The sequence below is a fragment of the Camellia sinensis genome, chromosome 14 (genome assembly GCF_055761805.1).
Source record: "Camellia sinensis isolate YWXY chromosome 14, ASM5576180v1, whole genome shotgun sequence".
Lineage (NCBI taxonomy): Eukaryota > Viridiplantae > Streptophyta > Magnoliopsida > Ericales > Theaceae > Camellia > Camellia sinensis.
Window position 1 is genome coordinate 85,607,697 of NC_138974.1, and position 144,179 is coordinate 85,751,875.

The 144,179-nt window shown below is 36.4% G+C and overlaps 6 protein-coding genes, 1 long non-coding RNA gene and 1 pseudogene across 12 annotated transcripts; 3 read left to right on the forward strand and 5 right to left on the reverse strand.

The window, feature by feature from the left end:
* Positions 1–7,134: 7,134 nt before the first annotated feature.
* On the forward strand, positions 7,135–13,803 carry LOC145807143 (uncharacterized). Its single transcript, XM_082905077.1, has 3 exons — positions 7,135–7,159; positions 8,581–8,650; positions 13,032–13,803. The coding sequence occupies exons 1-3, from the start codon at positions 7,135–7,137 to the stop codon at positions 13,801–13,803; spliced, it is 867 nt and encodes a 288-aa protein (XP_082761203.1).
* Positions 13,804–14,263: 460 nt separating this feature from the next.
* LOC114315801 (uncharacterized) lies at positions 14,264–14,701 on the forward strand. The gene has a single exon (XM_082905078.1). The coding sequence runs from the start codon at positions 14,264–14,266 to the stop codon at positions 14,699–14,701; it is 438 nt and encodes a 145-aa protein (XP_082761204.1).
* Positions 14,702–28,286: 13,585 nt separating this feature from the next.
* LOC114315802 (transcription factor FER-LIKE IRON DEFICIENCY-INDUCED TRANSCRIPTION FACTOR-like) lies at positions 28,287–30,825 on the reverse strand (annotated as a pseudogene).
* Positions 30,826–35,132: 4,307 nt separating this feature from the next.
* Positions 35,133–51,089, reverse strand: LOC145806694 (uncharacterized). Of its 5 annotated transcripts, none has more exons than XR_014350127.1 (5): positions 50,705–51,089; positions 50,355–50,395; positions 49,883–50,254; positions 49,652–49,712; positions 35,133–35,296 (listed from the first exon to the last, which is right to left on the reverse strand). It is a non-coding gene; the product is annotated as an uncharacterized LOC145806694 (long non-coding RNA). The 5 variants fall into 5 exon arrangements; XR_014350128.1 differs by lacking the exon at positions 50,355–50,395 and having other exon boundaries at positions 35,134–35,296; positions 49,883–50,075; positions 50,160–50,254; XR_014350125.1 differs by having other exon boundaries at positions 49,883–50,395.
* A 7,485-nt stretch (positions 51,090–58,574) lies between these two features.
* LOC114315803 (transcription factor FER-LIKE IRON DEFICIENCY-INDUCED TRANSCRIPTION FACTOR) lies at positions 58,575–60,923 on the reverse strand. Its single transcript, XM_028262421.2, has 4 exons — positions 60,155–60,923; positions 59,672–59,872; positions 58,901–59,074; positions 58,575–58,807 (listed from the first exon to the last, which is right to left on the reverse strand). The coding sequence occupies exons 1-4, from the start codon at positions 60,707–60,709 to the stop codon at positions 58,703–58,705; spliced, it is 1,035 nt and encodes a 344-aa protein (XP_028118222.2). The 5' UTR covers positions 60,710–60,923; the 3' UTR covers positions 58,575–58,702.
* A 31,090-nt stretch (positions 60,924–92,013) lies between these two features.
* On the reverse strand, positions 92,014–96,240 carry LOC145806708 (protein SOSEKI 3-like). The gene is made up of 6 exons (XM_082904341.1): positions 95,631–96,240; positions 95,452–95,521; positions 95,252–95,367; positions 93,619–94,501; positions 92,402–92,704; positions 92,014–92,290 (listed from the first exon to the last, which is right to left on the reverse strand). Exons 1-6 carry the CDS (start codon positions 95,818–95,820, stop codon positions 92,212–92,214), a joined length of 1,641 nt encoding a protein of 546 aa, XP_082760467.1. The 5' UTR covers positions 95,821–96,240; the 3' UTR covers positions 92,014–92,211.
* A 9,704-nt stretch (positions 96,241–105,944) lies between these two features.
* Positions 105,945–131,154, forward strand: LOC114292154 (DNA ligase 1). Of its 2 annotated transcripts, XR_014350142.1 has the most exons (18): positions 105,945–106,882; positions 107,413–107,529; positions 120,723–120,824; positions 120,903–121,019; positions 121,723–121,953; positions 122,039–122,133; positions 123,451–123,538; positions 124,157–124,288; positions 125,426–125,538; positions 127,580–127,681; positions 127,763–127,824; positions 128,058–128,129; positions 128,372–128,445; positions 128,554–128,610; positions 129,427–129,504; positions 129,685–129,762; positions 129,874–130,026; positions 130,813–131,154. XR_014350142.1 is itself a non-coding variant. In XM_082904289.1 (17 exons), the coding sequence occupies exons 1-17, from the start codon at positions 106,058–106,060 to the stop codon at positions 129,940–129,942; spliced, it is 2,412 nt and encodes an 803-aa protein (XP_082760415.1). In that variant the 5' UTR covers positions 105,946–106,057; the 3' UTR covers positions 129,943–130,237. The 2 variants fall into 2 exon arrangements, 1 of the variants encoding a protein (XP_082760415.1); XM_082904289.1 differs by lacking the exon at positions 130,813–131,154 and having other exon boundaries at positions 105,946–106,882; positions 129,874–130,237.
* A 9,788-nt stretch (positions 131,155–140,942) lies between these two features.
* Positions 140,943–142,650, reverse strand: LOC114291571 (uncharacterized). The gene is made up of 2 exons (XM_028235421.2): positions 142,427–142,650; positions 140,943–142,244 (listed from the first exon to the last, which is right to left on the reverse strand). The coding sequence occupies exons 1-2, from the start codon at positions 142,478–142,480 to the stop codon at positions 141,483–141,485; spliced, it is 816 nt and encodes a 271-aa protein (XP_028091222.2). The 5' UTR covers positions 142,481–142,650; the 3' UTR covers positions 140,943–141,482.
* Positions 142,651–144,179: the final 1,529 nt, after the last annotated feature.

Genomic DNA, 144,179 nt, shown 5'->3' on the forward strand with positions numbered 1-144,179 from the left:
TTATGTGTTTTTGAGAGCCAAAATCAGAGAGGGGTGACCCTCTCTCTCCTTGTTTTGATTTCTAGCATATTTGGCCTAACAAAGGAGCCCTTATTTGCATGCTTCCAAGCCATGTTTCAGGCCATTTTTGGTGAGTTTTAGGACCTACATAGGTTCTTTCCAAAGTTTGTTGTTCCATATTGGGTGTCCATCTTGCATGTGTAGAATAACCCTCTTCATAGCCTATCAAAAAAGCATGTCATTCTTGCATGCATTGACCATGTTTCAATGAGTTTTTGGGCTTTATTTGGCATGTCATACCTCTAAATTTTGTTGGTTTAGTGACCTCTTGAATGCTTCATATACTTGTAATGTAAACCCTTTTCACTAGCTTGTGTTACATGCTATTTTGGTCTTTGATTCTAGCACTTTTTGGCCATGCCTTAAACTGATTTTGTGCATATTTTGGACTGCCTTAGCTCTATTTTTATGCCTCATGGTCGAATGATGCTTGCTATGCATGGTTGTAGTTCAATACCCTTGCCTAGTTTTGAGTTTTGGAGCCTATTGCATGCTTATGTTGAAGTATTTCCATGTTTTGGGGCCATTGCGCATCATATTTCAGAGCTTACATGTATGCCATATTCCCATGTTTTCCACTCTTTAAATGCGTTTGAGAGTCGTGCTTGTATGCCTCGTTTTTGGACCATTGCATGAGCTTCATTTCCATGCCTTTCGAGCCATCATTTCAGACCATTTTCCCACTGTCTTAGACATGCCTAGGGTCTGTTTGGGATTGGTTTTTCCATTTGTGCATTGCTTTGTGTACCTCTAGTGTAATGCGCTTCACTAGTTTCGGTATTCGGGCCATCTAGCATGCATTGTGTGACGTGTTTGCATGATTCGGGACCATCTTGCATGTCATTTCAGAGCTGAAAAATGTGTGTTTGTATGCCATATTTCATCCCTTGCCATGCTTTGATAGAGTTGCATTTGGTGCCTTAGGTTTGGTCCCTTAGATTTGTGCATGTTTGCATGTGTTTTGTTGCCTAATTTCATCATGTTTGGCCACTGATTTGGGTGTGGCTAAGGCTCACCTATCTTGGTTTAAGTCCATCTTGCATTGTATATGCCATTTAGTCCATGTTGTTGCATGATTGACCATTGCATTGTGTATGCCTTGATCATTTCATTGATAGTCTCCATGTGTGCATTGCGCATGCCATATAGTTTTCATGTGCATTGAATATGCCATTGATCATTTCATAGCATTGTGTATGCTAGTAGCATGTTTGCATAACATCACTTGCATGTTTGCATCATTTAGTGGCATTATGTTTATATTGTGTTTAGAGTAGGGTTTAGTCCAGACACGGGAAGCGAGGGACGTTTTGTACTCCAAGTGACGAAACGTGCCTCAATTCTCGGTCTCCGACACTCCGGATTACCCATGATGGAGTTTAGGCCTTGTTGTGTTTATATATGCATTCATTTTACATCGAGTCGTGCAATCCGACTCCTCGGCCATCATGCATCGAGATGCGTGATTGGTGGCACAAGGATCGAGGACTACACTCCCTAGAGCTTATGTAATGACGGGGAGAGTGATCGTGCACACATATGTTGAAAATACTTTGTCATGCCCCTTTCTTACTCTCTGTTGCAGCAAACTGGAAGCCAGCAACAAAAACTGGTCGGTAATATCCCTACAGCATAGTGGAGTTTCAGCCTTCTGGAGTTTTGTACAGTGTTCTGGGACCAGTTGCAAACAGAGGCGAATCGGGGCATCGCGATGGATTTTCCGGCAAGGCGACTTGAGCATGCATGCATTCCTTGTCATTCAAGACCGAGCTGAGGCAGTTCATTTCATATGTTTTGCATGCTAGTTTATTTATTTTATTTAATTTGTTAATTAATTAGGGTTGTGTAATAATTAGCTGTAATTCGTTATTCATTCGGTTGTGTATTATTTATTCAGACCCCTCGAGGAGGGCAATGTTGTAATAAGTGTGCGTGTGTGTGATGTATGTCTTCCAACCCCACGTCTTTCTCCCTTTTATTTACCAGCTTATGATGCTTAGTTTTAGGGCACGTTTAAATTAGCATCCTTATGCTCGTATGTTTGCATCCATTCATATGTTTTGCATGCACCGGGCTCGGCGCATCATGCTAACTGCATTGTATTTCAATTCCAAGTTGAATACATGTATTGATTGTTGCATCTCATATGCCATCTTAGAATAGCCGAGTCTATTATAGTTGCATTTTTGCATGTGTTGCATTAGGCATTCTTAACATAGTTAGGATTCATGCATGATTTCTAATTAGCTTCTTTCTTTGACTTGGAGTACTCGGTAAGTGTTTATGCTTTAGCATCCTTGCATGTGTGTGAGTGACTGCCATGATAGCATGCTTACCATGAGGCTATGTGCTTATGTGATACAACTGACTGAATGTCTGTGGGTGAAGGTTGGGTTACTTGAGTTGGAATAATTCGTCGAAACTCGTGTTTTAGCCTACTTGCGAGTAGCAAACTTCAATCCATTTTCAAAACAAACGGATATGCGATGCTTTGTTCCAATTCAGGCGACCCAGTCTATACTTGTATGTTGTGCGCATCACTTAGTAATTCTAGGCTAATAAACCGGAATAAGAGCACATAATGTTTTCAAAATTCGATATCATGGTTAGTAGAGGCCGATCTTTGATCGGGCGAGCGGGGGTGCTCACGAAGTGACCTTCCCCAATCGTACCCAAGTTCCTAAGCCGAGGAAAATTTGGTGATGACGGACACGTGGCCTTAGGCACGAGTCAGGGTTTCCTAAATTCCCCCAAAATAAAATATTTAGGTGGCGACTCTATATCTGGCAAAGCAGTCCATGTTTGGCACTTCTTTCTAAAAATCAGTTTTTCAAAATGATTTGCCGGATTTGGACTCTTTGGTGATTTATCGATCTTACATTGCACTTTGCGAGATTAGATTCAGAACCGTGACATCGGCTCCAAACTGTAGTGAGCCCAATGAACAAAACGGGATTCCCTTCCGAGACGTTCGGGGACGTTTACAGGGCCGCGGGTCAATTTTACACTCCTATCAATGTGAATATTAATATGTTAATGTGAATATTCACATTGTCAACAGGTCGGGCCAGGCCCGCCCGGGCAGGCTGCGGGCGGGTTTCAGGCCGCTCACTGGCCGCGGGTCAATTTTACACTTCTATCAATATGAATGTTAACATGTCAATGTGAATATTCACATGTCAATGTGAATATTTAAATTGTCAACGGACCGGGCCCGCCCCGGCTCGGGGGTGCACTTCGGACCGCCCACGGGCCACAAGCCAATTTTACATTCTTACCAATGTGAATGTTAAAATATGAATATTTACAACCTGCCCTGCCCCGGGCAACGAGCGGGCTTCGGGCCGCAGGCCAATTTTACATTCCTATCAATGTAAATGTTAATATGTCAATGTGAATATTCACATTGTAAATGGGCCGAGCCGGGCCCGCGGGCGGGTTTCGGTCCACCTACAGGCTGCGGGTCAATTTTACACTCCTATCAACGTGAATATTAATATGTTAATATGAATATTCACATTGTTAACGAGCCGGGCCCGCCTCGGGCAGCCCACAGGCCACGGGCGGGTTTCGGGCCGCCTACGGGCCGCGGGCCAATTTTACACTTCTATCAATGTGAATATTAACATGTCAATCTGAATATTCACATTGTCAACGGACCGGGCCCGCCCTGACTCGGGGGCGATCTTCAGACCGCCCACAAGCCACGGGCCAATTTAACATTCTTACCAATGTGAATGTTAAAATATGAATATTTACATCATAAAATTACTAACAGTTCAAAAAATATTTATAAGGGTATCAAAATTAAATATAAGGGCATAAGAATCTAAAAAAAGTGTGTAAATCAAGAAAAATGACTTTATGGAATAAAACTATACATACATGGGACTAAATGAGTTAATAAATTTCTTCATGGACTTTTTGGGTTAAAACACTTCTAAATGGGATTTATCAATAAAAATTCCAAAAAAGAAAGATATATAATTTAGAAATAAAATAATTATAATAATTATGGACGAATCAAAAAGTGACACATGTATCAAACAAGTGTAAAAAGTTAACAGAAACAAACGGAAACGGACGGAGGGTCAGTATTGGGACACGGTTAAAAATTCAGGGTTTAAATTGTTAAATTAAAATGTTGGGGTTTAATGTGAAAAACACGTTAAACCTTGGGATTTTTTTTGTAATTTGCCCTTATTTATTTATTTATTTTGTTCTTTGATTTATTATCTATTTAAATATTTATTATTTATTTGGACATGAATATTTACATAGGTATTATAAATATTATTTTGGAAAAAATTGGTTGAGAAAATATCTAGATATTTACTATTTTCCTTAGTCATTAAGCTAGAGAGCAAAATGGTTTTCAACCCAAACTTATTGCTTATAAATTGAGAGCATTGCCTCAATTCCTTGCTCACGTTTCAGTAGCCAATGAGAGAGTGAGAGAAGGAGAGTGTGACTAGGGGGGAGTAGAAAAGAAGAGGGGGAAATATATATATATATATATATATGCTTTCTTGAGTCAAGGTAAGAACACATCTCTCCCTTGTCTTCTCCAATTCTTTCACCCATCTCATCCTATTGTCTAGATGCCCTGTTGTTTTGCATATTAATGGTAAATAAGATTTTTGGTGTGTATGAAAGTGTGGGTATGATCTAGTGACTTTGTCTTGCAATTTTATCAAACTATGCACTGCTGCAACTTCTCTAATTTAAAAGAAATATTAAATTTATTTATTTCTCAAATCTGAATTTAATATAGGATATTTGGTGTGTTTAGAGCTTATGATAATTTTATTAGCCACTCGCACGATCTCTGGGCCCAATAGGCTCGCTTTTCCAACTTCAATCCAACAAACTGGTGATCTACAATGTCAACCGTACAGTGTTTTGAATGACCATGCCAATGCTTGCCTGGAAACTGTTGTTGTACGAGAACTCTACCAACGGTAAGTGTCGTTCCCAACTCCCTTTGAAATCCATCACACAAGCTCTCAACATGTCCTCTAAAGTCTGAATGGTACATTCCGACTGTCCATCAGTTTGAGGATAAAAGGCGGTACTAAAGCATAATTCAATCCCCAATGCTTCTTGTAGGCTTCCCCAGAATCGAGAAGTGAAATGCGGGTCTCGGTCTGACACAATTAATACAGGAATTCTGTGTAGTCGGACAATTTCTTTAATGTAGAGATGACTCAGCGATGTCAAAGTGTCTGAGATTTTATACGGCAAAAAGTGCGCAGTTTTCGTCAAATGATCAACTATAAACCATATAGTATTGTGTCCTCTAGGTAACCTAGGTAATCCAGTGACGAAGTCCATTGTTACATGCTTCCATTTTCATTTTGATATTGACAAGGGCTGAAGCATCCCTCTAGGTCGCTGGTGTTCTGCCTTTACTTGCTAACACGTAAGGCATCTGGCTACGAATTAAGCTGCATCTTTCTTTATTTCGTTCCACCAGTATTGGTGTTTTAAGTCTTGGTACATCTTTGTCCCTTTTAGGTGTATTGCGAACACTGAATGATGAAACTTTTTCAGAATGTTTTCTCTAAGCAATTCATCTTGTGGCACAAACACTCAGATATCTCAAACTTTCATTTGAGTGAATCGTCCGATCAAGTATAGGATCGCCGGATGTTATTCGTGCTTTTATGAACGCCACCTCCTGATCATACTTCTGTGACTCTATTACCTCGTTTAGTAATTTGGGCGTAGCGATTTGAGCACCAAGTTATACCTTCTCATTTTGAGCTTTCATCTGTACTCTGAACTCATTAAATGTTCTAACCATGTTCCATTCCTTGAGTACCAGGCTAGCAATAATTCCCCGATTCTTGCGACTCAGGGTATCTGCCATCATATTAGCTTTGCCAGGATGATAAGATAGAGTAAAATGGTAATCTTCAAGATATTCTAGCCACGGTCTTTGTCTCATGTTCAAGTCCTTCTGCGTGAACAAATACTTTAAACTCTTATGGTTTGTGAAAATCTCAAATTGTTCACTATACAGGTAATGACACCATTGCTTTAACGTAAAAAACATCGCTACCAACTCTAGATCGTGTGTCAGATAATTCCTTTAATGCGATTTCAGTTACTTGGAGCCGTAATCCACCACTTTCCTTTTTTGCATTAACACACAGCCTAGCCCATCCTTAGACGCATCGTAATACACTGTATATCCTACATCTCGCTCCGGAATGATGAGTATTAGGGCACTAGTCAGTCTTCTCTTGAGTTCTTGAAAAGATCATTCACATGCTTCATCCCAATCGTATTTTATCCCTTTTTGCGTTAGACGAGTCATCGACTTGGCCAGTTTGGAAAAGTTTTGAATCAACCGTCGATAATAACTAGCCAACCCTAAGAAACTGCGAACTTCGAATACCGAAGTTGGCTTCTTCAAATCTAATACTGCTTCTACCTTGGCTGGGTTTACTACAATCTCGTGCTCCGACACAACGTGTCCGAAAAATTTGACTTCCTTCAATTAGAACTTGCGTTTACTTGCTTTCGCGTACAGCTGGTTATCTCTTAAAACCTAGAGAACCACTTTCAAGTGTTGCTCATATTCTTCTTCAAACGGTGAATAGACTAGAATGTCATCGATGAACACCACCACGAACTGGTCCAAGTACACAGTAAAAATCTTATTTATCAAGCTTATGAACACGGCCGGTGCTTTGGTTAAATCCAAAGGGCATTACCACAAATTTGTGGTGGTCATATTGGGTTCGGAAAATAGTCTTTGGTATATCATCATCCGCGACCCACAATTGGTAATAGCCAGATCTAAGATCAATCTTTGAATAACACTTTGAACCTCGAAGCTGGTCAAATAGGTCATCAATCTGTGGAAGTGGATATCGGTTCTTGATCATCACCCGATTGAGTTGGCGATAATCTATGCACAAACTTAATGTTCTATCATTTTTCTTTGCAAAGAGAACTGGCGCTCCCCATAGTGAGGTACTTGGTCGGATAAATCTTTTTTCTAGCAATTCTTGTAGTTGTGCCTTCAATTCCCAAAGTTCGGTAGGAGCCATACGATGGGGCGTCATGGATATGGGTGTAGTACTCGCTTGTAACTCAATACTAAAATTTACATCACGATGTAGTGGTAATCCTAGCAATTCCTTAGGAAAAACATCAGCATATTCACAAACTATATGCAGAAGATTTAATTCCGATCAGGCTTCTTAATTAATGATCTAACTTGCTAACCACCTCGCAAATTGATTATGCTACTACGTTTTACAATTTGTCGTGCTCAATGAATCCTCTATATCCCCCTTAAATTGGGAACACATCCCACTAGGTGTACAAGTTGTCGCCCTCTTCTAGTAGCAATCAATCACTGCTCAATGGGCAGATAACCAATCCATACCCAAGGTTATGTCAAAATCGAACATGTTCATGACCCGAATGTCGCAACTCAAGTGTAATCCTGACACTTCTAATTCACACCCTCGATAGACTAATCCTACCCTAATACTTCCTCCCAAGGGTGATGCAATATGTAAAGTAGTTTCTAAAGGTTTACATTCAAGATCTAACGATTTAACACATGATATTGATATAAAAGAATGTGATACGCCAGAATCGAATAGAACGTGAGCCCAAGAATTATAAAGTACAATGTTACCTCTAATTACTGGTGGGTCTTTATCATCTTCCTCTTGAAGAGCAAAAATTTTGCCTATGGCTTTTTGGTTGTTGGTTGGTCCGACCTTTTGGTTTCCTCTTGTTGCCCCTCTTGACTTATTCATCCATGGCCTTCGTTTGCCAAAAGCAAGAGCTTGAGCATTCGCGCCAGAACTCCCTGCTTGATTTTCTATCCCAATAAGTTAGGGACATTCCGACTTCTTGTGTCCTATCTGATGATAGTGAAAACATTAGATTTGTGTAACAGACTTGGTTTGTAAACTTCCTTTCTAGCTTTGTTGTTATGGTTGTTGCGATAGCCTGGTGTATGGTGTCCATGCCACATTCTTTCGGTCATTTCCTCTTGGTCCTACAAAGGATTGACCCCCTTTCTTCGTCTTTGTCATCCAGGTCCTTTTTTAGTCTACCCACTCCCTTTCGACATCTAATGTCATATCCACCACATCGGCAAATATAGAAAGGCACAAGGGTAACACTTTGTCTCTAATGATAGGGTCTAAACCCCACTTGAATTTTCGTGCTTTCTCTCCCTCGTCCGCGACGTATTGGGTTGCATATCGTGCCAGCTCTTTAAACTTGGCCACATACTAAGTCACTGTCATCTCACCCTATTCCAAAGTTTGAAATTTCCAAACTCACCCCTGCTTAACTGTATTTGGGAAATAATTTCTTAGAAATAGCTCTTTGAACTGAGCCCAAGTCATGTTTGTCGTGTTCTAGGAATCTTTTATCAAGAACCACAAATGATCTACTTCTCCTTCTAGCTGGTAACTTGTCAAGGTGATCTTGTATGTATGCACAGTAATACCCATGGTTTCCAATATCTTTTTTATTTGATAGATTCAGCTCTCAGCAATTCTCGAGCCAAGTTCATCTGTGAACACCAACAGTCTTTGCTTTCTGAACTCAGGTAACAAATATATCCGCTCATTTGGTTGCGTTCTTTTAAGCCTTCCTAATTCCTCAAGAATCTGGTTTCCAACTGGTCTTGGTAACTCCTCAACAAGTACAGGTACAGGTCCACTGCGATTAACGCCTTGATTGCGAGCTGGACGTCCACGTCAGCATCTTACTTAATCGTTTGCTTCCACATTGTCCGCCATCTGCCAAGTATGTGGGTAATATAAGCTTAAGGTTGTTGTGAAGGCGGTGAGGAATTGAATAAGTGGGCTAATTTAATGTGGTTTGAGGTGTAATAGTTCTAATGGGACAATGCAATTAATGAAAGCAAATAAAATAAATTAAAATAGACTAGAATAAACAACTAGATAATCTATATATAAACAACTTCTTACAAAATGGTTACACTATTTAGGTTAGCGTGTATACACCAAAACAAAGCACGCTTCAACCACACAAAACAAAATTTACAAAAGTACACAAAAAGGTTCGTCCAACGACTACTACAATCCTAAGTCAAACGATTCCTCTGGGTCTTCTTTGGGATCCTCATCAGAGTCCTCAGGTGGTAAAAGAGCATACGCTGAGAGACCGGAAACTGTTGAGATAGTGCAAGTGAGTACTCTGATGACACCTCTATAGAGAATACAGGGGAAGCTCCGGGAAGTATTGAGACAAATAGAACCTCTAACTTAAGATGATGAGAGCCACGACTCTCTGGTCCAACATGATACATCACAGGATACGGATCCTCAGCCAATACCTCTTGCCTAAACTCGGCAAAAGTCACGTCATTCTGCTCCATCTATAGAGCGAACCTCAGTTCTCAGTATTTACACTAGAGGCGCCGACGTACCAATGCCCGTTCTCACTGTGTTGTGTAGTATGAAAAGTCCTCCTCCGTCTTCTGAATAGCTTTCTTTATCACGCACTCTGCTCCTAATTGACATCGTTGGTTAAGTCTTTATGGACTAACAGCTACAACCGTCTATTCTGGAAACAAAAAACTCCCCAGTCCTCAATGTTTTCGATGTAGAATCCATCCTACGATAGGTAAACAAATATTTTTTTTAGTCCACTTTTTAGATGATATAGTATAATGTTAACAGAATATAATAGTGTGGGAGGCAAGGATATCTAAAATCACAAGTCGACACGCGTGAATTAAGGGTTGAACCTATGGCTCTAATTCCAATTTGTCACGCCCCAAAATTCAAGACTGTAAAAAAAAATGTACAAAATACAACTGGCTTTACCCCCACAGTTGGTTGGAGTACATGATGTTTTCCATGTATCTATGCTGCGGAAGTACATAATGCACTCTTCTCACATCATCAACTGGAAAGAAATGCAACTCAATGAAGACGCTACCTTTGAGGAGGGACCAGTAGCAATTATGGACAGACAAGAAAAGAACTTGCTAGGAAAGACAATTCAACTTCTTAAGATACTCTAGCGTCAGCATAGTATTGAAGAGTTCACCTGGGAACGTGAAGACGCGATGCGGGCAAATTATCCACAACTATTTGAGACGTGAGGTATGATTTAATTTCAAGGAAGAAATTTATTTAAGGGGGATAGGTTGTAGAGATCCTAATTTTTGGTAATTACATGTGAAACCCTGGGCCTTAGGTTAATAGCATTTTAGCCCCTAGTTTCGTAAAAGTCTGCAAAATGGCCCAATAAATAATAATGTTCCCGTATATTATATAATTAAATCCTAGACCACCACTTTATTATTGGAAATACCCTAAAACTTGATTTTTATTTATTTACCTCCTAATTTCTAAATTAATTCATGCATTTTATTTATTTATTTGTTCTTTCATTTATTATTTATTTAAATATTTATTATTTATTTGAACATGAATATTTACATAGATATTATAAATATTATTTTGGGAAAAATTGGTTGAGAAAATATCTAGATATTTACCATTTTCCTTAGTCATTAAACTAGAGGGCAAAATTGTCTTTTCAACCCAAACTTATTGCTTATAAATTGAGAGCATTGCCTCAATTCCTTGCTCATGTTTCAGTAGCCAAGGAGAGGGTGAGAGAAGGAGAGTGTGACTAGGGGGAAGTAGGAAAAAAAAATGGAAGAAAATGTGTTTTCTTGAGTCAAGGTAAGAACACATATCTCCCTTGTCTTTTCCATTTATTTCACCCATCTCATCCTATTATCTAGATGCCCTCTTGTGTTGCATATTAATGGTAAATAGGGTTTTTGGTGTGTATAAAAGTATGGGTATGATCTAGTGACTTTGTCTTGCAGTTTTGTCAAACTATGCACTGCTGAAACTTCCCTAATTTAAAAGAAATATCAAATTTATTTATTTCTCAAATATAAATTTAATATAAAATATTTGGTATGTTTAGAGCTTGTGATAATTTTATTAGTCTCTCATTGTGTGTTTTTAGGGCTTGGATATTTTGTTTTAAAAATCTGATCTTGTGTCTCTGAAAACAGTCCACTTCTTGCAATTCTGTAAAATTCCAAAAACATCATCTCATGTTGGTTCTTCTGTCAAACTTTAGAATTCTGAGTCCTCTTTCCAAAAAAATTTATTTGGGTGAAAATCATCAGGTAGATTGAGAGAAAAGCTAGTTTTCCCAAAGGGTGACAAATCTGGACAAGTTTTCGAATAGAGCTTGTAGATGAATTTCTGGATGTACTGTGCTCTGAAAATAGACATGTTGTTTATTATTTCTGTGCAATTTCAGCCCCTAATATGACCTGGAAGTATTTTTACCAAAGCATTTTTTTTGAACTCTACAGTTCTAAAAAGTGCTAAAAATTGTGTCTTATTGTGTTATTTGTCTATAAGTATTTCAAAGCATGCATAATGTTGTTTGCAAGGATGGAGGGACATTGTGCCCCCCCCTGACTTTTGAATTTTTTTATTTTTTTATTTTTTAAGTGTGATCTGCCTTGTGCCCCTCATCCTAATACACAATTTCAAACCCACTAACCCAATGATACACACACACACCACCCGCATGATGCACCACATTTGTATATTTTATTTTATTTATTTATTTTTATTTTTTTGGAATCCCAATCCCAATCCCAATTAAATACCGAGACATCTTTTTTTTAGGTGAGTGCACACAACTCCAATCAAAGTCAGGTTAAAACTCTAAAACCTTAAAAGTGTATGAAATTCTTTATTTTTTTTTTATTTATTCACAATACTTCTGAAGTATCTTCGTATTTTCTTTATCTTCTTTGTCTCCCTTTGTTGCTTTGTAATTTACCTACTCGCGATTCACCAAATTAGGATCACACAACACAGATTTGGGACCACACTACAACCTTGGTATCTTTTCTTCATTGTTTACAAGTAACTTTATTTTATTTTTTTACTTTTAAATAAAAATTATGAGTATTAATTTATAATTATTTTTTAAGTTTTGATTTGTAAATTTTTTTTTATTTGTTATTATTTATGTTAAAATAAGATATTTTGATATGCTAAAATTATGAATCTTAATTGGTGATGATTTATATTAAAATTAGGAATTTTGGTTTGTTGTTGTTTGTACTAAAATTAGGGATTTGATTTATGCTAAAATTAAAAATATTAATTTGCAGTGATTAATATTCAAATTAGAAATTTTGATTTGTTATAATTTGTGTTAAGATTAAAAATTTTGATTTGTTGTGATTTGTGCTAATTTAAATTTTTTGATTTGTATTAAAATTGGAGATTTTGATTTGGGAGGGGGTTTGAGATTTTGATTATGAATTTTTATTTTGATTTTTAGTTTTTTGAAACAGTCATGGAGAAATATTTCAAAAGAAAATCAAAGTTGGAATCATCTCTTTCTCAAGAAAAAGATGATAATTATTCTTCTGCAAAACAAAATTGCATAGAAATCAACTTAGTAGACCTTCCTGCAGATCCAGGACTACGACCTCGGATTATGGACTATAATGCTAATGATCAAGACCGAATTCGTAGGGCATATCTACAAAAAGTCCTTGTTAACTTCGTGATCATAATTTTCCACAAAAATCATTTGGACAAAAACTTCAGCGATTTAATCAGGCTTGGTTTAATGGATTTCCTAATTGGTTGGAGTATAGCGTAGCAAAAGATACAGCATTTTGATTATGTTGTTATCTTTTCACACCCGATATTGGAGATCAAGCTGATGGTGATTCTTTTGTTGGTGAGGGTTTCTCAAATTGGAAGAAAAAAGAAAAAAATTCAGACTCATGTTGGAGGTCCCAATAATGCTCATAATCAAGTTTTGAGTAAATGTCAAGACTTGTTAAACCAAAACCAACATATTGAAACGATTTTTTTCAAACAATCTGATCAAGCTTGAATTGAGTATCGAACCCGTTTGAATTCATCAGTTGATTGTGTTAAATTTCTTCTAAGACAAGGACTTGCGTTTCATGGGCATGATGAATTTGAAAATTCAAGTAACCAAGGAAATTTTCTTGAACTTCTCAAGTTTCTTACTGATCATAATGAAGATGTCCAAGTGGTTACATTAAGCAATGCTCCACAAAATCTCAAGTTGACATCTTCTGATATTCAAAAAGACATTGTAAATGTGGCCGCATTTGAAACTATCAATGTGATTATTAGAGATCTTGGTGATGCACTTTTTTTTATTTTGATTGATGAAGCCCATGACATATCAATCAAGGAGCAAATGGCAGTTGTAATACGATATGTTGACAAAAAAGGCCAAGTGATTGAGCGCTTTTTGGGTATTGAGCATGTTGCTAATACGAATGACCCGTCACTTAAACAAGTTATAGAAAATTTATTCTCCAAACTTGGATTGAGTATTTCTAGATTACGGGGTCAAGGATATGATGGGGCTAGTAATATGCAAAGTGAGTTTAATGGTCTTAAAACACTTATACTGAAAGCGAATCCTTGTGCATATTATATTCATTGTTTTGCTCATCAATTGCAATTGGCACTTGTAGCCGTGTCAAAGAATTATAATCAAATTGTTTTACTTTTCACTTTGGTTTCTAATGTGGTGAATGTTGTTGGATCATCATGTAAACGCCGAGATGTTGTTAGGGAGAAGCAAGCTACAAAAGTTGCTGAGACACTTAATACTGGAGAGCTATCTAGTGGGCAAAGCTTAAATCAAGAAACTAATCTTAAACGTGCTAGTGATACACGTTGAGATTCAGACTATAGTACTTTAGTCAGCTTGGCTAGTATGTTTTCAACAGTGACTGATGTGCTTGAAATGATTTTGGAGGATGGTTCAAATTCAAAACAATGAGCAGAAGCAAATGTATTGTTGGACTCAATTCAATCATTTGAGTTTGTGTTCAACCTTCATTTGATGAAAACAATATTGGCTATTACAAGTGAGTTATCGCAAGCACTACAAAGGAAAGATCAAGATATTGTTAATGCCATGAATTTAGTTCAAATTTCTAAAGTATGGCTCCAAAAGATGAGGGAGAGTAGATGGACATCTTTACTTGAACATATTTTGTCTTTTTGTGAAAAGCATGAAATTGATGTTCCCCAAATGGAAGATATGTTTATAGCTCAAGGGAGAAAAAAGGCGCAATGCTTAAGAAATTACAAACTTACATCACTATCGCGCTAAGTTATTCTACAATGTTTTGGATATGCAAGTTCAAGAACTAAATTCTCGTTTCACTGAGTCGAACAATGATTTGTTACTTTGTGTGGCATGTTTGAATCCATCTAACTCTTTCTCTAGTTTTGATAAGAAAAAGTTAATTCATCTTACTGAATTTTATCCCAAAGAATTTTCTTCAGTGGAGCTCATGGTACTTAATGATCAACTTAATACATATATTATCGACATGCTCTCTAGTAGTGAGTTCTCAATATTGAATGGAATTGCTGATCTTACTAAGAAAATGGTAGAAACTAAAAGTGACAAAGTATATCCATTGGTGTATTTACTCTTGACTTTAGCATTAATCTTACCTGTTGCAACTGCTACTGTTGAGAGGGTATTTTCAGCTATGAATATTGTGAAGAATCGGTTGTGGAACCGAATGGGTGATGAATGGATGAATGATAGATTGGTTGTCTAAATTGAGAGAGATATTTTTTATGGCATTGACAATGATACTATTATGGAAAGATTTCAAAAGATGAAAACTCGTCGGGGTCAACTGTAAAAGTTTAAAGTTTAAAACTTTTTGTAATGGATATTAATTTTTAATGTTTAATATTAGCTCGAAAAATTATTATTATGTTATTATTATTGATTGGGAAAGAAAAATTTTGAGATTGTAATTAATGGGTGCCCCCCTATATTAAATTCCTGGCTCCACCACTAGTTGTTTGCTTGTTTCACCATACTTATGTATGACTATCATGGGCTATATTTATTCTCTTATGTTGTCTCATACTCTTTTATATTACCGAATGTGACTAACTTACTTATCAAAAGATCTAATAAACGGGAAATGATACGGGGTTGGCAATGGGTGACGTTCACACTAGTGTTTCAGAATAATTTATACATATGAATGACATGAAATATGATGGAATTAATACCAAATGAGTTAAGTCTTGCACAAATGGTCTAAAGGAACCACTAGGTTGACACGAGTGTATTTAGACTCTATGCGATGGTTTCAAGTTGTAAACGAGCCTTAGGCATGATTTTGGTGTAAGCGAGCCCACTTGTTTGGCCATCCCTTTTGAGGTTCATCAATGTTGCTGACCAGTAAATAACCGAGAGGTGGGCATAGGTGGTAAGGTCTGCAAAGCAGCAAAAATAAGAGTTCTGAATAGCCCGGTGTTCAATCCTTGTGGTTGGGTAGAAAGATCTCTTTGTGGGATTCTAGATATCTAGTGAGAGGGTATTTTTTGATAAAAATTGGGCCGAGCTATGAAATGGACTTTGTGGCCCAAAATACCAAGGACTGGGTAAAAAGGCTCAAATGTTACTCCGGCCCAAGAGAGGTCACTCTGGCCCAAACTGTTAAAGTTACGCCGGTCCATAGGCAATAGATTTACTCCGGCTTTGAGGAGATGGTGACTTACTTCGGTCAAAAGAGATGAAGGTGCTTCGGCTAAGGAATTGTAAAGCTGCCTCGGTTTGGACAATCTGAGTTAGTCCGGTCTCAAAAGGTAGTCCGGTCATTATGAATTCGGGGTAGGTCGGTCGGATTGTTGATATTCAGTAGATCGGTCCGAACACACCACAGTTCGTGTATGAGAGAACCGAGATATGGTGTAGCATAAAGAAGAACCAAACTATTGTTAGTACGGCCTACTTTGTGGCTCGGCATAGCCAGTTTTACTTCGGTCATATAATAGTTCAGCCAAAGTGAAAACCATCCCACTTGGTTTAAGCAGTGGGGGAGGGTGTAAAAGGATAAGCATTATCCTTAGGAGTATGAATCCTAGGAGGACTTTGCATAGAGAAATACAAGTCCTACTAGGATTGTGCCACGGGAAACTTATAAAAGCCCACAAACATCACCTTGGAGGAGCGTGGACTGGGTCAACAGGATTATACGAGGAGAATTATTTCTTCCCCGTACAATTGGCGCCGTCTGTGGGAAAAACAGACAAGAACAAAAACCTCTTGACTAAGCTTCTCCTTTCTCTCAAATCAATGGCACACATTGAAGAACTACCGCAGTCCGCCGTCGACGGACTAACTCCAGACGGGGGCGCAAGGCGTGAAGGATTACCCTCTGTCCCTCCTATGGCAGATCTGGAGCCCCAACAACATAACTCCAGGAGGAGTGGCAGGGGAAGGCGGAATAGCAGCCCTCGTCACTCTCAAAGTCCTGACAGGCAAAGGAGGAGGATTGATCCTCAAGCCCTGGAAGATCGCGTAAAGGAACAAGATGAACTAATTCGGAAGATGGCGGCGGACATGGAAGCATTAAAACGCCAGATGAAGACCAAAGATGTGGCGACAGGAGAGGGGCGCAAGCACAAGACGCCCCCTCGCCACTCAGAGAATCGTAGTAGGAATACTACACCCTCCCAAGGAGAGAGCAGAAGCCTCAGGACAGGCGACACTCACTCCTTATCTTCAAGGACTCGTCACTCCGGGTCTGAGAGGATGAGATCCGAAAGATCATACACTGAAGGAAGCACATATTGGCCTTCACATTCACACCAAACCAGATCTAGACAAACGGAGCTTCCCAGGTCATCCGACTTACGAACCGTACTCGAAGAAAAAGCACGATGCAAGGAGGACGCCAGGGCAAGGGATCCACACCGAGTTTCGGCCTTACAACGGTTGGCTCCTCGGACGCATGGAAGCGTCGAGGTTGGAATGCCAATACCGCGACCGGCCTACGAACCAACGGACAAGGCATTGGCAAGACTACAGACTTCGCCGTTTGTTCCAGCAATCGAAAACGCGCCCCTACCATCAGGCTTCCTTCAGCCGAAATTCACTACCTATGAAGGGAAGACGGACCCGTATTCACATTTGAGCCACTTTCGCCAAGTCATGGCTGTGTACAGGCGAAACGAGGCCTTAATGTGCATACTCTTCCCGTCAAGTCTTGGCGACCTAGGCTTGACTTGGTTCGAAAAGCTCCCAGAGGGCAGCATAGCCTCCTGGGCCCAATTGGCAGAAGCGTTCGTAACAAGGTTTCGAACAAACACTAAAACACCGGTGGAGATAGACCAGTTACTCTCCATCGACATGGGTGAAAAAGAGACCCTCAAATCTTACAACAGTCGCTACTGGGAGACATTCAACCAGATTGGAGACTGCCCCACCAATCTAGCCATTGCGCAATATAAAAGAGGCCTACCAATAGGGAACAGACTAAGGGATTCGATTACCATGACGCCACCCCTCACCATGGAGGCCCTGATGGAAAGAGTGCATCAGCACATCAGGGTAGAAGAGGATGGCGCACGTGCAAAAGCAAAATCTAGTGCAACCACGGTACCATAAAAGAAGGCCTCAGCAAAGGTCAATACAGTAGATAAGCAGAACAAAAACGGGCGTGACAGACGAGATAACGGAGAAGACCCAGACAAAAGATGGTTGAGAATCCGCACTGCCATAACAACGGTGTTCAAAAAACCAATATATCGGATTCTGAGCGAAATAAAAGACGAGCCTTTTGTCAAGTGGCCAGCCAAGCTAGGGGAAGGTCAGAAAAATTACGATGACAGATCACGGTGCACCTTCCACAAAGAAAAGGGGCACCGAACTGAGAATTGCACGCCACTGAGACAGCACTTGGAAGAATTGGTGGCAGCAGGCCACTTGGACGAATACATTGAAGGAGGGACGCAACCAGCCCCCCAAGATCATAATAATCATCCCAACAGAATGCCAATTAATGCCCCACCACAAGGCATCATCAATGTAATACATGGAGTCTTTGAACCTGAGCGTGTATGCGAGCTCAGGGGATCGATAAAGAAGGCTGAGCACTTTAGGGAAGTGTTAAGTGCCCAACCTACCGCCAAGAAGGGGAAGACAGAGGCAACAAATGTCATGTCCTTTTCAGATAAGGACTTGGATCGAATATACTGTCCTCACAATGATGCACTGGTCGTCACTCTCCGAGTCAAGGATTTTGACGTCAAGCGGATTCTGATTGACCAGGGTAGTTCATGTGAGATCATGTACTACGACACATTCAAACAGCTGAAGCTGCAAGACAAAGACTTGGCACCTACAGTTTCTCCCCTGATTGGATTCAACTCCATGCCAGAGTGGCCTGTCGGCAAAATAATCCTTCCAGTCAGAGCAGGGAGTGTAACAAAACAAGTGGAGTTCTGGGTATTGAAGGTCCCCTCCACATACAACATCATCTTCGGTAGAACATGGCTGCATGCCATGCATTCGGTAGCGTCATCTTACCATCAGGTAATGCGGTTCCCCAACGACACCGGCATAATTGAAGAAGTCTATGGCGATCAGATCATGTCAAAACAATGCTTCGCCACAGCGAATGGAAGCTGAGCTGCCAAAGGATACGTTCATTCGCTGGAAGAACCAGAAAGTAATGAACTATTCGCGGACGTCGGCAAAGAGCCTGATCAGAAAGCGGTAGAGGACTTGGTGGAGGTAAAAATAGATGAGAAGAACCCGGATAAGTTCTTCTTGCTTGGCTCATCGTTGTCCAGCACTGAAAGATTAGAGGTCTTGGAATTCTTGACCTCTAATATCGAAGTGTTTGCCTAGACGCCCTACGACATGCCAGGTATTGATCCAAACTTCATCAGTCACCAACTCAATGTCCACCCATCCGCCAGGCCAGTCATCCAACGCACACGCAGATCGGCACTCCACCACGCCGAAATAGTGGCAGAAGAGGTAGGCAACCTACTGGAGGCAGGAGCAATAAGAGAAGTGCACTACCCAAGATGGATCTCCAACACAGTCGTAGTGCCAAAAAAGAATGGTAAATGGCGTGTCTGCGTCGACTACAAAACAGTCAACAAGGCGTGCCCAAAAGATAGCTTTCCTCTACCAAGGATAGATCAACTGGTGGACCTAACGGCAGGGCATAACCGACTTAGCTTTCTGGATGCATACAGAGGCTACCACCAGATCGCCATGCATGAACCAGACCAGGAGGTCACATCCTTCACAACACCAAGGGGGTTATATTGCTACAAGGTCATGCCCTTTGGCCTAAAGAACGTAGGGGCGACATTCCAAAGGATGGTCACCAAGATGTTTGAACCATTGTTAGGCAGAACAATGGAGGCTTACATCAACGACATGGTGGTCAAAAGCAAGGATGAGAATGACCATCTTAAAGATCTAGGCGAGATGTTCCAGATCCTGAAGAAACACAAGCTGCGCCTCAATGCGTCCAAATGTGCATTCGGAGTTGGATCTGGCAAATTCTTGGGCTTCCTGGTGACCAACCGAGGTATAGAAGCAGACCCCACTCAGAACAAAGCAATCCAGGAGTTGGAGAGACCAAACTCCGTCAAAGAAGTACAGCATCTCACTGGTATGGCGACTGCACTCAACCGGTTCATAAGTAGGTCGTCAGACAGACTACGACCATTCTTCCAAGCTTTAAAAGCCAAGTTTGAGTGGGATGAAGAATGCGACCGAGCTCTGGAAAGCTTGAAGGAGTACATGTCTTCCCCACCACTACTTGTTACACCAGTACCTGGTGAAGAACTCTTTTTGTACCTGGCAGTCTCTCAGCACGCAGTCAGCGCAGTGTTGGTTCGTGCAGAAGGAATACAACACCTGCCCATCTTTTATGTCAGCAAGACATTGTTGGGAGCCGAAACAAGGTACTTGCCCTTGGAGAAACTAGCATTAGCATTAATGATGGCATCCAGAAAATTGGCGCACTACTTTCACGCCCACACCATAGTCGTCCCCACAGCCTTTCCACTAAAAGCTCTGTTCGAAAGAGCAAACTTTAGTGGGCGAATTTTGAAGTGGGCAGTAGAGTTGGGACAATTCGACATCAAATTCCAACCCAAAACCGCAATAAAAGCCCAATCTTTGGCAGACTTCGTCGCAGAGTTTACTCTTGGAAGTCATCATATCTGCCCAGTCGACCTAACTGACACAACCGAACTAGGGACGGAAGTTGACGCCGGAATAGCGCAACCCCTAGTAGAAGGTAGTCAATCAAGCACCAAGGCAGACCATACTAAGGACAACAAGGAAGAGACAAACAAAGGCTCACCAACAGTTCAAACAGAGGACGAAGGACAGACAGCCAACATGGACCTTGAAGAAAACACCATTCTTGACCTCACGACATCATCTGATCCTTCCACTTGCTGGAAACTATTCGTTGGAGAGATGTGGAAGCTCTTTGTGGATGGAGCATCCAACCGACATGGAGCAGGGCTTGGCATAGTCCTCATCTCTCCAGACGGCCTGGTTATAGAGCAAGCAATCAACCTTGGCTTCCCAAAATGAAGCGGAGTATGAGGCGCTTCTCGCAGGACTCAAGTCAACACACTTCATGAAAGCAACCGAACTAATGGTATACAGTGACTCTCTGCTGGTGGTAAACCAAATTTCTGGCGAATACGAAGCAAAGGACGACAGAATGGCCAAGTACCAAGAGTTAGTCAGAACAGAGATCAAGAAGTTTGATGTGGTAAGGATAGAACAAATTGGCAGGGAGGAAAACAGCCGAGCGGACGAGCTGGCAGGCCTTGCCTCAATGGCAGATACATCAATCCCTCATCCATTACTCATCGACTTCTTACCAAGACCAAGCATAGAAGACCCCGAAGCAGAAGAAGTATGTTGCACAGAATTAGGCCCTTCTTTGATGGATCCCATCATCCTATTCCTAAAAGACGGCATCCTACCAGAAGAGAAAAAAGAAGCCAACAGAATAAGGGCAAAGTCGCAGCGATTTTGGTTATCTCCATCTTTGGCATTATACAAGAAGTCGTTCTCTGGGCCTTACCTCAAGTGCGTTCATCCCAGCAAAGTAGAAGCATTCCTGTTCGAAATACACGAAGGGGTGTGTGGAAGTCATCAAGGGGGAAGGTCGCTCGCTTACAGAGCTATTTCGCAAGGATACTGGTGGCCATATATGCAAGCAGACTCAGAGAAATATGTGAAGAAGTGTGAAAAATGCCAGAAATTCGCACACCAAATACATCAACCAGCAAGAGAACTCCTACCCTTAACTAGCCCATGGCCTTTCGCAATGTGGGGCTTGGACATAGTAGGACCACTTCCAACAGCACCCGGCGGCAGAAAATTCTTTCTCGCAGCAACAGACTACTTCACAAAGTGGGTGGAAACAGAAGCATTAGCGTCAATCAAAGAAAAAGATGTGAAGAAGTTTGTTTAGCAGAATATCATCACTCGGTTTGGCATACCAAAAGCACTGATCTCAGACAATGGTACTCAGTTCGACGGCAGAATCTTTAGAAGCTTTTGTGAAGAGTACAAGATAGAGTTCTACAATTCTACACCGGCATATCCTCAAGCAAATGGGCAAGCAGAAGCATCAAATAAAGTCGTCTTGGATGGATTAAAGAAAAGGCTAGAAAAGGCAAAAGGCAAGTGGGCAGATGAACTTCCTCACGTTTTATGGGCTTACTGCACCACACCTCGACGATCGACAGGAGAAACACCATGCTCCTTAGCCTATGGAATGGAGGCAGTAATCCCACTAGAAGTTGGCCTCCCCACAATTCGAAGCGAAAATTTTGATCCAAACTTAAATGGAGAAGCCATAGCCTTAGAACTCGACCTTGCAGAAGAAAGAAGAGAAAGAGCACTAGTCCACATCGCCTCATACCAACGAGAGTTAATCAGAAAATACAGCAAAAAGGTCCATCCAAGACAATTCAAGATTGGAGATTCGGTACTACGCAAAGTAATGGGAAACACCTTAATCCCAGGAGACGGCAAGTTAGGCCCAAATTGGGAAGGTCCTTATAAGGTGGTTGGGTTAGCAGGCAAAGGGGCATACCACCTAGAAGACAAAGATGGCAAGGCAATCCCTAGGCCATGGAATACGGCCAATCTCAAGTTATTTTACTTTTAGCTCTTCTTTTTCAAACATATGTACTTTTTTCTTCCTTCAATAAAATGAGAAATTCTTTTTAGCACAAATCATTCTTTGTAAAAGTTAGCTTTAAAGACTAAGTATATTGCAAGCACCCTATTCTAAGCTAGCTGGAAAAACTAACTCAGGGGTTGGCTGGATTAAACCAACACCCTTCCTAAGCCCAGGATAAGGATCCAGGCTGCAGGACATTCGGTCGGAATAACCAAATACTATAAGTTAGCTAGAAAAACTAACTTCAATAGTTGGCTGGAATAAACCAACACTTATAACTCTTCAGCCGAAGTAAGTGCATGGCTGAAGAGTAGTTGGCTGGAATAAACCAACACTTATAACTCTTCAGCCGAAGTAAGTGCATGGCTGAAGAGTAGTTGGCTGGAATAAACCAACACTTATTACTCTTCAGCCGAAGTAAGCGCATGGCTGAAGAGTGGTTGGCTGGAATAAACCAACACTTGTTACTCTTCAGCCGAAGTAAGGGTATGGCTGAAGAGTGCTTGGCTGGAATAAACCAACACTTGTTACTCTTCAGCCGAAGTAAGTGCATGGCTGAAGGGTGGTTGGCTGGAATAAACCAACACTTATTAACTCTTCAGCCAAAGTAAGGGTATGGCTGAAGAGTGGTTGGCTGGAATAAACCAACACTTGTTAACTCTTCAGCCAAAGTAAGGGTATGGCTGAAGAGTGGTTGGCTGGAATAAACCAACACTTGTTACTCTTCAGCCGAAGTAAGTGCATGGCTGAAGGGTGGTTGGCTGGAATAAACCAACACTTGTTACTCTTCAGCCGAAGTAAGTGCATGGCTGAAGAGTGGTTGGCTGGAATAAACCCAACACTTTGTACTCCTCAGCCGAAGTAAGCATATCGGCTAAGGAGTGGTTGGCTGGCAAGTATAGTTTAACCATCTAAAACCAAAATAGAAGTTGGTATAATAAAAGACATTACAAGTGCAAACATACACATCGAAACCGGAGAAAGAGTTGCGTAAAATTTTCATTCAGAGAAAAGTCATTACAAGGGGGCTTAGTTCGGTTACAAAGAAAACAAAAAGTACAAAATCAAGAAAAAAGATCTTTGATTTCGGCGTCGAAGGCAGCATCGGCGTCGACCTGAAGACCGGTTTCAGGCGCGAGGACGTTTTCAGTCGGAAGAGTGGTTTCGGCCGGAACCACGGTTTCACTTGGTCGATCAACAGTTAGATCTTCCACCATGGTCTCCGACCGAACTACCTAGTCTACATTCACAACCGGGGTATCCTCAGTGGCAGAGTCTTCATCTGAGCCTGAGTCCTCAAGGAATTGCTGCTGCATCGCATTGGCGTATTCCATCAGGGAGTTCGGTATAAAGTAGGCTGGAGGGTCGAAAACCTCGGTCTGAGGATCATGACCGAGCTTCTCAACGGCTCCCCTCCAGCCGCACTTAAAGAAAAGCTCCTTGGCAGCATTGCATTGTTGGGCGTAAGCATCCTCTGCCCTCTTGAAGCCTTGTTTTTCAGCTTCCTTTGCCCTCTCCTTTATTTCGGCATCCTTCTTTCTTTCAAGTTTTAACAGCTCGCGCAAATACTTGTCCTTCAGAGTAATGGCAGTCTTTTGTTTTTCAGCTTCGGCCGAACTAACCATTCCGGTCAGTCGGCCGACCTCACCTCGGAGTTCGGTCAGTTCCTTTCTGGCCTCTTCCAGTTCGGCCGATTTCGCCTCTACCTCTGCCGCTGCTTGCCTAGTCACTTTCCTCAGCTCCAGTACTTTCCTATGGGTGATTTGGTTTTTCTGAATGGCCTGACAAAGCAACAACTTCCCTTTAGCCGAAGAAAAAGTTGAAAAGAAAAAGAAACATAAACAAAAAAGCGACCGAAGTTACTAACCAGAATCATGGATTTAGTCGCAGACCGGATGGACTTGAGCTCGGTGGTTAACTGTTTTTGGTGATGCTCCATGTCTTTGGGCAGACACACACTCTTGGCCAGATTGATGGCCAACAGGTGGTCTTTCTCGGCAACAACCGAGTCTGTATCTCGAATGTCTCGGTCGTTGAAAGTAAGTTTTGGTGCCCAGCTGCCGACGGTTCGGTCGGAAGACTCTGGTTGGGGGCTTGGTGGTAAGCTCGGCTGAATAGCAGGATCTTCTTCATCAACCAAAACTTGTTCGGTTTCGGCAGTTCGGGCACGTTTGGTTCGGCGGGAAGAGGATGGCTGTTGAGAAGGGAGGGCCACAACGGCAGGCTGCGATTGACTGGGAGGCGTTACTTCGGGCCTAGTTGTTTCGGTGAGAAGGGCCCTAACTCTGCTCCTCTTCGCCATCTCTTCTTCAGCGGTTAGTGGGACAAGTCTTATTTTGGGCAAAGTTGGGTCCGGTTCAGGTGCTTCTTCAAGAAGGAAGTCAGTCACTCTTGCTTTTCGGCGACCGCTGTACCGGTAGGTCGGCTCAAAGTTCAGAAGCTTAGCCCAACTCCTTTCTTTAAATCGTAGTGCGGCTCGCAAAATTGCAAGGTTTGGATAACTATATAAGGAATGAAGATGGGCGAAATCTGCAAAAAAAGAGAAGTGTTAGTTCGGTCAATAGACTAAAAAACCGAGATAACATACAAGAAAGAAGACCGAAGTTAAATTACCAGGCTCTCCCTTTTTCCAATTTATAGGTCGGCCAGGAATTTGGGCTTGAAAATCCTCAAAGTTCCCAGAGACCCAGAAGAAATCATCATCATTAAGATCTTTGTCCGGTGTATGTTTAACTATCTTCTCTCGGCGGCGGCGAATCCTAAGGTAATAGACCCACCCAGCATCTTTTGAGCCTATGGAGTATTGATGGAAAATTTCGGCCAGGCCGAGGTTTAGTCCGGTTTGGTGGTTTAGTGCGGCTATTCCCATAATAATGCGGTATGTATTGGTGGACAGTTGAGTGGGGCATAACCTAGTCTGCCTAAGAAATTCGCAGATCAACGGTTGGACAGGAAACCGTAGTCCGGTTTCTATTATGGATTGAAGGGTAAAAGGGACGAAGCCTTCATTTTCCCAAGGAATAACATCTTTTTTGGCCAACGTCAGTTGGACGTCATCAGGAATTTGGTAATCTTTCCTAAATTCGGCCATACCACCAGGGGTCTCAACTAGATACCTATACTTACCCATCTGATGAATAAATTACTTATAATTTATATCGATGCAAAAATCGTGCTCAGTAGCTCGGTTGAGCGCACGCAGGAGTGCCTGGGTAACCTAAGTCTACAAAGTAAAAAACAGAGGGGGTTAAAGCACTGATCAACGGACCGTGCTACAATTTAAAAGCAAGGTATAAAAGCCCTACTTCGGCCTCAAAGAACTGGTTCTTTCATCAAAAAGGTTTGGTAGCTCGGTTTGAGCAGTTTGCTCAGTCGACCGGTTTAACGTCTAGGGGCAGCTTTCTGAGTTCGGTCTAAAAAACTAAGAAAGCTGGTTTAGCCCCAAGGCCTAAATCGGTTGCAGTGTGAAGGAAGTTACTTCGGTTGGACCCCTTGGGGCGGCTTTCTGAGTTCGGTTTAGGAACCAAGAAAGCCGGTTTGGCCCCAAAAACTTAGTTCGGTCGACAACCGAGGTTCCTAGTTCGCTATATTCAAAACTCGGTGATCTTATTTCGGCTCAAGTAAGTCAGGCTCTGGTAACCCTTTGAAACTTTTAAGTTCTAGTTCGGTTATTGACTACAGAGATCTACGTATTTGGGGCAAACAGGATCCTAGTTCGGTTGCTATGTGATTTTGGATCTAAGATTGGTTTTTCTACATAACAGTTCATACACGTACAAGTTCTATGGTTTTTTCATGAAAATACAGAAGCAAAAACAAAAAATACACAAGCATGCTTCACCAAAATAGAGAAGACAGAAAAGAAGGAAGCAAAAACAAGTTTTTTCAAGACTTACCAGAGGGAAACAAAGGCAAAGAAGGGAGAATGGTAGCAAAACCACAGCCTCTTCGAGTGCAATGGAAGAACAGCTAGAGCATACAGAGAGAAGACGAAGAATATGAAAAGTGTAAGTGAATGATTCAAGAGTAGAAAAGTTGTTTTGTGAAAAAGGACAGAGAAGAGGCGGCAAAAAGAGGCGGGACTGTTCAAAAAGTTCGAAGTACGAAGGCGGCGTGATGACAGCTCACAACCTATCAGAGCCCGCCACGTGGCAAGGGAAGGGGAAGCGTTACAGTCGTGATTAAAGAGACGTTTTGACCGGATAAAGCAGAGCTCGAAGTAGAACTAGCTCGGCTGGATACGCTGAAGGGTTTTTTATCTCGGTCGGAAAGGCTTGTAGAACTTCAGCTCGGTTGAAAGATTTGTAATCTCAATCATGCTATGCAGATGAAATTAAGGGGCAATTGAGAGGGTATTTTTTGATAAAAATTGGGCCGAGCTGTGAAATGGACTTTGTGGCCCAAAATACCAAGGACTGGGTAAAAAGGCTCAAATGTTACTCCGGCCCAAGAGAGGTCACTCTGGCCCAAACTGTTAAAGTTACGCCGGTCCATAGGCAATAGATTTACTCCGGCTTTGAGGAGATGGTGACTTACTTCGGTCAAAAGAGATGAAGGTGCTTCGGCTAAGGAATTGTAAAGCTGCCTCGGTTTGGACAATCTGAGTTAGTCTGGTCTCAAAAGGTAGTCCGGTCATTATGAATTCGGGGTAGGTCGGTCGGATTGTTGCTATTCAGTAGATCGGTCCGAACACACCACAGTTCGTGTATGAGAGAACCGAGATATGGTGTAGCATAAAGAAGAACCAAACTATTGTTAGTACGGCCTACTTTGTGGCTCGGCATAGCCAGTTTTACTTCGGTCATATAATAGTTCAGCCAAAGTGAAAACCATCCCACTTGGTTTAAGCAGTGGGGGAGGGTGTAAAAGGATAAGCATTATCCTTAGGAGTATGAATCCTAGGAGGACTTTGCATAGAGAAATACAAGTCCTACTAGGATTGTGCCACGGAAAACTTATAAAAGCCCACAAACATCACCTTGGAGGAGCGTGGACTGGGTCAACAGGATTATACGAGGAGAATTATTTCTTCCCCGTACATCTAGTCTAACTACTAATTCATAGAACCTTATTGTAGTATTGTATATTATGTTATCCGATTTGTTCTGTGTATGGTTGATTGGTTGATAAAAAGTATGAGGGTGTGTGTGTTTTACTGGGTATTCGAAACTCATGGCGTGTCATATCAGATGAGGAAACGGTTTATGATGGTGAAGGTTATTCCGAAGGCAGTCAAGATAAAGTGTTGGAGCCGTAGTTTACTTGAAGATTTAGACTAGTAATTTTTTTTTACTTTGTTTTGACAGTATTTTGTAATCCTATAGCGGAACACAAATGAATTATCTGTGCTATTAAATCTGCTTATATGTGTATATTAAAATATTTTGATTATTTATCCTGTTTGAGTTATATTTTGTACTCTTTTTTTTTTTACGGTCTTGAATTTTGGGAGGTGACATAGTTGACCAACGGTGGGTCAAATTAAAAAAAAATGTAGATAAGATTCAATATTTAAAATAACAAGTTAGCCACTGTAAGGTAAGAACAATATGATTTACATTAATTAAAAAATAATTTGACTTTATTAATGGCCCTGGATTGATAGAAACACAAAATATTTGTACATGATCCTTTACATATAAGTGTAATAGAAAAGTTAAGAATCATGAAAAAAATTTCATAAAAATGATCATGAAAGATTTATGATTCTTGAATTACTTTGAATAGTATGTAGTGTTTTATTCTAAGTATAATCTAAAGGTCACAAAATTTTCATGATTATTTTCATAAAAAGTTTTTCATGATACCAATAAGTGTAAATACACAAATCATGTTGAGATTTCAAGTTAGTAATGCTATGAGTACAAGAAGGAAAAAATTAATCGAAATGTTCATAAAATACATTTGTTTTTTTATAAATTTTTTTGAGTAACATGACTATATTTCAGACAGATGGTTCTCGTTTGGAAAAAGGTTTTTTTAGTAACTTTTTGGCTTTTTTGGCTAAAATATGATGTAAAAAAAATTAGTATGTTTGGGATGACTTTTTGGCTTTTTATGAAAATATGTGCAAAAGATAGAGAGAAAATGGAATCTTTGACTTTTTGGTATAGGTTGTTGACTTTTTGATTTTTTTAATAACTTTTTAGCTTTTTGGCTAAACCGACCGCTTCCCAAACGAGGCCTGAAATTCAAAACCTTGGTTCAGCAGAACCCAAGTCATCCACAGCTTCAAATTTGGCAGGTTCATGTTGGGCTTGCATTCTCTAACCTGTTTTCACTCATGAAAAGAGTGTTGATCATATAATGAGTTTCAAAGCAAAATTAACCATGAAGATAATCTATCAATGCATGAGAGCTTTACCTTGATAGTAAAGGTTAATATGAATCTCTCAGAAAGGGTAGCCAAGTTGGAGCTCTGAACATTGAATCGTGAGAGGGACTCAATAGCCTTGTAAAGTGATGAGGCCACCCCATGGCCTTTATTGCACTCCACTCTCACATAAAATCCTCTTTCCTCCACTTGAATCATGTCCATCTAAATCGCCACGGTTTTAGTATCACCGGTTAATTTAGTAGTATTTTTTTTACTTTTGATAGTGTTCTAAGAACTTCTTCAACCGTGAGATTATTGCAAAAAAAAGGTAGAATCAAGCTTAATTTTCCGTTTAATTAAAAGGGTCAGACATTTATATTTTAGCATAACTGTTCTACCTCGTATTAAATTTGACACAAAATTTAACTATAGCTAAATATGTCGGCTCAACGAAACTATTCAAAAATATAGTTCACCTTTCTAATTGTATTTCCTCCCCTCAACACAAATTCCAAAAATTAACAATCAACAAAACAAAATTATAAAAAATAAAAAATAAAACTTAGTTGCACACAAATTGATGTTGTTGAGAGGAAATAAACGGAGGGCAAATTGGTTCACAAAAAATAACGAAGTCACAATTGGTGCAGTATTGCTAAAATATAACATTTTCTAACTATTCATTAATAAAATATAGAAATAGCTAGCTTACTTTTAGTTATTGATCTATTGGAAATGCTAAAAGAAAGTTTCAAGCATATTTGGCATTGTTAGAAATGAATAGAGTATAAAATGAATAACCTGCATTATGTTCTTGCAAATTGGATGGTTGGGGCATATAAATTGGATGTTCTTTCTGTTTTCAACTATGCCTTGTTGATGTTTGTCTCCCTCTGTCAAGGAGGATTCACGCCCTGCAATCTCGGCTCTTAGCTTCCTCGCTTGCATTTGCAGCTCCTGCAAGTACTCTACAGCATCTCCAACAATGGAAGCCTTATCCATCTGCATTTATATATATACAAGCATTGCAAATCATTTTGGTTTTGTTGTTTAAGATAGGTTTGAAAGCTTAATAAGTTTATAAATGTGTTTGAATTTGATTTGTCTAATCTTTTAAACTGATCTAAAAAAGTTTCAATTGAGGTGAATCACGAATCAAGGTTGAATAAATTAAGTAGTGTTTAGTAGAATTTTCTAAATATGATTTAAGAATAGAGTTGTATTTTGAATTTGTGAATTTTGAAATTATGATTTGCGTGTGGAAATTTTGTTTGGTGAATGAGTTTTTGAAAGAGTATTGAATTGAGTGAAAAATTTTTGATGTGACATATGATATCTGATTAAAAAATTTACAACTCATAACCAAACACACAACTCAAAAATTTATTAAAAACTCATAAAAAGTTTTAAAAAATTCCAAAAATATTGTTTTATTAAAAATATTTTTTATAAAAAGTGTCAATTGAAAAAAAAAAAAAAGAAGAAGAAATTGCCATGTTCCGGTTGACCGGACAACCGGTTAAGCCAAATTTGAAAAAAAAAAATCTCGCCTAACACAGAGTTTGCTGCAGAGTTTTCTATTTACTGTGAAAATTTAATTTGAAAGACATATCCAAGCATGACATGAGAATGTGAGTGGAATTACAATTTAAAAGTCTATTCAAACACAACTTTAATTTTTTTTTTATAAAGTTGGACCCTAAAAATTATCATACTTTATTCAAGTTAAATATATACAAGTCAATCTCGAATAAATTTTTCAAGTTAAATATATACAAGTCAATCTCGAATAAATTTTTAAAATTTTCAACACGAATAAACACACTTTTTTTTTTTTTTTTTTTTAACGGCACGAGTAAACACACCTTAGTTATGTTAGGAACCAAGGTACGCAATGCGTAGAGCTTCTCCTTCATCCGACTTCTCCCCTTTCTCTCTGAAACCAAAGTTCTCGACCTATCCCCACCCTTTCTCTTCGTCAGCCTAGTAGTAGTTGTTGTGGTTGCGGAAGAATACTCCCCTCCAATATCATCATCATTCTCTTCCTCCCCAACGTCTACGGCTGGCAAAGCATTCAGACCAGAACTCAGATTATTGCAACCAAAGAGAGGATCTTGATCTTGATCTTGATCACCTGGGGTTGGGCCAAATTGGGTATGATCCAAACAGCCATTAATGTGCTCACAATCATAATTGAGACAGAACTTGGCAATGGGATCATGGTTTCACTTCTAATAAGATCAATGAATTGCTCAAAATTTGATTCGTTGATGAAAAAGTCCTGTGATAATAAGTTGAAGTCATCACCAGCATGCCCAGGTTGGTTTCCAGATGTTTCCCTCCTCTCCATTGTTTCAAATGACAGGTTGATCATGAGACTTCTTGTGCTTGTAGAAATATATGTATAGGTCACCATGGTTTACCTCATTCCCTATTCTCAATGTTAAGTACTTCAAAAAATAAAAATAAATTTTAGTAAGTGTTTGAATTTTAAAATATATGATTCGAATTCATTTGAGTCTGTGTGTAGTTATATGTGTGTGTGTATGATTTACAAATCTTATTAAATGTTGTTCTAATATGAATTCTTTGGATAGAACTCCTCATTGAAAATTAACTTGGAAGAAGGTGTCCAAATAGCTTATATGTATATGACTAAGGCCTCGTTTGGTACAAGTTATTTTAGTAATTTTTTGACTTTTTACGAAAAAATATGTAAAAAAATAAAGAGAGTGATGCGACAATTTATAATGACTTTTTGACTTTTTTACTAAAATATATAATTGACAAACGAAACCTAAAGTTTAAGTTAATTAATGTGAGATCATAACATCTTCTTACAATCATAGAAAGTTTTAAATAAATAAACACTGAAAAAATATCAAACTTTTCTTTATAGGAGTTGAACCCGTAACTTCATAAGAACCCGTAACTTCATAAGCACTAGGCCATGAACCCTAATTCAATAACATTTTGCACTTGTACCTTTCAGAACAATGCTAGAAACTCACAAAAAATTATGAAATCATAGATATATACGTTTTTCTCTTACTTATGTAGCACATTTTAAAGGTTTAATTTTTTCTACAAAAGCCACATCAGCATGCCTTTTTCCATTTACATATAAAGTTCTACACAAATTCAATTTCAATTATAATAATCAATTTTATATGAACTCTATTTAAGAAATACTTATTTTCTATATATTTTTTACCGTGCATTTGTCATTGTCATTGTCAAATTTCTTTTATATAGTTGATATTTTAACTTAATTATTATGATATTTGAAAAAAAAAATTATCTTGATACACATATAAATGAATAAATAAAACAAAACGTGTTTAATTATGTGTATCGCACTGATCAAATTAATATCTTTTATATTTTTTTATTTTTTGTCTATCTTATTGATATTTTAATAGTAATTTATATTTAATTTCATATTTAACATAAAATTATTTATTACAAAATATTTATATTTAATTTAAAATTTATATACATATATACAATATGTATATGAGTAATTCAAAAAGAATATTAATGAAAAAAAAAATCAATACTCCACATATTTGATTTATATATTTTCTTCTTAATCCAATCACAACATATTTATATTTAGGCCTCGTTTAGGAACGGATTATTTTAGTAATTTTTTGGCTAAAATATAAGGTATAAAAAAAACTAGTATATTTAGAATGATTTTTTTGTTTTTTACAAAAAGATGTGCAAAAAGTAGAGAGAAAAAGAAATCTTTGACTTTTTGGTATAGGTTATAGGCTTTTTGATTTTTTTTAGTAACTTTTTGACTTTTAAGCTAAAACTGTTACATTCCAAACGAGGCCTTAATCTTTTAAATAAATTTTGTGTAGTTATATTTCAACATATTTTTATTTTTCAAATAAATATAAAAATAAAAATTAAATTAAATAATTAGAATCACTATTAGTTTTATATTACAAATTCTGTTTCTAATTTAATTATTATTTTTAAGATCAAAATAAGTGTTTATTTTACTATCTTATAATTTAATATATGTCATATAAAATCATTATATGATATATAGCACAATAAAACTAAAATTATCAAAATAAACAAATAATTTAACTAAATTTATTATATATAAGTATTCAAGTAACACTTTTATAAAACGAAAAGGCTAAGATTATTAAAATAAATAATTACAATTAAAATTTTATTTTATATTAAAATTAATATTGTTTTTTTGTAACACACATCATAGTATAAAATATTATTACATTAATTAAAATTAACTTTATTTTGATTTATGTCAGACATCAAGTGATTTGCATGCATGTGTAGTGTCTAAATTGATATTGATTGATTAAAATAATATAACTCAATACTTTTTTGTTAAACTTTTAAAAGATGGATTGATAAATGACAAATGATAAATAGTGCGGAGTATAATCAAAAAATATTTATTCATCGAAAATGATAGTATGGAGTTTTTTTTTTTTTTTTTTTTATGCAAGTGGAAGTGGAATTCATAATGTTTAGTAAATTTGATTGACACAAATGAGGATTTCATTTCAAATTGAGAATACATCTTCTTCTTCTTCTTTTTTAACTTTGAAAGAAATTATTTTTATAAACCTACTTTACATAGAATCACACATAATGACAACAACTTTATCAGCCATTATCAAATCTGATTGTATTTAACTTTCAATCGTTAAAATTTTCTACATATAAAGTATTAAGACTTAAAATTAATTTTTCATTTTAAAATAAATTCTCATGCATCACACAGGTCACCTACTAGTTATATATATCTAGCTATATATATAAGTAGTGTTTTTCCTTTTCTTATATGGCACATTCTAAAGACTTTTTTTCCCCAAAAAAGTCACATGAACATGCCTTTTCCATTTACGTATAAAATTCGATATAAATTCAATTTAAATTATAATAACTAATTTTATATAGACTTTATTTGAAAAATATTTATTTTTCATATATTTTTTATCGTGTATTTAATTTTGTCATTGTCAAATTTGTTTTATATAGTTGATATTTTAATTTAATTATTATGATATTTTAAAAAAAAATTATGTGATTTTCAATTAAATAAATAAATAAGATAGAATGTGTTCAATTATGTGCGTCGCAAAAAAAAAATAGTTTTTTTATATTTTATATTTTTTTCTATTTTATTGATGTCTTAATATTAATTTATATTTAATTTTTTATTTAACATAAAATTATTTATTACAAAACATTTATATTTAATTTAAAATTTATATACCTATATTCAATATGTATGAATAATTCAAAAAGAATATTAAAGAAAAAAAAATCAATACTCTACATATTTGATTTATATATTTTCTTTTTAATCCCATCACAATATATTTATATTTAATATTTTAAATAAATTTTGTGTAGTTTATTTTTACATATTTTTATTTTCCAAATAAATAATTGGAATCAGTTTTAGTTTTATATTACTAATTCTCTTTCTAATTTAACTATTATATTTAATATCAAAATAAGTGTTTATTTTACTATCTTATAATTTAATATATCATATAAAATTATTATATGATAATTATATTTTTACAATACAATAGAATTAAAATTATCAAAATAACCAAATAATTTAACTAAATTTATTTTCGGCAATGCTAGAGGGCCACAAAAACAGTGGCTCAAATGGCTCAAAACTGTCAAAACGACGTCGTTTTGGATGCAAAACAAAGCAAAACGACGTCGTTTTGGCAGTTTTGAGCCATTTGAGCTACTAATTTTGTGGCCCTCAAACATTTTCCATTTATTTTATTTAAATATTCAAGTAACACTTTTATTACCTCAAATAGGTCTGGCGCGAATGGCTCGAATGAGCTGGCATGTACATTCTTCATGCGTCGACCAGTTGCAGCAAAACTTGTGTGGATTTCACGCGCCCTACAAAACAATGCCCAGTGTTCAACACCTGACCATTTTTTTGGATCTATTAGGCTCAATAACCTCTCTCTCATAAATGAAAGCACAAAGTCAAGGCGGTCAATGATTGGACACCGAGAAACTGTTTTAATCCAACAGGGGTCTTCTTTTGTGGTGAACGAGGGGAACCTTGAGCCATCATTCTAGCTTGTGGCTCAATCTTAAAGCCACGTCAACACAAGTGCAATTAGCTCCCAGCAGGTTTCTCAAGACTTGCTTAAGCTTATAAATCCTCTCCGTTGTACTACTTTTCTTCTTCAAATGTGCTTTAAACATATAAGAGGACCACCCAAACCCTCTGTCCCAAAAACAGCCTACACACTATTGTATTTTACCCCCAAATAACCTGCTTTTGACACGCATGAACTGTGATCTCCCAAGCCAAATTCCCTACACCACCCTTACTTCCTCTTAGCACAACTTATGCGATAACTACCCAAACCCATACCCCTACTATTAGGTTAACAATCCTGACTACCCCTCTACCAGTTTCTTCCTTGCATGATGCCCTTATTCACCAGGTGAAGTGTCATGCCCCTAAAATATAATACAACAGTCCATTCCATAAGATCTATGAACATAATAAAATGATCTACTTCATTCATCAGAGTTTCTATGACAAAAGGAAATTCCATTCATTATACATTTATAAACATTCATTCTGAACCTATAGTATGTAGTTCAAATTAACAATAACAAAATAAATACCCTACAGACTTACTTCTTTCCAAGATATCACTTGGTCACAACAAAAGAAAGAGTACTAAGTTCTATACAAGTTAAACTCTTGACTTGAATAAACATTTAAGCACAAATATAACAAAAATGGAGCCTTTAGCCCTCAATCCTCCCAAGCTATGTCTTTGGAGATGGCATGTCACCAGTACCTGAAAATGTTTTCCCAAGTAAAGTAAGCCAAAGCCCAGTAGAGATAAACTTAGTATATGAGGCTTAACTAAGATATAAGTGTCAAATAAATATTTCATAATCATGATCAACATACATTCTTCCCTTAACCATTCAATATAGATGACCATATCTCAATCCATTTTCATTCATTCATTTCGAGTTAATCCATTAACCAAGTTCATTATTATCTAATCAACCAAAATGAGACTACAACTCAATGGTTTACAATTCAATACATTCATCACTCCTACACTTCTATTTTGCCATTTTATGAAACTCTCATCCGAGAGAACCGGCACCCATTTATATATACAAGATTTCTAGACTTTCACCTTGGACACTCCGGCCTACTTAGTTTTAAATGGAGTCCATCTCCTATCTCCTCCCAAACAGTGGAGTACATCCCATTTCTTCTCCCAAACAATTATAAATATACAATGTATTAAAATATCGTCATATACAATGACCATCCACACACATATTTAATGTCTCAATCACAACTGTCATATTCAACGACACAATTTAAATTATAGGTTTCAATTTACCTAATGATCATGCAATTTCTACAACAATCATAGCTATCCTCCACCGATAGCCCAAAACAGATATTTCTATAAAGATACACAATCTTTTAAACAGATAATTTATCAAATTTCCATATGTGAGTGATTTAATAAATCCAACTACACCATTCATTCACATAACCTTCCAATTTCACATTTTCCATATCAATTTCATTATTTATAAAATTTGGTTATCCAACTCAAATTAGGGCAAATTTTTCATTTCTTCAAATATCAACCCAAAGGCTAAATTTCATCATTTTAATACTAGAGAATCTCATATACAAGTCTCGTAGTCATTTTGTAAAAACAACATGGAAAACCCCTCTTTCAATTTTGAATTCAAACCCTAACTTTATTCAAATCCTCCCACATTCCACCATTTATACAAAATAACAAATACCTAGGTTAAAAACTATATTAAGGTGTAGAATGTCCCTACCTCAAAGAAAGAAGACGAGCCAAGAAAGGATGGAACTTCAAAAGTAACGAAACCAACTTCTACTCGGATCAAAGTGAAAAGCCTGAGGAGTTCTACCTTTTTAATGAAGGCACAAGAGTGTAGAGATCAAAGGATCTAGGTCAAAATGTAGAGAGAATGTGAGTTTTAGAGAGAAAAACTCTCAACCTTAGGGTTTTGGGTGAAAAGATATGAAAAAGTGATGCAAAAAGTGTTTTTCGCGATTTGATATACGCGCAGTCTGCTCGAGCGGAGAGTTTGACGCTCGAGCGTCAGACACAAACTTTTGTTCCACTCAAGCGCAAGAAGAGGCTCGCTCGAGCATAGAATACACACCTCCAAAACTTTTGCAGACGACAAACCAACTGCTCAAGCTCAAGAAAGGACGCTCGAGCGCCCACCCGCTCGAGCATAGGAAACGCCGCTCGAGCGTAAAAGACACTCCTCCAGCACTTTTGCAGACGTGCAAAGTACTGCACGTTTGCAATTCCCGCTCGAGCGCAAGAAGGTCCGCTTGAGCAGAGGATCAAAATTTACATATCCCGCTCGAGCTTAATAATGGCCGCTCAAGCAGAAGACCAAAAATCTAGGCAACATAAGGTTTGAAAACTAAGTAACCCACCCATTCCAAACACATCCACAACCACCCAAAGACTAATTTCAAAGGTATACCAGGGAAGAATGAGATACACAACAATACAAAGGCACTAAACCCAAGTCCGGAACATCACAAGAATCGGGTCAAAACCAGGATCGCTATAACCTTCCCCTTTTAAAGAATTTTGTCCTCAAAATTTACAAATTGAGTTTCAGAATCAACTTTAGGCAATTCTCAAAATGATTACAAATCAATACTCAACGCCATGACTCATTTACCGATCATTCAATCCCTTCACAAGAGAACAGATTCACAATATATCTCTCAGCATATGTTACCAATATGAATTCCACAAAATTTTAACCAATTTCAATACATATGCCTCATATATCCAAAACATATTCAATGTTTACGACAAATTTGCATTTTCACAACTTAAACAACATATACAATGTTCAAATTAAACTTACGTTTTCAAAACATATTCAACATATACAATGTTTTCACAGTTCATAAACAAAGCTAAAATCTCAACATATACTCAAACATCAACAAATAAGTCTAGATATTTCTCACGGACTTCCAATTCACGCTCTCAAGTTGCTTCCTCGACCTCGTGATGTTTCCACAATACTTTAACTAAGGGAATTGTCTTGCCCTGCAAGACTTGGTCCCGTCTATCCAAGACTCTCACCGGTCTCTCCTCATACGAGGCATCCTCTTCTACCTCTAAGTCGGTCCAATCCAACACGTACGATGGCTCTGACTCATACTATCGAAGCATGCTAATATGAAATACGTCATGTACTCCAAAAAGGTATGGCGGCTACACCAACGGTAATCCGCTCAAGGATCTCAAAAGGGCCAATAAACTGAGAGGATAACTTCTCACTCTTCCCAAATCTCATCAAACCCCGCTTAGGTGATATTTTCAAAAAGACATGATCACCCACTTCAAAGGACAATGGTCTTCTCCTACGGTCGGCATAACTCTTTTGGCGGCTTTAGGCTGCAGCCAATCTCTTACGAATAAGTGCCACTTTCTCCGTCGTTTCCCGAACCAACTCTAGACCCAACAGAGGTGCATCACCCACCTCGGCCCAGCACACTGGAGATCTACAAGGTCGACCATACAAGGTCTCAAATAGTGCCATGTCGATACTCGATTGGCAACTGTTATTGTAGACAAACTCCACCAAGGGCAAGTGCCTCTCCCACTACCCCTTGAAATCAAGTACATAACCTCGAAGCATATCCTCAACAATCTGAATAGTACGCTCAGACTGCCCATCAGTCTAAGAATGATACGCAGTGTTAAAGGTTAATCTAGTGCCTACGGCACTCTGTAAGCTCTGCCACAACCGAGCTATGAAATGCAGATCTCTATCAGAAACAATCGTCACAGGGACCTTGTGCAACCTCACTATGTCCTTAATATACAAGTCGGCAAGATAGTCTACCAAATCACTCACGCGTATTGGAATAAAATGTGCTAATTTGGTCAACTGGTCAACTACCACCCAAATGGCATCACTACCCTATTGAGTCCTCGGGAGGCCCACAACAAAATCTATCGTGACATGCTCCCACTTCCACTCGACTATAGGTAGGGGTTGTAACAAACCCGCTGGTCTCTGATGCTTGGCTTTCACTTGCTGACAAGTAAGGCACTTCGATACAAACACGGCTACATCCTTCTTCATATCCCTCCACCAAAACTGGCAACTCAGGTGATGATACATCTTTGTGCCTCCCAGATGCACCGCAAGACGTGAATGATGAAACTCTCTGAGTACTTCCTCTTGGCAAGACTCCGGCACAAACAAATGGTTACGGTATCTTACACTCTGGTCGGAATACATAGTCAAGCCTCTTTCTACTTTCTCACTGGAGATCTTCTCTTAAAGGGATTCTACCTCTAGGTCACCCTTTTGCGCTTTCAACACTCGGTTCACAAGTGTGGGTTGTGCGATTACTGAAAACAAAGCCGCAGATTCAATGGACTCCTCAGATGTAGATTAAACTCCCCTAGAGTACCCAATATTTCCCATTCTCGGATGGCAATACAAGCCACACTGCTAATTGATTCCCTACTCAAGGCACCGGCCACAACATTGGCCTTTCCAGGATGGTAATGCAACTCAAAATCATAATCTTCTATAAACTCCATCCACCTTCTCTATCTCAGATTCAAGTCTTTCTGTGCAAACAGATACTTCAGACTCTTGTGATCGAAAAATACCTCAAATCTCTCACTATACAGATAGTGCCTCCAAATCTTTAAAGCAAATATCACTGCTGCCAACTCTAAGCCGTGAGTAGGATAGTTCCTCTCGTGGGTTTTCAACTGTCGTGTGCCATAAGCTACTACTTTCCCCTCTTGTATCAATACACAACACAAACTTTCTCGTGACGCATCACAATACACTGAATAACCTAAACTCCTCTTTGGAATAATCAAGACTGGAGAGGTGGTAAGTCTAACCTTAAGTTCTTGGAATGACTTTTCATAAGTCTTACTCCACACAAATTTGATCACTTTCCTCGTCATCCTAGTCAAAGGTAAAGATAATCTCAAGAAGTCCTTCACAAACCAACGGTAATACTCGGCTAACCCCAAAAAACTACGGATCTTAAAGGCATTCTTAGGCTGTGTCTAATCTTGCACTGCCTCAATTTTGGATGAATCTACAGTCACCCCTTCCCCGAATACCAATGACCTAAGAACTTAACCTCTTTCAGCCAAAACTCACACTTCCCAAACTTAGCATACAGTTTATGGGCTCTAAGCAACTCAAGCACCACTCACAAGCGTTCTTCGTGCTCCTCCTCAGAGGGTTAGTAAATCAAGATATCCTCCACGAAGACGACCACAAAACGATCTAAGAACTCTCGGAAGATTCGGTTCATCAAATCCATAAACATAACCGAGGCATTGGTTAGCCCAAAAGGCATCACAAGAAACTCATAATAGCCATACCGTGTACGGAATGCTGTCTTTGGGATATCTTCCTCCCTTACCTTCAACTGATGATAACTCAATCTCAAGTCTATCTTAGAAAAAGAACAAGACCCTTTCAACTAATCAAACAGGTCATCTATACGTGGCATCGGATATTTGTTCTTAACCGTAACCCGATTCAACTTTCGATAATCTATGCAACGTCGCAACGCTCCATCTTTCTTCTTAGCAAAAAGAGTCGGTGCTCCCCAATGTGATGTACTACGGCGGATAAAACCCTTATCTAACAATTCCTAGAATTGAATCTTCAACTCACTCAACTCAGCTGGTGCAAACCAATATAGTGCCATAGAAATTGGTGTTGTGCCACGCACTAAATCAATAGAGAACTCTATCTCTCGGTGAGGTGGTAAATTAGTAAGATCCTCGGAAAAGACATCTGGATACTCACAAACCACCCTTGGCAACTCAACCCAAATTTCATCACACTCACCACTCTGAAAGCTAACAAGAAGACAACTAAGTTCACTCCGCCCACGCGAATCATATACCAGGGATAAGACCTTATTCACCCGGTCCCCCAAGAAATAAAAACAATCTCCGCTTAAGGTACATACAGTAACCCTCTAGCGGTAACAATCTATAACAGTCCGGTATTACGATAATCAATCCATACCCAAAATAGCATCAAAACTAGTCATATCAAGTAAAACAAATGTAAAAGAGAGTCGACGACTGGTGACTTCTATGTCACAACCCCGACACCTCTGTTTCAAGATAACCTCACCACTAATAGGTGACTCTACACAAATAGAAGATGCTAACTGTGCCAACTACAATCCCAAAATTGATGCAAATGTAGAAGATATAAAGGAATGGGATGCACATGTATTAATCAATACACTAGCAACTGAATTGCAAAACAAGTAGGTACTTCTCACAACAGATGGAGCCGGTACAAGGTCTGGCGTGGTAACAACATACACACGCCCTGTTGGCCTCTGATCTACATGCTCACTCCTCAAAGCATAAGACTGTTGCACTAACTAAGCCAATGAGGCTCCATGATTGGCCCTCGAGGGCTGTGTTAACTGTGCAGGTTAGTGACTCTGTGTCTGTCTCGAACCAGACGCACCAAGTGTGCCACCCAACTGTGGACAAAACCTCTTCAAGTGCCCTGCTTGCCCACACTAATAACAAGTAAATGGCTGGCCTCTGCCCTGACTCTGGCTCTGAGAACGAGCCGAAGATGTAACTGTTCGCTGCCCTCCTCCCCTCTGTGGGCAAGCTAGAGACTTGTGGCCCAACTGGCTATATTTGAAACAAGTGAAGTCTCCCTGACCACCTCTCCTAGAACCCGAACTCGGCACTGGAAAGGTAGACCTCGAATGCGCTCCCTAGGACTGTTAAGGATTAGAACCCCTATGTTCTTACTGTCCCCCTAACCATCCTAACTCCTCTTGGAGCCCCCCATTCTCTCTTCCTCCGCATGCATAATGGTCTAAAGACGGGTTGTAGCTTCCACAAGGCGCCCATAGTCCCTAATCAGAGATCCGGCCACTCTAAACATGAGCCCGGTCCTCAACCTTTTCTCAAACTCCAAACACCGACGCTCCTTGGTCGCCACTAACTCCGATGCAAACCTCAACAAACTAATAAAAGCAGTCTCGGACTCAGCCACTGGTGTATTGAGCTGCACCAATTTGGAGAATTAATCCCTCAACTTCTCCCGTACTGTAGTAGGTAAGTACTTGTCCTGGAAAGCATCTACAAAGGCCTCCCAAGTCCCTCCAATGCACCCCCGCGCATGCTTCCACCACTGACCTGCGTCCCGATTCAACTAGGAGGACACTAAGGTCATTCTTAAACCTCTGTCTTCGATGTCGAGCATCTCAAATGTTTTCATCATCTGTTCTAGTCACTCATCAGCCTTCAGTAGCTCCTTGGGATCTCCCCAAAACTCGTCCGAATTCGACCGGAAAAACTCCCTCTTTAGAAAGAATGGCCCTGCTTCAGCTACTTGGGCCTGGACTTGATTCTCAATCCTGAGAATGTCCATGGATTCCCTCAAAGCTCTGGCCATTTCGCGGGCTAAGACGCCCATAGCCTGTTGACCTACTGGCTCGGCCACATTGGCGTAACCAACTCCCTCCTCCTGTGCCGGAATATCATCCGGTATAGGCACCTCATGCCTCCTAGGCCTACCACGCCTACCACCACGACCACGTTCCGACATCCTAATAAAAGTAACAATAAACATTAGCACATTTACAAATATGCCGAAGCTAATTCACTCATGTCCTAATACGATGGACCACAGTAATTCACTTCACATAAGTATGTAATCACATAAACACATACGAATTTCCTCCCTAGATAGTGATTGTCTCGCGGCGTTGCTAGAGTTCCAATTAAAAACAACAGTGATCAAGTGCTCTTCTAATAGGACTTATAGAAACCCGTAGACCCAATCAACATCTCAGGAACCGAATCTCATACCCATACAATCACATAAGAATGTTATCATATAAGTACATAACATCCATACTTAAGCCTCTAACAAGCAAGGCAAACCCGTTATGGTACTAACCACTTCTCACGTATCCAAAGTATTCAAACCCGTTACGCTCTAATACCAAGTTGTCACGCCCCTAAAATATAATACAACAGTCCATTCCATAAGATCTATGAACATAATAAAATGATCTACTTCATTCATTAGAGTTTCTATTACAAAAGGGAATTACATGCATTATACATTCATAAACATTCATTCTGAATCTACAGCATGTAGTTCAAATTAACGATAACAAAATAAATGTTTTACGGGCTTATATCTTTCCAAAATATCAATTGGTTACAACAAAAGAAAGAGTCCTAAGCTCTATACAAGTTAAACCCTAGGCTTAAATAAACATTTAAGCACAAATATAACAAAAATGGAGCCTTCAGCCCTCCATCCTCTCAAGCTATGTCCTTGGAGGTGGCATGTCACCAGTACCTGAAAATGTTTTCCCAAGTAGGGTAAGCCAAAGTCCAGTTGAGATAAACTAACATAGTATATGAGGCTTAACTAAGATATAAGTGTCAAATAAATGTTTCATAATCATGATCAACATACATTCTTCCCTTAACCATTCAATATAGATGACCATATCTCAATCCATTTTCATTCATTCATTTCGAGTTAATCCATTAACCAAGTTCATTATTATCTAATCAACCAAAATGAGACTACAACTCAATGGTTCACAATTCAATACATTCATCACTCCAACACTTCTATTTTGCCATTTTATGAAACTCTCATCCGAGGGAACCGGCACCCATATATATATACAAGATTTCTGGACTTTCACCTTGGACACTCCGGCCAACTTAGTTTTAAATGGAGTTCATCCCCTATCTCCTCCCAAACAGTGGAGTACTTCCCCTTTCTTCTCCCAAACAATTATACATGTACAATGTATTAAAATATCGTCATATACAATGACCATCCACACACATATTTAATGTCTCAATCACAACTGTCATATTCAACGACACAATTTAAATTACAGGTTTCAATTTACCTAATCCTCATGCAATTTTTACAACAATCATAGCTATTAGGGCTGGGCATAAGGTCATCCGAACCGCCCAAACCGCCCTACCCGATCCGAACCGCGCATGTATGAGCGGTTTCGCAAACACATTAGGGTAGGGTGCAGTTTGGATTTTATGTAAATTTCGGATTGCGGACGGGTTGCGTGTTTGACCCGCACCCGCCCAACCCGCCAGCATAAAACTCTTTTTTTTTTTAATCTGATCTGACCGTTCAAAATAACCACTTTTTTTCCCCTTCAAATCTGATCGTTCAAAATAAGAAAAACCCTAATCTAATCAAACTCACTCACTCACTCATCAGAACTGTATCTCCTACTCCTCTCCTCCTCTCTGTCTCTCTCTCACTCTCACTCGTGATTTTCATCTGCACACTCAGTGATCGAGTCTCTCTCTTACAAGATCGACCGATCGATCGACCTCATCGCACACAGGTAAAGCCCCTCTCTTTGATCTCTGTCTATGTCTCTCTCTCCCCAATCTTTGGTGTTTTTTTTAACATATGAGATCTATCTCTCTCTGATCTGTCACCTTCACTATCTCATCTCTCTCACTCTCTCATCTCACAGTCTCTTACTCTCTGGTTTTGCATCTACACCGATCGACTCTCTCTCACAGGTAAGCCTCTCTCTCTCTCTCTTGCCCCGATCTCTGTCTATGTTTGTTTGTTTGGAATGTATCTTTGATTTAATTTTTTATTTAAGCAACAGTTTTTTTGATTTAAATCTGTCTGTGTAATTTATCTGTATTGAAATCAGTTCATAAATCTGTTTAATTTGTTATTTAATTTTTGTTTATCTGTTTGGAATGTCTCTTACTCTCTGGTTTTGGATCTGTGTTTATTTATTTATTGGATCTGTATAAATTGGATCAGTTCATAGATCTGTCTGTGTTTATTTACTTATTTTTTGTTTGTTGCAACAGATCTGTGTTTTTGGAATTAAATCTGTGGTATTGGATTGAATTAAATCTATGGTATTGGATTGAATTAAATCTGTGATGAATCTGTTATGAAAATTAAAATTAAAATGTGTTGAATCTGTATTGAATTTGAATCAGATGTTTTTTTTGGAATTCAATCTGTTATGAAAAATAAATTTGTTTTTTGGAATTAATTTTTGATTAAATCTATTGAATTAATCTGTGACTGTTTTTGTATACTATCACTGATTTTTTGGGTTTATTCTATTTATGAGTTTTATTTGTAACATTAATTTGTGATTTACATATATATTGAGTTTTAGGGAATTTTAATCAGAAACTGAATTTTAATCAAAAACTAGTGACTGTGATAGATTAATTCAGTTTGATTAAATCTGTTGAATTAATTTTTGATTAAATCTGTTGAATTAATCTGTTTGATTGAATTAAAATTGAATATGTGACTATTTTTGTAATCCAGTTTAAATGGAGGATAGTATTCAATCTCCCGCAATCAATCCTGTACCTCCGGAATCCTCTAATTCTCAAATGAATCCCCTCTTAGTCGAACCCGAACCTAACCTGAACCTAAGCCTCCTAGACCCCCAAAGGGAAAGAGTGAGGGCGGAGAGGGAAGAACACCATCCACAGTTTGGGATCATTTTGACAAGGTTATAGAGACTGATGGGAAGCATAGAAACGTATGTAAATATTGTAAGAAAGAGTATATGGCTAACTCTAGACTTCATGGGACTAGCAATTTGAGGAGTCATATACCCAATTGTAAAGAATATCCAAATAGGGATACAGATGGTCAACAAACATTAAATCTTAAACCGAAACAAAATGAAGAGGGTGTTGAGGTTGTAGCAACAATTTTTAATTTTGATACTTGTAAAAGGGCTCTTGCGGAGATGGTGGTCATTGATGAGTTACCATTTAGATTTGTGGAGGGTGTTGGGTTTAGAAGATTTTGTAATGTCATGCAACCCAAATTCATACCAATTCCCTCTCGTCAAACCATATCTAGAGAAGTGCTCAACATATTCAAGAATGAAAGGGATAAGTTAAAGAAGGCCATGAAGGGTCGTAAAATTTGCTTTACTATGGACACTTGGACATCTATTCAGAATTTGTGTTACATATGTTTGACTGCTCATTTCATTGATGATAACTGGAAATTTCAAAAAAGAATCATAAATTTTCAACAAGTTGAGGATCACAAAGGAGAAACATTGGGTCGAAAAATTGAGTCATGTTTGATTGAGTGGAACATTAATAGCATATTCACCTTAACAGTTGATAATGCTAGTTCTAATAATCTTACCATTCAATACTTGAAAACGATAACCAAAGATTGGAATGAGACTATTTTGCAACATGAGTTTATTCATATGCGTTGTTGTGCACATATTCTTAATCTCGTTGTGAGTGATGGGTTGAAAGAAATGGATGATTCTATTGCCAACATTAGACTTGCGGTGAGATATGTAAGGTCTTCTCCTCAAAGGCATGATGTTTTTCAAAAATGTGCGGCCACACTCAAACTTGATTCAAAAGCTCTTGTATGCCTAGGTACCAACGAGGTGGAACTCTACCTATTTGATGTTAGAGGCCGCTGAAAAGTATGAGAAGGCTTTTAATCGATTGAAGTTTGTGGATTCCAACTTTGAACCTTATTTCATGGATGTTGATGGTGGCATAAAAAGAAGTCCGAATGAATTGGATAGGAAAAAGTGTAGAATTTTTTTGAGGTTTCTAAAATTATTTTATGTTGCAACTAAGAAATTTTCAGGGTCTCTCTTTGTTACTTCCAATGCTTTTTACAAAGAGATGTCTGTTATTGAAAGCAAAATTAACCAATTAATTTTGGAGGAGGATGATACTTTGAGCTCAATGGCAAAGACTATGAAGCTAAAGTTTAGCAAGTATTGGGGGGATGGAAGTCAAATCAATTTGTTGTTGTATGTTGCAGTGGTTCTTGATCCTACCAAAAAAATGACATACTTGGAGTTTTGTTTTTCCAATTTATTTCTTGGAGATAATAGGAAGGTGAAAGAGATAGTAGACAAGGTCAAGAGTTGTTTGAGTCGTTTGTATAGCCATTATGTCACACTTTATCCTTCAAATGAGAAACTTCCAAGTGTGAGTGAAGTTGTGAATATGATGGAAGGTGATGATGATGATGATCTTTATTCTTTAGTTGACTCCCAATTTAATTCCTATTTGGAGGGGCGATGCACTAGTGAATCTAAGTCGGAATTGGAACAATATTTATCCGAGGTTGAACATTTTGCAAAGAATCAAACATTTGAGATTTTGTGGAAGGTGAATGCAACCAAATATAGGGTGTTATCACAACTTGCAAAGGATGTGTTGGCCATGCCTATTTCTACCGTTGCATCAAAGTCGGCTTTTAGTACGGGAGGGCGTATTCTTGACCTATTTCGTAGTTCACTCTCACCTTCTATTGTTGAAGCTCTTGTATGTACTCAAAATTGGCTTCGAAGCGACCTTCCAATTTCTCTTTGAAAGGCGATGGATGATGTGGAGGAATTTGAGCAATATGACTTGGGTAAATGAGAATTTATTTATCTTCATTTTTATTTCTATTGTTCATTTTCTAATGTAAGTTTTATTAATCTTCTCTTGTTGATTCCTAATTAGGTACTTTGGAGTCAAGCTCATCTTCAACTTCAACCTATAATGTTGATGCTATAATTGATCTCTAATATCCATTTGATCATTGGTAATTTTTTCATATACTCAATACATTTTCTTACTATATTGAGTTGAAATATATAGACATTTGTTTATCTTTTCATTTTTTAGTATAATTGAAGATTAAAGTTTATATTTTTTTCAATTTGTTTTTGTGTAGGGTTCATCAACCAAATGCATGGAATTGGAATTCGAATTCGAATTTGTGAAAGCTGGATTGGATGTGAATGAAGTTTGACAACATGTGAATGAAGGATTGGAATTGAAATGTTTTTATTTTATTTCATGGGTTTTTATTGATTGAAGTTTAACAACAATTTTTTTTTTTTTTATTGCATTTTGGTTTTGGATGAATGTAAGTTAATGAATTTTTATTTTTTATTTTTTGCATTTTGGATGAATGTAAGTTAATGAAGAATTATTTTCTTTTTTCTTTTTTCTTTTTTTTTTGTATTTGGGTTAGGAATGATGAATGTAGAATTTTCAATGTAAGATTTTTTTTAATTGGGTTATGAATGATGAATGTAGGATGAATGTAAGTTAATGATGAATGTAGATTATGGGTGATTTGTTTAGGTTTCGAATTGAATTTGTTGTGTTTTTTATTTTGTAAGTTTTTTTATAAGTTTTAATTCATTAATTATTAATGTTGGAGCATTTTATAAAATATGAGGAAAAATGTCCAAAATAAAGATTGACAAAATGGGAGGAAAAAAAAGGGTTTAAAAATAATTTTTGAAAAAAAGTTCAATCCGCAAACCGCCCGCAACCGTCCACACAACAGCGAACCCTATCCGCACAAACCGCAAACCGCATTGCGGGCGGTTGCGGGTTGAATTTTCCCCAAACCGCATAGATACGGGCGGGTCCAAACCGAACCGCAAACCGTCCCAAACTGAACCGCGGACACCCCTAATAGCTATCTTCCATTGATAGCCCAAAACAGATATTTCTAAACAGATGCACAATCTTTTAAACAGATAATTTATCAAATTTTCATAGGTGAGTGATTTAACAAATCCAACTACACCATTCATTCACATAACCTTCCAATTTCACATTTCCCATATCAATTTCATTATTTATAAAATTTGGTTATCCAACTCAAATTAGGGCAAATTTTCCCTTTCTTCAAATATCAACCCAAAGGCTAAATTTCATCATTTTAACACTAGAGAATCTTATATACAAGTCTCGTAGTCATTTTGTAAAAACAACATGGAAAACCCCTCTTTCAATTTTGAATTCAAACCCTAACTTTATTCAAATCCTCCCAAATTTCACCATTTATACAAAACAACAAATACCTAGGTTAAAAACCATATTAAGGTGTAGAATGTCCCTACCTCAAAGAAAGAAGACGAGCCAAGCAAGGATGGAACTTCAAAAGTAACGAAACCAACTTCTACTCGGATCAAAGTAAAGAGCCTGAGGAGTTCTACCTTTTTAATAAAAGCACAAGGGTGTAGAGATTAAAAATGTAGAGAGAACGTGAGTTTTAGAGAGAAAAACTCTCAACCTTAGGGTTTTGGGTGAAAATATATGAAAAAGTGATATAAAAAGTGTTTTTCGCGATCTGATATACGCGCAGTCCACTCGAGCAGAGAGTTTGACGCTCGAGCGTCAGACACAAAATTTTGTTCCGCTCGAGCGCAAGAAGAGACCCGCTCAAGCGTGGAACACACACCTCCAAAACTTTTGCAGACGACAGACCAACTGCTTGAACTCAAGAAAGGACGCTCGAGCGCCCACCCGCTCGAGCGTAAGAAACGCCGCTCGAGCATGAAAGACACTCCTCCAACACTTTTGCAGACGTGCAAAGTACAAGGTTTGCAATTCCCGCTCGAGCGGAGGACCAAAATTTACATATCCCGCTCAAGCTCAATAATGGTCGCTCGAATGGAAGACCAAAAATCTAGGCAACACAAGGTCTGAAAACTAAGTAACCCACTTGTTCTAAACACACCCACAACCACCCAAAAACCAATTTCAAAAATATACAAGGGAAGAAGGAGATACACAGCAATACAAAGGCAGTAAACCCGAGTCCGGAACATCACAAGAGTTAGGTCAAAACCGGGATCGCTATAACCCTTCCCTACATCTTGTAGCTCACGGCGGTTCATTAATAGGGGTTGTTACGGGTAAAACTGTAGTACACTTTCCATACCAGCTAGCAACTTTGACAAAGGAGATTGTAATTGTAAAAAACCACAAGGGAAGTCCCTTGTAATTGTAAAATATCTCAAGGGAGGTCCATGTAATTATCCCTTTGTTTCTTTTTCACCTTAACACATGACAAAATAAACTCTTAACCCCACCTCTTTTTTAAATGTCATACCACCACTTTTCCCCCATGCTACAATGACTTTGGTTCAGTTCATAAGTTTACTCATAGCTAGGATAATCACTTAAGCATAAAATCAAACATAAGGTGAATATCTCTCAAAACAGCCCAAGACAAGAAATAAGTCAAAGAAATATGAAGTTAGTATATTTGCATACCACATGCCAATCATCCACCTACCGCCTGCATTGCCAGTGGAAAGGCTAAGTTCGTGACCACCTACAAATGGATAACAAAAAGAGATTGAGAATGTACAAAATACCAATAATAACAAATGAAGGAAATGTTTTTACACTTTTTTTTTTTTTTTTGGCTAACAAAAATTAGTTCAATGATAAAGATAGCAAAAAATAGTAAGTAAAGCTCAAGACAATGAACATGAACTTTACCCTTTCCAAGGTCATCCTCAAGCACATGAACCACAAGGGCCCTGCCGATGACAGCATTAGGTCCAGTAAGTGGCATCTGCACATCTCAGCCCAACAGAAAATGCCAAATCCTAAAAAAATTCTGCTGAGTCTGCACAAGCAAAAATTAAATATAAGCAATACCTGGTTATCTACAATGGTGCCTCTGCCACTCCTGAATTATGCCAAGGAACATAAAAAATGGGTATCACAGATGACACAAACAACTTTTTTAAGAAATTAGTGAAAATGTAATTACCATCAGCATTAGCAATTATGTTCCCAGGTCACCCACAAGACTGATTTTATCTTCAGGAGCACCGTGTGTCATACCATTAGGGTTAAAGTGTGGTCCTATCACCACATAACAATTGAGAGCAAAAATCAAAATTATACACCAAACAACAAAAACTAAAATCAAATAAAAATTATCATTATTACAGTAATGACCAACATTTCAACTGGTTTCAAGCCTCAAATATGATCAAATCCAACCTACGCAAAAACAATACCCATTTCACAATTCACACTTTCAATTCAATTAAACAAATACCCATTTCACAATTCACACTTTCAAATCAATTAAACAAATACCCATTTCACAATTCGCACTTTCAATCAATTACACAAATACCCATTTCATAATTCACACTTTCAATTCAATTAAACAAATACCCATTTCACAATTCTCACTTTCAATTCAATTAAACAAATACCCATTTCACAATTCGCACTTTCAATTCAATTACATAAATATATTATTCATTGGAATTAGAGAGGTGAACGGTTAGAAAGACAAGGGACCATTGTCTTCTTGAGTGAGGGTTACAATGCCTTCAACATTGGTGGTGCCCTTGAGGACGGCGACGGCTTTCTTAGTGGCGGCGACGAGGGTGGAGAGAGGTTTAGGAGTGGCGGAGAGAGAGAGGGATTGGCGGGTAAGTTTGAGGGCCGGCGGAGAAGTGAATTTTTAGGGTTTGAGAGGAGTAGTGGGTAGAGAAGAGTTTGAGGTGGAAGTGTTGTATTAGAGGCCATAGTTGTTGCTAATGGGGCTTGCATTGCATTGGCTGAGGATGAGATAATATGTAAAAGAGCTTCTCAGCTACTCGAGTCACTCACTGGTATATTCCACACTCTTCTCTCTCCACTTGCTGGATGGTTCTTTGTTTGAACTCACAAATAGGGTATGTCCGAGCAGTGTGAAAGTAAAAATTATAAATTAAATAGCAGATTAGTGGATTTATAAATTATGATTTAGGTGGTTTTTGACGGATTGAATGATTGAATAATATTCTAACTAGTTATCATACATTTGTATAATATATAGTACTAATTTGTATAATATTTTTTATATATATAACACAAAGTAATTTTATATAATATGTTTCATATATGAGAGGGTAATTTGTAAACAAATTGGGCAGAGCTAAGAAGAGTCTTCTTTGGGAGCTGGGCCGCGTAATGGGCCAAGATAAAGGCCGGAGTATGGACGACGGGTAGCTCGGTCCCTTTTTATCTGAGTACCAAATTGGGCAAGGGCGTTGACTGAGCTACCTAAATACTAGGCCCAGGGGTTGGCCAAGGTGTTTGGTAAGACAGATAGCTGAGCTAGGTATAGCTCGGTCGATGCTTCTATTTCATTACTTAGTTGAGTACAGAGCCGAGGTAAAAATGACAGTCGAAGTAAAGAAAGTTCTGTAGCAAACCGAGGTAACATCAATGGCGAGGGCCGAACTGTGTATAGCTCGGCAGGGTGGCATTCGATAGATCGGCTTTCGATCACACGGTCTGAATGGCAGGGGACTGAGATAAGGCAGTTTGGTCAGGAATGTATAACCGAGGTAAAAGGGTTCAGCTATCTCACTTGGCTTGCAGTAATGAGACTCCTAGTAGGACTCTGCTAAGGAGAGTTAGAGTCCTACTAAGATTGTACAAACCATCTCACTTGGTTGGTAGTGAGTAGGAGTATGACTCTTAGGAGGACTCTGCTAAGGAGAGTAGAGTCCTACTAGGATTATGCAAAACCATCTCACTTGGTTGGTAGTGAGTAGGGTGTGTGATTCCTAGGAGGACTCTCATAGGGAGAGTTGGAATCCTACTAGGATTGTGCCAAAGTAAAGTCTATAAAAGCTTATGACCAGACCTATATACAGGTATCCCAATTCTTACTCTAGAATACACAGAGCTTATTGTCTATTGTCTAGTTGCTGACTTAGGCATCGGAGGGGTGTCCCACACCCGTCGGTTAGCTCACGTTTGTGTTTTCAGGTGGCAAAGCAACATTGTTTGGAGAAGTGCAAACTTGATCAATAGGATCATACAAGAAGAATTATTACATGCTCATACAATATATATAACTACTAATTTGTAATAAATTGCATATCTTAAATTTCTCACACACTTATTTTTTTATTGATATTTCATTAGAAATTAAAAAATATATATGTATTAATTAAAACGGAACGGAATGGTTTAGAAGATAGATTATAAATTTTAAAGTTTAAACCGCTGTTAGCGGTTAGAGCGGTGTGAATTGATACAGATCAGTGCAATTTTAACAGATTATGCTGTATTTTGCACAACTCTACTCACAAATACAAGTTGAGGTAGGCCATGTTTGGGAGTCCATTTTTTGTGACTTTTTTTATTAAAAAAAATATATGAAAATAAAGCTTTAAATTTTTTTTTTTTTTTTTTTTTTTGTATGAGTAGAATTTTTCATTATTATTATTATTTTTTTTTTACTAGAGTAGTTAATGCCAAATGACCTCTAACTATACAAAAATAAAAAATAAAAACATTATGAACTATGAAGTTTTGTCTCAAATTTTATCCAAAAATAAGGTATTGATAGAATAATTGTAATTCATAATTTTTTTGATACTTTTTTTTGTGTCCTTACTATTGTTTAATTAAAAAAATTCATTCAGAATTTTCATACAATGTGAACATTGTCATGAAAATGAGTGTACTTAGAAAAATGACATTTTCAAATCATTCTTATAGATTTATATTTTTTAGAAAAAATTGATGATAAATCCAATCTAATGAGGGTATAAGACATTAGGTCCAGTGAATTTTTTTTGTTGGTGACCTTTTGTGAAATAGTTTGAAGAGAAGTCCTTTTATTGGGTTTTGGAGGACATTTTGTTTTCAATTTTACCCCTGATTTTATCTGTTGACTTTTTTTTATCTGTTTGGATTTTTTAACTATCTATTCAGATTTATATCTATCTGTTCAAAAAAAATTATTTGTTCAAATTTTTTGACTATTTGTTTAAATTTACATCTATCTGTTGATTTTTTTTTCCGTTTTTCAAAATCTGGGTTTCTCTCTCTATCTATTTAAATCTATCTGTAGATTTCTCTTTATCTGTTTAAAATCTGATCTGTTCAAATTCACATGTTATTTGTTAATCAACTCATCTCCTTCAACTTATGCAAAACTCAAGAACTTGTTATAACAGATATATATATATATATATATTTATTTAAATAATAGTCAAATCAGTTCACATCTCATCAAAACCCTAAAAAAATAAAACAAATAGTCCAAAATTCATTTCTACAACACATAATCAATTTAGAGACCTAAAGTTATATATAGTGTGTATGCATGTATTTGTATCTCTCTCTTCTTTTGTGATTGTACCTCAGTGTGAAAGCTCAGGCGAAGTGCGCTGGCACCCAGATCCTTCGCGTGATCTCTGACGACGGCTTCCTTTCTGTGATCTTGGATTTATGAATGGATCTCTCGAATCTGCGATCTGCAAAGTTGATCTGGATGACGGAGAATAGAGATTCGACAGTTCAAGTAAGTTGGCTATGTGGGCACACCTAAGACTATAAGGCCATGTTTTGTTTGGACGGACATGTGCTTAGGATTCGACTAATAGTCCAATAAAATTATTAATCCGATGTTTGGTTAAAAAATTGAAGTACGCATTAACAATCCATCCGGATATGGTATCCCACATATGATGGACTGTTCAATCCCACATAGGGGCTGTGATATAAATTGGAAGACTAAGTCAAAGTCTAAACTAACTTATCAAATGATCACAATAGAAGTATTATGGTCAATATATTAGATGTCTCATGTCCTATCTATTCCAATCCCCTTAAACAAACATCGGATTGGATAATATTTTATTAATCTCTCCTTATAATCCTAACCCACTCCAAACATAGGATAGAATACACAATCCAAAAGATTCGTAATCCTAAGACTATTAGTCATGAGAATACTAATCCAACCCAATCTAGTCCGCCCAAACAAACATAACCTAAATGGTCAGAAACTAGAGCAAGATAATGCCGTCGAGAATAGCCACGATAGTTCGAAGGTGGCAGCGGTATGAGATAAGTCTGACGTCGGTACCAGAACTACAAGGTGGAGAAATGGGCAATGGTGGCGGAGATCGACGACGATAGGGTAACGACGGTCGACGGCGATGATGGAGACGACTGCGAGTGATGCAGAGAGGTAGAGACCTGAGTGAGAGGGTTTGGGATCGGCGGCGAAGAAAGAAGAGAGATCTAAATGAGTAAGAGGGTTTGAGACCGTGGTGTATATGATATATATATATATATATATATGGAAGGGTATTTTGATCATTTTATTTTAGGTTGTCCATTTGGATAAAGTGTTTCAGTGCCTAGATCTTTGGGTAAACAAAAATCAAATTTGGACTTTTGGACCAAGTGTCCTATTTTTCAATATGAATTTTATGTATGAATAGAGTGTTCTAAATATAAATGTGTTAATTTTAATTTTATTCACTAAATCATTACTATTTTTTATATTTTAAAAAGATTACTTTACAAAATTTAAACGATATTTATTATTTTGAACAAAGTTTCACAACTAATATAATGAATATTTGATTGTATTGTATGATTTAAATTGTTTAAATTATAAAATTAAAAAAATAAAAAAATTCCTTATAAAGTAGGCTTTCATAATTTCAATTTCGGACCATATCTTCAATTAAATTACATAAATTGAAATTTAAAATTAAAAAAAATGTAAGAATTAAATAAACAAGAGTGATAATTTAATAATAAAATAGAAAAATTACATAATTTAATTAATAAAAGTAAAATTAAACCAATAAAAATAAAAGTTCAGGATTATAAGGGCCCGTTTGTTTTGGGAGATAGAATGGAGGGGATTGATAGTGGGGGGATTAATAGTGAGGGGATTGTTAGTGAGGGGATTGATAGTGAGGGGATTAATAGTGAGGGGATTGATAGTGAGGGGATTAATAATGAGGAATTGTTAAATTATTTTTATATAAAATAATAAAACAAATAAAAAATATAAAAAATTAAACATTATATTTAAAAAAAAATTCTCAATATATAAAAAATAAAAAAATTTCTAATCCCCTCACTATTTTCTAATACCATCTCTACCTCTCCTTACCAATCCCCCTTCCAAGGGTATTAACAATACCAAGGGACTAATAGTCCCAACCCTTTCTCTGCAAACAAACAGGGACTTTAGTAATACCTTGGTATTACTAGTCCCAATACCCTCCCTATAGCCCAAAACAAATGGGGCCATAGAGAGGTGCTAATAGAGTGAGGGTAGCACCCTCTAGGTCCTGTCTTAAAAACATAAAAATAAAATAGATCTCGTGCTAAGGATTCGTTTGAATTTTTTTTTTTAATTTAATGACATATATTTATAATTTTTTTGGCTTTTCTAATTTTTTGGAATGCTTAAAGTTGACATTTTAGTGAGTAATGTGTAAAGTGATTTAAAGTTTTTTTTTTTTTTTTTTAACAAAATGAGTTTTTTAGCCAATAAATTAATTTATTAGTCAGCATCAAATGAAACCTAAGCATGGCTCAATCCGACATATGATCTAAAAGTTCCATATGAAGTCTGTCTCTGAAATTGATGTCTAATAAATTCATATATTAAATAACAAATTTTATAAAATAAAATAATTTTGTAGATAACTTGATGCAAACATTAATTTCTTCCCACTACATTTAAGTTCAATTTTTTATGGGAATATTTTTCCTCTTGTAATCCAGGCAGGGAAAACGTCTGGGATATGTTTTTGGTCTTTTTTATTTTATTTTTGTTTTTCATTTTTTTCTTTTTAAGACTGGATATGTCTGGTTTTTTAGAAAAATGTCTTAGACCTCCAGTGAGGTCCCCACCACCCTCACTATTTTTTGATTGGCTAAAAAATTTATTTAATTATTTATTTATTTATTTTAGTCTTGCTCTCACAACTCTCACAACCCCACGTGGAGGTGGGGGGTGCTGGGCGTCACCTCCGGATTCCCAGCACTGTTGGGTTTTTTATTTATATTTTTTAGATTTTTAAAACCAAAAATAATAAAGTAGTCCCAAACGCCAAATAGTTGACCAATTGTAGATCAAATTAAAAAAAAAAGTGTAGATAAGATCCAATATTTAAAATAACAAGTTAGCCACTCTAAGGTAAGAACTATAAGTATTTACATTATTAATTAAATAATAATTGGACTTTATTAATGGGGAAATTATTCAATGGCCCTGGATTGATAGAAGTATTCATTTGGGATGTAGATTAAATTTCTGATTTTTTGATATTTTAACTATTTTATTCTGGAATTAAAAAGTCTAATTTTAGATAAATTCTTTGTCTTTTTGACTTTTGTCAAAGAAAAAATGAAATGATTATAATTTGAACATGACATTTTATCTTATTAATTTTTTAGCCTATTTTGTCTTTTTTGTGGCTAAAATCGTCTTTTAGCCCCAAAATTTGGCTTGCCAAACGAGTGCTAAAGCCTCTGTTTGGTTGTCTTTTGAAATTATGGGTTCGTTTGGAAAGTGGGTTGACTTTTTAACTTTTTGACTATTTTAGCCTGGAGCTAAAAAGTCTCGTTTAGGAAGAACTTTTTTGACTTTTTATGAAAGAAAAAATGTAATGCTTATGAGTTAGATGTGATGTTTTGTTTTATTAAGCTAAAAAGTTTTTTTTTTTTTTGTCTTTTTGTGGTTAAAATAACCCAACCTAACCCAACCCATTTTCCCAAACAAAGGTTATGATTCCAATAAAAAATATTCAAAATTCTTTTCAAAATTCGTAATCAAACATACAACTCAAAAATAAATCAAACTCAATTCAAAAACTATTTACAAAACTTATAACCAAACACACAACTCAAAATTCAATTCAAAACTTTTTTTAAAACTCAAAACCAAACTCTTCTCAAAACTCTATTTAAAAAATAAAAAACCCAAAAACATTCTTTTTTATTTTGTTTTTTAAAATTATTTTTAGAATCGTGGTTTGAGTATGGAATCGTGTTTTGAGTTGAGTTTTGAAAAGAAAAAAAAAATAACAAAAATTATTTTTTGAAAAAATAAAAAAATATTTTTCTCCAAAAATTAAAAAAAAAAACTTCAAAAAAAATATAATAAAAAAGAGTTAATTACTTAAAAATCCTGCTTACAAATGTTATAGTAACTCGGGTCTTATTTAAGATTTTTTAAACCAATAATCATATTTAGTAAAACTGAGAATAATATCAATTTTTTTTAATTTTTAAAATTAAGAACATTATCAATTTTGCATAATAATAATCTAAATAATTATTTCACTAACTGAAAAAACAGCGCATGAGGTTAAATGTTTTTTGTGCTTCAAATTATTAGTTTGATTCAACTATTCAATAAAATCGAGAACATTATCAATTTTTTTCAGTTTTAAAACTAAGAATATTGTCAGTTTTTTCATTTATAAAGGGTTTTTTTATCTTTTTAAAGTTTTGCACATCAATATTCCATCATCATGCTCTTTTATAGACATAAAATTTTCAATTTTACACAATAAAAAAAGAAAATTTTTCAAAAAAAGAAAAAAAAAAATTTTGCACATAATTTTTTTTAGTTTTTTCAATTTAAAAGTTGATATTTAAAAGTTTTAAAAATAAAAATAAATGTCAAATTATCATATTCATTTATAGAAAATCATAAATGATGAATGATTATTGTTTGAAGGACAATTTCGACTATTAAAAATTTAATGAGACTTGAAGGTCTAAAAAATCTTAGTCAGGACTTACTGGAATATAAGTTCATAAATTAAGGCTTGTGTGTAAATGTCCCAATAAAAAAAAAATTAAGGACAAAATAAAAAATATTTCTTTGAATTTTTTTTTAATAAAATTTTGAAAAAGTTTGGTTATGAGTTTTTGAATTAAATTTTGAGTTATGTGTTTGGTTAATTATGAGTTTTGAAAATAATTTTTGAATTGAGTTTTAAGTTATGTGTTTGGTTACAATTTGAGTGTGATGTTGTGTTTTGAGTTTAAAATATTAAAAAAATTAAAATATTTACAAAATAAAATAAAATTTTTAAAATAAAAATTATATATTTAAAATAAAAAAAAAATTCTCAAACATTTTTAAATATTTAAAAAAAATAAATCCAAAAATTTTCAAAATACAACTCATAACTTTTTTCAAACTCAAAATTCTAAACTCTTTTCAAAATTTAAAATTCAAAAATTGTTTTCAAAACTCAAACCAAACATATTTTCTATTTTCAAAACTCAACTCACAACTACACACTTAAATCATAATTTCACACTCAAATTATAATTCTAAAATTAAACCAAATAGAGCCTAAAATATTTCTTGTACATGAACCTTCACATATAATTGTAAATACACAAATCATGTTGAGATTTCAAGTTAGTAATGCTACGAATACAGGAAAAAAAATTTGTTGAAATGTTCATAAAATACATTTGTTTTTCTATACATTTTTTGAGTAACATTATTATATTTCAGACATATGATTGTCTCTGAAATTCAAAACCTTGGTTCAGCAGAACCCGAGTCATCCACAGCTTCAAATTTGGCAAGTTCATGTTGGGCTCGCATTCTCTAACCTGTTTTCACTCATGAAAAGAGTGTTAATCATATAATGAGTTTCAAAGCAAAATTAACAATGAAGATAATCTATCAATGCATGAGAGCTTTACCTTGATAGTAAAGGTTAATATGAATCTCTCAGAAAGGGTAGCCAAGTTGGAGCTCTGAACATTGAATCGTGTGAGGGACTCAATAGCCTTGTAAAGTGATGAGGCCACCCCTTGTCCTCTATTGCACTCCACTCTCACATAAAATCCTCTTTCCTCCACTTGAATCATGTCCATCTAAATCGCCACGGTTTCAATATCACCGGTTAATATTTCAGTAGTATTTTTTTTTTACATTTGATAGTGTTCTAAGAACTTCTTCAACCGTGAGATTATTGCTAAAAAGAAGTAGCATGAAGCTTAATTTTCCGTTTAATTAAAAGGGTCAGACATCTATATTTTAACATAAACTATTATACCTAATTATATTAAACTTGATACAAAGTTTAACTATAGCTAAATATGTCGGCTCAACAAAGCTATTCAAAAATATAGTACATCTTTCCAATTGTATTTCCTCCCCTCAACACAAATTCCAGAAATCAACAACCAACAAAAAAAAAATCAAAAAAAAACAACAACAACAACAACAAAAAATTAGTTGCACGCGAATTTATGTTGTTGAGAGGAAATAAATGGAGGGCAAATTGGTTGCACACAAAAAATAACAAAGTCACAATTGGAGCAGTATTGCTAAAATATAACATTTTGTAACTATTCATTATTAAAATATAGAAATAGCTAGCTTTGGTTATTGATCTAGTGGAAATGCTCAAAGAAAGTTTCAAGCATATTTGGCGTTGTTAGAAATGAATCGAGTATAAAATGAATAACCTGCATTATGTGCTTGCAAATTGTATGGTTGGGGCTTATAAATTGGATATTCTTTCTGTTTTCAACTATGCCTTGTTGATGTCTGTCTCCCTCTGTCAAGGAGGATTCGAGCCCTGCAATCTCGGCTCTTAGCTTCCTCGCCTGCATTTGCAGCTCCTGCAAGTACTCTACCGCATCTCCAACAATGGAAGCCTTATCCATCTGCATTTATATATATACAAGCATTGCAAATCATTTTGGTATGGTTGTTCAAGATAGGTTTGAAAGCTTAATAAGTTTATAAATGTGTTCGAATTTGATATGTCTAGTCTTTTAAACTGATCTCAAAACAAGTTGCAATTGAGGTGAATCACGAATCAAGGTTGAATAACTTAATTTTTTTTTTATAAAGTTCAGTTAAAGATTATCGTACTTTATTCAAGTTTAATATCTACAAGTCAATCTCAAATAAATTTTTTAAAAATTAAACACGAATAAACACACCTTAGTTATGTTAGGAACCAAGGCACGCAATGCGTAGAGCTTCTCCTTCATCCGACCTCTCCTCTTTCTCTCTGAAACCAAAGTTCTCGATCTATCCCCACCCTTTCTCTTCGTCAGCCTAGTAGTAGTAGTCGTGGTTGCAGAAGAATACTCCTCTCCAATATCATTATCATTCTCTTCCCCCCCAACGTCTACGGCTGGCAAAGCATTGAGACCAGAACTCAGATTATTGCAACCAAAGAGAGGATCTTGATCTTGATCACCTGGGGTTGGGCCAAATTGGGTATGATCCAAACAGCCACTAATGTGCTCACAATCATAATTGTGACAGAACTCGACAATGGGATCATTGGTTTCACCTCTAATAAGATCAATGAATTGCTCAAAATTTGATTCGTTGATGAACAAGTCTTGTGATAATAAGTTGAAGTCATCACCAGCATGCCCAGGTTGGTTTCCAGATGTTTCCATCCTCTCCATTGTTTCAAATGATAGGTTGATCATGAGACTTCTAGTCCTTGTAGCATATATGTATAGGTCACCATGGTACCACATTCCCAATTCTCAATGTTTATACTTTAAAAAATAAAAATAAATTTTAGTGAGTGTTTGAATTTTAAAATATATGATTCAAATTCATTTGAATCTTTGCGTAGTTATATATATGTGTGATTTATAAATTCTTATCAAATGTGGTTCTAATATGAATTCCTTGGATTGAACTTATCATTGAAAATTGACTTGTTGGAAGTAGGTGTCCAAATGACTTATAGATATACACATGACCAAGGTTTATGTTATTTGGTGTGAGATCATCATAACGTCTTCTTACCATCATAAGAAGTTTTAAATAAACAAACACTAAAAAAGTATCAAACTTTTTTTTACAGTGCCCATAACTTTACAACCACTAGGCCATAAATCATAATTCAGTAACATTTTAAACTTATACCTTTTAGAACAATGTTAGAGATTCTAAAAAAATTATCAAATTATATATATATATATATAAAAGTAGTATTTTTTTCCTTTCTTATATAGCATATTCTAAAGGCCTACTTTTTTATATAAAAAAAAAAAAAAAAAGCCACATCAGTGTGCGTTTTTTATTTACATATAAAGTTCTATACAAACTCAATTTCAATTATAATAACCAATTTTATATGGACTCATGTATTTTTTATTGTGTATTTAGTTTTGTTGTTGTCAGATTTTTTTTATATAGTTGATATTTTAATTTAATTATTATAATATTTGAGAAAACAATTTATCTCGATATACAAATAAATAAATAAGACAGAATTTGCATAATTATGTGCATTGCATGGATCAAATTAATTTTTTTTACATTTTATATTTTTTGTCAATCTTATTGATGTCTTAATATTAATTTATATTTAATTTTTTATTTAACATGAAATTATTTATTACAAAATATTTATATTTAATTTAAATTTTTTATACCTATATACAATATTTATGAATAATTCAAAAAAATATTAAAGAAAAAACAAAGACTCTACATAATTAATTTATGTATTTTGCTCTTAATCCAATCACCACATATTTATATTTAATCTTTTAAATAAATTGTGTAGTTTCATTTTTGCATATTTTTATTTTCCAAATAAATATAAAAATTAAATTAAAATTAAATAATTAGAATCATTTTTAGTTTTATATTACTAATTCTCTTTCTAATTTAACTATTATTTTTAATATCAAAATGAGTATTTATTTACTTTCTTATAATTTAATATATATCATATAAAATCATTATATGATAATTACACTTTTATAGTACAATAGAACTAAAATTATCAAAATAAACAAATAATTTAACTAAATTTATTATACATAAATATTCAACTAACACTTTTATTGAACGATAAAGCGAAGATTATTAAAATAAATAATTAAAATTAAAATTTTATTTTAAATTAAAATTAATATTATTCTTTTGTAACACATATCGTAATATAAAATATCATTACATTAATTAAAGTTAACTCCATTGTGATTTTATGTCAGATATCATATTTTTAGAAATGGTTATATACATGTGTAACGTCTAATTTGATATTGATTGATTAAAATAATGAAACTAAATATGTTTTTTGGTTAAGTTTTTAGAAGATAAATTGACAAATGTTAAATAATAAATAGTGTGGAGTATTATTTTAAAGAATAATGATTCATCGAAAAATATTATGTATATTTAAGGCACCTATTGATATTTTTTGAATAGTTTTTAAGTACTAAAAATTTTGAATTTATAATATTATTGATTGTGTAACAATTCAAAAATTTAAGTTATTCTTTAAATTTTATATTAGTATTATTTAATTATAAATGATTTCAAAAAAGAATTTTAACTTTATATTATTATTTAATATTATTTTTAGAGTATTATAATATTTTTCTTATATCAAAATATACTGAAATGTAACATTTTCGATACAAAAAGGATGTGGGCCTCCAATTCTCTTGCTGACCACGCCTGTGCATCATCATCACGTCCTAAGCTCCCTTTTTCTCTCTCTCTCTCTCTCTCTCTCAGCACTTCTCTCTTTAATTGTTTTTTAAGTATTTAGTAGATCACAATAAACGAAAAGTAAAAAATTAAAATTAATTTAAAGGTGAGTTATATTTAGTTTGTTTAGTTTTATTTTTTTAAAAATAGTTTTCAAAAAATTTTATTTTTTTATTTTTCGTATTTTTTTATTTTTACTGAATTTTTTTAATATTTTATGCAAATTTTTTACTTTTTAGACACACCTAACATAAATACACCTAAAAAGTAAAAAAAAAAATTGTAAAAAAAATCTTTTAAAAATTCACTAAATACCAAAAATACAAAAAAATATAAGAATTCAGTACATTTTTTATATTTTTATGTTTTTCTTAATTTTTTAAAATATTTTTTTACAATTTTTTTACTTTTTAGATACATCTAAGTAAGGTGCATCTAAAAAAGTTTAAAAAAATGTTTAAAATTTTAAAAAATTCACTAAAAACAAAAAAACACGAAAACCAAAAAACTCAGTTTTTAAAAAATTTAATCTAAAAAATTCAAACCAAACACACTGATTATATTTTGAGTTATCATAATATATTGTACATATGTTTTGAATTATCATAAATTATTTTACGCAATTTGTGTTTTATAAATTATATTAATATTTCGATTACGTGGATTATTTTCTTACCTTTATTTACTTAAATTGAAACTCATGGATATATTTGTTTAAATTTTAATAATTATTTGACAATGATTTCATAAGCAATTATTTTCTGTAAGTACCACCACGGGAGTCTCATGCCTTGGGGACTTAAATAAACCATTGGCTTTTGTTTGGTCAACTTGTGGCCCTCTGTTTATCATAAATCTATTGACTTCTATTCTGTGCGGAGCTAAGTATTACACTATTGTGAGAGCCACCTCTAGAATCCGTACAAGCCACCTCTTGAATCCGTACCTTTGTCTTGTCATGAATCCATTGACCTTTGTTTTGTTCTGCACCGTGGTTATGATTATATATTTTCATATAATATCATATGATTTATGACGGAGCTAAGTGCTACACTATTGTGAGAGCCACCTCTAGAATCCGTACGAGTCATCTCTTAAATCTGTACCTCTATATTGTCATGAATCCATTGACCTTTGTTCTATTGTGCACTATAGTTATGGTTATTTATTTTCGTATAATATCATATGATTTCTTAAACGAATTTCTGTTATAATATAAGCAACTTATTTACTCTAATAGCAAAGCATTCTATTGTATCTGTTGTAAGCCTAAAGCTTATCCATGGTAATTTTCTAACACTATAATATTTCTCACTCTGCTATGTGCTTATAGTTGTTTATCAATTTTTAGGAAACGATGCAATTCAAAAATAACTTTTAAAAAGTCTCAAAAACGAAGATGTGGAATAGACACCCAAAGCACTTTTATAGCATTTATAATTCTATTTTTCATATATAAACAAGGACGGAGCCACTAAGGGTATAGGGGTCCTATCTAAAAAAAAAAAAAAAAGGTCTAGAGGGTCACCTCCCCCCTCCCCTCCCCCGACATTTCAACTCTTTTTTTTTTTTGTTGTGTGTGGTTAATAGTAACACATAGCACAGCTTCAAACCAAACACTGCTCATTTTATTTTATTTTTAAATATTAAAAAAATATTTTAAATAAAAAAATTTATAAAAACATTATTTAAAATGAAATGTCAATGACAATTTTAAAATTATAAGAACAATAATGGTTATTTTGATTGAAAATAAAGAGATTATGATAAGTCATATTATATCTATGAAAATTTTAATATAATGGTGATGCCTATCATTATTGACATGCAAACATAATTAATTTCAATGAAGATATGAAATTTATTGGATTGTTAGTTATATTTGACATGTGCAGTTTATCCTCCATGTGTTTCTTTCCATTCATAACTAAAATGACCACTATATAAATTATAATCAAGTAACACATCTTCAATTATAAAAAAAAAATTAAAAATTACAATAAGTCATAACTGATATCATAATGAGTCATAACTAACTATTACTTGATATATAGTCATAACCAAAATAAAAACTACAAGAAGTTATAACTAAATTATATCTAATACTATAATGTGTTATATCTAACACTATAATGTGTTATAACTAAAGACCACGAAAATCATAATTGCGACATATGATAGACACTTTTTTGCGGAATATTTTATAGAATTTCTCTACTAAAATATATCATTTCTATCTTAACTTATCTTCTTTTTAAATTTTTCAATCCACCTATAAAATAGTTACTCCACAATATTTGTATAAAATTTAATCTCAAATCCTTTAATTTAAAATTCACATTTATCCAAATGAACGCTTAACATTTAAGTTTAATAATATCTCATTGTTGTTTATTATAACGAAAAAAAAAATGTTGTCATTAATTTGTACCCCCTTTTCACTGAATTCCTGGCTACATCACTGTATGTAAATATCGGTTTTTTGATCAATAAGTTTTTGTTATAAAAATAAAAACTCCAATGATTATTTTAGTACCCTCTCTTAAATATTTTTCCGCTCACATTTAGTAATTTGTTTAAGAATTAGCCAAAGATAATTTCAATTACAGGCCATCACGATGCTTAACCTTTGGATACGGGGAGCGGGTTGTGACAAGTGGTATCAGAACTCAAGTTTTAAAATTATTTTTATCAAAGCATTGGAGCATAAGATATATGCACAAATAGGATGGGGGAAACGTTAAGCTAGATTACAGGTTGTATTTAAATTAACTATTTGTGTAGCAACAATCATGGTATATATAATTATGGAATTTCACTAAATTTTGTAAGATGAGTTATTTATTACTTTATATATAATTGTATATATCTTTCATGTACATGCTGAATAATTTGAAAGAAAAAAACAATTTAAAAAAAAAAACAAATTCCGTATTATATGTTCCGTAGCATTTGAAAAAAAAAATCATTTGACTTTTTAGAAGTGGGTTCAAATCTATAATCTTTCAAAATTTATTTACTGGTTTTGAAACTATTTCCCATCAATGGAATGTTCACGGATAAAAAAAAATGGAAGTTCATCTCAAATTTCTTCAACTCTTACATATGATTCTGTCATTTCATTTCCAGTTACTTGTTTAATTGTGTTCTCATTTTATTTTTTTATTTTTTTATTTATTTTCAGAAACAAAATCAATAAAAAAAATTTAAAGTCATCCATCGTTTCCTATTTTGGCACAAAAAAATTTTGACAAATAAACAGTGAGTTGTTTTTGGTAAAAAAAAATTTGAGGTAATATTATATATCAGATTAATTATCAAATATATATTTATCAGAGTACGCAGCGGATAACTTACACATATAAAAAAATTTGAGGACGAAATTTTTAAAAAAAGAGAAAATTGTAACAACTCGAAAATTTAAATTGTCTCTTAAATTTTATATTAACATTATTTAATTATAAATGATTTCAAAAAAATAATTTAATTTTATATTATTATTCAATATTATTTTTTGAGTATTATGGTAATTTTATTATATTTTTTTCTATATTTTTGTTAGATCAAAATACATTGAAACGTAATATTTTTCGTACAAAAGGAATGCGTGCCCCCAATTTTCTTGCTGACCACACCTTCTCCCCTATATATATATATATATATAGAGAGAGAGAGAGAGAGAGAGATAGATATATGTTCACCGTGTGCATCATCGTCACGTCCCAAACTCTCTTTTTCTCTCACTTTCGGCCCTTCTTTCTTTAATTATTTTATAAGTATTTAGTGGGGGTAGTAAACAGAAAGTAAAAAGTTTGAATTAATCTTAAATGAGTTGCATTATATCTTGAGTTATTATAATATATTATACGTATATTTTGAATTATCATAATTTATTTTACGTAATTAATGTTTTATAAATTATATTAATATTTTGATTACGTTGATTATTTTTTGACCTTTATTTGCTTAACTTGAAATCTATGGATATATTTGTTTAAATTTTAATAATTATTTGACATTGATTTCATAAGCAATTATTTTTTGTAAGTGTTACCACGGGAGTCCCACGCTTTGGGAAACTTAAATAAACCATTGGCTTCTGATTGGTCACCTCGTGACCCTCTGTTTGTCATGGATCTATTAACTTATGTTCTGTACGGAGTTAAGTGCTATACTATTATGGAATCTACCTCTAGAATCCGTACGAGTTACCACTTAAATTCGTACCTCTGTATTGTCATGAATCCATTGACCTCTGTTCTGTCCCTATGGTTATAGTTATATATTTTCGTATAATATCATATGATTTCTGAAACGGATTTATGTTATAATATGAGCAACTTATTCACTCTAATAACAAAGTATTCTATTGTGTCTATTATAAGCTTAAAGCTTATCCATGATAATTTTCCTAACCCTTATGCTCCGAGTATAATATTTTTCACTCTGCTATGTGTTTATAGGTGTTTATAAATTTTCAAGAAACGATGCAATTCAGAAATAACTTTTGAAAAATCTTAGAAGCGATGATGTGGAATAGACACACAGAGCCCTTTTATAGCATTTATAATTCTATTATTCATATGTAAATATCGGCTCTTTGGTCAATAAGTTTTTGTTATAAAAGTAAAATCTCCAATGATTATTTTAGTACCCTCACTTAAATATTTTTCCGCTCGCGTTTAGTAATTTGTTTAAGAATTGGCCGAAGGTAGCTTCAGTTACTGGCTATCACGATGATTAACCCTTGGGTACGGGGAGCGGGTCGTGACATGATGTATCTTCACGAGCTCAGTCAAAAAAAATATGCAAAAATAATTTAACTAGAATAAAAAATTTGCGATTATTATAATGTGTCACATAATTAATCAGAATCTTTTGAGAACTGAAACTATTAAGATTATAGAGATTTTGTATCTGATTCCCTTTGAGGACACTATTTATGATTTGAATTTGTAATTTTTTATGCATCAATGTGAATAACTATTACGATTTTACTGATAAAATCGTAAATTCTACCATTGAGTCAACCCACCTTAAGCATTTTTTCATGTAATAAAATACTTAAATATTGTCATATAAAAATATTATAATAGATCATAATCAAACATTACTTGAAACATAATTAAAAACTCGACGCACTATTTTAGACATAACAAAAAATATAAGAAATTAGTAAAGATCTTTTCGATTAATAACCAAAATAATACACTATGAGTTATTATCAAGTCATAATTTGTATATTACAAAAATTTTCATTTTTTTTTAAGAAAAAAAATATTTTGATACAAAATTCATGATTTTTAGTAAATTTGATTAACACAAATGAGGATTTGATTTCAGATTAAGAATACATATTTTGTTTTTCTAATTCTGAAAGAAATTATTTTTCTAAGCCTATTTTACATAGGATTACACACAGTGACAAAAATTTTCATCAGCCATTAATAAATATGTCTGTATTTGACTTTCAATTATTAAAATTTTCTACACATAAAGTATTAAGACTCAAAATCAATTTTTCATTTTAAAGATAAATTCTTGTGTATTGCACAGATCATCTGCTCGTAATATACATGTAATATTCATATGGAATGGAATCAAATTAAAGAATCGTATACATACTAGCAACATACATACGATTTCATTTGACATTCTTATATTTTTGATCTCCATGTGAACGGAATCAAATTAAAGAATCGTATTGAACTAAGGAGTTGACCATGTTGCAGAACACATCAATAAATATGTGGTTGTAATGGGAATTTAATTAAAAAATATATATATAATGTCTGCAAACATTCTAAAATCAAGTGTCTTTATATATATATTTTCGCAATAATTGCTCACAAACATTTTTAAAATGAAGTATAGGTCAGTGTATGCGTTTGAAAGAGATTAGACACACTTGTGTCGCTGGCTAAATTCATTTAATCCTCTACTCATACACTATAGTTAAGATTGTTTTGTAACTGTGGACTTTCATGATGATAAGGATAAAATTAATAATAATATTAATTAAGTTATGGATCCAGATTATCTCTGTAGATTTGACCACGCTGGTTGAGTTGGTGAGGCTCATCACAGATTTCATCTGAATAATTTAAATTATTTATTTTAGAACATGATATATAGATTATTCATGAAAAAATTAAATCGATCTAATAATTATAACCATGTTAGTTTATGATATTTATTTGTAAAAAATATTTTTTAAAAATTTTTTTTGAAACTAGATAATTTATTTTCTGAAAAATAAATATAATAAAATAACATGACTATAATTATCGAATCGATTTGATTTTTTCCATCAATCATTTGTATTTTATGATCTAAAAAATAAAAAAATTAAATTATCAAAATTTGATCTGAACCTTACCACTCCAAACAACATGATCCAACTGAAGAAAATTTGTTTCTTAAATTATTATTCAAACATTTGAGGGAATGTGACATGAGAAAGTTTTAAAATGGTCACATTTGATCAAACATGCACCACACGTGGCATGTGTGTGCCACGATGAGTGAAACACCAAAGGCACGTGCCTCAGTCCGTGCCCTCAATACCAAATCAGTTTCAACTCTATCAAAATAATCCATGACATCATCGTCCCACAGGCTGAACACGTGCCTTTGTGCACTGTTTGGGACTTGGCTAATAATAATAATAATAAGCCATCTTAATCAATATAATTAAAATCGAAATCCTATTAGATTTTTTTAGGGAGAAAATTACAAATCAGTTGAAACTTCACAAAATATTTATAAATTTATAAAAAAATTATAAGTTTAATTATTAAAATTGATAAAGTTTATCACTAATTTTAAATTATTTTTGAAAACATACATTGATTAGTAATTTTTCATTTTTTTATAGGGGACCCATGGATGGGAGTTTAAAATTAAATAGAAAATTGTAAGGTTTTAATGCATAATAAAAGAAAAGAAAATATGACTAATGATAATTATGTATAGTATAATTTTAAGAGTAATTATAAATACACCTTTTAAGATTTAAAATACAGATTACCCTATGTGATTTTAAAAATTACAAATACTCATTTGTCACAATTTTTTGTTTAACAAAATTAGTAAAAACAAATAAAAATTCTAACTGTTCTCTTGTACAACAATAAAATTATCTAAATTATTAATTGAAATATATTTATAATATCATTAAAAATTATTAATTGACTTGATAATTTATTAATAAAAGTGGCCATTTGTTATGTAATTAGAAACTAGAAGAGGTGAAATGTAATTTTCAAACCAATAAGGGACAATTTGTATTTTAAACAAATCTTAGGGAGTGTATTGTATTTGTATTTGTAAATTACAATTATATATTCTGATATTTACTTAAAGTAGGAATTATCCTCTATAATTTTGAAAATTACATTTTACCCTTACAAATCTCTAATTGTATAACAAATGGCATCTTTTATTAATAAATCATCAAACTAATTAACAATTTTTAATAATGTCAGAAATATATTTCAATTAACAATTCATGTAATTTTATTATTGTCTACAAGAGTAGTTAGAAATTTTATTTTTTTGTTAAATAAAAAAAATTATGAGGTATTTGTAACTTCTAAAACCACATAAAGCAATTTATATTTTAAATAAATCTCAAGAGATGTATTTATAATTTATCTTATTTAAAAATGGGGTCATAATCATGCTATGTAGTCATTTGGCATGTGGGTGTGGGTGTGGGTGTGGGTTTGGCTATTTTAGTCATAAAAAGATAAAATAAGATTTTTAGTCTCAGGCTAAAAGTTAGGGAAATTATATTTCCACACATTTAAATAACTCAGAGTACGTCTTTTCTCAATACACACACTTATTAATTTATTTATTGATTAATTTTCTCAATCCGCACACTAAAAATTACAATTATATCCTTCACTCAAATATTATTGTACACATACCACGTATTTGCAGATAGGTCTTGAGAGGGAGTTTTTATATGCACTAGGGCCGAGTTAGGCCAAGGCGCGGTAATGGGTCGTTCTGTGGACCAAAGTTAAAAGGGTTGAGTAAAAAGGCCTTGTAAGTTAGCTTAGTCAAAAAGGGCCTTATAGTCAACTCGGTTACCCCGGTCAAAGGTATAGTTAGCTCGGATGTTTGGAACCGAGGTATATATTATGGCTTCTTTGGGAGGACTTGGCTCTAGTTAGCGCAGTCAGAACTTGTTGTAGTTAGCTCGGTCTCAATGGACTCAACCGAGGTATCAGTGAACAAGGACCGAGCTATGTGTTGCATGTGAAGGTGTTGGTTTGGGTATGACAGAGGTATTGTTAGTTCGGTTACATTGTCATACTACCGAGGTATAACCATCTCACTTGGTTTAAGCAGTGAGGGGGGTGTTGAAAGATAAACATTATCTGTTAGGAGTGTGATTCCTAGGAGGGCTCTACATGGAGGAATAAGAGTCCTACTAGGATTGTGCCACGCGAAACCTATAAAAGCTCATAACATCGCCTATGGAGAGGTAACACACAACTTTGATTCCTGAATTCACAGATCTTTTGTGTCTATTGTCTATTGTGCTGACTTAAGCATCGGAGGGGTTTTTGGCACACACCTGCCGGTTAGCTCACGTTTGTGTTTTCAGGTGGTAAAGCGACGACGTTTGGAGGAGCGCAAGCTTGATCAACAGGATCATACGATAAGGATTATTTTGTGCTCGTACAATTGGTGTCGTCTGTGGGAATTCCACAAAGAACAAAACCTCTTGATCAAACTTTCCTCTCTAGTTAAGATCAATGGCGCACAATAAAGATTTGTCGCAATCAGCCATTGATGGGCAAACCCCTGAGGGGGGTGGGAGGCGCGAAGGTTTGCCTGTTGTCCCTCCAATGGCGGATTTAGAACCCCAACGACAGAACCCCCGGAGGGATGCAAAGGGAAGGCAGGGTAACAGCCCCCGCCACTCTCAAAGCCTCGAAAGGCAGAGGCGGAGGATTGACCCTCAGGTTCTAGAGGATCGCGTGAAGGAACAAAATGAGTTGATACGAAGGATGGCAGCGGACATGGAGTTGTTGAAGCGCCAAATAAAAGGAAAATGGGTGGCGACAGGAGAAGGGCGCAAAGGTAGTACGCCCCCTCTCCACTCGGAAGGTCATGGTAGACACACCACGCCCTCACAAGCAGAGAGTAGGAGCCTTAGAACAGGCGACACTCAAACAAGGACGTCCAGGACTTGTTACTCCAGGTCTGAGAGAACAAGAACTGAGAGGTCATATACTGAAGGAAGCACCTATCGGCCCTCACGCACGCACCAGACGTCATCCAGGCAAACAGAGTTGTCCAGATCATCTGATTTGTGAACGGTGTTTGAAGAAAGGGCACGATGGAAGGAGGACGTCAGGGCACGCGACCCGCATAGAGTTTCAGCCCTTCAGTAGTTGGCCCTTCGGACGCATGGGAGCGTCAAGGTAGGAATGCCAATACCACGCCTTGCCTACGAACCAACGGGCAAAGCATTAGCAAGGTTGCATATCTCGCCGTTCATTTCGGCAATTGAGAACGCGCCGTTACCTTCCGGCTTCCTCCAGCCTAAGTTTACGACTTACGAAGGGAAGACAGATCCCTACATGCACCTAAGCCACTTTCGCCAGGTTATGGCAGTGTATCGGCGGAACGAGGCTTTGATGTGCATCCTATTCCCATCCAGCCTTGGCGACCTAGGTTTAACCTGGTTCGAAAGGCTACCAGAAGGCAGCATCGCCTCCTGGGCGCAATTGGCAAAGGCGTTCGTGACTAGGTTCAGAACGAACACCAAAACACCAGTGGAGATCGATCAACTACTCTCCATTGACATGGGCGACAAGGAGACGTCAAGGTCCTACAACAGTCGCTACTGGGAGACTTTTAACCAGATAAGAGATTGCCCCACAAATCTTGCCATCGCACAGTACAAAAGCGGGCTACCAATCGGAAACAAGTTGAGGGACTCAATTACCATGACGCCACCCCTTACAATGGAGGCCTTGATGGAAAAAAGTGCACCAGCATATTCGGGTGGAGGAGGATGGCACCCGTACTAAAGCAAAATCTGGTGCAACAGCAGTACCAAATAAAAAGTGTATGGCAAAAGTCAACACGGTAGAACGACCAAGCAGGAATGGGCGAGGCAGGCGAGCTGTTGGACTCAGACAAAAGGTGGTTAAGAGTCCGCACTGCCATTACCACAGTATTCAAAAAACCAATCTACCGAATTCTTAGTGAAATACATGATGAACCTTTCGTCCGATGGCCAGCTAAATTAGGAGAAGCGCAAAAGGACTACGACGAAAGATCCCGGTGCACCTTCCATGATGAAAAGGGGCACCGTACTAAGAATTGCATGCCGTTGAGATAGCATTTGGAGGAGTTAGTGGTAGCCGGGCATCGGGACCAATATATAGAAGAAGGGACACAGCCAGCCCCCTAAAACCACAACCACCCAAACGGAATGCCAATCAACGCCCCACCTCACAGCGTAATTAACGTAATACATGGAGTATTCGAACCTGAGTGGGTATGTGAGCTCAGGGGCATGATCAAAAAGGCTGAGCACTTAAGGTTGGTATTAAGTGCACAACCTGCCATCAAAAAGGGGAGAACAGAGGCCACGAACGTCATATGTTTTTCAGACAAAGACTTGGCAAGGATATATTCCCCTCACAACGATGCACTAGTTGTCACTCTCCGCGTCAAGGATTTCGACGTCAAAGGGATTTTGATTGACTAAGGGAGCTCATGTGAGATAATGTATTATGAAACCTTCAAACAACTGAAACTGGAGGATAAAGACTTGGCACCCGCCGTATCCCCCTTGATTAGATTCAACTCAATGCCAGAGTGGCCAGTTGGCAAGATAATCGTCTTCATCAGAGCAAGAAGCATGACGAAACAGGTGGAATTCTGAGTATTGAAAGTCCCTTCCACTTACAACATAATCTTGGGAAGGACTTGGTTACACGCCATGCGATCGGTTACGTCAACCTACCATCAAGTAATGCGGTTCCCCAACAAAGTCAGAGTAATTGAAGAGGTCTTTGGGGACCAAATTATGTCCAAACAATGCTTCATCACAGTAAATGGTAGCCGCGCTGCCAAGGGGTATGCACAGATGGTGGAAAAACCTCAGAGCAATGAGTTGTTCGCGGATGTCGGCAAAGCCGCTGAATAGAAGGCAGTGGAAGACTTGGTACAGGTAAGGATAGATGAAAAGAACCCGAAAAAGTTCTTTTTGCTCGGCTCATCTATGTCCAGTACTGAGAGATTAGAGGTCATGGAATTCTTTACCTCTAACATCGAAGTGTTCGCCTGGACGCCGTATGATATGCCAGGCATTAACCCAAACTTCATCTGTCACCAACTGAACGTCCACCTAACTGCTAGACCAGTCATACAGCGCACTCGTAGATCCGCACTCCACCATGCCGAGATAGTGGCAGAGGAAGTGGGAAACTTGCTGGAGGCAGGAGCTATCAGGGAAGTGCACTATCCCAAATGGATATCCAATACAGTGGTGGTGCCAAAGAAGAATAGAAAATGGCGTGTCTGCGTGGACTACAAAACAGTCAACAAGGCATGTCCAAAGGATAGCTTTCCCTTACCACGGATAGACCAACTGGTAGACCTAACAGCAAGCCATAATCGACTTAGCTTCCTTGATGCATATAGAGGTTACCATTAGATCACTATGTATGAGCCTGACCAGGAGGTCACATCCTTTACAATGCCTAGAGGATTGTACTGTTACAAGGTCATGCCTTTTGGCCTAAAAAACGTAGGGGCAACATTCCAACGGATGGTCACCAAGATGTTTGAACCATTGCTGGACAGAACAATGGAGGCTTACATCGACGACATGGTGGTCAAGAGAAAAGATGAGAAGGACCATCTCAGGGACCTAGATGAGATGTTCCAGATCTTGAAGAAGAACAAGTTACGCCTTAATGCATCTAAGTGTGCGTTCGGCGTAGGATCAGGTAAATTCCTAGGCTTCCTGGTGACCAACCGAGGTATAGAGGCAGACCCCTCTCAAATTAAAGCAATCCAGGATCTTGAGAGGCCCAACACAGTCAAGGAAGTGTAGCATCTCACTGGCATAGCAGCTGCACTCAACCGGTTCATAAGTCGGTCGTCAGATAGATGTCGACCATTTTTCCAAGCATTAAAAGCCAAGTTTGAGTGGGACAAAAAATGCGACCGCGCCCTAGAGAGCTTGAAAGAATACATGTCTTCTCCACCATTGCTAGTAATCCCACTACCTGGAGAAGAGCTCTTTTTGTACTTGGCAGTTTCACAGCACGTAGTTAGTGCAGTGTTGGTCCGAGCGGAAGGAACCCAACACCTGCCCATTTTTTATGTCAGCAAGATATTGCTGGGCTCAGAAACCAGATACTTACCATTGGAAAAACTAGCCTTAGCCTTGATGATGGCATCAAGGAAGTTGTCGCACTACTTTCATGCCCACACCATAATCGTCCTCACAGCTTTTCCATTAAAAGCTTTGTTTGAGAGGGCAAACTTTTCTAGGCGAATCTTGAAGTGGGCTATGGAATTGGGGCAGTACGATATCAAGTTTCAACCCAGAACCGCAATAAAAGCCCAAGCTTTGGCAGACTTTGTGGCTGAGTTCACGACAGGAAGCCATCACCTCTGCCTAGTTGATTTGACTTGAACAACCGAAATGGGAACGGAAAGTGTCGCAGTAAATGCGCAACCCCTAATACCAGATACTCAGCCACATTGTGAATCACATAGGCCTGAAGACAAGCATGAAGAGGCAGACCATGATACACCAGGCCCCAAAGACTCATCAACAAACAAGCACTTGGTACAGTCAGATAGTAAAGGACGAACAGAAGGTGTGAACTTGGAAGAAAACATCAGCAACACTCATGACCCAAAGACATCATCCGACCCCTCAACTTGCTGGAAGCTATTCATTGGAGAGATATGGAAGCTCTTTGTGGATGGAGCATCTAACAAGCACGGTGCAGGACTTGGCATAGTCCTCATCTCACCAGATAGCCTAGTGGTAGAACAAGCAGTCAACCTAGGATTCCCAGCATCAAACAACGAGGCGGAGTACGAAACACTCTTAGCGGGCCTAAAATCAACACTCTTCATGAAGGCCACCGAGCTAATGGTTTACAGTGACTCACAGCTGGTGGTAAACCAAATTTCAGGCGACTACGAGGCGAAAGATGAGAGGATGTCTAAGTACTAAGAGTTAGTGAGAAGGGAGATCATGAAATTTGAAGTTGTACGGATAGAGCAGATCGGCAGGAAAGAAAACAGTAGAGAAAACGAACTAGCAGGCTTTACTTCAATGGCAGACACATCCATCCCACATCCATTACTAATCGACTTCCTACCAAGACCAAGCATCAAAGAACCCGAAGAAGCCGAAATATGTTGTGCCGAACTAGGTCCTTCTTGGATGGATCCCATTATAGTGTTCTTAAAGGACGGCATTTTACTCGAAGAGAAGAAAGAGGCGAACAAAATAACAGCAAAGTCACAGCGATTTTGGCTCTCTCCATCAATGGCCTTGTACAAGAAATCCTTCACAGGACCCTACCTGAAATGTGTCCATCCTAGCAAAGTCGAGGCATTCTTGTTCGAGATACACGAAGGCGTACGCGGAAGCCACCAAGGAGGAAGATCATTGGTCTACAGAGCAATTTCGCAGAGATATTAATGGCCTTACATGCAAGCAGATTCAGAGAAGTATGTCAAAAAGTGCGAGAAATGTCAGAAGTTCGCACACCAAATACATCAGCCAGCCAGAGAGCTTCTACCTTTAACTAGCCCATAGCCCTTCGCAATGTGGGGCTTAGACATAGTAGGATCACTTCCAACGGCACCCGGTAACAGAAAGTTCTTTCTTGCAGCAACAGACTACTTCACAAAGTGGTTGGAGGCAGAAGCACTCGCATTAATAAAGGAGAAAGATGTGAAGAAGTTTGTCTGGCAGAATATCATCACTCGATTCGATATACCCAAGGCTATAATATCTGACAACAGTACTCAGTTAGATGGCAAAATCTTCAGAGGCTTTTGTGAGGAGTACAAGATAAAATTCTACAATTCTACACCGGCATACCCCAAGCAAATGGCCAAGCGGAAGCATCAAACAAAGTCGTCTTGGATGGATTGAAGAAGAGGTTAGAGAAAGAAAAAGGAAAGTGGGCTGAGGAGCTGCCTCATGTTTTATGGGCTTACCGCACCACACCTTGGCGATCAACTGGAGAAACGCCATTCTCCTTAGCCTACGGCATGGAAGCAGTAATCCCACTGGAAATTGACCTCCCCACCATCAGAAACGAAAATTTTGACCTAGAGTTAAATGGAGAAGCCATAGCATTGGAACTCGACCTTGCAGAAGAAAGAAGAAAAAGAACACTGGTTCACATTGCTTCATACCAGCAAGAGTTATCCAGAAAATATAACAAGACAGTATATCCAAGGCAATTCAAGATCGGAGATTGGATGCTGCGCAAAGTAATGGGAAACACCCTGGTACCCAGAGATGGCAAGTTAGGGTCCAATTGGGAAGGACCTTATAAAGTAGTTGGATTAGTAGAAAAATAGGCATACCACTTGGAAGATGAAGACAGCAAAGCCATTCCCAGGCCATGGAACACTGTCAATCTCAAACTATTTTATTTTTAGCTTTTCTTTAAACTTACTTGTAGTTTTTATTTTTTTCAATAAAACAAGTAGTTTCTTTTTCAGCATACATTGTTTTCCTCTGTAAAAATAGTTTTAGGGAACTAGGGGCAATGAAATCAGAGTTGGCCGGAATAACCAACTTTGAGCTCTCTTCAGCTAGGATTAGGATCTAAGTTGAAGAGGTTGGCTGGAAAAACCAGAACTTCTCCTAAGCCGAGGATAAGGATCTAGGCTGCAGGACGTTTGGCAGGAATAACCAAACACTTTGCTCAGAGTTGGCCGGAATAACCAACTTTGAGCTCTCTTCAGCTAAGATAAGGATCTGGGCTGAAGAGGTTGGCTGGAAAAACCAACACATCTCCTAAGCCGAGGATAAAGATCCAAGCTGCAGGACGTTTGGCTGGAAAAACCAAACACTTTGCTCTAAGTTGGCAGGAATAATCGACTTTGAGCTCTCTTCAGTTAAGATTAGGATCTAGGCTGAAGAGGTTGGCTAAAAAAACCAACACCTCTCTTAAGCCAAGATAAGAATCTAGGCTGCAGGACGTTTGACCGGAATAACCAAACACTTCAAGTTGGCTGGAAAAACCAACACTTACCTTTCCTAAGCCGAGATATGGACCTAGGCTGCAGGAAGTTGGCTGGAATAAACCAACACTTAGTACTTTTCAGTCGAGATACGGATCTAGGCTGAAGAGTGGTTGGCTAGAATGACCAACTCTTACTACTCTTCAGCTGAAATAAGGATCTAGGCTGAAGAGTGGTTGGCTGGAATAACCAAACTCTTAGTACTCTTCAGCCGAGATAAGGATCTAGGTTGAAGAGTGGTTGGCTGGAAAAACCAACTCTTAGTGCTCTTCAGCTGAGATAAGGATTTAGGCTGAAGAGTGGTTGACTGGAATGACCAAAGCAGATTACAAGGTTAAGAACCGAGATAAATATCTCGGCCAGAAAATGTTATACTGCATTCAGATTACAATTGGAAAGTAAATACCAGCATGGCATGGCAATTAACCGAACTAACAGTTGAAACAAGAGGAGATTTCATTCAAAATGCAAATCAAAGGTACAAAAGATGGGGCCTTAGCCCGGTTACACATTCCTTACAAAAGAAAAAAGAAAGTACAAGATCAAGCAAAAAGGTCGTGAAGATCCGTATCCAGTTCAACTCAATGCCCGGTTTCAGCAGGTAGCTCGGTCACAGAATCAACCAAGTCTTCCACCGCTGGCTCCACCCGAGCTGGCTGAAGAGCAGGATCATTGGCGACGACCGGGGCATTGTTGGGCTCTGTTGCCTCTTCTTCATCCTTTTCTTCAAGAAATTGTTACAGAATGGCAGTAGCATACTCCACTATGTAGCTTGGTATGAAATGAGGAAGAGGGTTGAAGAAGATCTCAGTCTCTTGGCTATGACCGAGTTGCGCCACAGCCGCCTTCCACTCACACTTGAAGAATATACCTTTGACAGTTTCACATTGTTTGATGTAAGTGGTCTCGCCCTCCTTATAGCCGCGGTCTTCCGCGTCTTCTACCTTTTTCTCCAATTCCATTATCTCGGCATTCTTCTTTCTCTTGAGCTTGGCTAGCTCCCGCAGGTATTTATCTTTCAGCACGGCCGCAGCCTTTTGCTTATCTGCTTCGGCTGAATCGACCAGGCCGGTGAACCGAGCTACTTCGATCTGTAGCTCGGCCATCTTCTGCTGGGATTCTTTTAGCTCGGCCGTTTTAGCATTAGCCTCTGCCATGACCTGCCTTGTGGCCTTTCGAAGTTCCAGTACGCGTTTGTGGGTGATGTGGTTCTTCTGTAAGGCCTGCAAAATGAGAGAAACAATTTTAAGGTGAACCGAGCGAAAATATGTTGAAGTTTGGAGAAAGAAAAGAAGAACTTACCAACACCATTGATTTTGTAGCCGAGCGAATGGCCTTCAGCTCGGTAAGATGATCGTGGTGATCCATTTCAGCTGGAAGGCAGACGCTCTTAGCGAGATTAAAGGCCAGTAACTGGTCTTTTTCCGCGACCACTGAGCCGGAGTCAGTGATAGCGCGGTTCTTGTATGTGACCTTAGGCACCCACTTGGAGGAGCTAGCTCAGTCAGAACGCTCCGGTTGTGGGCTTGGTGGTGTGGATTAGGGAATGATGGTTTCATCTTCGTCGACAAGGCGTAGCTCGGTTGTGGAAGTCTGAGCACGCTTGCTTGGGCAGGATGATGAAAGCTGATGGGATGGTAGGGCTACCACGGTTTCCTGAGTCTGACCGGTTTGTGGTACCTCAGACTGGTTTGTCTCGGTGACGAGGGCTTTTACAGCTCTCTTTTTTGCCATCTCTTGCTCCGCTGTTAATGGAATGAGGTTGATTTGTGGAAGAGAAGGATCAGGCTCAGGTGAGGGCTCCAACAAGAAATCGATCACCCTGGTCTTCCTGCGGCTGCTGTATCGGTAGGTCGGCTCAAAGTTGAGTAGCTCAGCCCAACTCCGATTAGGGTATTTTAGCGCAGCACAGAGGGCGTCAAGGTTGGGGTAACTATACAGCGACTTTAGAAAATTCAAGTCTGCATAAAGGAAAAAGACAACGGTTAGTACGGTTGAAAATAAGCAACGAAGTAAAGAAAAATGTGAAATTAAGCTGAGGAAATTATACGGGCGACTCCTTTGTTCCAGTTTATTCGATCGCTTGGAATCTGGGCCTCATGGTCTTCAAAATTCCCAGAAACCCAGAAAAAATCACCGTCGTTTACATCTTTGTCTGGGGTTTTCTTTATTATCTTTTCACGGCGGCGCCTTATTCTTAAATAGTAAACGCAGCCGTCCTCATTTTGGCCTAGAAAGTACTGGTGAAATAGCTTGGCCAAACCGAGGTTGAGGCCAAGCCAGCGGTTTAGCTAGGCAATGCCATTTATTATTCGGTATGAGTTTGTTGAAAGCTAGGTAGGGCAGAGATTTGTTTGTCTGAGGAATTCACAGAGAAGAGTCTGAACGGGAAAACGGAGATCGGCCTTTACGATGGAAATAACGTTAAAAGGGACGTAGCCCAGTTTTTCCCATGGAATGGTATCTAGTTCGGCTAATGAGAGGTGGACGTCGTCCGGAATTTGGTAATCCTTTCGGAACTCGGCTATGGCCCTTGGAGAGTTCACTAAAAATCGATACTTCCCCATGTGGCCTTAAATTACGTATAGTTTAGCTCGGCGATGAGATGACCTTCGGTATCTCGGTTGAGTGTACAATGGTGTGCCTGGCCAACCTAAGTCAGTCTGCAAAGTGAAGAAGAAAGGTGTTAAGCATAGATCATTAGACCGTGCTAAAAGAAATAGAGGCAAAATAAATGGAGTCCTAGCTCGGCTACGTGAGATACTATCCGTCCTTAGCTCGGTGGGAGCGAAGAACGTTAGCTCGAATCAGTGAAGTGAGAAGTTCGTAGCCCGGCTGAAGCCTATGATGCAACATTCTTAGTTCAGTTTTTATTAAGTGAGAAAGCTGGTTTGGGGCCAAGTGATAACCCGGTCTTTGGTTAAGGTTTTTTAGTTCGGTAGTGCGCACGCCTAATGCAGTTCCTTAGCACAGCTAAATAAAGCAGAAGGTACTTAGACCTATTGAAACTACGAGTATGGTATGAAGTTTTAGTTCGGTTGTTCAGTTTGGCTAGGTTTGCGCCTAATACAAATAACTTCCTAGTTCGGTTGAAGTATTATTTTGGATCAAAAGTATTGTTTCTTAGATTGTTCGTGAATCTGGTGGATCTATTATATGGTTCTTGAGAAAAAGTAGCCATATCCCATGGAAACTACAAAGTGTTTTGAAAGAACATACATACAACACTATGTATTACAAAAACAGTGCGAAATAAACAAAAAGATAAACAGATTAGAGCTACGTACTAGTTCAGAATGAAGGAATCAAGGGTGAACACAGTACTAGCAGAGAACACGAGCTTGTGCAGGCACAGAGTTTGGAGAAATAGAGGCTCAGAGAGAGAGAGAGAGAAGAAGATGAATAGTAGATGAGGTGGGCACAAAATGTAGGGTTTTTGTGTAAAGAAAGTGAAAAAGGTGGGACTGTTTGAATTTCTTGGAGTACGAAGACGGCGTGACAGCTACGCTGGGCCAATGAGAGTTTGCCACATGTCCATGGCAGGGAAAGCGATTGAGTTACAGCGACTGAAGCGACATTTTGTAACCGTACCAATCGGTAGCCCGACAGCATTATAGGTCGGTTGAAAGGCAAGAGTTTTTAGCTCGGCTGGTGACGGGTAATCCCAATCATGCTGCGCAGATGGAATTAAGGGGCAATTGAGAGGGAGTTTTTATATGCACTAGGGCCGAGCTAGGCCAAGACGCAATAATGGGCCGTTCTGTGGGCCGAAGTTAAAAGGACTGAGTAAAAGGGTCTTGTAAGTTAGCTTGGTCAAAAAAGGCCTTATAGTTAGCTCGGTTACCCCGGTCGGAGGTATAGTTAGCTCGGCCACGGTGTTTGGAACTGAGGTATTATGGCTTCTTTGGGAGGACCTGGCTCTGGTTAGCGCGTCAGAACTTGCTGTAGTTAGCTCGGTCTCAATGGACTCAACCGAGGTATCAGTGAACAAGGACCGAGCTATGTGTTGCATGTGAAGGTGCTGGTTTGGGTATGACAGAGGTATTGTTAGTTCGGTTACATTGTCATACTACCGAAGTATAACCATCTCACTTGGTTTAAGCAGTGAGGGGGGTGTTGAAGGATAAGCATTATCTGTCAGGAATGTGATTTCTAGGAGAACTTTACATAGAGGAATAAGAGTCCTACTAGGATTGTGCCACGCGGAACCTATAAAAACTCATAACATCATCTATAGAGAGGTAGCACACAACTTTGATTCCTGAATTCACAGAGCTTTTGTGTCTATTGTCTATTGTGCTGACTTAGGCATCGGAGGGGTTTCTGGCACACACCAGCTGGTTAGCTCACGTTTGTGTTTTCAGGTGGCAAAGCGACGACATTTGGAGGAGCGCAAGCTTGATCAACAGGATCATACGAGAAGGATTATTTCGTGCTTGTACAGGTCTCATACAGGAAGATGAATCCTTTTTGTGTAAATTTTGCAACTACAAATATGGGGTCTATAATGCTTGCAATGGATCTGGTCAGCTTAACTTTATGCAGCTTGTTCAAGAATATTACAACTATACTACTCTAGTCTCTGATATTTGTTGAGAGTGTGGAGGACATGATGCTCTATGGTGGTTCAGATGCTACTATCATACCAATTGGTAATTTTTTTTTCTTCATCTATTAGTTTTGTTTGATTGATCTTACTAACTTGAGGTTATTGACTTTTATATGACAACTGTGGGTGCAAAATTGGGAGGTTTTGTGGCATGCAGAGCACTTTCTCAAAGAAACGACGATCCTTCAAAAGCTTCACACCCATGGGATATTGTAATATTCAATATCCCTTGTAGTTTCTTTCCATCTCTTTCATTCAATCGTTGTCTAGGTTTTAGGAAACAATTTTCAAAAGCTCTTATCTGAAACATGAATCAGTAAAAATGCTGAGAATTATAATTGATGAAGAGATGCATTTATTTCTTCTTCTTCTTCTTCCTTAGATATATATATATATATATATATATATATATATAAGTTAACTTGGAATAGAATGATACCTTAAGCTTGTCAATGGAAATATTAGGATTTAATTTTTTTTTAATTCAAAAGATGTATATTAAGATTTTTTTGTTCTTAAAAGATGTGTATAGAAAATTTTTCTATATAATATTATAGGGGTTGCTGGATGTCTATTATGATAATTTTTATTTATGATATAATTGTTATTAAATTAATATTTTATTAAGTATGTGTCTTGAGCTAATCAGGTGTGTGGAAATAGAATTTTCTTAAAAGTTGTCACATCAAAATTAGAATTATTTATTTTTTCTCTCACAAAAGTCAAAAAATCAAAAAACTCATCCTAAACGAAGCTATTTTAGCCCCTTGTTTTGGAAAGATTGTTAAAAACTGTCTTTTTTACTTTTTTTTTTAGTTTTTTTAAAAATATATGAGAGATGATGTGATCAAAAATAAGTTAAAAGTTAAAAAATGATTTTTAATCATCTTCTAAAAATAATTTAAAATAATTAAAAAATTAAAAAACTAACTCAGAAGCCAAATGAAGCCTATATATGGGAAATTCTTATATGTTTATCATTTTTATGCTATTAATTAACCATTATTTTGTTTGTTAAGTGCTTATTATATGTGGTCTGACTTTTGGCCATAAATTAAGAAGACAAAGAAGTTTGTAAACCGAAGATTGCGCTCGGTCTCCAAGCCTTCCCCTCCTCAGCTTCCCCAGACACAAAGTCAAAGACTTGACTTCAAAGCCCATTCCAGAGGGTGGAAAAAAGGGGCAAGCAGGTTAAAGAAAGAATTTTTTTTTATGAAGATGTGAATATATCTGTGATGAAGTGTAACAGTGATACATGTTATTAAAAAGAGAGCACTAAGTCTATTCTAATAAATTGATAGTATAAGAAATAAAAAATAAATAGTTAAATATCAAATCAATTAGAGTTATCATGTATTTAAAACTATTAAAACACATTATTTTAAAATTCTTAAATAATTTTTTGAAATGTAAATAAAAATTTATAAGAATGCAAGCATCACTTGCACTCTCTGTATACAGTTCCGCTATAGATCACTAGAACATCAACTTTAACAAGAGCTCTAAACAGATGGCAATCTCAAAAAAAAAAAAAAAAAACAAGGTACAGCAACACTGTAATAGTGGATGAAATCCACTGTCACATTATTAATGATAGTACTAATTAATGTTCTCATTTATTTTTCTTTTTTATATTAGGAGTTGTTTGGAATAACGTAAATAAGTATATATTTTATTTTTTTATAAAAAGATATATAAAAAAATAAAAAAATAATATGATAAAAAAAATAAAGAGATAAATTAATTTCAACTTTCCAAACTTACCTTAGTTATATTTTATTACTTCTCCCAGACGTAATGTCCTTCCAGAGCAACTCATTTATTGTCTCTCCGCCTTTCTTCTACTCTGCCTCGATTTCTCTGTATATAGATAGTGCCATTTTAGTAACATGATAAAAAGTTACGTTTTTAGACAAAATATTTAAAAACGTGGCGGTTAAAAATGTCATAACAGTCATTTCATAAGTGCTAAAAATGTAACCGTAAAATTACAAATTAGGACTTATGAAAAAAAATAAAATAAATAAATCTTTTATGTTAGATAAGGATATTTTGATCATTTTAATTTGATTTGACATCATAAATAAATATTAAATTAAAAAGTAAAAAGTTAACTTTTTACTAACTTCCCAAATCACTTTCAAAAAAATTAAAAAACTTGATAAAAAGTCAAAAATCAACGCTTTATCAACTTCCCATAACACACACACACACAGCTCAGTTGGCTGCAACTTTTTTGGCAGTCCACTCCCTAGTTTTACTTTGCTTAAAATTTCAAATTCAAACAACCCCCCTATCTTTACTTCTATATTCACTTTTTCCAGTCCTTAATTACCGAGCAAGGATCCTTGCTCCTTGATTACCACCCATCCGATCCCATCTTTGCCAGAGAAAAGGTTGGATTTAGAGGGCATAAAGACCACTGTTTAATAGTTTTATTATGGTGTAATCTAACAATTTATGTCTGTTAGTGTATATTAGTGTATCATCATTGTGGTTGTTAGTGTAGCATTATGTTAGTGTATCATTATGTAGTGCATTATGTTAGTGTAGCATTATGTTAGTGCATTATGTTAGTGTAGCATTATGTTATTGTTCATAGGCATCCAAGGCATCCTCTATAAATAGATTGCCTTCTTTGTGTAATAGACACATACAATTTATAGAAACAATTGTGCCTCTCTCTCTCTCTCTATTCGCTCATCTCTATCTTCTCTCACTTTCTCCAATTATTATTTCATGGTATCAGAGCACAGTGTTACATTTCTGGCAATTTGCGATTTTGGTGTTTAGTCTCATCCACAGCGGCACTACATCAAACCACTCGGAATTTCCTCACGATTCCAACGGCACCAAGCCCGGCCTCAGAAAACCTTTCACGCGCCCACACGCGCCGCCAGTGTCCACTGCGCGTCACCATTTCCGCTACCACTCTCACACGCGCCCGCACGCGCCATCCGTTGTTTCTCCCTTCCGACACGCGCCTACACGACCCGCGGCTGACGTCAGCCCTGCCTCTCCCGTACGCCGCACCTGCTACTGTGCGCCTCTCGTGCGCCGTTTCACTACTGTGCACCCGCGTGCGCCTAATCCGCTACCGTGCGCCGCGTCTGCGCCTGCCGCTACCGTGCACCGCCGCTTCCTGCTAACGTGTTCCTTCCTGCACTCTGCTAACGTGCGCCGCTGACATATTTGCTGACATCATCTCTGTCCAGCATACATTTCCTGGCTATTTTCAACCTTCCGGACTCCCTGGTACACTCTGTTTTACCTAATTTTGCTCCTACAGGTCTATCATATTACTTTAAACCCTATTCAACTAGTATTATGGATCGTCATGATGCCTCCCATCCTATTTCCGTTATTTTGAATGGTTCAAACTATGTTCTGTGGGCCCAAGCCATGTCCTCCTTCCTAAAAGGGAAGAAGCTTTGGCGAATTGTCACCGGGGATGTGACTAAACCGGTGAAAGACAGTGACACTAATGAAACTACTGTTCCTACTGCTACATTTGAAGACCGACTTGAGGAATGGGACAGTAAGAATTACCAAATCATTACCTGGTTTCGTAATACCTCTGTTACATCCATCAGTCTTCAGTTTGGTCGCTTTCAGCTTGACTCTGTAATTACTCCTGCAAAAGACATCTGGGATTTCTTGAAAGAACGATACCAGACTACTGGTCTTGCCCACCAATATCAACTTCAGAACCAACTTCACCGCATGCGCCAAGAATCCACTCAGTCCATTAATGACTTCCTTTCTCAAATGCACTCTGTTTGGGATCAGCTTGCTCTTTCAGAACCAACTTGGCATACCCCCGAAGATGCTGTTTTATTTACTATCTATCGCAACCAGCAAAGGTTGGTGCATTTTCTTATGGCTCTTACTTCTTCCTTTGAGCCCGTACGTGCCTCTCTGCTTCATCGCCATCCATTGCCCACTCTTGAACAAGCAATTTCTGAGTTGCTATCAGAGGAGACGCGTCTCGGTACTCTTCAAACTCATCATGTGGACTCTGTTCTGGCCACTCCTCCGTACCGGCCATCATTTACCCAGCGGACCACTGCTTGCCTCTATTGTCAGAATCGGGGTCTTCCTTCAACCCATCTTCTGGTCAATTGCCCCGTCAGATCCTGCCGCTACTACAACAAACTTGGTCCTGGTCATCTGCAACAGGATTGTTTTCGCAATCCATCCCGATCATCGTCCAATAGCCACTCCTCTCGCGGTGGCTCTGCCCGGGGAAGCTTTCATCGTTCCGGGAATCAGTCTCATCACACTGCTACTACTGCTTCTAGGAATCAGCCTCATCCCACTGCTGCTGCTGCTTCCGGGAATCAGCCTCCCCACACTGATGCTGTCACCTCTGCGGGGTTCTCTGAGTCGTCTGCTCCGTCTACCCCTCGCTTTTCTCCAACGGATGTAGAGACCATGCTCAAACAACTTCTCTCCCCATCTGGTACACCTCCTCCTACTGCTTTGTCTGTAATCCCAGGTAACTCTTCTTGGTATTTTGACTCTGCATGTTGTAATCATATGACCTCCAGTTCTACTATCTTTTCTTCCTTCTCTTCATCTCCTCATATTCCCTCAATACATACTGCTGATGGTTCCCTCATGTCTGTCCGTCATGTTGGTACTGTTTCCACCTCTTCTTTATCTATCCCTCAAGTTTATCATATCCCTGCTCTTACCTTAAACCTTATTTCCATTGGTCAATTATGTGAACTTGGTCTAACTGTCACATTTTCTGCTACTGATTGTTTGGTACAGGACCCTCAGACGGGGCAGACTATTGGGATCGGCCGTAAGCATGGACGTCTCTATGAACTCATTCACCTTCATGTTCCTGCCTCTCCTCCGATTGCTGCTCCTACATCTACTTCCTCATTATCTCCCTTTCATCTTTGGCATTGTCGTTTAGGGCATATTTCTATTAATCGCTTACGGTCTTTGGTTTCTAGTGGACAGTTGGGTCATGTAATTCCCGATAATTTCGATTGTATCCCCTGTCAACTTGCCAAACAACCTGCTTTATCATTTAATAAAAGTACTTCAGTTTCCCTTGCACCTTTTGATCTTATCCATTCCGATATTTGGGGGCCCTCCCCTACTACTACTATGGGGGGATCCCGCTATTTTGTTGTCTTTATTGATGATTTTTCCCGGTTTACTTGGCTTTTTCTCATGAAAACTAGGTCTGAACTTAAACACATTTATTATAGATTTGCCCAAATGGTCCACACCCAATTTTCCAAAACCATCAAAATTTTTCGCTCTGACAATGCTATGGAATATCGGGATTCTGATTTCCTTTCCTTTCTTCAGCATCATGGTACACTGCCTCATCGTTCTTGTGCTGGCACGTCCCAGCAAAATGGCCGTGCTGAACGGAAACATAGGCATATTCTTGACACTACTCGCGCCCTTCTTCTCTCTTCTTCCTGCCCTGAAAACTTTTAGGGGGAAGCTGCCCTCACTGCTGTTTACACTATCAACTGCGCTCCTTCTCCTGTCATCCATAATCAAACTCCCTTTGAACGTCTGCATGGCACTCCCCCTCCTTACGCTAATCTCCGGTTTTTTGGCTCTGCCTGCTTTGTTCTACTTCAATCCCATGAACACACCAAGCTTGAACCTCGTTCTCGTCTTTGTTGCTTTCTTGGGTATGGAATTGAACATAAAGGCTTTCGCTGTTGGGATCCTCTCTCTAAACGTCTTCGTATCTCCCGCCATGTCGTTTTCTGGGAGCACCAAATGTTTTCCTCGCTATCCTCTTTTCACTTACCCGCACTCTCCACTACTATCCTGTTTACTAATCCTTCTGTCGATCTTTTCTCTGCTGATTTTGATACAGGTTCCTCCTCCATCGAGACGCCCTTGCTCACTCCTGATCCTGTCCAGCCTGCTCTCCCTGAAGGTCTACCTCTTATTGCCACACCTCCTTCTCCACCGGTTCTTTCTCCCACCGATCCTCCTACGGGTCGACCACACCGGGTCACTCAACCTCCTATCCATCTTCGTGATTATATTGTTGGATCTGCTGCCTTCTCTACTTATGAACCTACCTCCTATCGTGAGGCTTGTACTAATCCTCTTTGGCAGCAAGCTATGACCGATGAACTACAGGCCTTGGACAAAGCTCATACTTGGGATCTTGTTGATCTTCCTCCTGGCAAGACTGCCATTGGCTGCAAATGGGTTTACAAAATCAAAACACATTCTGATGGCTCTATTGAACGCTACAAAGCTCGTCTTGTTGCCAAGGGTTTCAACCAGGAATATGGTATTGATTATGAGGAGACATTCTCTCCTGTTGCTCGGCTAACCTCTGTTCGCAGTTTACTTGCTGTTGCTGCTGCTCGCCACTGGGGGCTCTTTCAGATGGATGTCAAAAATGCTTTCCTCAATGGTCATCTTATTGAGGAGGTCTACATGCAACCTCCACCTGGGTCCACTTTTCCCCCTCATCAGGTTTGCAAACTACAGCGTGCTCTCTATGGCCTCAAGCAAGCACCTCGTGCTTGGTTTGCTACGTTCAGTTCTACCATTCATGATTTTGGGTTCACCTCTAGCTCCTATGACTCTGCTCTTTTTATCCGGACTACTTCTCATGGTACCACTCTTCTTCTTCTGTATGTGGATGATATGATTATCACTGGTAATGATGAAGCTGGTATTCTCCACCTCAAACAGTTTCTCCACCGCCAGTTTGAGATGAAGGACCTTGGTACTCTTAACTACTTCTTAGGCCTTGAAGTCTCTCATGATTCTACTGGTTCCTATTTGTCCCAGGCCAAATATGCATCCGATCTTCTGGCTCGTGCTGGTCTGACTGATTGCAAAACTACCTCTACTCCAATTGATCCTCAGATTCGTCTCACTCCTCTCGATGGGACTCTTCTCTCTGATGCTACTCTTTATCGCCAACTCGTCGGCAACCTTGTCTATCTCACAGTAACTCGTCCTGACATTGCCTATGCTGTTCACATTGTCAGTCAGTACATGTCGGCTCCTCGCACTCCCCACTATACTGCTCTACTCCGCATCCTTCGCTACCTCAAAGGCACTCTGTTCCATGGTCTTCACTTCTCTGCTTCCTCCTCTCTTGAACTGCGTGCCTTTTCCGATGCTGATTGGGCTGGGGATCCTACGGATCGACGCTCCACCACGGGATTCTGCTTCTTCTTAGGGGACTCTCTTCTTGCTTGGCGTAGCAAAAAACAATCCCTCACTGCCCGCTCTAGCACCGAAGCTGAATACCGAGCTCTTGCTGATACTACTCAGGAACTTCTCTGGCTTCGCTGGCTCCTTGCTGATATGGGTGTTTCTTCTTCTGATCCTACCCCTCTCTATTGTGACAATCAGAGTGCCATTCAGATTGCTCACAATGATGTTTTTCATGATCGCACCAAACATATTGAGATTGATTGTCATTTCATTCGCCAGCATGTTACCTGTGGTACTGTTCGTCTTCTCCCTATCGCTTCCGTCGATCAACCCGCTGATATCTTCACTAAGGCTCATCCTCCTGGCCGCTTCAATGATCTTGTTTCCAAACTCAACTTGGTTGATGCTTCCCCTCCTTGAGTTTGCGGGGGGATGTTAGTGTATATTAGTGTATCATCATTGTGGTTGTTAGTGTAGCATTATGTTAGTGTATCATTATGTAGTGCATTATGTTAGTGTAGCATTATGTTAGTGCATTATGTTAGTGTAGCATTATGTTATTGTTCATAGGCATCCAAGGCATCCTCTATAAATAGATTGCCTTCTTTGTGTAATAGACACATACAATTTATAGAAACAATTGTGCCTCTCTCTCTCTCTATTCGCTCATCTCTATCTTCTCTCACTTTCTCCAATTATTATTTCAATGTCTAAAAAAAAGCAACACTAGGTTATTTTAAATTGTTTGAATTTAGAAAAACTGAACTCTCGTATAACAGACTTCTACTTCTATACATGTAGGACAATATCCAAATTCATGGGGGAAAAAATAAAGGATAAATTACACTGATGCCCTCTGAAATTTATATTTATTATTGTTTCTTCTCTTATATTTAAAAAATTACACTGATTTTCCTTATCAATGTAATTATTTGACGGTGTTAACTTTTAAGTTAAAATGATATATTTACCCTTAACCTTTACATATATTTTAAAGGGTAAATTACATTGATCCCCCCTGAGGTTTCAATTTAATATAGATCCCTCATTTTAAAAAAAAAAACTAATTTAATAAAAATAAATATAAAAAAATATATTTAATTTATAAAAAATTATTTTTAACCACTCAAAAGATAAAAAATATATAAAAATGATAATTGTTTTTTTTTTTTTATTTCTTAACCAAATTAATTTTTAATTTTTAAAAAAAATTTAAAAATCAAACCATACATAGCCTAAAAATCTTTTAATAAGTCATTTCTTACGTTGGTAACCTATTTAATTATTTGTTAATTTTATGACATTTTTACCATCTGAAACCTGTTTGGTAAATATTTCATTTTTAATCTGTAATAAAATTTTAAACCTTAAGAAGAAAATGTAATTTTCAAAAGGGAAAAGAAAAACTGTAATAAATATAAATTTTAGAAAATGTCAATGTAATTTATTTAAAAATAAAATAATAATTTGAATTGCCCGACAAAAATTAATCAAAGTTGTAATGAGAAAAGTAATTGATTCGCACTGCATGGCATTAATTATTATACTGTTTTAACCTTTTTGCCTTCAAAATTGGACCTTTTTCTTCTCAAGTCAGCGACAGAAGTTCCTAGCCTCCTCCTCCTCCTCTACTTTTCAGCGGGGCACGACACAGGAATCCCATGTCGTCTGAGAGGATTTATGATATGGTGCTGCATCAGTATTGGTTTCGGTGCACCACATCCACATACACTCATCAAATCTTATTAGTTGTTAGTTTCAAATAAAGAGAGCATTTGTTATAATTGAATGCCAAAAGAGGAGAAATGTAAAAATTTCTTAAAAAAAGTGTGAATTTTGTTAATCTACTTATCATTCAAATTAGTTTCCCTCGCCACCACAATGTAATTATACTTAACTGATCTCATTTTATCACATATGAAATCTAATTAATATTGGAAGAGTATGTCTATTTAAGCCTAAAAATTAGACTCACTTTTTTAATTCAATGATGTGTCAAAAAAATAATTGATTCATAATTAAACCAATCACCTTTTTAACACATCACTGAATTTAAAAAGTAAATCTAAAAAATAGACTTATATATCATTTTTTTTTATTGAAAACAACTAATATATTTCCACAATGTGACTTTTCCACATAAAAATACTTGTTACAGAAACAGTCTGTATTCACCTTTTTGTGGATGCTATAATCATGTGAAAGGATTGCTTTTGGTTATGAAATTGTTCTGTGCAAGTAAAAACACCTAAGAAAAAAAATGAATAAAATAAATAAAAGAACAATCTCATCCAAGAAAGCTGTATTAAAAGCTACTCAAAAAAGGGATTTGCTCTTCTTCTCCCACTCATTTCAAATTTACAAAATCATTCACTCACCATTTCTTTGGAATTTAAAAGTTTCAAACAGTTACATAATGAACACATGCCTTCCTACATAGAAACAGCACATCCTTTTTTCAACCTCCAAAAATCAAAATGTTGTCAAAGAGTTGCCATTAGTGTCACAAGGTGCTGTGGATCGGATTATAACCCGAGCTCCTGAAGCAAGCCTGTTGAGGAGGGAATCAAACAAAAATCTCAACCAACTTGAACAGGAAAAGTAACAGGCACATTGTTAGTTCAGTGTCTACTGTGAAATGGGGAGAAATATTGAGACTTAACTTTCTTCGATTTTGATCACCTTTCCCTTCTCTTCTCTGAAGGAATCTAGTTTTTTCAATTGTTTCTTCCCCAACAATGGCTCTGTGATTCTTCTGCTGCTCCCACCGGATATGCTAGGAGCTATGGATCGTGAGCTGTCAACTCCATCAGAAGAGATCCTTGGTCCCTCGGAAACAGGGGATTTCATTGATTCACTTCTTAGCTGCTTGCTCAGGGAAGCCTTTATTACCCGCGGGATGCACTTTGCACGCGCTGATGTTGTTTCCTCTTTGTCTGCAGCTGAATCCAATTGGTTACAACTCCTGCATTACCGAATAATTTTCAACTTTTAGTATGAGTGGCTGAAAATTATTAGACACTATCAGAGTACACCATGTAAGGAACAGCAAACTCAAGCAGATCTATGAGAATTGTTGGGCCAAAACTCTACTCTCCAAGAAAGAAAATACAGAGAATTTCCTCCCTCCTCCAATATATATATATGTTGTGTGAAGTTACATAATTCTAAAAATGCACTAGTTTTTTACTGGATCCAATCATTCATCTGTATAATATTCCACTATGTAGTACATGTAAGTATTTTCCTCATTTTTCATCAAGTATTGCCACTTAAGACTCTAAATGGAAGGTTAATGCTGAAATTTAAAAATTTACTAGCGGTCAATTTAGGCAGCCATGGGCATAAAGTCCATGTATTTCCATAAATGAAGCCTTAAGTTGATTTTGTTGCATATATAAGGCTTAAGGATTTCCTTCCAAAGAGTCATCCGCCATAATTAATATATAGAGCTCCGCTCTTGATGAGGGTCATCTCAGGTTCCTTAAGGAGATATTATTCAAAATTCTAAAACAAATTATGGGTATGGCCCCATATAATAAGAAATACAATTTTTTGATGAGGATTCATGTGAATAACTAATTCATTGTAAAGGATGAATAAGATCCTCTGGTATTCTTCTAACCAATGAAGCATTTTCCCATTTAGCATTCACATGCCACCTAACCAAATCAACAAATTTTAATACATTCAAGCTAAAGGCAGAACATGTAATTAAAGGCTTAACAATGCAACAGAAAGACTGCAACAAGATAACATAAGAGAGCATTTAGCTCCCTCATCGTGAGTATATTACTATAACTATTTCTTCACTGATGCAAAATGCAAAGACAACGGACAATGCTAGTCTTGTTAGATAAGTTTGGAAAGCAGATTAACCTGTCAGCATTGTACGAAGATGATCGTTTCAGAGCAGTAAACCCATCTCCTTCCTTGAGCATGTTTGTCTCAACCAAGCTCCCACTGAAGTATTCCTTATCTTCCAACCTCAGACCCATGAGCCTTGGGTTCTCTGTTAAGCAATTGAACTCTCCCAAGATCAGCGATGTTGAGAACAATGGGGATGGAAATTTTGAATGTGAAAACCCTGGCCTGTAGTTAGGGATGAGGCCAAAGCTGTGATCTTTCACGGAAATTGAACCACAGGAGATCAGTTGCATCAACATGTTTGAAGCCTTGAGCTTTGAACTAGATGGCATTGGATATTCCTCCTCTTCAGTTATCCTAAAGCTGTTGATCTTACTAGCATCAGCTCTGATCAGATTTTCTAAGGTCTCAGTCTTCTCACCGGACGAAGAAGCACTGGATGAAGATGCTGGTGGGGAAATTGAATCCCTTGGAAAATTGGAAGTCTCTTTCACACAAGGAACATGGTTTTGACAAGACTCATTTCTCTCAGGTTCTGATGACCCATCATCCGTTGAAACACCCCTCGTGCAAGTCTCTCGAGCTTTGTTAGTCCTGCTTGCATTATCCTCTGTCTGAGTAGAAGCATCAGCCAAACCATCACACTTGTAAACCTTGTACTCTGTCAAGCTTAGAGCACCATTCCAAGGGGAGCTTTTCCCATCCCTGGATTCTGGGGATACACCAGATGATCCAGAACGCTGAACTGGAGGAGAAAGATCATCATCTTGGGAATGCTTTGTCTCTCTCCCATTCATGCTTGAAGAAGATGAAGAATCATCATGACTCCTTGAAGATGCTGGTTTGGGTAATTGTTTTGGATTCTGCAATTTTACATTTCCAGCAGGACTAAAACCTGAAACCAAAAAAAAAAAATAAAAAATTCAAGGATATAGCTTCTTTTGTAATGAACTTCCTTATGCTTAGGAAAATAATAGAAACAGAAATTTAAATCCCAACAGCACATTTGCCATCGCTTTTTTATTTTTTTAATTTTATCACATACTTTTGAACATCCCAATAACTAGGAAAATATAAATTGTAATTTTTTGCCTCTTTCAAAAGAGCATAAATGTAGATTCATATGTAAGTGTTTTTTTCTAATTTAAAAAAAAAAAATACTCCGAATTTTTAAACAGTTTTTGAAGGTGTCTACTAGACAGGCCGAAAAGTCTCTAGCAGTTTATGTTGGCGTGTGGCAGAGAAATCTCCAAATATTAAGTTTCAGGCAGGCAAACAATTGCTCCGCCTTTCTTTCTTTCACAAATGGAAAATGTTTCCCAATATCAATATGATACCAAACAAGCCCTAATGTTGTAAAAGGTCAGCTCAGCCAAGCAAATTGGTACAACATGTTTAATGGAATGAAGAGCTTTGTTTTTACGTTTTTTTTGGGGGGGGGGGGGGGGGGGGGGGCAAGGGAGTTCTTTATTTTATTGGTTTATGAAAATAAAAATCCTATGATTCACATTTTTATGTTATTTTCCCCTACATTTCCTCAGCAATTAAAAAGCTCTTTAATGCTCAGCAATTAAAAAGCTCTTTAATGTTACAAATTATATGTGAATGTGTAAGCTCATAAACATGGAACAAGTAACTTGCTCACCTGAATTACATTCTTGGAAGAGTTCAGAACCCTTGAGAACATATTCACTTCCATGAGCAGGAAAAATTAAGTCATCTTCAGAGAGATCATGCCACACAAACCCATTCTTGTAGCTTCTGCAACCAAACAAAACCAAATACTGATGTGCTTTTTTTTAATAAAAAACTAACAAACTATGGATTTAATTCTATTGGTTTAACCTTTTGCAAGACCATGAATACATAGAAGCCATGCCTTTGCCTCTCAGAACATTAAGCCTGTCAATCACATCTACAACACCACACAAATTTTCAATACCTGAAAATCAGTCTCAGATTAAAGTACATAAATATACAAATGTGAGTGTGAGTGTGAGTGTGTGTGTGTGTGTGTGTTGTACCTTTCAAGTAGAGGCCATCTGGGGAAGAAAGAGGGACTTCGATGAAATGTGGATGTTCGAGCTGTCGATTTCTGCAGAGATAGTAAACTACAGGGACTTTCCGAATTTGCTGATACTTGGGAGACCTCTCAGTCCAAACTTTTGCCCTCTCCGGACTCACTTGCCGGAACTTCTTCACACGCCCCTCCATTTTCGAATAAAAACCCTAACGCAGTAATCTAAACTCGAGTCGCCTCAATATCCCACAAAAACCCTAACGAATGTGATTAAACTCCTCGCACTCGACCACATGAACAAATTCGAAGCCCCGGACAGAATGTCTTCAAAATCAAAGTATATTAGATCTGAGAGAAAGCTCGAAGAGATTCGAGTCTTGAAAAGGTTAGTCCTAGCAAAGATGAACAGTGAGAATTACATAGAACATGTGAGAGTTTGCAAAGATGAGTGATACAAGCAGTAAAGTGATGGGTCAATGAAAGAAGGAGTAAGGAGCAAGAAATTGTTACAACCGCAAGTGGCAAAAGGACGCCATTGTTGACATGGAAATGCAGTATTGTAGAGAGAGAGAGAGAGGGAGAGAGTGTGAAGGAATAAGGTCAAAGAGTAAGGCCAAGTTTGTTAAGACTAAAAAAGTGTACTTTTTGTCTTTTTGGACTAAAAAATTGAGGTTGAAAATATGGATGTTTGGGTTAACTTTTTGATTTTTTATTGAAAAATGTGTAATAAAAAATTGTAAAAATTGATTTGTAGGGAAAAATTTGAATTGAGAGTTGTGCAGCCGTAATTGTTGACTTTTGGTGAATAGTGTTAACTTTTTAACTTTTTGAGTAACTTTTTGACTTTTTTTTAAAGTCTCCAAACTTGGCCTAAATGGTCGCCCGCCTTTAATACAGATGAGAGAGAAAGGCCTCGTAAAATTATTCGAAAGAATAATATTATATGTATTAATTCGTGTGGATTAATTGTGTGGATTAATTGTTAATGTGATATAATTTAAATTTTTTTAATATTTATAATAGAATTAATAAGTAAGATTAATAATAATATTATAATTAATATTGATTTATTAATTAATATATTAATTGATATATGTAACATCATCATTCTTTAAATTAGGCTAAAATTAAAAATATAATTAGTACTAATTTTTGGATAAATTACATTACCATCCCCTCAAACCAGCATAAAACCTTTGCAGAGAGTCAAAATTTTATTTATATGAGAAGTGAGTTTTTTTTAGGCTTTTTTAGTTGTAAAATTTGATTGGGGAAAAAAAAATTTGTGTTTAGAAAGATAGTTAGATTTTTTTGTGGTTGAATGTGATGTTTGTAAGAGAAAAATTAAAATGATTATGGGGTTTGATATAATATTTTGTTTAGATTCATTTATTTTTTATTTTGTAAAATATTTGTCTTGTAGTGAAAAAAAAAAAAAAACGTAAAAACTAAGTTGCCAAACACCGCCATATGTATCGCACAATCTTTAATTTATATTTCTCTTTATTTTTAATATTTTATTTAAAATATTTAAATTTGAAAGGGAAAAAGATATGTGATTTTAATTGTAGTGTGAATCTAATAGGGTAGAATTAGTAGATTTTGATTATGATAAAGATTTAGCCTTCGTTTGGTAATGACTTTTTCAGTTGATTTTTTGGTTTTTTTTACTTTTTTAGCCTGGGATTTTTTTATTCGTTTGGTATTCTTGATTGACTTTTTTGACTTTTTAGCTTTGGAATAGTGGATTTTTTTTGTCTTTTTGTGATTTTTTTGACCTTTTTTTTAATCTTTTTGTGATTATTTAGCCCAAAATGATAACCAAATACCACCTTAATGTGATAATTTTTAGTAAAATATAAATCAAAATTGGGTCTTATCTTATTGGATGTTCTAAATTTTGAACCTTTATGTAATAAGAATTTTTTTTTTTTAGTGAATATTGGGCGACAAGGTAAATAGTCTAATGATTATGAATTTTTTTTATATTAGATTTATTACATTTTTTATAATCAAATAGTTATGATTGAAATATAGACAAATATTTGATCCAATTGATCATGATCACATATGCCAATTAATTTATCTAATACTTAAGTGTTTTCACCATCTAAAAAAAATTAGGTGTTTTTATTTATTTATTTATTTTTGTAGTAGAATAAGATAAGTATTTTTAATGTTCAATTTTATTTTTTTTTAAGTTTAATAAATAGTTATGATTAAGTTACAGTCAAAATGTTTAACTCAATTGGATTATGCCCCATGTAATAAATGTTTTTAATTTTAATTTTTAAAATTTAGCTAATAGATATTGAATTGTAGTAATGTCTAATCCCATTAAATTGTGTTGTTTATATCAATAAGATAGTTGTTTTTAATTTTTTAATTTAGCAAACATGATTAAAAGATGATTCAATAGAAACCAAATTGATATTATTAGTTCATCAGTTTTTTTTCCACAAGGAGTCTTAAGTTTTTTTTTCCAAAAGGAAATAAGATTAAGAAGAAATTTTTCCAAAAATAAATAAGATTAAGAAGAAATGTCTTAATATAAAACTAATCATTTAATAGAAAGAGCCATAATATCTCATACTTAAGTTAAATAATATGAATAATATCTAATAACTGACTTTTGCCGATCCAAATATATATATATATATATAAATGAATAAATATTCATTTATATATATATATATATAAATATATAGAAAAAAAAAATTAATAACAAAGTGAGAATAAAAACAATACAAGAAAAAAAATGAAAGAATAGAAAAAAAATATATATCAATTTAATAATTGCAATCAACCATTGAAATGAATTTTTAAGATATCATATGTAACTAATAATTAGATCAATAGAAGAGACTAAAAATGTATAGTAATAGTTATACCAAATATTATAGGACAAATAATATATTTGAAAAACATGCATGAATTATAGTGAGTTAAAATGAAGTGATTGATAATTGTAATATGCATGAATTATTCAATAAAATTTCTTTTCAGGTACTATCACAAATTACATGTAAAAATCTATAAAGCTAGAGTAATTGCATGAAAAAGTTTTTACACCTAAATAGATTTTATGTAAAACTATATAGACGGTATGTAAATTTATATGAATTTGAACATATTGCTTAAAAAGATCTATCATTAAAATATACAATAGAATAAAGATGAAAAAAATTACATGAAATTTTATGAATTTAAATAGATTTCAATTAAAAAAATGATTGACCTCGAGGGATTGTTTGTAAAGCTCCATATATATTACAATCCTCCCTAGAGAGGAAAAATAAATAAACTATTGGAGGTAAGAGATAAAAAATATTAATACCTTAAAGAAATTTTTATGACCACCATTGTGTAGAGAGAGAGAGGAAAAAACAAAAGGAGGGATGTTGTTGGGGGGTTTGTTTCCAATGTTGGGTTTTGTTAGTGGATGTTCAAATTTATATGGAAACTTTAAATATGTTTGGTTTGGTTTTGAGAGAGTAATTTTTAAAAATTATTTTGAGGAGAGAGTTTAGAATTTATTTTGGTTTGTTTAATTGTGTATTTTAAAAGTAGTTTGGGAGTTTGGAATAATTTGATATTTTGTTATAATTGAGTAGATGTGTGTGAGAAAAAAAGTGATTGAGAATGAGAAATGAGAGAAAAAATGATTAACTGATGTGTAAGAGAGAGAAAGTGATTTTGAAAATTGTTTTGGAAAAATTACAAACCAAACAAGTTTTCTATAAATTTTTTTCCAAAATCACTCTACAAAGCCAAACCAAACATACCCATATTTTTTTTTAAATTCAAATTTAATTTTGGATAGAGATAAAGAGCTTAAGATATCATAAAACATCATGTTTTTTAAAAATACAAATCAATTATTTTATTTTTTTAAAAGCAAATATTTATCAAATAAATGCTAACACTTATCTGATTGTTTATTTATTATTTTTTGACTTTTTTCATCTTCTTCTTCTTCTTTTTTTTTTTTTAAATGAAACATGATCCAATAGAAATTGAGTATGGCATTTTGTAATTTTTTTTAAATGTAAAACTTCAAAAATGTTGGATTGAGATTTTAGATAGACATCCATAAGGTATTATCTGATTTTTTAAAAATTGTTTTTGGCAAACTTCACTTTACTCCGTTGTGGTTTGGGCAGGGTGCGGTTTACCCCGTTAACATTCGGAAATCACCGCATAACCCCCCTGCGGTTGATGGACAAAAACGCACAGTTAGCTTTTCTATCTAAGATAACAGAATGTGAAAGTCACGCGTCTCTATAGAGAGTGAATCCGTTTTTATGACGAAAATACCCTTTCTACCTCTTCAAATTTACAAAAGATGTCATTCTGTTTTCAACCTTTTTTTTCTTCATCTCTCTCTCTCTCTCTCCTCCCCTTAAACCACCACCCATATCCATCCTCTCTCATAGGATGAACAAACGCATCTCTGATCAATTGAACAAACACATCTTTGAACAAACACATTTTTTGATCATGTGTACATATATATATATATATACATATATTTTTTTCTTAATCATGTGCATATACATATATATATATATATATATATACAAATCCAACCCTATTTTAATTATTTTATTTTTTTTTATTGAAGAGAACTAAAATTCCTCCCATACATATACATATATGTTGGAACAATTCGTCTTGAATTCTTCAGTTGGTGGTCTTTGAGTCTTCAAAATTTGTCGATAATTGTGTCTATGTAGAACAGAAATTTAGTGCTTCAAGTCGCATTACTAAGTCGCTTTCCTAAAGACAATATTTGCACCCACCAAAAGGTGTGCAAGGGGTTACAGTAAATTTGCCTCCAAGATACAATGAAACCTAATCTAAAGATCAAATCTATCAGCGTTTGCACTGACAACAGTAGATCAAAATACTCTCGATATAATCAAGAAAATCAAGACACTGATAATCAAATTTGCAGAACTTCATTACCAGTAAGAAAAATAGAAATTTGCTCAAGAAACTCTTGATCAAAAACTCTAAATCAAGAGGGAGAGAGAGAGAGAGAATTGCAATAATGAATTTTGAATTTTTTGATGGAATGAAATGATTGATTTTGCAGCCTATTTATAGGCCTTGATGGATCTAATTGAATGGTCATGTCCTTTGATCACATCCGATCAGATCTGACCGTTGGATCGACGATCTATAGTGCAGATCATTTTTACACTGAATAGCTGCCTTGATCGATCACACCTGATCATGATCGGGTGCCATCTCAATCGTATGATCGCGCGCATCTCTAATCAACGGCTATGATCAAACCGCTCCAAATCAGACACACAACCGTTCGATCGGTTGGTTGACTTATCGCCAACGGACGCCACGTCATTGCCACGTGGAGTTGATTGTATTCTACGTCACCTATGCCACATTGGATCCACGTCATCACTCTAACATGTCCGATGCAAATAGGAAAGCACTCTCAAGGCACCGATGCGTTTGTGCTAAGTGCAAAGTGCAAAGTGCGCCATCAAAACGCCACACAGCCCACTACCCACGCCACGCGCACGCGCATGTGCGTGTGCGGATGGTGCGAAGCACCATCTTTGCGGTGTGAGTGTATGCACACTAGCTTTCACCTTACAATTCCATATTCAAAGAAATTTTCTATGTAGCACTTTATTAAGTGCTCCATATTTTTCTCTCTTTTCGATGTGGAACAAAGTCCCCAAGCTTAATTAATGCTTTCCAAAGAAAAACATGGAAGGTTTTTAAAACACCCAAAAACTAAACAATAAATTTTGAAAACCTATTTTGAAAATTTCCCAACAATATATTTATATACAAATCCAAACCCATTTTAATTGTTTTTTTGATTGAAGAGAACTGAAATTCCTCTCATACATACATATATATATTTGTATACAAATACAAATCCAAACCCATTTTAATTTTAAATTTTTTTTTGATTGAAGAGAACTGATATTCCTCCCATACATATACATACATATATATATATATATTTGTATACATATACAAATCTAAACCCATTTTAATTTTTATTTATTTTTGATTAAAGAGAACTAAAATTCCTTCCATACATATACATGTATATTTATATACATATACAAATCCAAACCCATTTAAATTTTTTTTTGGGTTGAAGAGAACTGAAATTCCTCCCGTATGGCTTGTCGATCTCCAACAAAGTGGAGAACTTCATCTATTACCCCAGCCACATCAGAGCCATTTATTCTTGATTTATTCAAATCTATTTTTGGGTAAAAAATTAGGCTTTTGATTTGGGGTTTTTTTTCATGATTTCTTTCAAATTAACATTATTTTGATTAGCCTTTTGATTTCTTTCATTTTTTTTTTGTTGATTCAGAGATGATTATCATTGACCAAAAATAAAATAAAATAATAGAAGATTATAGTCACAAGTTGCTAATTATGCAAAAGTCGTTGCGAAGCTTGAAGCTGCTAGAGCGAAAGTAAAGGTGTTGAAGAAGAAACTCAAGTTTGAATCGGAACAGAATAAGGAACAAAGTTTGAAATAGAGAGAGAGAGAGGGATAGAGAGAAAAAGATGAAGATGAGATATTATATGTATATATATATGTATATGTATGTACATATATAAAGTTTGAAATAGAGAGAGAGGGAAAAGAAGAAGATGAAGATGAAGATGAAGAGAGAGAGAGAGAGAGAGAGAGAGAGAGAGAGAGAATTGGGTTTCCCCTAAAATGGAGAGAGAGAGAGAGAAGAACAAAATGAAGATGAGGGTATAATTGTCAATTTACAACTTCTGTTGACAGAAGTTAGTGTGCGTTTTAGTCCATCAACCACAGGAGGATTATGTGGTGATATTCGAACATTAGGGGGGTAATCCGCAGATGGCTAAAACCATAGGAGGTAAAGTGAAGTTTGCCCTTTTTAATTTATTTTTTATTTTTTATATATAACAGTTAGGAATAGAAGTTGTGAGATTTGTGGATTCTTTTTTTAATTTACATTTACGTGATATAGCGATAGACATATGGTTTCTATATACATATCTATACCTAAAACTCTAAGGAAAGATATTATTCGATTTTTTATTATTATTATCTTTTATATAACAATTGGGGAAGAGAATGAAATGATCTGAATAGTGAGAAGAGATGTGAAGGGAGGTGCCACATATTTATTTATTCCAAAATTATGAGAATTTAAAAATAAACATTTGGAGACTTTTTATATATTTTAGTTAAAAAGTCATTATAAGTTATCACACTACTCTCTCTATTTTTTACACATCTTTTTGTAAAAAATCAAAAAATTACTAAAATAGTATGTTCCCAAACGAGACTTAAGTCTTATAATTATACTAAAATCTTGTTTGGGAACACACTATTTTAATAACTTTTTGATTTTTTACGAAAAAATGTATAGGAAAGTAGAGAGAGTGACGTGATAACTTATAGTAATTTTTTGACTAAAATATGTAGTTGCAAACAAGGCCTAACTTCTCATAAAATTAAAGAAATTAGAACTGATGCAGATAGTGTGAAAATAAGGACACTTTTTCATAAATCCCTTTTCACCTATTTACGTTCCATTTAGTCCACATTTTTTTTCTTATATTCCAATAAGTTCTATGAGTGACATAGTTACCAAAATACCCATAATAATATTCACATTTACAGTGTGAATGTTTCATGATATGAATGTTCACATTGTCAATGTGAATGTTCATACCATTAGTGTGAATATTCACATTGTAAAATATGAATGTTCACATCACCAAATTGCTAACTGTTTAAAAAATATTTGTAAGGGTAGAAATGCCCATAAAATACGTTAATATATGAGAATTATGATTTAGTAGATCAAATGTTCAAATAATAAGATTTATTGAAATACAATAATATCTTATGGACTAATTAGGACAGAAATACTTAAAAAATGATTTTTTGATAAATCTCCCATAAAAGTATAAAGTTATATAAAGTAAAATATATATTTCAATATAAGATAGAGAATAGTAATATTTTTTATTTATATAATTAATGAATTTATGAAAAAAATAAAGTAAAATGTTATATGAACTAGAATTTTAAGAGAGTATAATGTAAATAATTTAGAACGCGTTAGATGAACAATATCTCTTTTAAGGGAACAAAATTGAGGAAAAAAAGATGGATATTTAGGTTAATTTTTTGATTTTTTTATGAAAAAATGTGTATTAAAAATTTGTGTAAATTAGTGTGGAAGAGAAGTTAGGGAGACTAGGCAGTATAACCGTACCGTCTACGTAAAGTGATTTGATATAAGAAATGGTTGCCTACTTTTTGGGCATTACATTGGACAGTGTTGTTCGGCCCGTGGGGGCCATCACGGGTCCTGTTTTGATAATTTGAATCGTTCAATGTGTAGAACTCGTTGAATACTATATGCCTGTAAACAATCACGTTGATTGGATATCGATAGCTATCTGATTAGATTAGTTTTTTTTTTCAGTCGTTAACTATAACACCATCTAATTTTTTTTATACAAAACTGATTTGATCATGTAGTTAGCGATATTCGATCAATGTGATTTTATATAGACATATAGTACTCGACAAGTTCTACACATCACGGGACTCGTGATGGGCCTCTACGGGCCGAACAACACCATTTTGTTTGTGCACTCCGCCTGTGCAATTTTTTCAAAAAATTCAGCAAAAGTCTGTGAGACATCAGACTGAGTTGTAATAATTTTTTTGTAAAATTATTTTTTTTTCCAAAAAATTCAGCAAAAGTTTGTGGGACATCAGACTGAGTTGTAATAATTTTTTTGTAAAATTAATTTTTTTTAGTGAATAATGATAACTTTTTAAGTAATTTTTTGACTTTTTAAATTATTTAAAATATGCCAAACCAGGCCATTAAAATGAAATTAATGTACAAGGTAATTAGGCACCTTAAATAAATATAAATACAAATATATATTACTATTGAAAACAAATAAAAATATTGTTATTTTTATCTCTACAATTAACAATTAATGATAAAAAATAAATTAACTATTATGTGAATTAAAATTTTAAAAGAGGGTACTATAAGTATGTTATAAAAGTGGATTTTTTTTTTTCAATTATTAGACTATTTTGGGAAGTCACTTTTAAATTTCAAAAGAAGGTACTATAATCATGTTATAAATGTGATTTTTCTTTTAATTATTGGCTTATTTTGAGGAATAAGTTCAAAAATTGATTTTTTAAATTTTTTTTGACTTTTTTTTTTAAAAAACAAGTAAAAAAAAGAAAAAGAAGTAACGTGAAATAAAAAAATTAAAAAATTAATAAACTAACTTTTAACTTATTGTCAAAAGAGACATCGAGGGCAATATACTTTTAAATTATCGAAAAAAATAATAATAAATAAAAAATACTTTAAATATTTTATAATTAAATTAAGAGTAAATTATAAACACATCCTTTGAGGTTTACTTAAATTATAAATTATCCCATGTAGTTTTAGAAATTATATTATGCCTCATAAAATTTATAATTTCATAACAAATAAGTCATTTTATTAATAAACCATTAAATTAATTAACAATTTTTAATAATGTTAAAATTTTATTTCAATTAATAATTCAAAAAATGTTATTACTGTATTGGTGAACAGTTAAAAATTTTATTTTTTTAATTAATTCTGTTAAATAAAAATTATTAACAGGAATATATTTGTAATTTTTCAATAAGTGATAATTCATATTTTAAATAAAATTCAGGGGTGTATTTGTAATTTATTTTTAAATTAAAGTAAAAATAATAAAAAAAAATTCAGAATTATAATTGAAAAACAGAGTAAGGCCTCGTTTGGGAACATGTTAATTTAGTAACTTTTTGACTATTTGGTTAAAATATGAGTTAAAAAAAATTAGTATATTTGGGATAATTCTTTGACTTTTTACGAAAAGATGTGCAAAAAATAGAGAGAAAAGAGAATCTTTGACTTTTTTATATAAATTATTGACTTTTTGACTAATTTAGGCCAAGTTTGGGAAGACTAAAAAAGTGCACTTTTTGTCTTTTTGGACTAAAAAATTGAGGTTGAAAATATGGATGTTTGAGTTAATTTTTTGACTTTTTATTGAAAAATGTGTAATAAAAAATTGTAAAAATTGATTTGTAGGGAAAAATTTGAATTGGGAGTTGTGCAGCCGTAATTGTTGACTTTTGGTGAATAGTGTTAACTTTTTAACTTTTTGAGTAACTTTTTGACTTTTTAACTTTTTTTGGAAGTGTCCAAACTTGACCTTAATAACTTTTTAACTAAAAAGAGAATTTCCAAACAAGGCCTAACCCTACCCTACCTAAACCCAGGAGCTCCCGCCATTTGTATTTCTCCACCGCACCCACTACATAAAAATGGCTTCAATAACTCGCGCGCCCAGTCGAACAGAGGCCTTGGTCAATTGATGTTCTCTTTGCGGTCTTGCTGTGTAACTCACACCATTCTCTCTCATCGTCTCACTCTCCGAACTAGTCTCATTCTCCCTCCTCTCTTCCTCTCTCTCTTCCCTCCCAAACCCATCTCCCTCCAACCCCTCTACTCTCCTAACCCTAACCCTAATCCCAGAACCATGTCCTCTCGCCCCTCCGCTTTCGATGCTCTCATGTCCGGTGCCCGAGCCGCTGCTTCTAAGAAGAAACCCCCAACTTCTTCTTCCCCCAAGAAACGCAAAAACCCAGAACCAAAAACTCCCCTTCAAAACCCTACTCATCCCCAAGCCCCAATCGACGAAGAAGCCCCACCTTCCAATTCCAAGTCCAATTCCAATTCGAAGCCGTTTGAAGAACCCCAAGTCTCAAATGGGTCCGAGAAAGATCATCCAGACACTGATCCAAAGCCCTCGGTGGATACATTGGCGGTGAAGAAACCGCGTTTGATCAATGCTGATGACAGTATTGCTCTGCTGAAGAAGAAGCCTGCGAATTTTGACCCCAAATCGGCTGCTTTTTGGAACGATGGCGAGAGAGTGCCGTTTATGTTTCTTGTTAAGGTGTTTGATGCGATAGATAAGGAGTCGGGTCGGATTGCGATTACGGAAATCGTGTGTAATATGTTGAGGACTGTCATTTCGACTACTCCCGATGACTTGCTTCCGGTTGTTTATCTTTTGGCGAACAAGATTGCACCGGCACATGAAGGGGTGGAGCTTGGAATTGGAGATGCTTCGATTATTAAGGCACTTGCCGAAGCTTGTGGGGCAAAAGAATCGCAGATTAAGAGCAAATATCAGGTTTTTATCATTGATTCTTTCATGTTGTCAGTTGATCAAGGCTTATATAAGCTAACAGAAGCTAAATTTTATTGCAATTTCAATAAACCATTCATTCACAATATATAATAAAAAGTTGTAAAAAATAAATTTGTCTTTTGACTAAAATGGTTGGTCTTAGGCAATTGTACAAAAGTTGTAGCTGCAATATTAATCTTATTAAGATTAGTTATTTTGTACTTATGGAAACATCACCTGCTTAAATTCTCTAGTGTATTGAAGTTTGTCAAGTGCCATAATTGACTAAAAGGTGAGTTTATTTATTTTTTCTTTCTATTTTTCTCTCACAATTGTGCTCTACTATCCATGGTAAAAATGAATGGAGCCAAAATGCATGCATGGAAATGAGAATTTCATACTTCAGGGTGGAGTTTTGGACCAAAAATATATAATCCATGGAACAACAATATTGTTTCTTCTCTTTCGGACTAAATTTTCTAATGGTCTCTTATATTTATATGTATGTATATCTAACTTTCTGTCAATATAAGGCATTAGGAGACTTGGGCCTTGTTGCAAAAGCAAGTCGTTCATCCCAATCTTTGATGCGTAGACCGGAACCATTAACAGTTGCCAAGGTTTTTGGTACATTTCGGCTTATTGCCAAGGTGCTCTCTCTTCAATTTTTTATTTTTATTTTTATTTTTTAATTTTTAATTTTTGTCTTGAAAAGCAAAATCTTTGATTTAATTTTGCTTTCGTTATGCTCTGTGTACATTAAGTTAAATACCATATTTGCGTGGACAAGATTTCAAACTCGAATTGAAGTTGGGATCCTAAATTCTTGAACTTGATTTACATATTGCTATCTGATAGACATCGTTGCTCTAATGCCTTTTCTTCCTGTTGCTGCATTCATATTTGTAATTTAAACATCATTTTTCTTTAGCGTGCTTTGCATTGCTTATTGATGTAATTTAGATAAAATGGTCACTACCTGGCATTTATTCTGCCAAAATGTGGTGCTTGAATGTGATGGACAAGTGCAAATTTAACCTTTGATACCATTTGCATGACATTACTGCTTTGTTTTTTGTTTTTTGTTTTTGTTTTTGTTTTCGTTTTAAAATTTTTAAAGCCAATTGGGGAAGTTGTATATCTTTGTAGATAAGTGGTGAAACTTATTTTTTCCAATTCTATATACATCTTGTGTACAAGGTTACTTGTCCCCCATTTTGTGGCACCTTTTGCTTGATAAATCCTTTACTTACCACCAAAAAAAAAAAAAAAAAAAAAACGCGCACACACACACACACACACACACACACACACACACTTGCAGTTATATGTTCTTGAAGTTCAGGAGTCTTTTGATGACCATCAGAATTGATAGAGTTCCTCACTGTTTTCAGGCACCATTAGTTCTTTTCTAGGAAGCTCATGGCTTTTAATAGTCCACTAAGGTCTTTCATAAAGGAGACCTTTTAGAGATTTGCATGTTGCCGAATTTTGCTGCCTGACAAATGGAGTGAGATTAGGGTGAGGTTGCAGGCTTATTATTATCACATCAAAGGAAGTGTAAAAGAATACATTTTTTCATCTTGCTACCAAATGGGTTTGTTCCTTATGCCATTATTGTGCCATTGTGCAGTCACTACCATCACTGTGAGACTACCACTTCGAATATTAAGACATCAGGACATTAGCGATTCCTTAACCCAGTTTATCACCAGTATAGCAGTGACTCTGTCATGTTTGCCATCACTAGCATCATTGCTAATGCTACCGCATATGCCACTACTATCATCAACACTAAATCTTGATCTTCACTGGTTCCGGCAATACTGGCATATAGAGCACTTCCATTCTCTCCATTCCCATAGGCAGGTCTTTGAGGAATAGGAATAGCAGTATGTCCAGTAGCTGGTGGATAGCCTGGGGGACCCATCATTGAATCCTGAGGAGGCTGATAGTTGGAAATAGCAGTTGAAGAGGAGGAAAGAAGATAGAAAAGATTCTCTTTGCTACTGGTCATCCAAGCACAACTTGCTTGAGTTGCTGGAGTATAGCTTCAACAGAATCAATCTTTTCCTGCACCTTTCGCAATAATTCAACAGCTTGGCCTTCGGCTTTTTTGGATTGATGAGTGATTTCTTCAACAAGATTTCGTACTTCCTGCTTTGTTAAAGGTTTTTGGGCTAAAAGAAAAGAAGTTAAATTTATAACTTCCTTTTCTAGCTTTGTGACTTTAGATTGTACATACGAGGTAAACAACATCTAGGTTTTGGAAGTACTGGAAAAGAAACTGCTTCGGAGCAGCAAGATTGGGATTCTGATCCTAACCTTACCCAGTCCAGTAATACACTTGCAATGTTGGAAGAACAAGAGATGGAAACTGAGTATCCGCAAATTCGGAAGCTGGAACAACTAATTGAAAAACATTCTAAAAGGAAGAACCCAGAGTATCTTCTTTCCTCCTCTTCAACTGCTATTTCCAACTATCAGCCTCCTCAGGATTCAATGATGGGTCCCCCAGGCTATCCACCAGCTACTGGACATACTGCTATTCCTATTCCTCAAAGACCTGCCTATGGGAATGGAGTACCCAGATTCTCAAATTTTCGAAGAGATTCGAAGAATGAATGGTGGAACTTGCCCTCTGCAATGCATCAAACGGGTGCAATCTTTGTAATCCCACATCCTCTTGGAAAATTTGATGATGTGTTCATGCGCTGGGAATCTATTACAAAGATTCATGTAGCTATGCAAGGTTTCACAGAGGTCCGCAACAAAATCATGTTTATTGAAAACCTCCTTGGAGAAACGGAGAAGCTTATGTGGACCCAATGGCGTATGGCTTACTCAGCGGAGTATGAAGCTCTTGTTGCCTCAGGAGATGGAGATGAAGGAACACAAAATATTATCTCCCAGATGAGGACCGTATTTACTCTTGAAGATCCCCATCAAGGATCTACTTTAATGCAAGAAGAAGCATATAGGGATCTTGAAAGGCTTTCGTGCAAAGATGATCAAGATATGGACAGGTTCCATATTCAAGGTCATAAAGTAGATGCTTAATTATGACAGGTTCATAATTCAGCAAATATCTTACAAACAGACAAACTATATAGATAAGAACACATCTTTTCTCATCAGCTTTTCTCAGAAACCTGAGTAGTGATTGAAGTGAGAAAAGGGACACGACTCATCACACCATACAATAATTTACATAAAAGGGGGCCCACCATGTCTTCCACTAAATGCGATAGAGACGCATCAGCATAATGGCACTAGTCTTCGAAGCTCAAATCATCAAGAGAAGTTCGAAAAACTAAACTTGAGAATTTGAGAAGTCGGAAAACTTTAAAGCTTGGACCAACACCAATAATATTTCCAGGGTATCTTTCACTGAATGCCTTCTTTATTCTTTCTCCAAGATCACCAGGCATTTTGGTCCATAATTTTTCCGATAACTCTTCTCGGACGAATAACCTTCCTGTTCGTGTAGCAAGATGTAAATAATCATTTAAGAATTGTATAATTGTTCTCATACTTGGGAACAAGAGAAGCCCTTGCCACCAGACAGAAGACCTGACTGCACGACGTGCCGAAGAGACCTAACTGCTCAATCAAGAGCATTCTGCCCGAAATGTAATGCGATTACATGCGCTCTGTGTGCCGTCCCCTATTTCAAATTCTCAAAATTTGTAATGCAGTCAAGATCTCCAGTTCCTTATAATCAGAAGCCTTTACTCCAACAACAACAGGAATACATTCAGTGGTGTGAATCGGAGATGAGTCGATTAAAGGATGAAGTATCCAAATACAAGACAGAACTTTGAAGCTGTCCAAATCATTAAACTTTCACCACAAGCCCGTATTCCTTTCAGAGCAACAACTGGAGCAGTCGGCTATGATCTATCCTCTATAGCCACATATGTCGTACCACCCCAGGGCAGAACATTAATTTCTACTGGTATTGCCATAGAAATATTGCCGGGAACATATGGTCGAATAGCCCCAAGATCTGGATTGGCGCTTCACAATGGAATTGATGTTGGCGTAGGTGTAATTGATCCAGATTACAGAGACGAAGTTAAGGTTCTCTTATTTAACCATGATAAGAGTGAACCTTTTATTGTTCAAACTGGTGATAGAATTGCCCAGATAATTTTTGAAGGAACCTTTGGAGTAGTTTCTTGGCCTTTCTTTCACGCACAAATCTTGTTCTTTGACCTTGTCGATATTCTCGTATTTGGTCTTCGATGAGGGGTGCTCCTGGAACTGCTGATGTTTGTTGAGGACGATCTGTTACTCTTGGAAGAGTAACCGTTCTAGATGATGCACTTCTGGACATCATTTAAGCTTCGCCTTTTCAATTTCGTCTTGCAGGAGTTTATAAAATACGGTCCTCATCTGGGAGATAATAATGATTTGGACAGCTTCAAATTCCTTATATTCTTCATCTGGATAGCAGTTTTTGCAAATTGCTCGCTTCTTCTTCTTTTGTTTCCTCTTTCGCTGTTGATTGTCTTGAGAGGATTCAGGAGAAGAATCATCTTGAATTTCATTATTGCCAAAATCCTCCGTCATCATTTCGTAAGCTGCAGCAAATTCAATGGCTTCCATGGTGTCTTGACGGATTTTGGTAGCTTTTTCAAATTTGGGAAAAGCTTTGGCAACAGCTTGAAATTCCTCTGGTACCTCACCACCTTCCGTTAAAACAGGAAAGATAGTGTCTTTGACTGTTTGTGCGGCAAAAGGATTGACCCAATCAGGTTGTGGATAATCAGTTGAAGCTTCAGGATCAGGTTCGTAGTCGGGGTCATACCCGTAAGGGTAAAGGACCTGATCTGTGTTAGCCTCCTGATCAGTATCAGATGGAGGATAGTTATCAAACCGGACAGTGCAGGGATGGTGAGAAAGGGAATCATTGTCCCATCCAACAGCAAGAGTTTCTTGTCGATGGGATAGTTCATTCTGAGCAGAGCTTTCCTCATCAGAGTCTTGCATTAGTTCATTGTCATTTGAATCATACTGGACAGGTGGTGCTAATGGTGCATTGATGTAGTTACCAAAACGATAACTTACACTGCCGCCCGGTAGATTCCTTGTTTGCACCGTGGTAGGTTGTTGAGTAATAATCCTTCTAGCTATTATTAGCTTCTTCAATAAAACTGCTAATCATAAGCCGTCTAGGTCTAGGTGGCTTGTTTTCACTGATTACATTACTGGTCTTGGTATTGATGTAAAATTAGAACATATTAGTGGTTCTGATAATGTTCTTGCAGATGCACTATCAAGATTAGTTTTCTTACTCTGTTCTGAAACAGAATGGCCAACCGATGAGGATTTGGAAGGTACGGAGGTTCAAGCAGGCCTTCTGCAAATCGAAGAACTTATCCTCCAATGTCAAGAGACGAAAGTCAAACAATTCTCCATCAATCTCTTTGAGTTCTTGCGTTTGTTGGTGCACTGTGTGGAGGTTGTCACTGTAGGTGTTGTCACTGACTGCCATTCGGGCAAATGCCTCAAGTTTGAGCTGCTGGATTTTAACGAGTTGTTGCATGGCGGTCCTTGCTTGCTGGATAGCATCATCTTCTGTGACGGCGAGATCTCCTTGTATAGCCGAGAATTCATTAAGGTGGCTTAACGATCCAATTTAAATTTCGTAAGCCTTCAGTTGAAACTCGCTCACCGACAATTGCTTTTACACCTTTTGAAGTAAGAAAATCTGTTACCCCCTGAACTTCATAGGCAAAGCCTACATTAGGAGTATTAGATAATCTTCCTACAAGGCCTCGTGTGACCAAAAGATTTGCCTCTCCATTTTGCCATTCATCATAGCCTCTGGTTTGGATTACTAATTGAACATGATTGTAGAAATCAGCAATTAAGGGAGATGCCGGAATCATAGGTGAGATGATCTTCATATCGCTGGAGGGTTGCCTGGTAGTCTGCAGCAAGGGGATGAAACGATGGATCAATCCAGCGGTGAGATGGTTCAGTCTGAGAGAGCTGAATCCTTTCGTCTCTTGACATTGAAGAAAAACGGAATCAAGAAAGAACTAGAAGATATGCAACAACTCGTTAAAATCCAGCAGCTCAAACTTGAGGCATTTGCCCGAATGGCAGTCAGTGACAACACCTACAGTGACAACCTCCACACAGTGCACCAACAAACGCAAGAACTCAAAGAGATTGATGGAGGATTTCTCATACCATTCTCTAATATTTTGTTCCCATATATTTGTCATAGCATCTTCACTGGTCTGAGTAAGAAAATATTAACTAGTCTGATTATCCCCAATATACATTTTTCCTCCTTTGAGCTTTTTGTTTGCTTTGGACTGTGAATTAATGCCATTGAACTCCACAGTATAAGAATTTTCTTCCAAAGCATCTTCTGGTACTGAATCTGAATCAACAACACAGGTAGTTGCTCCTGTATCCAAAATTGCATTCAACGTTGTTCGTTTTGATCCAGGAATTTCGATTTCCACCGTGATGTTGTAGAGCATATTTTTCTTCTTTTCCTTTACTTCCCCTTGAGCAATAGTGAAGGCATGTAAGTGCTCTTCTGCTGCTTCTGCTTCCTTTTGTTCTGCTGCTTCTGCTTCCTTTTGAAGAAGTTCCTTTTCTTCTTCTTTATATTTCCCTTTTTGCCTCAGCTCCTCTTCATCTTTCTCCAATTGTATGGTGAGCCTGAGATCTTCAAGTTCTGTCTTGTATTTGGATACTTCATCCTTTAATCGACTCATCTCCGATTCACACCACTGAATGTATTCCTGTTGTTGTTGGAGTAAAGGCTTCTGATTATAAGGAACTGGAGATCTTGACTGCATTACAAATTTTGAGAATTTGAAATAGGGGACGGCACACAGAGCGCATGTAATCGCATTACATTTCGGGCAGAATGCTCTTGATTGAGCAGTTAGGTCTCTTCGGCACGTCGTGCAGTCAGGTCTTCTGTCTGGTGGCAAGGGCTTCTCTTGTTCCCAAGTATGAGAACAATTATATATTTCCGGAGAAACTGGCTTTTGCGCACGGAATCCTCCTGCTTCCCCAAGCAGATATTTGTTGGAGTCTTCGTGGAACATATATATTGTTTCAATGCTCCCACCAATTTGTTCTGTGTCATCAATTCCTTCAGAGACTGAATAAATAGCATCTGAATCTTCTTCCTCGGGATGAACAGAAACAACTTCATAATCTTCTGGGACTTCGATGTTTTCAAATAAAGCCACTCGTTTAACATTCTTCTTATCTTTAACACAATCACGAGCGTAATGGCCTTCTTCTCCACAAAGATAACATTTGCACCAAGACCAGTAATGTAATCAGTGAAAACAAGCCACCTAGACCTAGACGGCTTATGATTAGCAGTTTTATTGAAGAAGCTAATAATAGCTTGACAGTCGGTCCTTAGTGTTAACTGCTTTTTGTCAAGATAGAATATCTTGAATGCTTCCAGAGAATTGATGCAAGCATAAATTTCAGCATCAATGGTTGATTTGATTGGGCTAAATTTCCCACTTGCATAGGAGCATATTCTTTCAGTTGAGTGGGGGTCCTTTGATGCCGCCTTCCATTTACATATGCCACCCCATCCTTCCATACAACCATCAACTTCCAGGACAATTACGCATCCTTCAGGAGGGATAGAGAGGCTTGGGAGCTTTTGAATTTGGGCTTTTATTTGTCGGATTAAGGCCCAATCCTGAGAATTCAATCTCCTTTCTCCTTTTGGACTTACCTTTGAGTATAAGGGGCTGAGAAGTCGGCCCATATTCTTAACACAAGCCCGGGCATAATTTAATAGGCCCAACCATGAACGTAAGCCCTTTGTTTCCTTCAAAGTTTCATCAGAAAAATTGGCCACCTTGGAAATTATATGAGGCTGAAGTTTTATTTTTCCATGGCCTATTGTCGAGCCCAAGAAATCCATTTGGGCCTGTGCGATTTTCATCTTCGTTGGACTTAAAATAAGCCCATGCTTCTGGCAGATACTAATCATCATTTGAATGTGATTAGCATGACTTTTCTCATCAGGAGAGAATACCAATATGTCATCAATGTAGACGACAATGTATTCTTCAGTGCCTTTGAAGCAATTATCCATTTTTCTTTGGAAAACCGCAGGAGCGTTCTTTAAACCGAATGGCATGACCAACCATTCATAAAGACCAAGAGGGGTCCAAAATGCAGTCCATTCAATTGAATCAGGATGCATAGCCACTTGGTGAAATCCGCTCTTAAGGTCAAATTTTGAATAAATATTACTATGGCCAATTTTTGCCATAATCGTATTTATTCCTGGCAGACTGTACTGATCCTTGTGAGTGTTATCATTAAGGCGCTTGTAGTTGCAAACCATCCTTTCTTTCCCTCGTTTTTCTTCCTTGGTTATAGGATCAATGTATGTACCTGACTGGATTATGAGGTACCAGAGGAATTTCAAGCTGTTGCCAAAGCTTTTCCCAAATTTGAAAAAGCTACCAAAATCCGTCAAGACACCATGGAAGCCATTGAATTTGCTGCCGCTTACGAAATGATGACGGAGGATTTTGGCAATAATGAAATTCAAGATGATTCTTCTCCTGAATCCTCTCAAGACAATCAACAGCGAAAGAGGAAACAAAAGAAGAAGAAGCGAGCAATTTGCAAAAACTGCTATCCAGATGAAGAATATAAGGAATTTGAAGCTGTCCAAATCATTAAACTTTCACCACAAGCCCGTATTCCTTTCAGAGCAACAACTGGAGCAGTCGACTATGATCTATCCTCTATAGCCACGTATGTCGTACCACCCCAGGGCAGAACATTAATTTCTACTGGTATTGCCATAGAAATATTGCCGGGAACATATGGTCGAATAGCCCCAAGATCTGGATTGGCGCTTCACAATGGAATTGATGTTGGCGCAGGTGTAATTAATCCAGATTACAGAGACGAAGTTAAGGTTCTCTTATTTAACCATGATAAGAGTGAACCTTTTATTGTTCAAACTGGTGATAGAATTGCCCAGATAATTTTTGAGGAAGTCGCGTATCCACGAATGGTTCTCAAAGATGCTCTTAACCTTCGAGACATACGAGGTAAACAGCATCTAGGTTTTGGAAGTACTGGAAAAGAAACTGCTTCGGAGCAGCAAGATTGGGATTCTGGACAACGCCAAGATGGATATATTGCATATGACTACGCTGTAGTTGGTCAAAGCTTTCTTCTTGGATGAATGAACTTTCGATCTGCGTTTCTCCTATGCAGAGTATTGTTTCTTCAGATCTATGGGTGTAGACACGATGATGAGCATCATCACGTCTAGATCTATAGAGGACCTCTGCAGGGGCGATGTTTGCTCGTTCTGCCATGGATAATTGGAGCTGTGTTTCTGGTGCGATTTGTTGTTCCAAGGTATTTGAAGTTGGTTGCCTTCCTCGGAACCTTTGGAGTAGTTTCTTGGCCTTTCTTTCACGCACAAATCTTGTTCTTTGACCTTGTCGATATTCTCGTATTTGGTCTTCGATGAGGGGTGCTCCTGGAACTGCTGATGTTTGTTGAGGACGATTCCCAGCGCATGAACACATCATCAAATTTTCCAAGAGGATGTGGGATTACAAAGATTGCACCCGTTTGATGCATTGCAGAGGGCAAGTTCCACCATTCATTCTTCGAATCTCTTCGAAAATTTGAGAATCTGAAAAAGCTACCAAAATCCGTCAAGACACCATGGAAGCCATTGAATTTGCTGCAGCTTACGAAATGATAACGGAGGATTTTGGCAATAATGAAATTCAAGATGATTCTTCTCCTGAATCCTCTCAAGACAATCAACAGCGAAAGAGGAAACAAAAGAAGAAGAAGCGAGCAATTTGCAAAAACTGCTATCCAGATGAAGAATATAAGGAATTTGAAGCTGTCCAAATCATTAAACTTTCACCACAAGCCCGTATTCCTTTCAGAGCAACAACTGGAGCAGTCGGCTATGATCTATCCTCTATAGCCACGTATGTCGTACCACCCCAGGGCAGAACATTAATTTCTACTGGTATTGCCATAGAAATATTGCCGGGAACATATGGTCGAATAGCCCCAAGATCTGGATTGGCGCTTCACAATGGAATTGATGTTGGCGCAGGTGTAATTGATCCAGATTACAGAGACGAAGTTAAGGTTCTCTTATTTAACCATGATAAGAGTGAACCTTTTATTGTTCAAACTGGTGATAGAATTGCCCAGATAATTTTTGAGGAAGTCGCGTATCCACGAATGGTTCTCAAAGATGCTCTTAACCTTCGAGACATACGAGGTAAACAGCATCTAGGTTTTGGAAGTACTGGAAAAGAAACTGCTTCGGAGCAGCAAGATTGGGATTCTGATCCTAACCTTACCCAGTCCAGTAATACACTTGCAATGTTGGAAGAACAAGAGATGGAAACTGAGTATCCGCAAATTCGGAAGCTGGAACAACTAATTGAAAAACATTCTAAAAAGAAGAACCCAGAGTATCTTCTTTCCTCCTCTTCAACTGCTATTTCCAACTATCAGCCTCCTCAGGATTCAATGATGGGTCCCCCAGGCTATCCACCAGCTACTGGACATACTGCTATTCCTATTCCTCAAAGACCTGCCTATGGGAATGGAGTACCCAGATTCTCAAATTTTCGAAGAGATTCGAAGAATGAATGGTGGAACTTGCCCTCTGCAATGCATCAAACGGGTGCAATCTTTGTAATCCCACATCCTCTTGGAAAATTTGATGATGTGTTCATGCGCTGGGAATCTATTACAAAGATTCATGTAGCTATGCAAGGTTTCACAGAGGTCCGCAACAAAATCATGTTTATTGAAAACCTCCTTGGAGAAACGGAGAAGCTTATGTGGACCCAATGGCGTATGGCTTACTCAGCGGAGTATGAAGCTCTTGTTGCCTCAGGAGATGGAGATGAAGGAACACAAAATATTATCTCCCAGATGAGGACCGTATTTACTCTTGAAGATCCCTATCAAGGATCTACTTTAATGCAAGAAGAAGCATATAGGGATCTTGAAAGGCTTTCGTGCAAAGATGTTAAAGATATCATTAAATTCTTAAATGATTATTTACATCTTGCTACACGAACAGGAAGGTTATTCGTCCGAGAAGAGTTATCGGAAAAATTATGGACCAAAATGCCTGGTGATCTTGGAGAAAGAATAAAGAAGGCATTCAGTGAAAGATACCCTGGAAATATTATTGGTGTTGGTCCAAGAATTCTTTTCTCCTACAAATATCTGGAAGCCGAGTGTAAGAATGCTGCTTTCCAGAAGAGCCTTAGAAATTTGGATTTCTGCAAAGAGATTCCCATTCCAGGATATTATAAAGAAACTGAGAAGAAGAAGTATGGACTTCGCAAGGCCACCACGTACAAAGGCAAGCCACATCCTTCCCATGTAAGGATTGACAAAAGAAAATATTTGCAGAAGACAAAACATTGCAAATGTTATCTTTGTGGAGAAGAAGGCCATTACGCTCGTGATTGTGTTAAAGATAAGAAGAATGTTAAACGAGTGGCTTTATTTGAAAACATCGAAGTCCCAGAAGATTATGAAGTTGTTTCTGTTCATCCCGAGGAAGAAGATTCAGATGCTATTTATTCAGTCTCTGAAGGAATTGATGACACAGAACAAATTGGTGGGAGCATTGAAACAATATATATGTTCCACGAAGACTCCAACAAATATCTGCTTGGGGAAGCAGGAGGATTCCGTGCGCAAAAGCCAGTTTCTCCGGAAATATATAATTGTTCTCATACTTGGGAACAAGAGAAGCCCTTGCCACCAGACAGAAGACCTGACTGCACGACGTGCCGAAGAGACCTAACTGCTCAATCAAGAGCATTCTGCCCGAAATGTAATGCGATTACATGCGCTCTGTGTGCCGTCCCCTATTTCAAATTCTCAAAATTTGTAATGCAGTCAAGATCTCCAGTTCCTTATAATCAGAAGCCTTTACTCCAACAACAACAGGAATACATTCAGTGGTGTGAATCGGAGATGAGTCGATTAAAGGATGAAGTATCCAAATACAAGACAGAACTTGAAGATCTCAGGCTCACCATACAATTGGAGAAAGATGAAGAGGAGCTGAGGCAAAAAGGGAAATATAAAGAAGATGAAAAGGAACTTCTTCAAAAGGGCAGTTCCAGGAGCACCCCTCATCGAAGACCAAATACGAGAATATCGACAAGGTCAAAGAACAAGATTTGTGCGTGAAAGAAAGGCCAAGAAACTACTCCAAAGGTTCCGAGGAAGGCAACCAACTTCAAATACCTTGGAACAACAAATCGCACCAGAAACACAGCTCCAATTATCCATGGCAGAACGAGCAAACATCGCCCCTGCAGAGGTCCTCTATAGATCTAGACGTGATGATGCTCATCATCGTGTCTACACCCATAGATCTGAAGAAACAATACTCTGCATAGGAGAAACGCAGATCGAAAGTTCATTCATCCAAGAAGAAAGCTTTGACCAACTACAGCGTAGTCATATGCAATATATCCATCTTGGCGTTGTCCAAATAAGGTTGCAAGTCCTCCATCGAATCGAACAAGGAACCATGGCACTGGTTGTTCTACGAGACACACGATGGCGAGGAGATCAATCCACTTTTGCCTCTATGGAAGTCGATTTAACCAGAGGAATTCAGATGGTCTACATAGTCCCAAATACCATGATGACAATTGCTGATTTCTACAATCATGTTCAATTAGTAATCCAAACCAGAGGCTATGATGAATGGCAAAATGGAGAGGCAAATCTTCTGGTCACACGAGGCCTTGTAGGAAGATTATCTAATACTCCTAATGTAGGCTTTGCCTATGAAGTTCAGGGGGTAAAAATGATGATTCTTCTCCTGAATCCTCTCAAGACAATCAACAGCGAAAGAGGAAACAAAAGAAGAAGAAGCGAGCAATTTGCAAAAACTGCTATCCAGATGAAGAATATACTTGGACGAATCACCTTTAGTTCCAGCAGTTGATCAATATGTTTCTGAAAACTCTGCTTCATTGCTGGTGTAATATGCTTCATAGGTTTGTCATCAATGATGAAATCAGAATTTTTCAGGTCCAATTTGCAAGTGATTTGATTTTTCCTCCATAACTTCATAGGATCTTCTCCTATTATCCCACATGTGTTTAGTTGCTTTATCACCTTGGGATATCTTTCTTCAAAAACGGACCCAGATACTGAATGGAAGATCCATTCTTCAGGATGATCATAGTAATGATCTATGATCAATTCATCATCTTCATTCTGGGCTTCTTCCAGGAGGTTAACAGACTGTCGAGTTTGTATGGTAATGACATTCTTATAGAATGTAACGACTTCTTTCTCTGATACCACTGTTGTCATGATTTCGCCACTACGCCACTATCAAATCTGCTCACACATATTTTACTTTGGATGGAAGTACTTTCTCCTCCACAGTTCTCCATAAAAAATGTTTTTAACTGTTGATTTGCAGTGCAACTATTAGATATAATATATGTATGTTGGCTTCAATACTTAGATTCATGTCTGAGAAACAGCATACAGTTCCCATTGATTTATTATTTTTAATAGTATGGTTTCTGTGCAACTTATGATTTTTGATCTTGTTACTATTTGGTCAGTGTACAATACTATTTAATATCTATTTACTTGGGAAAATTAGGTCAAATTTCTATTTATTCTGACTTCTAGTGCCATTGTTTTTGGTTTGGCTTTGGCCTATATTAAACTTGAGAGGAGAAACAAGGCCTTTGATAAATATTCGAAGTATGTCAACTATAGCTAGTGTCCATATTTGTGATTTATTTATGTTGAATCTTTGTAGGAATCTGGAAAGGATAGCCAAGAGAAGAAGAAAAACCACATCAAGGGACTTCTTGTTGCAGCCACTGATTGTGAACCACAATATCTGATTCGTTTACTTCAGGTTGTAGTTATGAATTACTATCAGGTTTTGTATTTTGTTCTTCTCCTATCGTAAACTTGCTATGAATACTTCATGCAGTCAAAATTGCGGATTGGTTTGGCAGAGCAAACCCTCTTAGCTGCACTGGGCCAAGCTGCTGTGTATGCTGAAAAAGATTCGTCACCACCTGCACATATTGATTCTCCTTTTGAAGAGGTGAGTTAATGTTATGTTTTACGGTGAATAAAATGCCTCTTTTTCTTTTTTGTAGATTCCGTAATACTCTCTTATGAATCATTATTTATGATAACTCATGGGCTTGTACCTTAGCCTATATCATCTCATGCTTGCCGTGAGCTTGAGCAATTGTTGTAAAATATGCTGTTATGCTATGCTAATTTTGGCTGCTTTATGTTGCTCATTTTATTTTTTGAAGCCTAGAGGTTCCACTTTCTGACTGAAACAAGAAGACTGGCTTGGCTTCAAACCTTGTATTTAACTTGGATTTGTCTAATATGCAGGTTATTTACATGCTTTTTGGTGTCAAATTTGAATGATGAAAATCACCCTTCCAGGCTTCCACTCTGATAATAGTCTTTCTTTTAGAAGATACAGATTTTTTTTCCCCTGCACTTCTGAATTCTTGTCATACAATCTGAATCTTCGACCTGCAACCTGATGGTTAAAAGTGTAGCATGGTTAATATAATTTTGTTTAGAATCTTTTTGGAAATAGAATTTTTAATTTTGTGTTGTTAATGATTCTTTTGAACACCAACAAACCTCCTAGCCATCATCATGTGTGCTGCTGACATTATGTCATTTTTGGGTACCAAAGAGATGCTATTGATTGCACTTTCATGTAATGCATTTCATTTTGATTATCCTCTTTCAATAATTCCTTTGATTACATCTGTCAGGCTGCAAAAATTGTGAAGCAAGTTTATTCTGTAATTCCCGTGTATGACAAAATAGTCCCTGCTCTAATAACTGGCAGCGTGTGGAACCTTTCAAAGACATGTAGTTTCACACCCGGTGTCCCAATTGGGCCTATGTTATCAAAACCAACCAAAGGAGTTTCCGAGATCTTGGATAAATTTCAGGATATGGAGTTCACCTGTGAATACAAGTATGATGGTGAACGTGCTCAGGTAAGTATCTAGTTAAAAGTTTTTTTTTTGGTTATTTTTGCTGCATGTGGTATATGTTATATGGTGCTACTCTAATTCAACACAGATACATTACCTCGAGAATGGTTCAGTTGAGATATATAGTCGAAATGCTGAGCGGAATACTGGAAAGTTTCCTGATGTTGTTGTTGCAGTTTCAAGGTAGTCCTGCTTTTATGATCAATGTTTTCTTCTTTAGATTGTAAGGTGGCGTATGAAACTTCACTGGAAATTTCATATTTTACAATATAGTTTAGATGTTTGTAAATGTTTTTTTGTTCAAACATATCTGGATAGCGTGTGTATGTGGCAATTACCACTCGTATCAGGTGCTTGTGAAGTCCTTTGTTGAATTAACTCTTGGAGTACTTTTCATCATTAGTTTATAGTAGGTCAAACATATTGGAGCTGAATTTTGATTGGGCTTTTGCTCTTATAAAGGATGCCAAGAATTATTTACCTTACATAAGAAGAAAAAAAGGGGCGAATGCGGTAAGAATTAAATATTTTTTTGTTCAAACACATCTGGATAGCGTGTGTATGTTGCGGTTATCACTCGTATCAAGTGCTTGTGAAGTCCTTTGTTGAATTTAACTCTTGGAGTACTTTTCATCATTAGTTTATAGTAGGTCAAACATCTTGGAGCTGAATTTTGATTGGGTTTTTGCTCTTATAAAGGATGCCAAGAATTATTTACCCTATATAAGAAGGGAAAAAAAAGGAGAATATGGTAAGAATTTTTAGTTGTCCGATGACTGATGGGGTGAATAGGGTTTTTGTTTTTTGGTTAAGGTGGTAGTTGCTGACATTTTAGTACAGTAGCCTAGGTTCTACAACTTTGTGCCAATAGGGCTGCAATAGATAAAGGTAGGCATGTTTGTAATGCCTACTCTGTTCCTGCTTATGTGTCAAGTATGAGAAATTCTTGTTACTGTATGGTGTTTTCAATAATGTTTTAATATTATATTTTGGGCGACGTTCTTGAAGATTATTTTTCAATATATAAATAATTTTGGGGGATTAGTCGGGCTTTGATCCGGGCACCCCAGTGCCAATCAAAAAAAATAAAAATAAAATTCTGTTACTGTAAAGCTGGGGAAGTCTAAATCTTCATTTTGTTTGGTGAACATCAGCTTCAGACTGGTGAACCACATTTCTCATTTTTTCTTCTTCTCGTTATCGGTTCATTCGGCTTTCTTGTCTTTCATTGATCCCTATTGAATGATTACATACTGATATTCTAACTTCTGGAGTTATATATTATTTTGGTTCTTCCGGATGCTAAATGCAGTTTGATTTCTAGGCTCAAATATAAGTCTTGTGTTTGAATGTATTTAAGTTGTGGGTTAGTTGCATTAGAGCTCTATTTACGTAGGTGACAATTTGCATTCATATCAAAGTAGGGTTTGCTTCTATATTGAACCTGGCATGAATTTTTAGTGTCAAGATACTCAGCTAATTTCTATGGTTGTGTTGCAGATTAAAGAAACCATCCATAACATCATTTGTTCTGGATTGCGAACTTGTGGCTTATGACCGGGAGAAACGTAAAATCTTGCCCTTCCAGGTGCTGTGTTTTCCTGTCAAGTTATTTTGTATCATTTGTGTAGGTGCAAGCTTACTACCGTAAGTGGTGTATAGGAATCCAAAAGTGGTTTTATTGAGGTAGTGTCAGTCCAAGCATCCTGAATTTTTGTCATCCTACTTTAAGATAGAATCCTGGTCACTCATACACTATGGGAGCTGGTTATTAAAAATTTTTGGTTCTCTATCAAAAGGGCTTTCAGTTGGTTGACCTCGATTTCATGTGAATTCTACTCTTAGTTCTTTTGGTGTATTCAAACTGTTAATCCTCATTTCCTTTTGCAATCTTCCTTATCTTCTCCCTTCAAGGAACAGTGTTATTTCTTTTTCCCCTATCGCGACAGTTATTATCATATTGTTATTGGAACTGTACATGCAACATGCTAGTGAATAGTACATAAAGTTGCTTCCCCCCCCAAATTGCATCCTTGTTTTATTTTCTTGTTATCTATCAATGCCTTTTCCCACTACTGTTGCTGCTTGTTGTTGTCCATTTCTTTATAAACAATATATCCCTGAACATGTGTTGTAAATTACTTCTATACATACATATAAATTCTCTTCTATGGAAAATATCTTTATAAATGGATCTTTGTGGCAGACACTCACTACTCGTGCTCGTAAAAATGTGGCGATGAGTGACATCAAAGTTGAAGTTTGCATATTTGCTTTTGACATCTTGTATCTTAATGGCCAACAACTTATGCAGGAGCAACTTAATGTTCGTAGAGAGGTATGACTGATTTTTGTTGCTTACAGAATTTGCAGTTTTTTTTACCTTCTCTTTCTTCTACTTGTTTGCAATGGTCATCGGTGTTTGTATGGCTCTAGAAGTGTCTGTTTTTGTGCATTTTATTATTCCGTTTTCTATGCTATGTGACTTATGCATCCTATTGATTACTTTGTTGGCGATCAAAAATTTTAACGGTATTGATATCACTTGAATCTACAATTTATCTTCCAAATCTATTTTTGTTTTCAGGTTTGTCAGTCTTTCACAAGGTCCATTTTAATTTATGTTGAAGCTATAGTCCATTTTTAGGTTGAACATGCTGAAAAGTGCGAAAGAGATAGTAAAAGCAAGTTATCCCATACGGGATAGCAGATGCATTGAACTGATCCTGGCCAAGTATCAGACTGCTAACGGCTTGGCTTGGCTCCAGGACAAGGTTTTCAAGCTCGGTTTTAAGGCCTTTTTTTTTCAACTTCTGTTGCCAGCTGATTGGTTCACGAGACATTCAAGGTTGGCTTGGTTATAGGAGCATGTGTTTGGTGATGCAAATTCTAAGCTAACCTCTTGTGAACACCTCTATGATTTTGTATTTATTAGAAAGTTAAAGCAATGGAGAAGAAGATTATCCTGCTGACTTTTTTCCATTTCGCAAATAAGGTTAGGCTTAAGGACCTCTAATGTGCGTGTGTGTGTGCGCATACACAGAGGTGGAGAATCATTTAGGTCTTTGCCATGTGTGATTGAGACTGAAGGCCATTGTTATCTTGCTAGTGTCATAAATAGCTCTTTCACCTGCTTGAAGTTCTCATGAGTAGGATATCTCAGTAGCATATTTAGGTTAGGCTTGGCATCCCCTAAAAAAGTTAAAAAGCTAAAAAGTCACTATCTTATTTAAGTCACATCATCTCTCTATCATACCACTTCAAACCCAACCCATATTTCATAAAAAGTTAAAAAGTGCATTTATTTAGAACATCCCAAACAACCCCTTATGGAAGCATATTTATTATGGAAATATCTGCTCTCAGATGTATTAATGTGGCAAGTTTGGAATTTTTTTGTTGATATTAACTTCTTGTTGATCTCATTCAGCATAAAATGCTGTACTCATACATCTGGGACTCTTGCCTTGTGCAGCATCTTTACAAGTCATTTGAGGAAGACCCTGGATATTTTCAGTTTGCAACAGCAATAATATCAAATGATCTTGAGGAAATACAAAAGTTCCTTGAAATTGCTGTTGATTCTAGGTAATTATCTCATGCTTTCTTGACGGCAAGTAAGTGTTCATGCACCTGATTAGTCACAAATTACACTTATTTGTAGTGTGTATGCTTATTTGCATGTTAATCACACTCAAGCATAGCAGATTGTGTAGAAATGAATTCTCTCACATGAAACTCAAATGCATCAGTGGAATTCACTCAATTTATATTTGCTGGGTACCCTTTTATCTTTCCAAAGTAGTATGAGTTATATTTAACTCATAGATCACTATTTGTGTACTCTTTGTTAGCCTGATCAGTTTCTACTTTATTTCTTAATACTGCATATAGATTCTGCTTTAAGCTGTCACTATGCTTGCTTTGGTCAAATAAGTCCAGAAATCAGAAACTTAATCATGACAGATAACTTATTATTTGCTACATTCTATGTATATGTAGTGTCGGTATAGTGAAGCAAAATACATCGTTACTTTTGCTTTGAATAGTGCCTACATATGTCAATGGTAATTATATGATTGTTCTCACTCGATTTGAGTGTACAACGTGCCATCTTGTACGGAAAAAAGTTTTTCTCCTGCTGTACTGAATGATGTGAATCGTACCTGCATCTGTTAAGTTGTCATAGTGAATTTTTGTTGTATGCTTGTGTACCTTTTCCTAGATGGTTATCAGCATCATGTACGATTTTCTTAGGCTAACGAAGAATCAAATTCAGTACTCTGCTTATTGTTGCTCCAACAGTATTATCTGGCCCAATAAAGTTAATATGTAGGTCATGGAGAATTATTACTAACTGCTTTCTTGTCATCTTCTTTAGCACCTCTCCCCCAGGGAGGTTCTAATTTAATGGAAAATGGAATTTATTTTGTGTTGACTTTACTCTGTCCACTGTTGACTTTATTTTGTGTTACAACACAAGAAAGAAATCTCCCATTGGCCTACTTCCTCATTTGCTTTTTAAGAAGAAATGGACTGTCTGAAAAGAATATAGTATCCAAAAAGCCCTACACTCACTCGCAAGCCCAAGAATCTGTTCCCTTAGACTGCCACAATAACAGGGCAAGTGGGGTAGAAGTGACTCATATAAGTGGGCATCAGACTTGATATGCTTCTTACTGAGATCTTAAGCAACCTAACACAACCTCTGCGTGCTTCCTATCAAATGATGCCAGAAACACATAGGTGAGGGTTCTGTCTGGCGGTGTATGAGGGGTTACTTCTATTTGAATTGCTTCTTTTGCATACGATGCCTCTGTTTAAATTTTATGCTTTGTGAGGTTGCCCTAGCCTGGAATGGCCCAATTAGCAATGGAATGGTCTTACTAAATGGAAAGTTTCCTGAGTCCGAGCATTCGAAAAAAAATATCTGTAAGAAGATTGGAACTAAGGACCTTGCCTGCTTTGGTACCCTGTTAACAACCAACTCCTCCAAACCATAAGCTATTAGAGAGGCTGCAACTTCTAATGCTGTGTTTGGATCATAGAGTTGGGTTTGGAAAGGGAAATGAAAAGGTGAGAGAATTGGAGAAAAAATTTAGCTTATATTTCGATCACATTTCCGTCACTTTTTTTCCCCCTTTCCAAATCCTTTCTTAAATCCTTGATCCAAACACAGCCCAAGTGTTTTTATACTCTACAGCATAGATACATTTGGCCTTGTTTCTACTAGCATAGTCGCAATCCAAGGCAATTTTTGAGGTCCAAGAAGATAGGGTATCTAGTGTATTTTCACATTAGAATGACTTCGGAGGTTGAATAGCCTCTTTCATTTCTTCCATATTCTGTGCTACCTCTTTTCACTTCTTTTACCACTACTTGCATGATTCTTTGTTTCCCCATTTTCTGGGGTATGGAAAAAAAAAAGAATTGATATTTGTTGGTTCAGTGGTGACTCGGTGGATTTGTTTTCAGTTTCACATGAGTGGGTTTTAAATAAATGATGTGATCAAATAGTCTTCCACTCTTAGCAATGAAAATGTTTTCATGTAAACAAGTTATCAGTGGTGTTCTAATTTTCTTTGTCAAACTGTGGTCATCTTCTCCATTAATTCATATTGTTTTGCAGTTGTGAGGGTTTGATTATCAAAACACTGAGTAAAGATGCCACATATGAGCCCTCAAAAAGGTCAAATAACTGGCTAAAATTGAAGAAAGACTACATGGAGAGGTAAGTGGTACCATATACTCCCTTTTCATATGGTTTCTGATCATCTGATGCGTTACTAATACTACTTGCTGTGCTCTGCAGTATTGGTGACTCGCTAGATTTAGTTCCTATTGGTGCTTTTCATGGCAGGGGCAAACGTACTGGTAATGACTTTCAGAATGTACTCTTTTGTTGAATCAAGTGTACCTGCAATTCATGCCATAGATGCTACATTGCTACTTATATAATTTTAACTGGACTAAATTCAGTATTTTTGCATTAATTGCCTCAATGTATAAGTTAAACTCATTTTATCTTTATTATCTAGTCAGTTGTCACCACTATTATCTCATTGGGTACTGAACTATGTTGATGATGCTATATTGCATCTCCACAGGTGTTTACGGTGCCTTTTTGCTTGCTTGCTATGATGGCAGCAATGAAGAATATCAAAGCATCTGTAAAATTGGTAGGCTTTTTGGTTTCTGTTGCAACTATCATATGGCTATGTCGCAACGCCCCTCCCCAAAAAAAAAAAAAAAAAATGAAAAAAAAAAACCCAACCAAAAATGATAATAAACCAAGAGGAAACATGCAAAACCAAAAATAAAAGAAAAAAGTGGATAAATAAAAACATTTATTGCTATAACTTTTTTTATACCAATATTCAAATGTTTAGACAGCCTGGCAAATAAATTTCATTCTTGATAGGCACTGGGTTTTCTGAAGTAATGCTTGAGGAGCGCTCTTCCGGTCTTCGTTCTAAAGTGATTCCCAAACCAAAGGTTGTGCTTCTTTTCTCTTTTATTCCGGTGGAAAGCCCCAGGAAGATTTATATATTAGTGGGTTTCATTGTTCTAGTATGCTAATTCTGGTATGCATGTCATTTCCAGCCATACTATCGATATGGAGATTCATTAAAACCAGATGTCTGGTTTGAACCCACTGAGGTAACATAATATAGTATTATTGTCCCTGTCTGAATATACTTATTTCCTTTTTGTTTGCTCTTCTTTCTTTGAAATCCCTATTTATTTATTTATTTGGAGCACCCGTGGGGGTGGGTGGGTGTGTTGTTTTTTTACTTCCTCAAGAGTCCATGATTGTCTCCCATTTCTTTCTTGTAACTTGTTTATATGGTTTGTAATCTGCTTTCTGTGTTTTAGATAGTTTCAATCCATAGAGCCAAGTTTTCCTTCTCAGGGCAATATGCAACTAGAAAAATCATCTTGAAATAGTAATTTTCAATTTACATTGTAAGTTAATATGTGATTTCTTGAGCTCATGTTATAGCACTCAGTATTTTTCATGCTACATGAAAATTGAAAGTGTTTCCATTTGTTCCGACTCCCAAGTTAGTATTACTTATACCACATCTTTTTCTCTTCCATATGGTCCTCTTTTTTTTTGGTTCCTCTTAATAAATTGACATTTTTTGAGGAATTTATTTTTTTAATAGAAACTCTTTGCCGATGGATTGGAGGGAGTTTCTTTCTTGACTAGTGAATCGTTATTTTCCACTTAATTAGCACCATTTAAAAATCTGTTTCCTACAAAAGATCTATAATGTTTATCTTTTGTTTTAGGTGAGTCCAGGTAATCAACATACCTATTTTGTTTTCATAGCTCAAAATTATATTTTTAGTTATTTATTCCTGTAAGTTTTAGAATATATCGGTTCTAACATATGGTTCATACTATATTGTGCTGCAAGAGTGTTTATTCCACCTTTAGGTTGACAGATGGTGGGTTATATTATCTTTCAGGTGTGGGAGGTGAAAGCTGCAGACTTGACCATCAGTCCGGTACATCGTGCTGCCATTGGCATTGTGGATCCTGATAAGGTGTATTAGATTTTATTTTGTATTTGAAAGTGCTTATCATTTCCTTGTACAGACATGGATTGCTTAATTGTTATCACACACATCTAAGTCACTGATGCCCCAAGTCCCAACCCCTTGGTTTTTTTCCTTGAGCTCATTTACTTCTTATTTATTTATTTATTTATTTTGTGTGGCAAAAAGGGCATTTCTCTTCGATTTCCCCGTCTGGTTCGTGTACGAGAAGACAAGCCTCCAGAGCAGGCATCGTCATCTGAGATGGTTAGATGCAATTTATTCTTCTTAACAGTGGATTTGATTATTGACCATTCTCATGGTCGATTCTATTGTTGGCCTGAGCTCTTTCTTTCCTTTTTTTCCTGTCATTTTCAGGTCGCTGAGATGTACAGCTCCCAGAAAAACAATCAAAGGAATAATCAAGATGATAATGAGGAAGACTGAGGGCCACGGCTTTGGTAGTTTGTCACTCTTCTCAAGTGGTTATTTCCCTTGTACATATCAGTTGCTTTATTGACACTTGAGCAGGTATATCTTCGAATTTTTTTGACATTGGGGTCTCAACAACTCATACATTCTAACCTTGTTTTCGGAAATTTAAAAAGAAAAGAAGAAATGGAAAAAAGAGAGACTATACCTAACTTACCTAGTTGGGACATTTGGCTGTTATAGGTATTGTTTGTATGATGTTGAATCTTAAGATTGTTGTATTTAAATGTTGACTCTTATTTGTTTTTTATTTTCCAAAGTAGTAGAAAGATTGTATTAATAATTCATTTTTTCCCATCAATCATTTTATTAAGGGGAAATTACAAATCATCATAGAAGATCAAAAAATAATTACAAACACATCGAGGTGCAACTTTTTATATGCAAAGTAACCACAGTGAAAATTGCACCCCCTACTTGGTAAATAGCTTCCGCATTTCCCACTTTCTCGTAATTTCCCCATTTATTAACAGCCATTAGCTTTTGGAATTATATTATTATTATTATTAGTTTTTTTTTGGTGGAGAAAGTGCAAATCGGCGGGAAGGATGGAAATTAATTAACAAAAACATGGAGGTACAAGTGAGTTTGCTTTGGTGCTATAAAAATTGTGTTATTTCATGCATTAAAGCATAGATCTCACTTGCACCTTCATATTTTTGCAATTGTCTCTCTAAATCTCACTAATTTGCCAGTCTCATATTTTTTTGTAAGCACGCCTGACATGAACACAAGCAATGCTTTTTTTTGTTTTTTTGAAATAATAATATTAAAGAAAGGAACATTTCTCTAATTACATTTCTGGTTGTAATATGCCTTGTCCAGACAGCGTAATGAAGGGGAATTGAGGCTGACCCGGGATCAACCTTCACCAAAGAGAAGGATGGCCTGGTGTTGGACCCAGTAGATCCAATAAAAATGACTTGCAATGGGGCTAAAAACGTGATTTCCCAGTGAATTTTAGCGCACACAGTGATCAGAACCATGTATGTATGCATTTTCTTGCATTTGTTGACTGAAAAGAGAGTGGTTTTCAGTTTCACCAATTGAAATCATCAAATAGAGATCATAATAAGTATATGTTAGGTACACATGTTTGTATGTGCATGTGTTGTACAGGATGTTGTCATTGGTGGCTTATTCCAACCCCCTTCCCCAGTTTTTGTAGCTGTTGAGCACAAACTTAACAGTTGATATAGTTACAGGATGGATAATGCTGGCTTGATATAGTCACAGGTAGAGATGGCAATTTGAAACTGGTCCGATGGGGATCCGACCCCCCGATCCCGAATTGTGCGGGTTTTCTCCGAAAATATCCCCGACGGGATGGGGATGGTATCTAAAAATCAATCTCCGAATAGATTCGGGCCGGGGACGGGGACAAGTATCCCAACCCCGTACTCGGCCCGGCCCCGTCCCCGTTCCCCGGCCCGGTTTTTCCCCGAATTAAAATTACTAATTTACCCCTAGATATATATATAGACACATAGTAACCAAACCAAATCCTCATCCAGTTGTCTTCCGTCTCTCTCTCTCTACCCCCTCTACTCTCTCTCTGTGGCCCTGTTCACGACGTCGATCATCGCCACTGTCGGCGTCGCGGCTTCGCGATCGGCCTCTTCCGTCGTTCACAGCCACAGATCGGCCTCCTCCGTCGTTCATCGCCACTGTCGGCGTCACGATCGGCCTCCTCCGTCGTTCACAACGTCGTTCACAGCCACAGATCTGCCTCCTTCGCCGATCGGCCTCCTCCGTCGCTCATCGCCACTGTCGGCGTCGCGATCGGCCTCCTCTCTCTCTCTCTCTGACACAGATACACAGATTTGTATGTTACATATACCGATCTATTTTTTTTATGTTGATTCTGTATGTTACATATACAGATCATATGTATCTCTGTGACTGGCTGGAACATTATATATATATATATATATATTTGTTGTTGAAGAAAAAAAAGATAGTGAAACAGATCATGAACCATGAATCCTCGGTTGCCCTCTTTCTCTCTCTCTCTCTCTCTATATATATATATATATTTGTTGTTGAAGAACATTTTTTTTTTTTAAGTTATATATGTTTGCTGTTGTTGTTGATGATTGTTGTGTGTTGAAGAACAGATCATGAACCATGAAGCCTCCATTCTACAGAATTTTTTTTTTTTTTTTTTTGGTTGTGTTGAACAGATCTGCCGGGGATGTTTCGGGGTCGGGGAAACCCGATCCCCGTTAGGGGACGGGGGTGGGGGAGGTGAGGGGTTCCCCGTCGGGGATCGGGGGTGGGGACGGGGATTTTTCTACCTTTGCGGATCGGGGACGGGGAATGTCATCCCCGCCCCGGCCCGTTGCCATTCCTAGTCACAGGATGGATGGGGCTGGCCTGATTCACCTTGATCAATTGGGTAAGAGAAAGTCAATCCTTTGGGTGACCTCGTTGGCCAGGAGCTAAGTTTTAAAAGACTACTGAGGCGAGGCTAAGGCAAAACGCCTTGGCTTTGATTTCTAGGCTTTACTTTCCAAAGGCTTGCGTGCACAGTCTAAGACATGCACGTTGTATGCTTTTTATACGTAAGTATATCAAGAGTACGCATATGAAGAGTTTGGCTTGGAGTCTTATTAAATTTAGTTTAGTAGATAGTTTAAACATAAAAAAGTAGAGAAAAAAAAAAAAAAACGAAATACAAAGAAGCTTTTTTGCAACTATATTCGATAAGAAAATTTAAGTAAATGACCAATAAAAATAATACGTAGTTAGTGTTCAGTGAGAAGTTCAATTACTAAAGTTAAGAATATTAATATCATTTTCAATGAAACAAAACTTCTCTTTGCAATGAGCCTTGGGCAAAATAAATATTTACACTTTCATATTTTATTTTGACGTATTTATTTATTGTTTTAAAATATTTAAATTATTTATTAAATATAAGAATTCAGAATTTGAAAACTTTATGCCTTAACGTGTCGAGGCTTATGTTTTGCTTCATGAGTGGTAAAATGTTTCATGTTATACATTTGTCTTTAAAAACTTTGGTTAGTAGTACCACGTGCACGTGCTACGTTAGTGTCACATGGTGTTTAGGGATCACTGAATAAATTTTTAGAGGCGTATAGATATTAGAGTGATATGATCATTGCAAATGTAATGTTACGATGAGAATTTCTGTCAACACGGGATGTGATATTTTAATTTGGGTAAATTACACAAATCTCCCTCGAGATTTGAAAGAAATATGCACTATGCATGCTTTATAAAGCTAATTTTTTTTTTTTTTGGTTTTTAATAAAAAATGATAACTAATTTATTTAATTTAATTGAGAATAGTCTGGCAAAGAATGCTGAAAAGGAATTCATATAGTCAAATGTGAATTGATCGAGACACAAGGGTTAGCTGGTTTGATATAGTTTGGTTACTCTATAGTTTGAAAAATTAGGGGTTATTCTATATAATTTTAAAATTATTTTAAAAAAATTTAGGGATGCGAACTCTTATAATTTTAAATTATTTTAAAATTTCTAATATAATATATGATATTTTCCAAATTTCTTCCCTCCCCCCCTCCCCCGATTCATCATTGTTCAAATGTGAATTCATCGAGACACAAGGCTTAGCTGTTTTGATTTAGTTTGGTTTTTAGATGAGAAAGAAACGAGGGAGTTTCCTACCCATGTGAGAGAGGGCAGACTGGGAGGGTGATGCCAAATTTGAGTGTTGAATCAGGGAGACTTTGGGCTTTGAAAGGGCAGAAACATGATTCACAGGCTTTGAAATTCCCACAAAAATGCTTAAAACGTCGTTGCCGTGTAGACCAAATTCACTGGTTATTCTGCTAGTATGGGCCTTCTTCTAGAATTGGGATCCTCCCCTTGAGCCCCCTCCTTCATTCCCTCCTTGCAGGGGCCTTCGGGTCCACTTTGAGGCACAGTTTTGATAATCCGAACCGTTCATATTTTTAGATTTATTCAGTATATCATACCTGTAAAAAATCAAGTTGATCGAATATCATAAAATATGTGTTCGGAAAACTGTTTATTAAAAAATAGTTTGTAGTCCCAATTTTCTGAACGCATACTTTCTGATATCCGATCAACTTGATTTTTTACAGGTATAATATACTGAATAAATCTAAAAATATGAACGGTTCGGATTATCAAAACTGGGTCTCAAAGTGGACCCAAAGGCCCTGCAAGGAGGGAATGAAAGAGGGGACTCAAGGAGGGGATCTGGACTCCTTCTTCTAGGCTTGTTTGTTCCAAGTCACTAAAATATAATTTAATCACAATAACAACGCTACTCTTCTCTCTCTAAATTCTATCATCACTTTTTGCCGTAGTGGAAGGGAAAAAAATGTAAAGATGTTGTGACAAGAGACTCGTTTTGACGGGGAATTGTGACGATTAGGGTTGTAAAAAAAATTGAAAAAAAGATTAAATCGGTGGAACTAAATCAAACGTGTTATATTTGGTTATTTTTTAATATGAATTGATTTGTACAGTTTTTAAATTTTTTTTTTTGATTTTTGGTTGGGTACAACGGTTTAGGTATATTGTGTATTGAATTAAATCAAAACCGACTGAAAGTTTCTTATATTAAACATGATATATATTAAATAGATAATGAAATTGGTTGAGTACAAAGTTCAGTTAATTTACTTAATTGTTTATTTTTTTTTAAAATATTCTAGGTTTGACAATAGATATTGGTAATGTAATAAGTTGTTAGTTTGTTAGTCATACCTGTTTTGAGTTAAGTTTTGCTGCTACTATGCTTATATGGCTAGCAAATGTTTATGTCAGTTTTAATCTTTTTGTTTTAACTCTCCTTTGATAGACTTGTAATTTAACCTTATGGGATAATGGTTTTAAGTTTTGGTTTTGCTTTGGTGTCGAGACTTTGGTTTTTAAATTATATTTTGTTTATAATTCTACTTCAATATTTCTATATAAATTATTTACTATATTATAAATTTAAGAAGTAACTCAAATTTGAAAGACCATAAACTGATTAAATCGAACCAAACCGAATCGAACCGTTTGAATTGGTGCGATTTGGTGCAGTTTAGTGGAAAATTCAATATGTATCGATTCTTAATATAATAGAATTGACATTATCAATTTGAAGTAAAATTTCACATAAATACCGATCATTCCGAATTGATTACATCCCTAGTGACGATTAACATTGCTCAACTGCGAAAAGAAAAAAAAAAAAACCGTTGTTCGCAGTAAAATTAGGAACGTCTATTATTTTTTTAATATTTTAAAATTGTGAAGTTGTTGTGTTAGAAGTAGAATTAGGTTGTTTTGTGCTTCAAATATATCTTAATGTAGGTAAATTATACTTACACTTTTTGAAGTTTAAGTTTAATATATATCACCTTATGACGTTTGGAAAATTACACTAAATTTCTATTATTGTAATTATTTAGATAAAATAAAAATATTGAACTTTTGCACTCTCTCTTTTCTTGATTTATTTTACTTCTTTTATTTTTATTTATTTATTTTTTCTTTCTTTTCCTTTATTTTACTTTTTTTTTTAAAATATAATTTTATTTATTTTTCTATTAGAAGTTGATACTTTTTATATAAACGTGGAGTTTATGAAAAGAGACTATTAATTATAAGCGTAAGAATATAATTTTTAAAATGTTAAAAAGAGACATAATTGGACCAGATTTGTAAGAGTGTCCGTGTAATTTACCTTTTACAATAAATGGTAATGAATGGTCTAAATTGGATGCATGGACATATTATTGTTTGGGGGTGAAGTACAGTACAAATTGGGAGGAAGGCTGCAAAAAAGATGGCCATTTAGTCAAGAAATGTGTCCTAAAAAATAGATGGTACAAAACAAAACACATTTCTTTTCCCCAAACTAAAGAAAGGTAGATATTGAAACGAGTAATGTTAGAGGTCCCAAATATTTTATTAAAAATTTTACTAAATGTTTTACATGGATATGGGACCCACACAATATGGATCCCATGTGGGTCTCACACCCATGTGAGACATTTGATAAAAATTTTGGTAAAATTTTTGAAACCTCTAGTATTTTTGTATTGAAACACATTTCGTAAGTCAAAACAAATGTAATTTAAGTTGAATTAATTAGACACCCCTTGATTGATCGAATTCACATGTCCTATTTCATGAGACTCCGCTGGCTCTCTTCCCACAGTCCTAGTTGCCACGTCTAAAAGCGATCTACACACATTTGAGTGAACTGCCCGTAATTCTCGGGATACTCTTCTAAGGAGTACAATATTGTATACCAAATAAATCGACAAAAATGGCAGAAAGAAAAGGAGGGACGAAACAAGGTACCAGAAAATCACCTCAGTGTAATAACTCTCCAACTGCAAAAGCATATCTTTCATATCTCTCTCCACCGACAAATATCTGAGGCTGGACCCAGATATATAGACAGCTGTAAATACGGAGATTCGGAATTTAAAATTTGAATTCCCGCCCATTACTGTTCATTCACGCGGAATTCTGTGCACCTTTGCTTTATCTCCAAGAAAAACCACCACGATCGTGACACGTGGGTGGACAGGATCCGGCCACGTCTACTCACACCACTCACACCAAATAGTGATTACTATTTGGTGTGAGTACGGTTTTAATCTCCACCTTACACGTCACCATCCGTACGTCCATCGACGGATGAAATTGCCTATCGGGTACAATTTCAACAGGGGGGCGCTAGTAATATTATATATAGCGCCCCCCCCAGATGGTGTGACCTCCCCCTATATAAAGCCTCGACTAACAACATTCACACCAGTGTAAGTTAAGTGTTAATCACTAAATAAGCTAAATAATGCCTCGCCAAGCCTCTTTCCGTTTTTATGCCAAGAATGTCTTCCTCACCTACCCACAATGCCCATGCCCAAAAGAACAACTCTTAGAACTCCCCCAGTCTCTCCTCCAACGTGTCACGATCGTGGTGGTTTTTCTTGGAGATAAAGCAAAGGTGCACAGAATTCCGCGTGAATGAACAGTAATGGGCGGGAATTCAAATTTTAAATTCCGAATCTCCGTATTTACAGCTGTCTATATATCTGGGTCCAGCCTCAGATATTTGTCGGTGGAGAGAGATATGAAAGATATGCTTTTGCAGTTGGAGAGTTATTACACTGAGGTGATTTTCTGGTACCTTGTTTCGTCCCTCCTTTTCTTTCTGCCATTTTTGTCGATTTATTTGGTATACAATGTTGTACTCCTTAGAAGAGTATCCCGAGAATTACGGGCAGTTCACTCAAATGTGTGTAGATCGCTTTTTGATGTGGCAACTAGGACTGTGGGAAGAGAGCCGGGGGAGAGCTCCGGTGAAGTTTGTTCCGGTGTACGAAGATCAGAGGGCAAAAATATCAAAGCTAAGGTGTCTGAACAGAAGGGTTAGCAGAGGTAACAAATCCTGTAGAAGTGTTCGTATAAAAGATTTGGAGTTATTTATAAAAAATGGAAGGAATAGGAAGCAGCCATTACCGGACCCCCCTTGCGTACCGGAGGTCAAGGACACCGGCGGCCAGTGGATATAGGCGTAGTTACCGTAGTCGTGCACCTTTTAAGACCCAGTACGTTCGCAGACGGTACGTTCAGAATATTCCTCGATTTATTAAGAAGACTAAGAGGGGAGTAAGGAAATTACAGCTATATGATGAACAATTAAGGGACGTTAAGTTTGATAATAAAGGCGTGGCGAGATTACTTAATGGTATTGAGTTGGGTAATAAGAGATCTGACCGTCAATCAGACAAGATCGTGGTTAAGGGTATCAAATTCATTGGTAATGTTCAATTGGGACAGGATGCTAAGGACGAAGCTGTGGTCCACCACGTGTTGTTTTTTGTCATCAGTGATAATAGTCCGTCAGATTCCGTCCCTACACCTGACAAGATATTTATTGGAGTTGGCGAGGGTAATCCTGAGACCTGGATTGTTGATCCTGACCAGTCTGACCGTTTTCGGATGCTAAAGAAAATGAGATTCAAGCTCGTTGGTGGCAAGGATAAAGAGTACGTTCGTCACGGGATAGAAGTTGTAGACCGGTTCTTCCCAGTTGATGTTTGGACGGACTACAAAGATACGCTGTTGGGAAATGTTGGAAGCATTCAAAAGGGTGCCATATATTTAGTGGCTGCTACTGTTAGTGGAAAGGAATGCAAAATTACTTTAAGGAGTCAAATGTACTTTAAAACTGTTTAGAATTGTAATTTGATGTATTTTTATTTTTAATGCTCAGGTTAATGGAGGTGGACGATATAAAAACTGGGGTTGTTGAAGGTGTTTCGGCAAGTGATTTCAGTTGTATTGAACTTGCTTTGCCTAATTTATTTTCTCAATTGAGGTTAAGATACAAACAAAAAAGTATTAAGGTTGATAAAATATTGATAAAATATTCCCCCATTTGCGCACCCAATGCTAGTGGGTTGGTCAGAGTAAATGTTTATGATCGGAGGTTAGACGGTAATGACAGTTTGCAGGCATGGTTTATTTTCCCAGTAGATTGTCAATGCGAGTTAGTCTATTATGGGAATGGTTATTGTTCAATTAACGACAAACAAGTGCCATGGATGGTGAAGTATCGACTTGAAAATTCCAATATTAAAAGGGGGGTTACGTATTGTAAAATGAAGGGGTATCTGAAGTATTCTACAAGTGACATGCCAGACGATTCGCAAATGAGGGCCCCCTCTATTGTTGTGTTATCTAAAAAATATACTAATGATAATGTTGATGTCTGGCATTGTCCTCCAACGAAGGCCATTCCGATTCTGACACGGACTAAGTCTGTTTGTTTACCGGAGAGGCGAAGAGATTTGTTGTTAGGAGGTTTTGGAGAAAGTGGTTCAGTCATTCATGAACGCAGAGGTCGTCTGAGTTTGTCAGAGATTGATGTACGCAGAGGTGGTGATGAATCTAGTGATGTTGATCCTGGTCCGTCGATTTCAGAGGTTGGTGTTAGCAAAGAGGAAGGTGGCAACTAGGACTGTGGGAACGTCTATTATTTTTTTAATATTTTAAAATTGTGAAGTTGTTGTGTTAGAAGTAGAATTAGGTTGTTTTGTGTTTCAAATATATCTTAATGTAGGTAAATTATACTTACACTTTTTGAAGTTTAAGTTTAATATATATCACCTTATGACGTTTGGAAAATTATACTAAATTTCTGTTATTGTAATTATTTAGATAAAATAAAAATATTAAACTTTTGCACTCTCTCTTTTCTTGATTTATTTTACTTCTTTTATTTTTATTTATTTATTTATTTATTTTTTCTTTTCCTTTACTTTACTTTTTTTTTTTAAAATATAATTTTACTTATTTTTTTATTAGAAGTTGATACTTTTTATATAAACGTGAAGTTTATGAAAAGAGACTATTAATTATAAGCGTAAGAATATAATTTTTAAAATGTTAAAAAGAGACATAATTGGATCAAATTTCTAAGAGTGTCCGTGTAATTTACCTTTTACAATAAATGGTAATGAATGGTCTAAATTGGATGCATGGACATATTATTGTTTGGGGGTGAAGTACAGTACAAATTGGGAGGAAGGCTGCAAAAAAGATGGCCATTTAGTCAAGAAATGTGTCCTAAAAAATAGATGGTACAAAACAAAACACATTTCTTTTCCCCAAACTAAAGAAAGGTAGATATTGAAACGAGTAATGTTAGAGATTCTAAATATTTTATTAAAAATTTTATCAAATATTTTATATGGGTATGGGAACCACACAATGTGAGTCCCATGTGGGTCCCACACCTATGTGAGACATTTGATAAAAATTTTGGTAGAATTTTTAAAACCTCTAGTATTTTTGTATTGAAACACATTTCGTAAGTCAAAACAAATGTAATTTAAGTTGAATTAATTAGACACCCCTTTATTGATCGAATTCACATGTCCTATTTCATGAGATTAGATCTGTATTTATTTCAAGTCATCACTTTATTACATAATAATACATCTGTCATTATCTCAAGTCATCTCTTTACTACACTATGTCTTGTTACCATTATTTTTGACACAACTAAATATTACAAAATAATAAATATCTTTACTTTAAATATAAACCTCCATTACTTAAAAAAAGTGAGTCACCAGTTCATGTACAAACTACTAGTATATAAAACATATATATAGAAATCTGACTCATAATTACTACACGAACCCTTGCCAATTTTCATAGTTAATTGACTGAAACATCCATTTATATTGATAGAGTTTGGTAATGGTTATGTTTTTGATTTATATTTACAAAAATTTTATAATTTGATTTTTGTTTATTTTTAGAAAAACATAAACTATAAACGCGTTTGGTTTGAATAAAATATTTGAAAAATTTTAAAAACATAAATTAAAAAATATGTTTGTTTATATTTATTTTTTTATTATTTATGACAATGAAATCATACGCATTATAATTGAAAAAAAATTAATTCAAAAAAAATTAATTAAAAAAAATAATTAATTGAAAAAAAATTATTTGAAAAATCAATTAATTGAAAAAAAAATTGTTAGCCAAAATTTTAAATTTATGTTTAAAAACTAACGTAAACTCGTTTTTTGAGTTTATGTTTTTTCTTCAAATTTATAAACTGAGACAATCATTTATAAATTAAAAAAAATTATAAAACAAATTTTTATGACAGTTTTTAAAATTTTTATAAATATAAATTGAAAATTAAAAACGAAATGATTAGCAAATAAGCCACTCTGATTAGGTACACTGATTTGCATTGACATGGGTCCATTTGTTTTGCCTTGAAGCTTTTACGCAATTTGTAACCAGGACAATCAATCCTTGTTTGCCTTGCTTGTTAGATACAATAAGAAAAAAAAAAAAAAAAAAAACATAAATATGGACTTTACACAGAGTATAGAAGACTCGAGTGGGGGGAGATACAAAAGAGGTAAATTAAAATACAGAAAAGAAGAGGTAAATGATTTGAGAAACATAAAAGATCAGATTTAAAGATGAAAATAATTAAACAAACATCACAATAGTAGTAGATCCTGATTCTGATTTGTGGGATCCACTTAAATACCCCACAAGTAGGGCTCCCATTACCTACTTGTTGGCCATACCCATCTTCAACAACTCCCTCACTCCAAACCCATCATCTCTCTCGCTCTCTCTCTCTCCACTCACAAAAAAAAAAATAAAATAAAATTAAAGTAACTACAGTCCACATCTCACAGTTATCTTGGAGAAATCAATCCCCCATTCACATCACAAAGAAAAAAACCCAAATGTGAACCAACACAAGGGAACAAAATCTCCATCCAAAGCACTGCAAAAAAACAGAAAAAAGAAGAAAGAAAGAGAGAAGGAAACAGAGCTGTGTACAAGTACTAGATAATCAGTTGCATACCCAACCCTTACAATCATCCTCACTAGGCTTAAATATCAGTATAAATAAAATGGTTGGTATATAACTCTCTAACTATATGTAGGATTACCATGTAAATAGTGGTAGTAGCTAATCAATGAAGAACAACTCTTTCGTACTTAGTCTCGGTTGGAGAAACAGAGCCTTCACAGAGTCCTCTTTTTCTATCAATTCTACTACAATTGTCAATGTTGAGGAAAGAGTCTTGGTGGATCAGTTGTTGTGGTGGCCGTGCCGGGATGGCCACTGGCGGTGGTGGGATCTGGTAGGAGTCAATTGGCGGCGGTGGGTGGCGCCACTGCGGCAGCGGCCCTGCCAGAAGCAGAGTCTGGAGGAGCGGCCCTGCTTTCATCACTGCCTGCAAAAGCTTTCCCTTTTCCGGCAATGGCTTATCAGAAACCAATGGATTTATCAATTCATCAATCGGCGGTGGTAATTGGGTAGGAGGTGGAATTGGGTCGATCACCGGCGAAGAAACGATGCTTTCTTCGCAATCCGAAGAGGAAAAGCCATTGTTGGAGTCTAATCCTCTTCTGGGTTCATCTTCAATGCTTGAAATTCCAGAGAGTGGGGCATTTTGTTGACACTGTTGTTGTTGTTGTAGATGCAATTGTTGTTGTTGTTGTTGTTGTTGTTGTTGGAGATGCAATTGTTGTTGTTGGAATAAGAGTCTCTCGAAGACAAGTCTCTGGCATTTGTCTTGAGCTTCGTCTCTCTCTCTGATGGCTTCAGTGACTAGATCTTTGAGGTGGTTCAATTGGTCATCTCTCATTTTGAGTTCTTCTTGAGCTTTCAGCCTAGTTGTTTCTAGCTCCAGAGTTGCGAGTAGCAGAGATTGCCTCAGCTCATCCATGCTCTGTAAACATCAAATTAGGGAATACCCATCAAATATTAGCTCTCAATTTGCAAACAAATGGTTGCCCATTTTCTATAGCTAAGCTAAAAAAAGCAAACAAACCCCATTAGGGTCCAATGCAGAGCAGAGGACTCAAAAACAAGAAGAAGAAGAAGAAGAAGAAGAAGAAGTGATAGTTGTACCTTTCCCTGGCAGTAGTAAGCCCAAGTAAGAAGAGTATTGCGTTGATTCTCCATGCTTGAGCAATTGAGAGAAGAGAGGGAGAGAGGCAGAGATGTGTGTGGTGGATTGGTGGTGCTGGTAGTTGTTTTGGCTCCTTTTAAGGACTAGTTGTTTCATTTTTGTACTGTATTCTTTTTGCACTGATAGAGACTAGAGACTTGTAGCGCTTTTGCTTTTTAATCATAATAAAATGCTAGTAGCATTTTTCTAACTTGAAGTTTATTAACCCTGAAAAAATGATTAGAATGTTGCCTAGACCTTTAACTCAAAGGTGCAGATTTAATCATTTTGTTGGGGAGGTCATTCCATAAATAATAAGCAATATTACAAACTCAAAAAATATTTACAAAATACTCAAAAAGTGACCTCACAACAATTTTAAATATATACTATTGATTTATCATTCGGGATAAATTTTTTAAAAACTTTCTCACACTATAGACTTAGGGGTTGTTTGGGATGACCTAAATAAGTATACTTTTTGTCTTTTTATGAAAAGATGTGCAGAAAAGTAGAGAGGTGATGTGATGAAAAAAAGATAAAAAGATAAAAACATGAATTATTTGGGACTTCCCAAACTTGATCTTAATAATAAATAATTCTTGGCCTTGGACTAAAGTTCTAGGTAGATTTCTGAATTTTATTTTTGGGTAAGTAGAGCTTCTAATTTTTTAATTTGTTCATCATGTTACATAGTTAAAAAAAATTATCTAACAAAGCGATTAGAAAAATATGTTTATAGCTCACATTTATTTTGGGAACACTTTACTTACGTCCTATAAACTTTACATTAAATTTTCAAAGTAAATTTTCAAAATACGAATTCTGAAAATATAATTTTCAATTCAACAATTCTACCCAACATTTTTTTTTTCTTACAGGGAGTTGGACAAAAGCAGAAACGGCCAAGAAGCCTATGGGGTGTAGTGGCCAAACCCTAAAATCCTAAGCACCTTTGCATAAAATCTATCTGTTGTAGCCTCAATGCTCACACAATAAGCGCGGCGACCAATTGCAAATTCAGCGGCAAACGCGGGTGTAAAGACAACTCTGCGTCACAGGACAACTATCTTCCTTTCTATACCTCTCTTCTTCCCTATGTATGGATTCGGGAATCCTAAGGGTCACAGCAGCGTGTTGTAGTGTCTCGATCGCTTTTTACAGAATTTTTTCTATAATACGAATATTTCATATTATAAGGTCCGTCGAGTTAAATTATTTAAAAATTTGTAATCTCATTATTAGATTCTAGATGTTTTAAAAAAATTATTAAGATTATATTATTTTTTTTTATTTAAAAAAGATAAATATGCTTTTGTTATGGAGCTATAAATATTCAATCAATTTAAGTTTTTATATGGATGATCTACTCAATAACCTTTATAATATGAATAGTTTGGATAATAAAAAAAGACTCGAGAAAAACACCCACTGGGACACCACATTACGCTGCTGTGATCCCTTGGTCCCTCTCTATATCTCTTTTTAGGGGTGGGCAAACTTCCATTCAATTTGTCAAAACTAAATGGTCCAAATCGATTCATCACAAAATGAACTGTTTTAATATTCCGAGAATATGGATGTGGATGCATTTTCTCCAATCCGCTTAGGTTGAGACGGATGGTGAATGTGAGGCCAGCTGACCCAACCCAATCTGCCAACACTCCTTAGAAAATAAAGCTATGTTTTATGTTTTGTATATTAAAAAAATGA

Excerpts from the sequence above, each read along its gene's own strand:
- LOC145807143 (XM_082905077.1), top strand. The coding sequence starts at position 7,135 with ATGGATATGGGTGTAGTACTCGCTT. Across the intron at positions 7,160-8,580 it reads TATGGGTGTAGTACTCGCTT|ATTCAGCTCTCAGCAATTCT; the intron begins GTAACTCAATAC and ends TTTATTTGATAG. Across the intron at positions 8,651-13,031 it reads TCTTTGCTTTCTGAACTCAG|ACAAGGACTTGCGTTTCATG; the intron begins GTAACAAATATA and ends ATTTCTTCTAAG.
- LOC114315801 (XM_082905078.1), top strand. The coding sequence starts at position 14,264 with ATGCAAGTTCAAGAACTAAATTCTCGTTTCACTGAGTCGAACAATGAT.
- LOC114315803 (XM_028262421.2), bottom strand. The coding sequence starts at position 60,709 with ATGTGGTACCATGGTGACCTATACATATATGCTACAAGGACTAGAAGT. Across the intron at positions 59,873-60,154 it reads TGGTTCCTAACATAACTAAG|ATGGATAAGGCTTCCATTGT; the intron begins GTGTGTTTATTC and ends ATATAAATGCAG. Across the intron at positions 58,808-58,900 it reads TATTAACCTTTACTATCAAG|GTTAGAGAATGCGAGCCCAA; the intron begins GTAAAGCTCTCA and ends GAGTGAAAACAG.
- LOC145806708 (XM_082904341.1), bottom strand. The coding sequence starts at position 95,820 with ATGGAGGGGCGTGTGAAGAAGTTCCGGCAAGTGAGTCCGGAGAGGGCA. Across the intron at positions 95,368-95,451 it reads TATTCATGGTCTTGCAAAAG|AAGCTACAAGAATGGGTTTG; the intron begins GTTAAACCAATA and ends GTTTGGTTGCAG. Across the intron at positions 92,705-93,618 it reads TCTTCGTACAATGCTGACAG|GAGTTGTAACCAATTGGATT; the intron begins GTTAATCTGCTT and ends TCGGTAATGCAG.
- LOC114292154 (XM_082904289.1), top strand. The coding sequence starts at position 106,058 with ATGTTCTCTTTGCGGTCTTGCTGTGTAACTCACACCATTCTCTCTCAT. Across the intron at positions 128,611-129,426 it reads TCTGGTTTGAACCCACTGAG|GTGTGGGAGGTGAAAGCTGC; the intron begins GTAACATAATAT and ends ATTATCTTTCAG. Across the intron at positions 129,763-129,873 it reads AGGCATCGTCATCTGAGATG|GTCGCTGAGATGTACAGCTC; the intron begins GTTAGATGCAAT and ends TGTCATTTTCAG.
- LOC114291571 (XM_028235421.2), bottom strand. The coding sequence starts at position 142,480 with ATGGAGAATCAACGCAATACTCTTCTTACTTGGGCTTACTACTGCCAG. Across the intron at positions 142,245-142,426 it reads CTTACTACTGCCAGGGAAAG|AGCATGGATGAGCTGAGGCA; the intron begins GTACAACTATCA and ends TGATGTTTACAG.